The sequence below is a fragment of the Agelaius phoeniceus genome, chromosome Z (assembly GCF_051311805.1).
Source record: "Agelaius phoeniceus isolate bAgePho1 chromosome Z, bAgePho1.hap1, whole genome shotgun sequence".
Lineage (NCBI taxonomy): Eukaryota > Metazoa > Chordata > Aves > Passeriformes > Icteridae > Agelaius > Agelaius phoeniceus.
This window is the reverse complement of record NC_135303.1, coordinates 18,908,929-19,053,107: the sequence shown is the minus strand read 5'-3', so window position 1 is coordinate 19,053,107 and position 144,179 is coordinate 18,908,929. Positions and strand designations below refer to the sequence as shown.

The following is a 144,179-nucleotide window of genomic DNA, read 5'->3' as shown; positions in this document are numbered from 1 at the left end:
ATTTAATATCTTCATCAATGACACAGATTAAGAGATTGAGTGCACCCTCAGCATGTTTACAGATGACACCAAGCTGAGTGGTGCAGTTGAGATTCCTGAGGGATGAGATGTCATCCAGAGGGCCTGGACAAGCTTGAGCGGTGGCCCATGGGAATCTCATGAGGTTTAGCAAAGCCAAGCTCAGGTGCTGCACCTGGGTCAGGGCAATCCCTGGTGCCAGCCCAGGCTGGGCATGAACAGATCGAGAGCAGCCCTGCCCAGAAGGACTTGGGGGTGCTGTGGCTGAGAGCTGGACATGAGCCAGCCATGGGCACTCCCAGCCCAGAGAGCCAAGTGTGCCCTGGGCTGCACCCAGAGCCCCTGGGCAGCAGGGCAGGGAGGGGATTCTGCCCCTCTGCCCCGCTCTGCTGAGACCCCACCTGCAGAGCTGCCTCCAGCCCTGGGGTCCCAGCACAGGAAGGACATGGAGCTGCTGGAGAGAGCCCAGAGGAGGCACCAAGGTGATCAGAGGGACGGAGCACCTCTGCTATGAGGAAAGGCTGAGAGAATTGGGATTGTTCAGCCTGAAGAAGAGAAGGATTAGGTGTCATGACCTGTAGAAGAATTATAAAAGAAAGGCCTCAAAAAACCAGGCCTGCTCTGTTAAATCAGTGGCTGGCCAGTCATTTCTTCTAACTGCAGCTAGTACTTTGCAAGTTTCCATCCGAAAATAATCCTGGTATGAAAGATTTTTTTACACAATAATCTATTCCTGGGTGGAAAACAACTAGCACCTGCATAAATATTAAATCTATCCCATGAGAATTAGTGAAGAAATATGTAAACAATTTAAGAATAGAGAGATTTGATGGACAAGTAAAAAACCTTTTGCTAACTAATAGAGTAATTGGCAAGAAAGCTATTAACCAATTAAAGTTGAACATGAAGTCTGTAAAAACTGTATAAAATGAGTTGTGTGAATAAAGAATAGGCTTTTCCTGCATGAAGAAAATGGAGTCTTGCATGTTTTATTCTGAAAATTAGGGGCAACCTAATTGTGAGCTTCTAGTACCTGAAGGAGCTCACATTAAACATGAGAGGGACTATTTGCAAGGGCATGGAGTGACATGACAGGGATGAATGGCTTCAAACTGAAATGGGGTAGGTTTAGATTAGATATTAGGAAGAAATTCCTTACCATGAGTGTGGTGAGACATTGGAATAGATTGTACAGAGAAGTTGTGGAAATCCCATCTCTGGAAGTTTTCAAAGCCAAGTTGGATGGAACCCTGAGGATCCTGATCTAGTGGAAGATGTCCCTGCCCATGGCAATGGGGTTGGAACTAGATGATCTTTAAGGACCCTTGCAATCCAAATCATTCTATGATTCTAATTGGATAAAATCAGAAAAGGATAATTTGGCTATTCTCTAGCATTACGGATTTTTTTCTAAATCCAGCGAAAGTAGGAAACTAATCTTTATATGTTTTTTCTAAGAATTATAAACTTTAATTCCATATTATAATTTTTAATCCCAATGGTAAGTAATACACAAACCACTTCCTGTGTACAGCAGATATATGGTGCAATATCACTGAAACCCTCTTGAACCGTTTGGGGATAAATGCTGATGCACACCACTGTTCACAAGTTTGGGACAGAGTCTCTTGTTTTGTTTCCTTTGTTGTACTCAGGGCATGCAGATAATGTTCTGGATTGTGTTCATCTTAACCTGTGGGAAAAAAAATTAGAATCCATTCAGAAAGCAGTAAAAGGATTCTGTTTTCATTTTAGATTTTTTTTTTCATTGTCAGTAATAGGAATGATTGCATGATAAGTAAGTAACTTAGATTTGGAGCATTTTTTGCCAGGAGTACAAACCTCAATTAACTAGAAAACAAAGCAATACAATAAATCTAAAAATTCTACTTATACTGTACTTGAAAATCTCTAGAGGATAAACACCTCCTCAGTCTTGACTGAATGAATTTTTAGCTCATCTAGCATGTTCACTCCTGAAATAAATATATATATGCATTTTATTATGTTTTTCTGCAGCATATGAAGCAATACAAAATATGGTCACTAGAGGCTAGGCTAAGTAATATTTACTACAATTTTTTATTTAACTACTAACTAACAATTTATTAGTTGTTGTTATTATAACTAACTTTTTACTTTTGGAATACAGAGGTAATCAAAGAAAACCAGAAACTAGTTTCTAGAAACTAGAAATCAAAGAAAACTAGACCAGGTTTTCAGATTATTTCCTTGATATGAATATTTGTTCTGTGTTATTCTGGTTTGCTTAAATGACATTAATTTTTCTCTGTTGTTATGTTTTGGGATTTTTTTTTTATTTTATAAGTGTTCAAGCAGCTAAATTTGAAAGAATTTAATTATATTCCATTTCTTGGTTTAGATTTATTCAGATATTCAATTATGTGGTGTTATTCTTTCCTACATTTCTTATCTGAATGCTGCAGCCTTTTTTTTTTGTCCGTCTCATTCCTCCATATTTTTTAATTCATCTTATTCTTTAACTAAGAAACATGCAAGATGAAAAACAATTTGCAGTAATACACAGTAAAAACATGACTTTGTTTTTCAGCACCTTCCTGCTTTATTAGATTAATAAATTCTCAATTTTTAACCCACACTCTGATTTTTAAACTTAATCATAAGACACCACACAGGTACTTAGCATATTTACTTGAAATAGCAAGTTATATGTGATTATATCAGTGTCAGTCCTCAATAGCATTAATTTACTACTGTGACACTAAGAATCTCTGGAGCTTCACATCCTAAGAATTTCCCCTTTTCTCTGATAGTTAACACATTCCATAAGGAACTGTGCTTAAAATTTATGAAATCAAGCTGTTATCAACAAATAAATCTTTCTGAATTTTTCATTTTACAGGAATTAAAGAGATATCTTTTATGCTGTCTCCAATAGTAACTAGGATTTCTTTGGTCTTAAGGCAGATATTTTTAGCCAAATGACTTCAGTGGTGATAAAGAGTTACCTGCCTTTCTCATACAACCAATGGAAATTTTCTTTATACTGGACTAGGAGAAGTCCATTCTCTTTAAGGGCTTATGGTGTGACGCAGGAAAAACATACAAAGAGAGCAAAATACTTGTGATTTTTTTTTTCTTTAGCGAACCTCAAATATGTTAAGCATTTTTCTAGTACTGAAGCAAACACAAAGTGCAGTATAGAATATTAATCCCAATGTTTCCAGGTGTGTCGTGCCTGGCTTCATCTAGCCCTCACTGCTGGACCAAAGGCGGCAGCTGTGGCGTTTTACCCCAGAGATACCTTTGGCCAGCTGGATGCTGCAGCTGGGCACTCGGAACAAATCCAGGCAAAGTAGGAACTCAGTTTACCTCTGGTGGAAAAGGTTCAGGCGATGGTGAAGAGAAAGGAGCAGGTTCTATTGTAGAGTCTTAATCCAGAGTTTTATTTCAGCATGGTAGACCTCTGAATGTGGTAACAACTCACAGTAGAACTCCCGGCTGCATGGTCTCGTGTCCTTTTAAGCCCCGGGGACAGGGGGAGGGGAAGGGACAGGTGAGGGCCAACCAGGTGTGAGGAGGGGAAGGCTCAAGGGATAAAGATGCTTGGACAGGCCAATGAACCCGGACCTGAGGGGCATCTTTTGAACTTCTGCCAGTCACACAATGCCTTGCTGGAATGTTAAGATTGATGGACAGCTCTTAGCAGGAGGGCAAAGGGGGAGGGGGAAGGTTGGCATACCTGAGGGGGTTGGGATAGGTGAAACAGGAAATCACACTGCAACAGTCCAGCAAATTTTCTGAAGGAGAATTGCTTTCAAACACTGAAAAAACTATACTCTAAAATATCTACAGATGTTGCAGCACTGTGAGATATGTTATCTTAATACAACAGAATAGCTATATTGTATAGATTATCTTAATATAATAGAATTGGTATTGTCTGAGCACCGGTCCATCCTTCAGTGCCTTTTTAGAAAGGGACTGCATGAATCAGGCAATAAAACAGGAATACAATGAATAATGACACACTACAGAACAGACAATATTTAGAGAGTAATCACTAATTTTTTTTCCCCTAATTTTTCTATTCCTCCTGAAGTCCTCAATGTATTCTCCATTACTGTTTACCTTACAAGGCTTGTTGATTTGTTATTAATTTATTAATGGATGCTAATTGATATTGATCTCAATGCCTTGTTTATTATCAACTCCTGAGGAACATATTATTATAAGCTGATATAACTGAAGTGAATTGTGGTCCCAAAGGCAGAATTCATATAAATAGCAAAGTCTGAAGAAACATTTCTGCTTTGAAGTACATTGAAGTTAAGAAAGATTTGTTTAGAAGGCACAGATAAAGAAGAGGAATGGGACACCTACAAAGAGATGGTCAGAATAGGAGCTATGACAGATAAATAAATAACAAGAGGAGACATCACAGACAGATTTAATTGGAAATCAACTCCTATCCTTCCCTGTCTACAGTGCTGGATCTGTCTAGGATCAAAGAGTCATATAGAAGGAAGATGAGATACTTCCTTGCTCTTTTTGTAGCTTTGCAATTTCTTAGCAAAACCAACAGAGTTAGAAATAAAACCTGCAAAGCTGCACTTTACATTGAAGTAGAAAGCCCCCTCGTATATATGTCCTGGTTTCAGCTGTGATGGAGTGTCGCAGACAACTTTTATAAAAAATCCTCTCCTTAGGATTTTTCCTCCTGAGAAGCTGAGCAGCCTCAGGAACAAAATGTAAACAATGATTATGTGCTGCTGTGGAATGCAACAGGTGGATCTGTGATTGGCCCATGTTGGATGTTTGTAATTAATGGCCAATCACAGTCAGCTGGCTCGGACAGAGAGCCAAGCCACAAACCTTTGTTATCATTCTTTTCTTTTCTATTCTTAGCTAGCCTTCTGATGAAATCCTTTCTTCTAATCTTTTAGTATAGTTTTAATGTAATAAATATCATAAATAATAAATCAAGTCTTCTGGAACATGGAGTCAGATCCTCATCTCTTCTCTCATCCAAGAACCCCTGTGAACACTGTCTCAATGGAATTTATTCTTTTCCCAGTAGCTTGTCCAGTGCTGTGCTGTGTACTCAGCATAGAAACATGTTGAGAACACACTGATGTTTTGGCTTTTCCTAAGCAGTGTTTTCTCTGAGTCAGGGACTTGTCAGTATCTCATGCTCTGCTGGCAAGGGCCTGCACAAGAACCTGGGAGGAATCACAGCTGGGACAGGTGACCTGAGTGAGCCAAAGGGATATTTCAACACCATAAAATGTCATGACCAGCATATAAACTGGTTTATATGGTAAACCATGGCAGCTAGTAGGAAGAGGATGAGTCCTGCTCGGACACTTGCTGGGCAATGGTCCAATGGTGGTGAGTAACTACATTGTGCATTTCTCTGGGTTTTATTCATCTGTCTTTCTCCTTTTCATTACAGTTGCTATTTTTATTATTATTTTTCTATGACTATTATCAAAATTTTCTTTTATTTATTGTGCCTAGTTTCAATTATCAAACTATTCTTATCTCAACCCATGAGTTTTATTTATGCTTCTCAATCTCCTTCCCACCTCACCAAGGGAACCCTTGAAGGGGAGTCACTGAGTAACTGCCTGGTACTTAAGTTGCTGGCTGGGACTAAAGCATGACAATATGAAAAAGTGTGTAAAGATTATTTATTAAATGATATCCAGTAGAAATGCATGAGCTCCTCTGTCATTCTGATTTGCTGCATCATTGTTGGTATCTGTCTCCTGCAGGTCCTTGTAATTGCAAGTTCCATTCCTCTGCATTGTCTGTCCTCCTTTCCATGTATGTTCTATTCCTCCCCCTCTCTCTGTGCTATTGAAGGACTCTTGCTGTTTTGTGCAGACTGGGTTCCCTACAGACTGCACTTGAAACCATAAACTCTAACTCCTTCTCAGCTATGCAGTTTATATTATAAGGAAAATCTTTGAAAACTGAATACTGAATAAATTGTCTGGAGGCTTTGTTGTCTAGTCACAACTGAGAAGAGACTACAGTCAGACAACATGGCATATTCATTTGTACTATGTAAATTAGGGTCATTTTACAATTATAGCAACTTGATTGATATCATACTAGAAATACAGTTATGTATCTGTGCTACTTTGACCATATTGAGAAGTTCTAGGACTGAATGGTGAAAACAATTCTGGTCCTGTGCCAGAGAAGACCAGGGTAATAAAAGAAAGTCCTTCTCTGGAGATTTGTAACTAAAATGGAAAAGAAAATAATATATTTACTGAGCAGTAATGGAATGCTTTCTAATAACACTCAGATTGAAATATTGCAAAGGCTTAAGGAGTAAGGGAAATGATACATCTGTATGAATAGGAAAATATTTTCTCCAGCAATAAAAGGAATGATAGAATGGTTTTTTGCTATTGCCAGAAAATTTATACTGACAAGTATACCCACATAACTCATTGCATGACAAAGACCATTGCATTGTCTTGTCAAAGAAAATCATCATTTTAATTTAGGATGAATTGTACTTTAGTAGCTGGTACAGACTTCACAGATCACAGATCTGAGTAATGAAACTGATTTAAAAAAAACAGCTGAGATGTTACTTTAACAATTACCTGATTAGAACAACTTAGCCCTTTATCAGGGTTGCTGGCATCTTGAGGAAGTCATTCTTCATGAACTGACTAATTTTATGAAAATAACATACCTACCATAATAACAAGATTTAAAGTTTAAATATACTTCAAGGTATCCACATTGTTTCAACATACTAAGGGGAAAAAATTAATTCTGTCATCCTGTGCTCTCATAGAATTATTCTAGAAAGATATGGTCCTTCTGGAGATATTTTAATCTCTCATTTTATTTGAATCATACAAAGCATGTCATTATTAAAAAAAAATCCTCAAGGAGTCTTACTTTATTAAATAGAAAAGGGCTGAGCCCTAACATGTTATGACATGATATGTAAAAAAGGAACTTTCTTAATCTTTTTCACCTAGGTGAAAGTGTGGTGTGAAATTTTTTCCACAGTTACTAAGAAGATTTTTCAAATACATTAATGTCAAAAGGCAGTGTAGGAATAACATAGATGTGTTACATGATGAGGGTCGTCACCTCCCAAAAATGGGACATGGACAAGGCAGAGATATTTAAGTATTTTTGGACCAAGGGGGTCTTAGTGCCCTGAACTGGAGGACCATTACTGTGAGAATGATCAGCTCCCAGTGGATCTTGAACTTGTGCAGGATCTGCTGTTGCAGCCTGATCGCTACAGATCCATGGGGTCTGATGGGATTCATCCAAACATCCTCAACTAGCTGGCTGTTGTTATTACATATCTTGATAATTTTTGAGCAGAATCTGGAGAGGTCCCAGGTAGCTGGAACCTGGTGAGCATTATCCTGGTTTTCAAGAAGGGCAAGAAGGAGGGCCCTGAAAACTACAGACCTATTAGTCTGTTACTGTTTAGGAATGGTACTCCCCAATTCAGTGGCCCCATTGAGACTCCTTAACCACACATTGCTCTCCCACTCCCACTTCTCCTTCCCATTGCCCTTCCCCTTCTTCTTCCTGCTCTGGCAGGATAGAGTTGAGAACCTGCAGCACAAAAGGTGAAGATTATGGGTTAAGATAATAACAGATTACTAGAAAGAGCAATGAGATAAGAAAACAAACAGTAACAGCAACCATACCAAAAGTATACAAAGGAGAGAGTGATTCACATGCATAAATGCTCACTGCAGGCTGTGACACAATGAACAATGACAGATAGCTTTCTCTCTCCACTACATTTTGGTTTTTTAACAACTGGAAGTCACACCCTTCTTCTCCAAAGCCAAAAAGTTCCTCCACTTCAACCTCCCCACAATGACATTATGTGGTATAGAATAACATACCGTCCTGGCCACAGTCTCAGACCCCCTCACAGCTACTGCAAGAAATTAACTGTGTCCTGGCCAAAACCAGGACACAATCTCACTTCTGTTCCCAGTAAAATAATTGAAAAGATTATTCTGGGATGTATTGAAAAACACTTGGAGGACAACATAGTCATCAGTCACAGCCAGCACAGCTTAATGAGGGGAAAAGTCCTGCTTATCAAATCTGATTTCCTCCTACAGCAGGGTAAAAGTTGATCAAGGGAAGCCAGCTGATATAATCTTTCTGGATCTTGCCAAAGCCTTCTAGACTGTCTCTCCCAGGGTCCTTCTGGACAAAATGTCCAGCTGTCTAACAATCTTACATGATGGCTGAGCAACTGACTCAAGGGTTGACTGACAGATTGGGCACAAAGGGTTACAGTGAATGGGGTGACATCTGACTGGTGACCTGTCACTAGTGGGGTTCCACAGGGCTTCATCCTCAGACCTGTGCTCTTCAGCATCCTTGTTAATGACTTGGAGAGAGGACTTGAAGGAACACTAAGTGTGACAAGAAGATTAAATTGGAAGGAGCTCTCAACTTGCTGGAGGACAGGGAGGCCCCTGCAGGGAGACCTTGGCAAATTAGAGAGATGGGCAATCAGCAACTGTATGGATATTAAAATGGGCAAGTGACAGTTTCTGTGCCTTGGATGGGGCAACCCTCAATGTACAAGCTGAGGAATGAGATACTGGAGAGCAGCACCACAGAAAGAGACCAGGGAGTCCTGGTCCCTGGCAAGTTGAACTTGAGTCAGCAGTGCCCTGGCAGCCAGGAGGGTCAGCCTGTCCTGGGGGCATCAGGCACAGCATTGGCAGCCAGGCAAGGGAGGGGATTGAGCCAGAGCCAGGCAAGGGATTCTGTTCTGCACTGGGGCGTCCTCACCTTGAGTGCTGGAGGCAGTTTTGGGCACCACAACATAAAAGAGATCTAAAGCTTTTAGAGATCATCCAAAGGATGGCCATGAGGATGGTGAAGGTTCTAGAGGGGAAGCCAAAGAAGGAAAGGCTGAGGTCACATGCTCTGTTCTGCCTGAAGAAGAGGAGACAGAGGACAGAACTCATTGGACTGTACAGCTTTCTCATGATTGAAAGAGGATGAGCAGGAACTGATGTCTTCTCTGTGGTGGCTACTGACAGGATCTGAGAGAATGGCCTGAAGTAGTGTGAGGAGAGATTGAGGCTGAATATCAGGGAAAGTTTCTTCACCCAGTGGGTGTTTGGGCCCTGGAACAGGCTCCTCAGGGCAGTGGTCACAGCACAAAGTCAGTCTGAGTTCAAGAAGTGTTTGGACAATGCTCTCTGGCATATTGTGTGATTCTTGGGGCTGCACTGTTCCAGGCCAGAAGATGACTCATTGATCTGACAGATCCTTTCCAAATCAATATATTCTATGATTTTATGATTCTATGATTCTGTTATCTAGTCCAACCTTTCTTCACAAAAGAAGAAAACAACTAAATATATTTCTAGTGTAATAGCAGTCTTTTTCTTTTGCTTATGTTGATTGTTAAAAACTAATGAGAAACCAAGTATAACCATAATTCATAATTCTGAATTGCATAAAGCTGGATGCAAGATAGATTAGTATAGAATTGGATATTCAATTGCATCCATTATAATAATGAGAAAAGACATGAAACAAGGTGAAATCAAGCAGTTACTCTGTGACATTTAACAAGGACATACAAAATACTAAATTAATGCAAGCTCACTTAAGTTGTTGAGTAAAGGGACTAATTATTAAAACCATTTTAGGCTTATTTTAAATATAAATTAGGGATTTTTTTTTGGTTTATGTTGTTTTGTTTATTTCTCTTTTATTCCTGAAAAAGATTCATAATTTTTCCAATTTAAAACATTAAAACCAAAGAATAGCCTCATTTTAACTTTTTTTTTACAGGAGTGTTTCCTCTAAGGAAAGACAGGCTGCTCAGTTTAGCTGATCTCTTATCAGAATATATCCCTGGATTAAGATAGAAGAAACTTGTTGATTCTAATACTCTCATCCATTGATATCCTTTTATGGAGCAGTCTGGAGTCATTACTGACACAACAGTGTATTCTATATCATAGGAAGGGACTGCAGAACCCAAAGTATGGTTCCATTATTTCAAGACCAATAAAAATAAAAGTAGAGGATGGGAATAAAATATAAAGTTTCTCCTAAAATTTTTAGTGATGATTAAATTCTCTAGTGCACTGTGTGTGTATCATTTAAAGCAAGAGTTTATTTTAGTTTTACTATATTTCTTCACTCCTCTAGCAGGCTGTTTCCTTTTGTCTGGAAAAAGGCCAAGATGGAATTTCTGTGGGAGGCTGAAGAGCTGTAACTTAGTTTCATGACATAGGGGAAAGACAATATCGGAGCTGCAAAATCACAGTGGCATAGATCATATTATCTGTTGCCTGATTAAAGACTACTGGACATATATTAGATTTTATGACTAGATTATAGCTCTTGAGAAGAAAATAAAGAATCAAAGAACAACAGAAAGCTGATGCAGTGTTCTGCCACTTAAAGTCCATTGTTGCTTTCAGGCATTTTTAATCTGTCTAGGCCAAGTTACACTTAATTTTCTTGAACAGTCACATCAATTAATTCTAAATTCAGAATAAAGTTTTGGGTAGTTAGAGATTTTCTTCTTCACATGAGAATGAAAATTGAAATGAACTAGTGAGTTACACAAAAAACCCTCCCTGTTGTGACAAAATGAATTCAAAGAGACAGTACTTTGGTTTTGAGCTCTGCCCAGCAGTGAAGGAGAGTGTAAGAGGCCAAGTATTAAAAGCTGTATTTCTGCTAGCTATAGGTTTTTAGGGAGAGCAGTTTCAGGCCAAAAATAGAGTTATGTTTATGCAAACAGATGAGCTTCTCAGATGTATAAACAGAATAACAGCAAAAGCATTAACATTAGAACTTTTATTGTCACTGTATCCAGACAAGGTTATCCTTAGAGTTATCCTAAGGCAATCTTCCATAAAAACACAGAACAGAAAAAGAAAACGAAAGAACTGGCCATTATGCAAACTGTTCCTACTTGGAAGAGCCTACAATACAAGCACAAAGAAGCATCCTTAGATGAAGACAATGCATGGAGGAATCTGAGGAAACAATTAGCCTGTACTGATCATTGTGATAAGCAACAGAGACAACATATGCCTGCGTTAGCCATGTCATGTTGTTGTAGGCACAAAATCTGTTGCAAAAAAAGATTTTAAGGAAGGGTTTTAAAGCAAGTAACACAGACATTACAAAGATATCCAGTCTCCTGCTGTTCTTGGGACTGCTGGAGTGGAGCCTTACAGATGTATTAATTTGAATATCCTGATATTTATTCATATCAGTGCAGTCTCAGACTTTAAAGTCTGAATGAAGACAAAACTGCTTACAAAATCAGTATGTACCTCAAAAATCCAGAAAATTCTCTCCTACCATAGAACTGTGAGTTACCAATAGACACATACATAAAAAAAAAAAACAAACTGGTATTTACATGGCTATGTCAGAAAATCTGAAATGCTGTAATAATGTACATTATAGGTAAACAGATTTCTGAAGAGTTCAAAGTCTGCTCTCCTTAAATCCAGTGCTGTGGTCCTGCTTTTTGCCCTTCACTCTTTTTGTAGGATCATGAACCCACAACTTTATGGTCACTGTGGCCAAAGCTGCCCCCGACTTTCACATCTATGACCGGTTCTTCCTTGCTCATAAGTAGCAGGACCAGCAGAGCATCCTGCCTTCTTGGCTCCACAGTCACCCATCATCCAAATGCTCTAGAAGATCTCCAAGACTCCTTGAACCCTTTTGTTTTGTCCCTCCAAAAGATATCAGGGCAGGTGGAGTATTCCATAATGACCAGGGCCTGCTTCTTCCAGTCATCTGAAAGCCTCAGCTACTACTTCCTGCTCAGGCAATCTGTAGCAGACACCCACAGCAACAACAACCAGGCTGGTTCACTTGCTGACCTTCATCCACAAGCTCCCATCTGGCTCCTTATCTATTCCGGGGCAGAGCTCTGTTCCTGCTGCTCCCTCACATAAAGGGAAGACCACTCTTTTCACCTTCCCATTCTGTTCTTTCTAAGAGCCTGTAACCACCATTACAGCACTCCTTTCTTGGGAGCTCTCCTACCACACTTCCCTGATCCACTGATGAAGCATTATGACAGCACAGAGACTTCTAACTCTTTCTGGTTTGTTTGTTTGTTTGGTTGGTTGGTTGGTTTTCTTTTATTTTTTATACAGCATGCACTAAAGGCAGTTTACAGATTGCATTAGGGGCGTGTGGCAAGGTTTTTGTAGCAGGGCGGTTACAGGGGTGACTTCTATGAGAAGGTGCTAAAAACTTATGTCCAAAAAAACTGGCTCTGAGATAGATTCACTGTTGTTGGCCAAGGCTGAACCTCCTAGCAATGATGGTAGTGGTCTGGGATAACAGCACTAAGTAGGGGAAAAATTACTGTTCAACAGCAGCTGGGAGAGAACAGTGAAAATGTGAGAGAGGAACAATTCTGCAGACAACCAGGTCAGTGCAAAAGGAGGGCAGGAGGTGCTCCAGGCACTGGAGATTAGATTCTCCTTCAGCCTGTGGTGCACCCAATGGTGAGGCAGCTGTGCTCCTGCAGCCCATGGGGTCCACAGGGATGCAGAGATCCGTGTGCCAGCTGCAGAGAACCCCGTGACAGAGCAGGTGAATACTCAAAAGATTCTGAGACCTTGTGGAAAGCCCATGTTGGAGCAGGCTTCTGTCAGGACCTCTGACTCTGTGGAGAGAGGAGCTCTCATTAGAGGAGGTTTGCTGTCAGGACTTGTGATCCATAGCATGCAGTCTCATGTTGGAGTAGTCTGTTCATAAAGGATAGCATTCTGTGGAATGGACCCATGCTGGAGCAGTTAATGAAGAACTGCAGCCCACAGGAAGGATTAATTCTGTGAAAGGTTGTGGAAGACTGTTTCCTGTGGCCCATGGGAAGGATTAACATTGGAGCAGTTGCAAAAGACTGTCTTCTGTACAAAGAACTCCAGGCTGAAGCAGAAGATTGCAAGGTTCTTTCTTTATAGCTGTCAGAGACAACATGTGCTAAACTGGTCATCCATTCATGTTCTCCTGCACTGCTTAGGGGAAGGAGGTAGACAATTTGGAAATAACATCTAGGAAGAAGGGAGGGATGAGGAGAAGGTGTTTTAAGATTTTTTGTGCTGCTTTAGTGGCCACTTGACATCTAACCAGGGTCAAACCACCACGGAGAGGCACTCAATTGTGCTGACTACTGAATACAGGCTTGAGAGCTCTCCCAACAAGGCTATTTTTCAGACACCTCCTTCTTTTCATGTCTGTTCTCAAACAGATTGCTTTTCACTCCTGTTTTGTTAATTGCTATGTCCAGTTCTACTCCGTCACCCCAGGCCTTTGGCTTGCCTACTCCACACACACAGCTTCTTTACTTACTGAGAAATCTCTCCCTCGCCAGTTATTCCTAATCTAAATCTCTCCCTACCAGGTGTCTTACAAAGCATATCAGGCTGTTGACAAAGATAGATTTGTCCTACATAATCAGGTGGATCTCTTGTCTTCCAAGCTATTGACCCCTGAAGAGGGTTCAAAAAATGCTATTGTTCTCTTTATTTTCAGCTTGGACTACTATACTCCAGCTTCACTTGGTCAAAGACTCTTTTAAATTCTTCATGTCATTTTCAGACAATACAAGGTGTTTTGTTTGATTCATTAAATTTACAAGAGGTATGTCCTTGTCAGGCTTCTTATGCAGCATAACTATTTCTCTTTTTAAATATTAAGCAACAGAACTGTTAGTTTTAAAGGATATATTGATTCTACAATTACTTCTATTCTTCCAGTAAACATTCTGGAGATCTCAAGTATTCATTCTCAAACACACTGTTTCTACTGTGAAATGATGGTGTTCAATTACCACATGCAAAGACCCTCTGGGCAGCTCATTACAAGTGCAAACTGGATGAGACATATCTCATCCTTGGTATGATGTGATCAAGATTACAGAATTTCTATAGCCAAACTTAAATAAGACTTAAAACTCCACATGCAGTTTTATTCACACATCCAGATTATTCCAGCAGACCTAGATGCAAATAAAACTAAGCTTATATTTTTGGTCAGTGTAGCACCCATGCTTTTCCCATTTGAAATAATTCTATATAAGATGGTGAAAGGAGTAGGTTCCCTAACGTGCCACTTTTTCTCTCATCTATTGTTATTACAACTGTTACTGTACTTCCAATAAAATTAGTTGGATTTTCACTGGTATTGTAACAAGCTTCTGTAAGAAGCAGAATTAGATCAATTATTTCAGCAGCCCTCCTAATATTTGTCAACTGTAGCTAAGTATACAGTGGGGAGGGGAGGTGTGGGGAACTGTGCCTTTACAAAGCTCTGAGGTGACTTGGAGCAGAGTGATGCTGTTGAGAGCACACAGCATAAGTGCAGCGAGAGCCCTGAGGGAGCTTTACCTCTCCTACATCTCTGAGCCTGCCAAGCCTGCAGTCAAAGAAAACTTTAGATAGCTTTTATAAATATGGGAGACCCAACGGCAAAATAGTTAGCTCAAGGGGCAGTGTTGCTCTAGCAAAAAGCCCTGTGCCTCATCTACCATTACCACTTGCAGCTGGAGAGCTTCTGTTTAACCTTCACACTGAGGTTTACCACTGTCTTTGAAAAGGGTGTCAGAATGCAAGCACTGCATAATGGAAAGAGGAAAGGTTCCATCCAACTGACATGTGGCATGAAGTAGACATTTTTGAAATTTATGCTACTTCTGCTAAGACTACAGCAGGTTTCAAGTCTCTCAATACTTTGAGGAAAATAAACTGTATTTTCTTCAAAACCAAAGGGATTATGAGTGCTTTAATAAAATATTAATTTATAGTTTCTGTTCAATTTGAACCAGATGCCTTTCATCAGAGGGCTGGTTTCCGGACTGAATTTAAATTGCTTTTAAAGAGGTTGATGCTTAAATGCACTATAGGTTTTGCTGCAGGTGTTTGTTTTCCTTCTTTTTTCCCTCCTGGTTCCTTTATCATTCCTTTCTATCAGTGGCTGGTCACTCCAAATTTAGCTACCAGCATTCAAAGGCAGTGGTCGAAAACTGGTTCACACCTGCAAATCAGGTAGTCATCCTTCCTTTCATGGATTATTTTCCTCTTCACCTCCACCTTCTTTTTAGCCATACTAAGCATGCCTGTTTAAAAAAGAGTATTGAGTATTGAATTTCAAGGTAAGCTCTTTACAGAGTGAAAAAAAAGATTAAATCAAAAGTGTAATTTTTTTTAACATGTCTTTTTAACATGTCTTTTTTAATGTGCTAATGGCATCTGAGTAGAAGTCATGTCCATGTAAGCATTTAGATTTGCTGAAATTTTTATGACATTTGCTATCAGATGCAAGAGCTAGCTGAACTTTGAATAGAAGAAACATTCTACTTTTAAGCAAACCAGCTTATTTAAAGGTAAAGAGGTCAGCCTACCAAGAGATGCCTAGAAGCTAAACACAGCTAAGGGCTGCTTAGTGTGCTTAAGAAAATTAAGGTAGAGTGACTGTACATATAATACTGCAGAAGTTTCTATTGCTGTGACCATTTCCCATTCTAGCTAGACATCATTGATATGCTAAATTGGCAGGAAATTGCATAGCAACCATGACATGTAAACCATTACATGGTGTAAGCTGCTCTCTTGTGTATGATCTCAGTTTCAATCTGCATGAGTTGTTACGGAAGGATTTGTCCAACAGTTGGAAGTTTGAAACAACCAAAGGTTTAGATTATGTATGGCACAACTGTATTCCCAGTGGTTTGCAAAGTTATTTCATCTGACCTCCAGAAAAGTGCCTCTAGCACTTGTCAGATAGTCAGATTTGGTTTTTCTTACACTCATTGGGGATTAGACTTCTATTCAAGTTCTCTGTCAAGAAGAGCTTTTTGCTATCTTTCAGATCAGCTTAAATACTAATTATTTCCCTTTATTTACTCATTTAAATGTAATTTTCTTTGTATGGATGCACTGTATGCAAACTTACTCAACTGCTAAGTTTCAATCTTCAACAAAGACTTAAAAGGCCCACTTTCTTAGTAACTCAAGTTTCTTATTTTTAGTCTGAGAACTTTGTTTACAAACTTTGCTCCTGCATTTAGGAACTTTAAATTCTGATATCTGCTTGCAGATCTGTGACTTTGCATAAGCCAGGGTTTTTTCCCCTCCTGTTCCTAGGCAATTGCTGTAGCTGTCAGCACATTCCTGGGTACCTAAGGCAGTAGCTAGCATCTCAGACAGCTTCTTAATGAAAGACCCATGCTGATCCTTCCATTTATGCATTAGGTCATTGACTGATCTAGCACCTACCCTAATCCTGCAAGGTACACCAATCTTGTTTTAATCAGCTGGAATTTGCAGAAATGAGCGTTTATAGTGCAAGAGCTCTCTAACATGATACATGCTGCACCACTTTCTCCAAACATACAGCATCATGTCCTAAATTATTAAATTTATAAATGTACATTTGTGAGGAAAGGTATTACAATAAATATAACTGTCGTATTGGACTACATAGTTTATTTAGTTGTTTTTTGCACTGGGTGTTGGGTACATGGTCTGCCCCATTTCCCCTTTCCCCCCAAAAGCCCTGGTGGTAATGGTTTGTCCCAGGTTTACTCCTCCCCTTGCCCCTTCCTCAGTTGTATCCCATTGATTGTGGCTTCCTTCCTCTGCCCCCCTTCCCCGCAGCTTAAAACACCCCCAAGAGGAGATCCCCACTCTCTTCATCTGGGAAGTCACTGGGACCACCTGGTGTCTCCTATCTAGGAAATAAAATAGGATTTTGTTGCCAAGAGGAAAAGAGTGCCTCTGTCTTTTGCCTTTGTCCTATGTAAGATTGTTAGGGCTAAGGTCCATAGCTAGCCAGATTGGACCCGAACATCCCTGCAGGCACGATTTTACATATAACCTTTTAGCAGAACCATGCTATCCACTTACAATCAATCAGGGAGCATACAGGAAGATGTGCATGTAAAAGATAATTTCAGTTTTTCACTGAACAGTGGATACAGCCCAGAACTGTCTCCTAAGACATGGCAAAATTCAGCTTTAAAGGCATAACCTTACCCCAGCATCACTCTATCAGAAAAACCACTTATATTTTCACGATAAAGTTAAAAGTTATTTGATTGATGCATAATTACAATGTCTGTGGTATAAGAAAGGACACTGCTACTGTGCATTTATTTTCATCTGGATGAGCACCAGGGGAGGACTGTTCCAGAGTGCTGAATGTGTGTCAGAGACAGGATAAATTTGGTGTCTCAAGCCAATGCCTGTGTGTGTGGCTGGGGGCTGGTCAGACCTTGCTTCTGGTGAGACAGAGCCCTGCCCCCAGACTCGTAGACCTATCAATCAATCAATCAATCAGTCAATCAGTCAATCAATCAATCAATCAATTAACCAACCACACAGCAGGGGCAGTGCTGACCCAGCTCCTGACTGACTGAGTGACCAGAAGTCCCACCTGAAAGAAAGGCCCTCGAAAGATCAAGGGTTTAAAAAAGGGATTGACTATGAAGTGGCCATTCATCTAGACCCTGGCTTCTCCTGGAGTTTCTAACTCATGCTGTAACTCTAGGAGCTGGTAGCTGTATGTATGTTTTTCTCTACCCTTTCTGTCTTTTTCTGTACCTTTTCTGTCTTTCTCTCTCTTCTGCTAATTCTCTTTTTCATAAATATTTTTTGGTAACTAAGTATCTTACAGGTTTAAGAATTTCTAGGTTGAATGGGCTGAGTGCTAAATGCTAAATAAATGCTAAGTAGTATTATAATAAGTGTTTTATATTGCATTTGGTATTGTGTTTACTCCTTTGCCAAAAATTCCTTAATTCTCTGTATTTTTGCCAGCAAACCTTTGTGTGATGTTTATTTCTTGAGAAAATCTGGTCAGTTTCTCCTTTGTGTCTACCCAATGAAAAAGAACTTTGGTTTAACCCATACATTAAGTATGTTAAGTGTCCCAGGTGCAACAATGCACAATATATTTACAGGGCTTTTTCAAATCAAAAATGTCTCTCTTTTTAATTTGTTTTGTTTTTGTTTTCTTTTTAATTTGTTTTGTTGTTGTTTGTTTGTTTGTGCTTTTTGTTTTGTTGTTTTGTTTGGTTTGGTTGGGGTTTTTTACTACTAATATAAAAGAGAAAGATTTCTCTAAAACATAAGCCAATAACTAGGCCTTCCAAGAAATTTTTATTAGGTATTTACTACATTTTTATGTTTCACTTGTGTGCATGTATATGTGCATAAAATTCACCTGTGTATTTTTGTCCCTTCATTTCTTTATATATGATTTTGAAGAAACATTTTTTTACTTATTTCTTTGGAACTATGTTTATCTTCCATCTTAACAACTGATTGTCCCAAGCCATGTGATAGTTTCTGTGTATGTTTCCTATGCATCAATTATGTAAGGAGATGCTCTAGTTTGTTTAATGTTTTTGTGCATTTCTCAGTGCTTTCACTTGTATATGGTGAAAGCTTTTCCCCACTGGTATTAGCAGTATTAGCACAGGTTCTTAAATTAACCTGTAACTGACTGAACCCGTGACTTATCTTCTTTGGACACTTTGCAATGTTTTTGTCATTCTTTTATATTAAGTAGATAGCAAATCTCTGTAAATGTTCAGAAATGAAAAATCTGCTTTTGTGGAGGCAGCTGATCACTGATTTCTGTTACCTCAAGATTTCACACAGTATTTTTAATGCTAGGGCTTGAAATCACACCTCAGTTGTAAACATTCATATTTCCTCAATGAGTTGAAAATGAAGGGCTCATATAACAACATTTTATAGCTTCGGAAATGCTCTCAGTGTATCTCACAATTTGCCATTTGGCTGGGGAAATATAAAAACTACATCAAATTCAAAAGAGGAGCCTAAACTTCTTTGGACCAGAACTTTCCTTTGACAAAAATAACATGCACACCAGGACTCATAACAGACATTAAGAGTGAGGTTTACACTGCTTGCTAAGATTTTACAGAAATATTCAGATTTTTAGGTATACATGTGTATTTTTTCTAGTCAAGCAAAACCCCAACCAAACCAAACAAAACAGTATACCTATCTGACTGTAGGCATGGTGGTCTGACCTCAGCTGGTGGCCAAGCACCCAAACAACTCCTTCTTACAGCTGCTTTGCAAGACAGGGATGGGGAGAGAGTATACAGAGAATAAGACAGACAAGACAAACAGGTCAAAATAAAATATGACATATTAAAAAAACCAAATAAACTCCTCTTAGACAGGAACACCCCCCCCCCCAAAAAAAAAAAAAAAAAAAACAAACCAAAAACCCTAAACAAAAACCCTAAACAAAAACAAGAGAATAAAACTAACCCAGAAAAAAAAACCAACACCTCCATAGAAACAGAGGGCAACCTGCCAGCAATGGCATTGTCAGGGCTAAAATTCACTTGCCAGCTCTTCTCAAAGCACGGCTCTGCTTAACATGATTCCCAGGGAAGTAAATTCAGAAACATGTATGTGAAAATGTATAAGATGTGGTACATAATAAATGAAGTTACATTATCTAATAGGTATTGAGATTCAAGCAGTTTTGCAGAAAAATGTCCCCAATATCTGTTCTCCTTTAATTGGTATCCCCTACCCAGAAATCATGGGCTAACCACCTGTGCAGACATATTCTGTAGGAGTATTGTTGGAGTCACTTTCAAATTGTTCCAAACTTTTGCACTGATTTATTTTCTTTCCCTTTTGGAACACAAAAGAAATGACCAATTAATTTTCTATTCCAGAGGAAAAAAATAAAACCTGAGAACCTCCGTGCCACCTGCCTGAAGCAAATTTTCATTGTTGAGTTATATCAGAGGATTTTAAACTTGAAGTAATGGCATATCCTTGGCCCCAGCAGCATGCCCAGCTCAGCTAGAATTGCAAATGATTTTATGTATGTTGCCAGTAAGACAATTTATATCACACTGTAAAAAATGAACATGAAGTAGTGACAAACTTGCTGCTGCTGTCAATCAAGGATGGTTTTGTTTTTCAATGAGGGCACAATTTGGATGTTTAATAGTGCTCTGAAAATGCAAGGTGGATTATAAAATACTAGACAGAAATGGAATACGATTGATTAAAAACTTGCTTGAAACCCTTACATAGACATCAGCAAATTGAGGAAATATGTAAGGATGTTTTCATCAGAGTTTATAGTTAGCATTTATGAATTCAGATACAATGATAGTTAATGTATTAGGTTTATTTAATACCATTTATTAAGGTCCTCATTTTCATTTTTCCTGAAGAACATTACTGCACCGTAAGTCTCTATAGTTATTTTTACACTCCCAGATTTTTATTTAAAACAAAAATGCAAGTTTTAATTATCCATCCATGCATCAAGGCATGCATCACTTCTGAAGGATTCCTTTAATACACAAGGACCACTACAGAATCTACAGATCATCTGTAGACAGTTTGTAGACTGTCACTGCTGTGATATTAAAGGGAACAGGTCATGCCTGAACTACTGTTGATACAGACATAGACTAGCAAAAAAATCTTTTAGTATCTCATAACATTCCATCATTCAAGAATAGCTGAGGACAGATGTTTTCCATCCAACTGCAGTATTTTCACACTGCTTTCATTAAGCTGTCATTTTAAAAATTGCTTCAATTTGAGTTCCTTTTCTGCTTTGTTAGTTTTAATGTATTCCACTGCACCTGGTGTGACAGGAAAAGTTGCCTTTGTTCTTATGTATAAATTTACTAGAAATTAGAGCAGACTCACACACACAATTGCCTACAAGTCTGAATGTAATCATGCAGTACCAACAGATTTGAACAGTTTTACATCTATTTATGGTCTAATTTTAAAAGCTTTATAATGTATTAAGGAATTGTGAATTCAGACATGTATGCAACTTTGATTTGAAGGAGTTGGTAACTTGGATTTACTAATGCTGTAAAACATGTTGTTCGCTGCGCACAGAAAAGGAATGCTTCAGCTTATCGTGAACAGACCTAAAATAAAATTCAAAAGCAGCAGTGATTTGGAAAGTACAGCAAATAAATGTGTATAACTGAACCAAATAACCTTCAGAAAGTTTAGAAAGGTGCAGACACTTGGGTCTCAAAGTTTGCAAAAGCTGTGGATATATTTTTTCTTTCAGAAATTCCATTTTTGTTTTTCTTGGTCTCAGACATTTTCTGTTCTTGTAAAATGTTGCACTGAGGAGCTATAAACTTAGAAGGACAATAAAATATGTGTTCCATAGGAAAAAAATGTTTTCAGAACTTGTGCTGCAAAACACGAAATGGGAAATTGCATCATATACATTCAGAACAACAACAACAAAAGGAATATCTTGCTTCTTTTCCATGAAAATGTAGAATAACTTGAGGTAAATCCTGGTGTTTCAAAAGGTTTAGAAGTGACACTTACTTCCCTGAGATCAGGAGAAGATAGCTTAAAGTTTAATTCCTTGTTGGAAACCAGAGAGCTGCCCATTCATGCATATGTACATGTGAACAAGGATGAGAATTGGATGGCATTACTCTCCTTCTTACAGTCACACTGAAGCAGGGCTGATCAAGAAACTGGGCATCTAGCCTCTCTCCAGATATGCTTCCAGCAGAAAGCCACATGCTGTACTGTGGTCCTGACACCACCAGGTCACACCCTGCAGCATGATCCGATCTGCTGAAACACAGGAACCCTTAGTCCAGCAGCAGAAAAATGCCAAGGACTGTGCAGTTCCTTATTATACATCAATATATTTATATGCATACAGCTGTTTTTAAAGCTATCTATGGAAAACTGTCGAGGGACTGGATGGTGTGAGATGGGGGTAGGGGAGAAAGGAGGGAGGGGGGAAAAAAAGCAAAAAAAGGAAAGAAAAAGCTTTAAGAGGAAATATTTCCTTTTATACCTGACTTCTATTGTTATAAAAAAGATGAATCAAGATCAAGAATCCAAACCTAGTCCCAACTGACTTGATAAGTGATGGCAACAGAATCCTGTCTTATATGAGTATTCTGAAGAGGTATGGATTTTAATAAGTGCCCAGACGCTTGGATAATGAGGAATCAAAATTAAGAAAATATAATGAGATTCAGGCTTCTGATGAGAAAAGGACTTACTGAAAATGAATCTCATCGTTTTCACGGGTATAAGAAATGTACATATTTGTACATTTGCTTATTTGTTTGAAGAAACTGTAAGCCTATCATATAGCAGAAACACAAACTGAGGGTTTTGATTTGTTGGATGCCAGGGTTCTTTTTGTTAATATTTTTGTCTAAAGCACTTGATACTTTACACAATTTAACTGTAATAGGCCTTAATGTAACTGTTGTTACATGTAAGAGAGCTTATTAAAAGATGATAGCTCACTTTTTCTGCCAGTTGTACACTGTTCCACTAAGTCATTTTCCCACGCTGTTTGCCACAGGTTGAAAAAAAAGACTTGAGAACAGACTTATGAGATGAAAATCAAATCTGAATGTTTCATCTATTACATTAATTTGCTTAAGGCCAGCATCTGCTTCACTCTTGAGAAGTATGATTTGCTGGCACCCTTCCCCCATGTGTAGCCTGAACAAATTAATGTTCTTGGGTTCAAAAATTTGGACAGTCTTGCAAAGATTTCATAAATACTTTCCATGTCTATGCATTCATAGTAACTGTAATATCGCACTGCACATTATTCCAGCAAAAAGTCATAGATTAAAAAAATGTTTCTGCAGTATCTTAGAAATGAGTAAAATATTCTAATATCCATGCAGAGAGTATTTATCAAATTTTCTCCTGTAGAATTACATGAAAACTCTTTAATACAAAAGGAAATAAAACCTGGTTTTAAAACTTCTTAATAAGACTAAATGTTAATTGAATTTCTCCAATTGTTGAGAGAATAAAATGTGTAATTATTGATTGTCATGTATTCAGGAGTGCTTTAGTTTAATTTTTAATCTATTTTGCAATTCATTTTTTCTCATTTTTCTTCTATTTTAAATTTAAAATTCTTTCATACAAATCAATTTTACATCAAATTTTTACATTCTATCTTTATTCCCACTGCAGTCTTTTTATCAATATTTTTACCTTTCCTTTGAACACATTCAATTACACTGTATGGAGCTTGCTTAATATCATATATTTTATGTTGCAGCAGAGAGACTTTAATATATGAGTTTCTAAATCTTAATAATTTCCTTCTTAGAGCATTTCTTTCATTCCACGTAACATAAATTTCACTGATGGCCATAATTTGAAAACCAAGTTATTGTCATTGTTCTTCACATCCACAATCATTTCAGAGTTCTACAGTATAATATTTCATTATTTGGATTAAATGAATTTACCTTAATTTCTCTCCTCACAGTTCATCTACATATGATGATGCACACTAATAGTTATAGTAGGCACAAGCATCTGAAATAATAAAAAACTGCTTTTCAATTTATAATTTTTGCTTTTCTCTAGAAGTTTAAAAACTTTCAACCAGATTAATTTATTCTATGTGTGCTATGTTTATGTCCCTTAGTCACTGGCACTCGGCTGACTTGCAGCTTCCATGTTGCAGAACATATTGGTCAAGTAATTTTTACAAATGTGTTCAATTGTGAGTGTTTACCCTCATATTTGACATGTGATGATTGAAAAATACTTTACTGTCCTTTATGTAGATGTGCAAATAAAAACAGCTTGAATGATCCAGTTTCCAGTAGAAGTAAAACAAAGGTCTAAATATTATGAGATGGGTTTTAAAGAAGGAGTGGCTGAAAAAAATAGTAATTTTCTGAGTATGAGAATGGCTGAGATGTATATTCTTTTCACTGCATTAATTGTTGTGAATCTGCTTTGCTGAGAGTAAAGCTCTGTGTAGGCCTCTGTCAGCATTTTAGGACACCGCACTTTTTAGTGACCTGCTGGTGCCTCATCATAATGTCATACTGCTACTGTCATTCAAGACTTGAATGTCATGTTGACACCTCAGCTACACCTTTTAAACTATTTCAGAAGGAAATGGGCCTTCATATACCTTTGAGATGCTTATGTCCCCCACTCAGTGTGCTACAGAAAAGTCAGCCTAAGTGGGAAGTCAAAAAGCAAAGTGCAGCTGACTGAAGAGTTGTGGCACTGGGAGAGGATCCTTACAAAGGTATAGAGTTTGGACCTTATATTCTGTGAAAAGTATATAGAGATATAAGTTCCATTTGAAACACTGAAACAGCTTCTTTCAGTCTTGTCCATTTATTACTTGAAAGAAAACCACATAACATACTTTGAATTAAAGTAGAAATGGTTTTAATACAATAAAATATGCAACTCTAGGAACTGCAAGCACTTTGGTGTTTTACAGCAAAATTTAAGGTGGGACAAACTTAGACCTGTTTTTCAGGATCTGGCTAAGGCTAAAATGATTAATGAGTTCCAGTATTTTGTATAGTTATTCACTTTAGTTTCCAGCAGACTTAACTTTGAATAACTGGCAAACTTCACTTCTTATTTATATGCCTCTCCTAATAGGATTCAGCAAACAATCAATCAGGATAACAAAATCAAAGCTGATTCAAGGCAGGTACAAATTCCCATTTAATGTTTACTTAACCATAGTTGATTTTGTATTGTTTACATATTAATTGCTGCATCAGTCATCCCTCTGAGGCCCAAATAACTTGCCAGGTGGCCTATGTCGAACTGGGTGATTCTTTTTTAAAGCTTTAAATTATTTGAAGGAAATGGGGTTTTTTGTACATTAGACAGAAAAATAATTTCCTTATTCACCAGATCCTGGTAGCTGAAATGGATTTAAGTGTCCCTTCTATATATTTGAGAATATAATAATTCATTCAGGGAAAGGCTGATAGGTGCTTCTTGAGCTAATATCTGCATAAACATTTATCTTCATTTAAGTGTACCCTATCAGTTTTCTCTTTACATCATGATTGTGCTGGCTTCTCTGCAACAGCCTGCTGTGGTTTAGGAATTGTATTCCCCAATTTATTGCTTCCACCAAAACCCTCCAAACCAAGCACCACTCACTCATGCACTCACTCATTCTTCCTTTCTTGACATGATGCAAAGGGAAGGGAGAGGAGAACTGGATGCCCAAAAAGTGAAGATCATGGGTAGACATAAGAACAATTTACTGGAAACAGCAATGAGGTAAGAAAATTAACAGTAAGAGCAGCAATATTAATTACAAAAGTGTACTAGAGAGAGGCAAATTATTCCCATGAAAACACCCATCACAGAACACAACCTGACCACCACGACCCTGCCTGACCCCTAAGAGAGCCCATACTGCAGTGGCTCTAAGTTTTGGAGTAGTGTTGTCTGCTGTTGTAACAGAGACAAAAAAAAAATATCTTCAGTCTTGCCATCCAGAAAACAGGGTTACTATGACCTTCAGATTAATAATCCTTATGGCAGTGCTATTTTTATCTTAATTTGTAAGTGTTTTGCAGAGAATATAATTAAATGCGTAGCCATTAAAAATCAAATCTAACAGCAGTTACCTCAGACTGTCACATGAAATGCAGGAATCTTAGCTGAAGGTTACCTATAGGAGCCAGATGATTTCTGGATAGGTGGACACTTCAGATAGCATTTTGTTAAAAGCTGGTACTAAAGGTTGAGTCCAACCACTAATCCCAGTGCCAATACTGTAACTGGTTGGCAGAATTTAGTGATAGAAGGCTGATTTCCTTAATTTAATCTAACCAAAACTAGAGACTATGTCATCAATTACTTAAGACTAAGTCTGAGACTCCAGGAAATCCTTAACTATTTACTGATTTTCAGTTTACTGACAATTTATTTCCTCTTTGTCCAGCTAAAAATGCTTAAGTAAAACAGAATGTAAATGCTTCAGATCAGGGTAAAGATACTAATAAAAAATATTTAATGAAACATTACTATAATCTGCAAATACATTTACAAAGATCTGAGGATTCAATTTTTACTTAGTTTGCTCTCAGATAAACTGAGCCAAAGGCAAAACATTCCTAAGTGTCCAATTTGCATCCAGAACAAGACGAATTGACAGACAGATGCTCAGACATGCTTGAACTACATCCAAATTAAACTCATCAGATCAAAGGAAGAGAAAGTGTCATAAATGTTTCCTAAAAAAATGCATCTTTAGAAAGGAGATGCATTACCTTTTCAAATGATTCTTCAACTTCCTAAATACTCTGGGAAAAGAGAAGAAATGTACCTACAAGGTTAAAGAATTTTAACCTTTTAACAGTGTTTTAAAATCCTTTGAAAAGAGGAAAAATACAGTTCTCCAGCTTTTCATAAAGAGGATACAACAATGTTTTGGTGCTTATGGGTGTGTGTTTCCCTCCCATTCTAAACAGTCAGTTAGAAACTTGTGTCAGTCAGTTTGCATACCTTTTGAGAGATAACTCTGCCTTGCCTTTTCCATAAGAGTAACCCTGTTAAGTGGCTGATTTCACACTCCTGAAACCACCAGAAAACAGTAGCCTACAAGAAAACACTGCCTGAAACCGTCCAACAGCTTGTCTCAGAAGCTAGCAGCACATGATTAATGGGACACCTTTCCACCAATGGTATAAACCCTATAGCCAGGAGAAATAATGTGAAAGAAAGATTACCATTTTCTTCCTTTCTGTTTGAGGTAACTCTTAACCCTGTTTAAATAATTGGAAACTGGGAGATTTACAGGGAGCTGAGAATCTGGTGGTCAAAGTCACTGTCAGATATCTTGCTATCAGGATGACAGTGTTAAACTGCACTAAGAATAAATGGGTATTCCTGTTAGCTTTTAATTTAAATGGTGTATTCAGTTTCATTAAAAAATAAATAAAAGTGGGAAAAAGAAACAGTTTTGACGCACAACATCTGGGATTTGTAGTAGTCTAAGTTATACAAGAAATGGATTAAAGGTTGCCCTGGTTTCAACTGGGATAATTTCTTCTCAGTACCTGCTCCAATGCTGGTTTTTCATGCAGTATGAGTATAGAGTTGGTAACACACTGATGTTTCAGTTGTTCCTATGTGGTGTTTATTCTAAGTCAAGGACTTTTTCAGTCTCTCCTGCTTTGCCAGTGAAAAGGTACACAAAAAATGCTGAAAAGGGGCAAGGCTGGGAAATGTGACCTGATATTCCATACTAGAGAATTTCATGCCTAGACTTGTTAACCAGATTATTATTTATTTATTAAATAATGCTTATAATAATACTTACTTGTGGCAGTGGAGGTTTGAAGATATTTGGTCTCTCCCTGCCTATAGCAGTGGGGGTTTGAAGAATACGTTTAGTCTCTGTCAAAAGTTGTTTTCCCCCTGTCTCACCGTGGCAGTTATGATAATTCCAGATTTTTCCCTATCCTCAGAAATAATCCTGCCCCAGTAGATTGTCTGTCATGGGTTGTCACACCCCTTTGTCCAGAGGGCTCACTGTCAGTTATGATTTTTCCCTTCTGCCATTGGTCTGTGACTTTCCGCTCCATGTTATGTTTACATTTGTAACTCCAGACCCCTCCCAGCTAGCCAGATGGTCTCCTTATGGCATTCTGCCCCCTGCCCCCCTCCACCCCACCCCCCCCCCCCCCCCCCGCATCCCCCCCAAATAAAAGCTGCTGTTTTTCTCTGTTTGGTGCTCTTTTGCCGCGGTACCCCTTTGAGCTGTGCCACTCCCGCATCTCGCCCACTCCTGCAAGGCGCTTCATCACCTGCACCGCTCCTGCGCAGCACGGTAGCCCCGGCTCTGCTCCTGTCATGGGAAAGAATAAAGGCAGCGCAGAGAAACAAGCAAAGCGCCTTTCCTTCTTCCTTGGATTTGATCCTTAGATAGGGGTCCACATTTATCAGTGGCTCCTGGCGATCCAGATGCCAGCCAGTGGCTGAACCGCGATGCTGCCTGCTGGCTAAGTCGGGACGCGGTCCCTCCTGGCGTGCTTGCCAAAAGCGAAAGGGGATTGGAGAGCGCAGGCGACCGGCACCACCGCTCCTTCCGCAACCAGGATGCAGCCTCACTTACTTATACACGGAATGGGGAGGGCGTTGATCAGGGTTCAAAGATGGGAATTGGCCTTGGTCAGCAGATGGTGAGCAATTGTATATATATATATTATATATATATACAATATATATTGTATTATATATACAATATATATAATACAATATATATTGTATATATATATTGTATTATATATATTGTATATATAATAAAATATATATATACAATATATATTGTATTATATATGTTTTGTCTTTGCGTTATATAAACGACAATAATTTCACTTCATGTCAATTTTAATTTACAAACTTCTTTTATTCTCCTCACCATTTCCTTGGGAAAGGAGAAGGGAAATGAGCTAGTGATTTAGTTGCCAGCTGGCCTTCAATCACAACAAAGGTAAAATACATACTTTTCTGATACAACTGCATTTAAAAATTTTATCAATTTTTGTTATTTTATATTAACATGTAATAGCTGTAGAACTTGAGAAACTCTAATTTATATGGGGGGGGTTGTCTCTCATTTACTGCCTTTTTTCCTTTATTCTACAGGGTTTTATTTAACAACTTTGAATAGATTTTATATTTTCTATATTAAAAAATTCCTTTCACAACATCTCTTTTACCACAAAGATTGATATGAAATTACTGAATAAAGATATAGTTGGGGATGTAATTTTTTTATTGTCTTTTAGTTTAATAAAAAGAAGAGTGACATGTAAATAGAACAGTCTTCTGACACTATTATGTTGGAGAAAAATGAAAAATTACTTCTGAAATATTCTGTTAGGCTTGAATAGTGTAGCGTAATGATAACCACTAAGCACATATCTTTAAAAGATTAGTTAGAGACTGTGGTTCAGAGTAATGTAAATTTTGATCTGAGACTGAAACATTAGATTTTTGTTTGACATGCAGTATGTACATTATTTCATAATAGAAATATTTTTCCCCCAGGATTGGTATAATACACTGCTATTTAGAATAAATAAAAGTCACTGGACAGAAGCATGTGTTTATGAATATGTTTAATGATTCTTTTTCTATGGAAGGAGAAAAGAGACCTACACTTTCTCTTTCAAAATACCTATAAAAGTAAAAGAAGAAAAAGATGTTGTATGTTTCTTATTTGATTTATGATTAACTGAGTTTTACAAGAGAAGAATTTGTAATTCCACATATGAAGGCATTGTGTAAAAGGGGTTCTTAAAGAAACAAATCCAAAGAATAAATTGTACGTTGCAGACAGCTCATTCAGGTAGCATTTGCATAATTGGGTTTTACACACTTGAGTTAGCGCTAACTGAATTCAGTGAACACGGACTCCCAGCAACTGTGATATAAGTCCAAAGTGTTGCAGATTTTCAGTTCGTGTGACTATAGTTCCATTGTTTTCAATTGGAGGTTTATTGGAATAAGAACTAGAGAAGTAATTTAGGAATTTATGTTTTAGACAGAACATTAAACTGAGATGTGTTAAATACTGTAGTTGCATAAATGTTTAAAATATTATGCTTGTAATAAATCAAGTTTTAAGATTAAATCAATATTTAGTCATTTGATTAGAGCAAATGATGCCAGTATCTTTTTATGCAGGTTTTGCTGGTTAACTGAGAGTTCAATAAATTAGCCTTTCATTTTTTTTATATTTCTCTTTTCTCTATACATTTGTAGTTATGTAGACAATGCTGTTTGAAATGCATGGTGAGGTACCCCAGTTGCTCTATTTTCATATATCCCCTACTCTTCAGAACCATTTCTCAAATAGGGATATATACAGGAAAAAGGAACAATGAGCCAGATCAAGATCAAATCCACTTAAGGCAATATTTTGGGTTGTGTATGATGTAACCAAAAGTGTGTTTTCTATCACCATCTCCATAAGTGTTAAAACCAGGTGAGGCAATGTTCTTTATCTTGTCCACGACACATCCCTGATAACTCCCTCCCTCTGAGGGAGTATCTTCTGTTAATGGTCCATCATGCCTCACTGCATGACTCATAAAATTCCATCATCCTGTTGTGAACTGCTCCACCCAGAGGGAGCAACCAGTTATTCCTACCTGGATATAATCTGAGGATTGGAACACCATGAGCAGCCTCACCTACTGGATTCCCAGAAGACAAGAGCTACATAACCCCCATGGGACCTTTAGGGAAAGACCAGACCCTTCTACATGATCACCACATTGACAGAACCACATCTATCACTCCAGTAGGACTGCAGCCACCATCTAATACCACCCTGACCAACAGGGTGTCAACATGTATCCTGACTCTGTCAGGTTAATATAGGAAAGACATTCTGTGCTGTTCTTGTGAGCCAGCAAAGGCCTCCTGAAGATAAAAGAAAGCCCCATATCTCTCCTGAGGAAGACACCAAGGTTGTCACTGACACTGGCAGTTTATATACAGACACAAACAGGACAGGGCCACCGGGATCGGCTTCATGAGCTATTTATTTTCAGCATCAGTCTCATTACATGATTATGACAATGGAGAGGAGAGATGCTAACAGCTCACTGGTCTGGCAGGAAGCCAAAGAAACTTAATGTTACAACATACCATAAATGCGTCTCAGCCAATTACATAGAGCAAAAGCATACTGACAGTAGTTCTATCCAATCACCTTAAGCACACGGAGCTTTGGTTTAAAACAATAGTGGCCTATTCTCAAGCAAAATGGCACATTTATAAGAGACAACAAATAAAGCTCTATTCATAAGCATAACCTTCTAGATATATACTAAATAAACTTTTTGCAACTTAGAAAGCCAAACTACACAGCTCTATTGTTCTATTTCTCACGTCTTCTCTACCACTTAATTATCTTTTTCTGCTGTGTTAGCACTTACAATTCCTTCTGCATCTGAGGCCTGTCTTTTTTACCACCTTCCCAAAACTCTCTGATTTTTATGGATTCCCACAGTCACCATGAAGACGTGATGAAGGAGAGAAAGTTAAGAGATAGAGACTCTAGCTGGCTCACAGAATGACGTGGCTCCCTGGTCACCCACTGAGAACTTTGTTTCTTTCCTATAACCTATGGGCAGTGAATGTGTATGTTGAGTGAATGTAAATATCTTGAAAAAGTATAAAAGCAACATGTTGCTATAATAACTCTCTCTCTCTTGCACCCTTCTGATGGAGTCGTGGTACTTTGTGCTGTGTCGTGCTCTATAACGACAGGTTAAGCCAGTGGTTTTTGCATTTATTTCAATTTTCCTATTAAATTGTAGTTCTGACATGGAGTCTCTCACTAGCTTGCTTTCAAACTAGTACAGGCAAGAATAAACCTGTTATAGAAATGTCAAGATTAAGGACAATAAAAATACATTATTTTCTTTACTCATTGCCCTTTCATTTGAGCTACTAGTACATCAAAAATAATGTAGGCTACAACAGAAGTGAAAGTATGAGACAAACAACACTAATGCCCAAGATTCAGCCCAGACTTAATAGTATTTAGTGTATTGAAAATTATTCTATGCATTTTCTAAAAATGAATACAGGAAAATGTAGAGTTTTTTATGAAGTCAGCTCCATAGAACTGAGCTGAAGATGAATTACAGGTTAGTAACTATATTCTGGTTTCAGAATATTGCACTATTTGAGGCTTTTTTTATTTAAGACCTGTGAAAAGGCTTACTTGAATTACCAAACAAATGCATGTGAGAGAGAAAAAGTTTATAAGTTACAATAAATATAGTAAAATCATCTCTACAAGCAACAGTAAGACTTATCTGGTTGGTTACCAGATGCTTGAACTGCAGGAAACTTTATTTCCATGAAAACTTATGATTTACTCCAGACCTTGAAGTATTGTAATCCCTAAAAGTGGGATTCATCATCTGATGTGGAGACAATCAGTCTTACACATAGAACTGAGGGGGGTTTTTATTTCATATTGGTACAAAGATGGGTTTTATATGGTAAATCTACAAAGCTAGTGCACTGATTCTTAAAACTTTACACTATTTCTCATTTTAGCAAACAAAAGAAACATGGTTATTGGCTGCATGTTACCACTCTCTGAACACATTGTTAACAGTCCTTGCTGATATATAAGTATGAACAATAGAGTGTAGCTGCTTTTGAAAGTGATAATAGTTTTTCCCCTTGCTGAAGCCAATCTGCACCTGCAGATTGGGTGCACAAAAAGCCCTGCTTTGTAAAACTGCTGGGAAAAAGGAAAGTATCATTCACATGTTGAGGGAAGCAGAAATGGGAGATCAATGGATAAGAGGACTGATAGGAATAATTAAAGTGATGTCTTAAAATGGTCCTGAGAATGAGAATTTATTGTCTATGTTTACTTCCACATACATCAATTTTATTTGGAAAATGTAAATATGGGAGCAGACTTTTTAAAACCTGTGCTGTGCTTTCAGTCTAATCCACTCCATCTTCCCCCACATAATTTTTTTTTGGTAATCTCTATCAATGTCCTCCCCTTACAAATATGAATTTACTGGGGAGATAGCAAGGTCTGTGTACAAGTTTTCCTCTGCTTATCCAGACACCAGTGAGGCTCTCTGCTGGATGCCAAGGCTGGGAAACATATTTCACCATATATAACCCTATTTGCTCATAAGGTCTTTGATCATTTTGTTTGAAGTTGCGGTCTTCCTTTCAGGACTTTCATTACACTTCACCTCCCATATAAAGACCTATTTTAAATATTAGATGTCTGAAATCCTTGGCTAAGATTTCCTGGAAACTATTCTAATTAATTCAGGGAACTAGAATGTCACAAGTAGTCCTAGGTGTTAGGATTGTTAATTTCCTAACAATCATCACCTTGTAAGCTCAATTTCAGCTTTTTACTTTCAGTTATAATAAACAGACATTGCATTCTGATTTGTGGATTGTGTCTTGAGCAACAGAAAAAAATATGGTTTGTGCTTAGAATGAATCTTTCCCTAGATTTTTACAAAAAGTAAAATTTATTCTTTCAGTTTTTCTTCAGAGAGGTTCTGTGCTTCTGGTCTGAAGCCATCCTAGTGACCAGAAGCAAGTAGTTCATGTTTTGTGATTCATAATATGCAATGCTTACTTCAACTCTGCAGGGCTTTCTGCCTTAAGTCAGGTCATACAAAGAGGAAGGACCTTTACTGCACAGAGCCAAAAATTGTTCAGAGCAGTGCTGAACAGTTTCCCATATAAGAGCTGTAATAGAAAAATTGTCAGGTTTGGTTTTGCTACATAGCATTCTGATAAAGGGTGTGGAATGAGAAAGAGAGAGAGAGAGGGAGAGAGAGAGAGAGAGAGAGAGGCAGCGGAGGGGGAGGGGAGAGGGGAGAGTCAGTTGTGGTTTGATTTGGTTTCTTTTGTCCTAGGGATTGAACACTAAATTGCTGGACTAAGAGCTGGAAGACAGGAACGGTTAATGCTTTAGTCCTGAGTCCAAGACAGGTCATTTAATGCAAGGTGAAAGCATGTCACCAAACTTGGGAATGTTGTGTTTTTACATTAGATGGTGTGTGAAGATTCAGTTAAGGGTGATATACACAGAAGACCTTAATGAAATCTGGGGTGAGGTCTGAGGATTCCTTCTTTATGAATGGGGGTGACTATTCAGATAAGTGTTCTCATTGAGTGTTATAAGATTTCTTATTCATATGTGAAGGATCAATCTCTTGACTTTTGAGGTTTATAACTGTTATTGCTTCTTTATGAATTGGGAAAATATTTGGCACAGCTGATTTGTAATTTATTGGTGTATTTTAAGAATACAGTCAAAACTCATTTTGATTTCGATTGCAGAATTAAATTTTTATTAAATTATATGTTTAATTCAGAAATAAATCAGCAGACAAGTTTGAAATGTTAGAAAAAAAATGAACACTCTAGTCAATTTTTTGCCTTTGATGTGGAATACAAAGAGGTGATCTAATAATTTTTCTGAAATGTCCTTCATTCAGTCATTCCTCTGAAAGCCACATAAAGCTGGTAGCTAATGTAAAATAAATGACCTGAAATTTTAATGCATATAGGAATTGACATCACCAATATTTTGTGTTATATCTGTATGTTGGTATCATAAATATTTAACAACCTCTTCTCTTAAAAGGTTTGTGCAAACTTCATTTCATGCTTACTTGTAGACCTGTGGTTCATAGCCATTATCTGCTCTTTGGGAAAAAAAAAAGAAACAGTCAAATAAATTTCTATCATCATCATCATTGTAACACAGCTTTGTATGGATTTTTCATCTCTCCGTACATCTGGCTTTGTAAGAAATTTAGAATAGAATAGACTGTTTCAAGGGGAAGGCACTTTAGCTGGATGCTGTGCCTGGAGCGGGCATAAAACAACATGAACAATGACCTATTTGCAAAGCTACCAGTGGGGAATGGAGGTGGTGTTGAATAATGTTGAAACCAGCCAGACTCTATTATCTCAGAGTTAAACATGCTTATAGTGAGGTGAAGATGTGCCAGACCTAGTAAAGTTCCTGATAAATGAACCAACAAGTGATGGTGCTGATAACTTATCTAAAGCTGTTGAACTGACACAGCTGGCCTGGGGACATATGACTGACAGTCAGTTATAGTATCCAATTAAAGCTCAGTCCCTCTTCTTAACTATAAGGAATTCTAACACATCCTTTCTTGGACTGTGCACAGAGATTCCTCCTTTAAATGGGGTTACTCAAGGATGAGTGAATGAGACTTGCCCATTGTTACTGGTATGACTGAGTAACATCAATCTCTACTTAAAATACCACATGAGTTCTTCTAAGAATAAAAAAGATTCATAGTTGGGGAGAGGGATTTTGGTTACAAATTTTATTGGACATTGATGGATCTAGGTTTTTTAAATTAAAAAAATACCTTTATTTATACTTCAAGACAGCTTTAAGTTACTGCTTATAACCCCCTAAAACAAATAATATTATAGCCATTCATTACTTCTGTTATTAATTTTTGGAGTAAAATGCCTTGTTAAAGCTGAGGACTGTTGTGAGTTTCTATTTGTCTCAGTAGAAAATGTGAGATTTGGATACAGTAGCTGATAAAAATTTCCTTCATGTTGATTTTTAAGTAAAGTGGTAGGAGGCATGTCATGGAGCAGGAAGATGACATCTTGCAAAGGCTTACTTTTACACTGAAGAATTAATAGTAACTGTCCTGTATTCTAGGACAATGGACTATGGACATTTCACTCATGCCTTCTATGTAAATGAACTATGTCCTGTCAATATCTAGCTTCCCTACACAGCTCAGATATTTGAACCAGGACCAGGAAAGAGCAACACAAACCCCCCTAGTAGCCTTCCCCACCCAATCTTTGCATTTTCCCTTTCAATTACCTCTCCAACCCCACAAAAAAAACCCAAACCCTATAGCTGTCTATCACTAAGAGATGATTCACTACCTAACTGTTCTCAGACAGACATGATCATGATAATGTTAACATGTTTTGGATAGTTTAAGGCTGTAAATAGCTACAAGATGGAAAAGCAGTGATCTCTTGGTCAGTGTTCAAACCTTGCTTCTTTCGCTGTATTTGCAATAAATGTGGATGGCATTACATGTGGGACAATGCTGACCATTTCAAAGGTTTAGCAGACTTGTTTCTGTATTTTCATGCAACTGTAAAGAATAGGGATTGAGAGTACTGTCATTGATCAGTCAAAGTCAGTGATCAACTTTCCCTTAGATTCAGTATTGGGTAAACATGTCCAAACCAACCCCTACAGTGACTGAACAATAACCTAAATAAGTCCATGCACCTTTTCCATTCAAACAATTCTATATAGTGTGTCTAACGGTATTTTCAAAGTGGAGCTAACAATTCCTATTAATCACTGGAAGTGATACTTTAAAAAGAATGCATTGTGTTCTTAATGGAATATATGTATATATGTTTATATTTCAAGGCTAATGTATCAGAAAAAACAAAAGTCATCCCAATGCCCTTTGTGTTATTAATTTACTGGTCATTGCCATGGGAAGAGAGTTAGGAATTTTTAAAATGACACTTAAAATCTAATGGCGTAAATAAAGAACATCTGTAATTGTATGTAGCTGCCAATCTTTGAGTGCTCTGTTTGAACAGCTCTTTTCTAACATTAAAAACTTTTCTAGGTTGCTCATCTAAACCACTTGTAACCTGTCCTTCCATGAATGATTGTTACAGAGTAGATGCAGCCAGAAGGGAAAGCTAACTGAGCTCTGCCATACAGATGTGAGGGAAAACCCTAGATGTATCTTCCATCAGCCTCATGAGGTATAATGCCTGAACTGCAGCTTTGAAACAAAACAGTTTGGAATGCAATTCACTGGACCTATCTAGCAGCTTGGAAAGGTATTATTAGGTTGGAGGCATAGTTTTTAGAAGTTGAAAGTGTAGGAGCCCTTTGAATGGTTAGCTCAAGATAATATTTGTGATCAAACTAAGCTCAAATTTTTGGCATGGTATTTCTCAGAAAACTTTGGATATTAGGGGGCTAGGCGTTTTCTGATGGATTCTTTATACATTCTAAATGTATAAAGTATCACATTAAATATCAAATTTATTAGACCTTCTACCTTAAAATCCAAATTAAAACTTAACATAATGGCACCTTCTGTGTGGTCTGAAGGGAGAAAGACCAGAAATGACAATGCAGTTTTTATGTGAATTACTAACTATATTCTAAATACAGATGGGAGATAAATGTTAACTGGAAAGGGATCTGTCAGCCTACAGTGGTGGCTTTCACAATTAAACATACACACACTCTTGTATATGTGATATATATATATATCATACATACAAGAGTGTGTGTATGTTTAATTGTGAGGAAGAAACCATATATACAAGAGTGTGTTAAAATCTTAGGGATTTTCTTCCTCCAGTTTAACTGAATAATCTATTTTACAAATCAAAGCTGAAACCTAGCTTAACTGTACAGATGCAAATTCAGAAATGCAGACAACTAACTGAGTTATTTGCTTTTTAAAACTCAGTTATACTACTTGATTCCTTAAAGTTCCACTTGATACATATTAACCAATATATATCTATTTAAACTACCTCAAAATGTTTTATACCGCTCATTTCTTTTTAAGGTGGAAAAGTTCTTTTAAATATTTTATTTGGTATCGTATTTTCCCCCTGCAATTGTGCCTTTTGCTCTTTTTTGGGAAGGGACATGATTTTGTGGGGTGTTGATTTTGCTTGTTTGTTTTTGTTTTGGGAGGATTGTTTGTTTGCTTTTTTGCTTTTGGTTTGGTGGATTCTGGGATTTTTGTTTGTTCCTTTCCTGAAGTTTGGCTGGTTTTTGTTTTCATTTTTTGGGGGTTTTAAAATATTTTTTATTTCCCCAAGTGTTAAGTCATGCTTAGCTATTGTTTGTAGGGTGATCCTGACTGTCATATGTGAACTATGTCTTTCTGTATGATCATTGAGTATACCACACCAGTTAATTCAGTAATTTGGTATACTCTTACATAATTGTTATTTCAAGTCCCTGCAGACTGACTGTCTTCAAGGCAGAAAAAAGTAATGTTTTAAGTTGATCATTAAAAGAAGTATTTAAACCATTGGCACTTGTGCTTCATTACAAGGGAACATGGATGAACACTGTTTAAAATGCTTCTCAGCTCTGTTTGTAGGTGACTTTGCTATCTTCATTCATTGTGCTTCATTAATACACTAATTAAACTACTAGTACATACAAGATAATCCTGGGGAATCAAGAATGTTCAAAGCTAAACCTCACTGTTCATGGTTGCCAAAGTCTAGAGAAAGATATTGGTGGAAGAAAATCCTTAATTGTGTCAATTCTGAATCTAAAGACTCAGTTTATTTTCATCAGCCAAAGCAACCTTAACAGAGTACTGCTACTTGGCTTGTTCTCTTGAAATCCAGTCACGTGCCTCTGCTGCTTCTGTGCTGGCTCTGGATTTTTTGGTGTACCTACTCAAACCTACTCAAATCAAATAACTTTTCAATAAATGATTGATTAATTAAAAAAAAAAAAAAAAGCATCTTTCAGCCAGATCAGCAAGGTATATTAAACAAAAAGGGAAAATAACAAGTCCTCATTTTAACAATAGCAAGATCAGTAGGCTTGACTGCAGAACCACATCATCATTGTATAAATAGCCAGAATAACCAATTTTTCTGTGTCTTTTTCCAGAATAGTAATTGGTAACTGTGTCCAAACCCCACAGCCTAGTTATTTTTCTTTCTATTGACATTTGAAATGGAGAATGTAATGTCTCTGCTAAACGGCTTAGTGAAATCAAACCCTTTGTTTTTATTTCATTTTTCTATTGCTGCTGTAGTTCTATATCAGTTTATTATATGAAGGTCTTTTGCTACTATAAAATATCAGCAAGTGTGGATTATCTTCATTCTTCATGAGCCCTATAATCTTTGCCTGAGTTCTTTTAACAGGTAATGCAGTAATTTTATAAGAATTACATATTGTTATTGTCCTTAGATAAACTTCTTCAAAAAAATTGCATGCTAGATGCATGTGGAAAACTGCCTAAATGTGAACATAATTTGAAGATTCCTCTCACTGTAAATATATGGATTGGCTTACAAGATTTCTACTACTTCAAATATTTTCTTGACTAATCAGTAAATGGTGGTAACACATCAAAACATTCTGTAGCTTCAGATGTAAAGTCACAAATTTCCTGCAGGTAAGATCCTCAGTTGATATGAATGGGTAAAGATCTGGGCTGCAATTCACAGCAGCAGGCCCTAACGAAAGTTTTTTGTGGTCTTAATTGAACACAAGTTCAGATTAAACTTGAAACATATGCTTTAATAAAAGATATTTCTGAACATATAGTACTGTTGTTACATCAAGTCCTAGATTTTACTTAGAAGAATAGTCTTATTTCAATAGAATTACTAATGTAAGACAAGGAATAAAAGACTGTTTATGGGCATGACCTGAAAAGTAAAACTTTAAGGTTTATACAGTTAATTTTGAATCCTAAAGTTTGACAATGTGACTAACAGATTTAATTTTCTCCCTAGTCTGTTACACAGCCAAAGGGGCAAATAGTTTTGCTCAAGTTTAAGCAAACCCTCTTCATTTTAACTGCTCAGAAATAGAAGAGGAGAAACACACCACCTTGTTCTACAGTGTTGTCACTGAACGTATACAACATTCTCAGCAATCTTACTAACAAGAAGCAGACTATGTTTTTACCTACATTCTTTGAAATACCAGTATTTCCTTAAAAAAAACCAGACAAGCTCAAACACTGGCCATGAAGAAAGATGAAAACATTTAGCATTATTTAGCATTAATTTGCTGATCTCAAGCAAGATGGGAAAAAATTAGTATGGAGAAAGAATTGTATCTTACCCTGCTAGAGGGAGTAACAATGAAATTAACCCTGAGAACTGTTTCAAGAGTATTCTAATGAAAACAGTACAGTATAATGGCAAAGTTTTGTATTTGATGATATCAACAGTCCTTACTGATTATGGACATTTACATTTCATTTACTGTGTTTTTAAAGTAAAATACTACAGACCTATCTGTGCTAAAATTTCTTAGTGCAGTTGCCATTTACTTTTATTTTCTGTACTCTAATTGAAGGACTTGTTCAATTATTATATTGCTCACATCTGTTCTTATAGGCAAAGTTAATTCTGTTTGAACATGTCAAAAATACACCACCCAAATTTTAAAACTCTTGCTTCATGCTCAATTTTGATACTCATCAACATTAAATAATTAAGTGCAGGAAAAATAAAATTGAGGTTTGTTTCATAAATTTGAGGATTAATATACAATCATAAATTGTAACAATTTACTGGGAAACTACCAACCGCTCTTTCCATATGTGATGATTAGGATTTGCATTTCAGGACATGAGATTTGTTAATATAATTTTATGTTGGTAGGGCATACTAATGGAAACATATTTGCTGTACACTGCTTGCTAGTATTTTGTGGTTGTGATAAACAGCCTAAATTTGAGATATACAGATTTGATAGAGTAGACTGTTAGACAGATAAGAAAGGGGCTGGATGGTCACATCCAGAGGGTAGTCAAAGGCTCAGAGTCCTGATGAATGTCAGTGATGAGTGGTGGCCCTCAGGGGTCTGTACTGGGCCCAGTGTTATTTATTATTTTCATCAACAACACAGATGAAGGGATTGAGTGCACCCTCAAGCGAGCTTGCAGATCACACCAAGCTGAGTGGTGCAGTTGACACTCCTGATGGACGCGATGCCATCCAGATGAACATGGACAAGCTCAAGAAGCTGCCCATGGAAATCTCATGAGATTGAACAAGGCCAAGTCCTGGTGCTGCACCCGAGTTGAGGCTACCTCCAGTGTAAACCCATGCTAGGAAAGACCAGATTAGGCAGCAGCCCTGTCCAGAATGACTGGTGGTGGTGGGTGAGAGGCTGAACTTCATTAGATTTCTCTCTATGCAGTTCTCCGGCTGGTCAAGGTCCCTCTTAAGGGCAGCACAACATCTGGGTTTATCAGCCAGTCCACTCAGTTTTGTACCATCATAAATCTTGCCGAGGGAACATTTATATCCCTTTGTACAGGTCATTGATATACACGTTGAATAAGACTGTACCATGACTGGTTTCTTGCCACGGATGACATGGAGAAAGCTAACTTGCACTGGACAGTGAAATACTGCAAGGTGGTCCTTGTAAAACAAAGAAGTTTGGAAGCCTATTTCTTGTTTTATTCCCCCTCACAGACCAGATGTTAACAGGTCAAGATGTTACTCATTCCACAGTCCAGGAAGCTTTTTAGTAAGACAACACAACTTATATCTTCAAAGGAGGACTTCTGTACTTCCCTCATGCCTAGCATGACTTCATACTATTGCAAAGCTGGACAAAAATCCTGTATCATCAGTCCATTTAAATAAATATATAGAACTGGACAAAAATTTTCATATCCTTGAAAAGATTTACAAACACCCAAATCAGAAGCGCATGTAACAGTGCATGAAAACAGCCAAACTGAACTATCCTCTGAATCTTTTCACAATTTGTGCTGTCCCCTGCCTTTTTTTATAATGCAGATATAGCTTTGACTGAAAACTATCACTTTTAAGGGACTTAGTAATTCGCAGTAATGTTTCTTAGATTTCATGCCATTTTTAAGCAGGTCAGTTGAAGTGTTCAGTGATCACTGACTTTCTAGACATTGTCCTGACATTCTAGACATTCTTCATGAAGACAGGCTGAGAAAGTGCTGATTTTCTCAGATGACAGGAAAGGCTCATGGGCATCTTCCTGGCACATGTAAATGGCTAACAAGAAGGAAGGAGATGAAGCCAGAACACTTTCAGTGCACCAAGTGTCAGTACAAGAGGCAGGGGATACACAGTTCCCTCTGAACATCAGGAATTGTTTTTTTCACTATGAAATTGGTCAAACACAGGCCTGGATTGCTCAGAGATGCTGTGGATCTTCTACAGAGAAATGCAAAATGCAACTGAACCTGGGCAACCTGGTCTTGCTGACTGTTCTTGAGTAAGACAGTGGGGCCCACTGACTGTAAAAATCTCAGCCAATATCAAAAATTCTGGGGACATACCAACTTCAAGGCTGAGAGTCAGTGCAGCACAAATCCAGAAAAAATACTGGACTTCTGTGTAAGTATCTGTGTGTGTAAATTCTGCCTACCACAAATTTACTCCATGTCCATATATTGATATGCATTTTGAATAAGCTGCATTATGTGCATATGTTCTTGGATAATACAGAACTGCAATATAAATCTAGGGCACTCAGAGTTGATCTGAACTCCTAGGACTTCATTTTCTTTGCTAGCTGGCTGGTGCTAAAACACTGAGTTTGTCTTCTTTAGGAAAAAAATTGCGTATTTTTTGAAAACTTTGAAAGAAATTGAGTCAATGCTATTTTACTGACAGAAAGTTCTACAGTTTTTCAAAATTCAAAAATGGCATTTTCCTTGCTTGTAAGAATACATTTAAGCCAACTGTTTATAAAGAAATTATTGTAAAACATGAGAATAAATCCAGGAGTGGTACTTTGAATTATCAGTTCCTGTGCTAAGTTTTGCAAGCATGTAAAGCAAAATTACAAACTACATACCAAAATATTGTTTAAGAAATACATATTTACATATAACATATCAATGTACTTTGGTTAGCAACAGAACACCGAATTCATAACTAGATGAAACATCTAATTCCATATGCATAATTATTTTGATGCTGTATTTATAAGCAAGGGAAAGGAAGGAATTGCTAAGATCCATGTCAGATTTAGGCCATTACACCTTGTTAATTAATTATTTGTGAATAAAATATTTAACAGTTGTCATCAGATGATTTAGAGGATTTTTTTCAGCAGAAAAACACCCACAGCAGAAATTTGCTTTGACAGTGGAGAACACTAACTGAATCTGAGATATAATAACCCTGGTCACTTTTAGATAACAACATTTTTTACTCTTATACCAACATATTTCTGAGCTGAATTTCAGCCATTTTATTTTTGTTCACCTTCTTGATCAGAAGTTAGGAATGCAGCATCATTGCAGAATGATGGTCCATCAGAAAATGGAAGTTTTGAGGGACTTACATGTCTTAGAACTTGTAGGTGAGAGAGTGGCTAACAAATACTACTGTTTGAGACTGGCTAAAAATCAAGAGCTTCTGAAAAAATAAACCCATGGCTTTACACATATAACTGGTACTTTAAGAGACAAAGCAAGCAGCGTCCAACTCTCTAAGCTTACACTTAAGATAAGGAAAGGCCAGACAAATGAAGGATTTTCACTGGTGTTGTTGGACAATGGCTTTTAACCTAAGTGGACAAGAAAGAGTAAGAAAGGCAGAGTCATTCATTGAGATAATTCAATAAAACTACCAAACAACTTAGAAAAGTGATACTGTCTAAACTCTACCCATTTGTCCAGGTTTTGGCAAGGAATCGCTGAGATGTTTGTGGGTCAGAAATTTTGACCGACAAGATTAATATGAGGATGTTGTGTTGTGTTATTATGCTCCCCCGGTTTAAGCTGGAATGTTCTGTTACCCCCGTTTTCTGTATAACGGTTCTGTCTGGAATTCCCCTTCTTTCCCAGTTACCTGTCCATCACCAGTTACCCTCGAAACTCACGCCCTTTCCGTCACCCCCAAATACCCCCCTTTTATCCAGAATCTTCGGTGCTATACATGGAATTGTTGGGCCGGGGACCGGGGTCCCACCTTTGAGCTCTCTCGGTTGGCTACCCGTCCTGTCACTCTGATAAAGCCCGCGCTCACCGTGGGCCCCCATTCGCTGCCTGTCTGAGCTCTCCCCCTCCCGTTTCTCCTATATAACACGTGTATTCCCTCCCCCCCCAGGGCCCTTCGGGCCGGCGGCTTTCCCTGGGTGTTACTCCGCGTTTTGGAATAAAACCTGGACTTGCTCCGGTCGGGGGACGCTCTCCCATCCCTGTCTGTGGTCCCGTGCCTTTCTGTCCGCCTCTGGCAGAGCTGACCGCCGATCCGGCGCGCCTCTGTCAGCGGAGCGGCTCCCGCGCGCCGAACCGAGAAACCGCGCACTCCTACCGCTCCTTCTGCTGGCAGGCGGGGACGGCGGCGCAGGCGGGACTTTGAAAGTCACGGCTACCACATGAGGGTTAAGGAAGAGTTTACTACCTGAAACCTTTAGTGAATGAAGTCCAGGACAAGTGAGGAATGAGATGTGTTAAGGTTTTTACATTATCTGAAGGAAAAGTCACAAAGCCAAAAGTTCTTTCTTAAATATTTGATTAAATTTGCACAATACAAATAGTAAGTTTTCTTTTAGGCACTCAGAATTAAATATTAGTTGTGGGATTTTGTGATTCGTTTCCAACCGTGAGGTGAAGTTTTGACTTTGCGTTCTGAATGTCACGATCTGTATGTACTTGTTCAGTTCTCTGGTGACACAGATGTAAAACGCAAGGTATTCTGGGGAGCCTTAAAATGATAGGTGATTTACATATGGTATCTACACACAAACATAGGATCACACTTTAGGGTGATTTATTAATAGCAACAGTAGCTTACTTTGGTAAGCTACGGTTCAGTTCTAGTTAGAGCCTTTGTCTTCAGGGCCTGTTAATCTTGTATGCTTTTCTGCCCTGGTACAAGTTTAAGATTGTCACAAGGAGAATAAATTTTATGTCATTTCTGTTCTTATTATAGTCTTCACATTGTAATGAGAATGGAATAATTTTGTTCAATTTTCTGTCCTCGTTACAGTTATGAGAATGGATTAATTTTATGACATTTTCTTCTCTCATTATAATCTTTGTTATGGGAATGAGAATATGTAATGAGAATGAGAACACTTCAAGCATTAAAGGTCTGTGAGAACTCCTGACTAAGACTGTAACAAGAAGAGAAAGTGACACCCGATCAATTCTTGTGACAATCTTAAAGAGAAACTCTAGGTAAAATTGTATTCATCCATTCATAAGACAAAGATGGTTGAAAAAGTGAAAGATGGAAAAAAAATTAATCAATTTTTGTCACAATTTGGACATGAAATCAAACTTCATTATGTGCTTTTAGAAAGTATAGTAAGTTAATAGAAAAAGTCACAGTAGGGCCTACACAGAACATACAGCTTTCAAGTATACAGTCTTGCTGGGGTAAATATAGTCAGTGCACTCTGAGTGAGATTTGCACAATACATGATCCAGGTATCATAAATGGAAAACGGGATCCACAGAGAGCTTCAGTGGAAGTCTTCCCAAAGACTTCAATGCAACTAGGAATTAATCCCAAATCCCTTTTCTCATAACAATCCGGAAAATAAGATACTTTCTTGTATGAGCATTGCAGCATTTTTTACCCAGGATCTAAAATATTAAAATAAATATTTCAAAAATCCATGTTTAAAAAAACCAAAACATTCCAAGATCCAAAACTAGGCCTGTTTACATCTAAATACTTATTTATATGTAAGTATTTAAGTACTTACCCAGAAATGAAAACAGAATTTTATATCAAGATTTGGATGGGGCTTTTTATCCTGATAATTGAAACTATATAATACCATCACCTTCTCTATTTTGGAATAGACATACTAGCACAGCTGAAAGAGATGAGCTGCATAAATCAAGGTGAAAATTTGAAATCACTAGAGATTTTCAAATTGAAAAACTAAATTTTATTGTAATGACAGTTTACATAGCTTGTAACAAATGGAAAGAAAGAAATGGATATGAAATTTCGCAGTTTTCTAAAAGTTGCTAAAAGCCTGCTCTAGTCACATGTCTGATGTCAGACTCAGAATAGGTAGAGGGTTTTGAAGTCAGATAGAAGAGAAAGAGCAACAAAAATAACGAGGAAAAGAGCAAAAAGTTTGCTCTATTTTAGTTAAAAATGTTGGTACTACACCCAAACACAGACATGACTACAAAAGAATGGTTAATTGGAAAATGCATGTAGTATACCTGTAGTAGCACTGCAATATCACTGTCAGCTTGGATTTTTCTTGGATCTGTAAGAACAATCAGTGATGTTATATCTAATTCAACATGTTTATCGATATCTCAGATCTGATAACAGCTTCTCTCCTGGAATGTCCTGTGGAAATTTCATTCCTGCATCCCCCACATCTTCTGTTAAAGATTAGCCACCTTGTGCAAAAGAAAACCTACTGGAACAGTTGTCAGCCAGGCTGTGTAAATTTTAAGACCAACACACTAGACAGTTGCCTCAAATAAAGCTAGCATCAACAGAAAAAGAAGAAAATCAGCTTACAATAAAAATGATTTTGAGTACACCAGCAGACAAACAGGAAAAAATCACTAGGAGGAAGAAATTATGTAAGGAAGAATAATTATCTTACTAAAAAACAGATACTGCAAGTGCAAAACCCACGCAGATAAAACCATCATTCCCTCAGCTAAATAGCAATGAAGGGTCACGTGCTTGTGGCAAACTTGTAAAAGTTTAAACTACTTCAATTTTTACAATTTAAAAATATTTAATTATTTTTACACAATTTTTGGAAAGCTGTTCACCTCCATCTTACAGGATTTGTTACAAACTCACCACAGCATTTAGGGATCAGCTTGAACCTTTCAGTATCTTTGCTATGCCTCATTTAAAGTCTGAATTCTACTTCTTCAGTATTAAAAGAACTGTAGTACCCACTTACAGATATTCTTGTAGTCTTAGTTTTCTGCCTCAAAGGAAATAATAGTAATTTCTAACTAAAGGTACCCAAGTACAGAATTCTAAAAGATTTCCAGAAGTTAAACTCTGTACCTTGCAATTTTCATAGCATATGATCATCACTTTGAGAGACAGGTGCCATCTCAGTCGTCTTGGTGAGACATCTTTGGGCACACAGTGTTCTCCTGTCCTTCTTTTTCTTTATGTAAATCCTTGCCATGAACTGTGCTGTCATCAGTGAGGTTACTTGAGAGAAGTGAGAGCCTTACTTACATAGCTTACATAGTAGTCATTTTTTTCCAAAAAACTTTGAAGAGACCTTGTACCTTGGTATCAAAGATCACTAACCCTTAGTATGTAATGTGCATGTATGTCATAGTTGCATATTATGATAGATTACCATAATTTTTTAAACTTTTATCCTGACAAGGACCCTTCATGTCTGCATTTTTTCAATGAGGCAAACTTGATGAGATCAGCTGTATTTAATCCTAAAGGATAAATTATCTTATAAATATTAGAGATACATATTCTCTTTATTATGTAGAATACATAATAAAATCGCTTGTGTAGCTTTAGTGCAGGAGTGGTATCTCCAAGCTTCTCTGAATTTCACCTGAATTCATATTACACACAAAATCCTTCATTTTGTAGACAATTAAAAATACGTTCTTGTTTTCTTCTGATGAAACAACTCAATAGCTTAGAACAAAACAGACACATAAATGAAACCTGTCAATGAGATAAGGAACGTATACACTGTTTTGTAATGACACTATCCAGGACCCTAGTAATAGACAATCGAGCAAAGAGAAATAGCTGACAACTGCCTTTGCACCAATAATTTCTCTGCTACAGTTAGTAGTCAATGTTTCAACTTTATACATTTATGTAGATACATGATGTTTACAGTTAAATAATTTTTTCATACATTTTCTTCAACAACAAAACATCCTGTCTTCTCTTGATACCTAGAAGTTTTTAGCTTTTTATCTATTTTTCATATGTTTGTGATTTTTAATATATAGTTGTATAGCTTCTAGTACTTTTCCTGCCCTCCCTCAAAGTTTAGCTAAACCTTATTAACATATTCTTGAAATTCTGTTTAGCCTTATTTTTTAGAAGAGAACATCTGGTAAGGGCCTTTTGTTTTCCACTGGAAGTTAAGAAACATAACAACAAAATAGGGCAAAGAAACCCCTGCACCAACTCCAAGGGGCTGACCTTAGGGTGGATTACTGGCTCAACTGATCTCCTATTGGATGTGCCTGCTAGATATAATGATTAATTATATAAATAATAATTATTCTAAATATACATATGCATGTACATATCTTATATATATACACACACATATATATATATACACACACACATACAAAAATTGCAGAAATTCTTTATCAGGTGTGCAGTTAGCCATATTTGTGCACCTAAAAGCTTTCATTAAAGATCTGCTTTTTTTTCTTACCATTTTCACACTTGCAAGTTTTGTCTTTTGAATCCAGGCAACATGTTTATTAACTAACTTCTGGAAGGACTTGGAATTCTAGACGAATGCTCAAAAAACGTATGTGCAAATATATTTCTATTCAACTTAAAGCTTCCTGAATTTTCTCAGGCTTTTCTCCATCTTTTCAATGAGTATATCAAATCAAAGTTTTGATGCATTCAACACAGTATTTTTTTTCTCTATAAGACCATAAAAATATAATTTGAGTATATAGTTTTCCACTTTTGGTATTCATGGTGCTTTACATGCTATGAGTTCAACACTGTCAGACTAAATACTGCTTAGTTTTCATTCTACTTCATTTGAGTAGAGGGGAGATCATCTATTTGCAACATTAGTTATTCTAACATAACATTTTTTCATGCACAAGTATTAGATTTAGTTTTTAAAAATTCTCCATCTTTCTTGTGATTTCTGAGATGGATTCATCTTCTGACTGTATCAGCCTGAATTGCTGCAAGTAAAGTCCAAGGTAAAGAAGCAAAAAGGGCCTTTGCATAATACCCACAGGTGTTTAATTCATCTGGGCAGTGAGATGTTCAGGCTCCAACATGGACAGGGCAGCTTTTTCTCCGCAGGAGCCCCAGGGCTGACCTTGGTCCTGGGGCAGTAGAAAGATAAAGACCAATCAGGGAATAGGTGTAGGAGACAGCATTGGGAGAGTCAGGGCTGGGATGCCTTGAGAGAACTCCCCAGTTTAGGTTAGAGTGAGAAGTTGAAGCATTCTCCCAGCATTCCCCCAGCATTCCCTGCTCCTCAATGTAAATGAAGGTCTGTCTGTCATTTAAAGTTCACTCCCCTATTCCAGAATGTTCTGTATTCCCGGATTTCCCATTGGCCTTCCCCAGAACACTACACCCTCCCTGCTCTCTCATTGGCAAAAGCTGTATCGCCCCACTTTGACTCCTTCCATCCCTATCCCCGTTGCTGTATTTGTATCCTGACCACTCCTACCCTCCCCCAGTTATATACCCTAGACCCTCCCTTGTTCTTGGCTCATTGTCCCTGGATCCCTTCAACTCTGTTTGTCTTCTTGCCTTACCCTGCACACCTGGACTTTCCCTGGAACCTCATTTCTTTCCTAAATAAACCCTGTTGGAGTCTCCATATGAAGAGTCCTCTTGGTTCACTGGTGAGGCATTGAATATAGCATACAGGCTCGGGTGTCGGTGGGTTGAGGAACTGTTTGTCTGGACCGTACTGGAGATGCTCTCGGGAAGGTGGGCACACCAACAGCACCTGCCCAGAGAGACCGCCCACAAATAGGGAAGGAGTGGCTCAGGAACGTAGGAACATACATAGGAATCGGGGAAGGAGCCAGTGGGGTGTAACTTAGGGTATGCCCCCCAGGGCCTCCACAACATCTGACCCCTGTGGAAAGTCAGTCACTGTTTAATGTGACATGGAAGCTCATGAAAAGTGATACCAACTGCTGATACTTCCACCCACCCTTCAAGAAAAAAAAAATCAAATGTTGTAATGTTCACAAGGGCATCAGCATTTTGATGCACTGTTTTTCATTGACGCTGGTTTTGATTTGCCAATCTTTCTGTCCCAAATCTCTTTTCCACTGTTTTTATCCTCTCTCTAATGTCAGGTGCTTATTGATATCCAATAAGCTTCCACTAGGGGTATGAATCTCTTTGCTTGGCAAATTGCTATTATGTTGGTAAGGCTTTTTTTTTTTCTACATCTCCTTTACTCTAAATCTTTTGCTCTAGATTTCTTACCAAGGATTGAAAACTTTAATTTTTTTTGGGGGGGGTTCAGATAATTAAAAACACTTGTACTTTCCCTCTCTTTCTCCTCCTCATAAATATATTTTTGTCATATTTTTTCTTCTTTGATGTAAAAAAGTATTGTTCACAGAAATGTTACATGAATTCAGTTATCTTCCTCTGCACAAATTTACTTTAAATTATTAAAAACATTGGTGGGTTTGGCACAAGTAGTGTAATGCATGTCTACTGATATGATTTTTTTATTCCTGTCATTCTTTTCAGAAGCAGAATAAAGTATCATTTTCACGATTATTATTTGTCTACCACATTTTTAGGGCTATTCAGTTTTGGAGGGCTTTAATTAATCTATTATTTCATCCAAGGTATTCTCTGAACAGTGCTCCCAGAGCTTACAGTTCAGAAGGTGGTCAAAGCAGAAAAGACAGTACAGTAAGTTCCTGCTGATTGGAATTTTATAAACTCTCTCTAATGTCACAGCCTGTTTCAGGTAGTTCCTGCTATTTTAGGGTTAATAATACAGGGCCCCTTTTATTATTGAGATTACTGGCTTTTGTTCCTACAGAACCAATAACCCTCCCTGTTGCTGGATCCTTTCCCTCTAGTCAGGCAGCCAGCAGTCATTCTTCTGTCCCAACCAGTGGTGTGGCTGTCCCTTCCTTTCAGTACGAGGGCCCATGTGTTTTCTGCATGTGTGCTTTACAAGCCAAACTAGCACTCTTTATATTTGCAGCCACATGTATGATTTTAAGAATTGTGCTGGCATTGCTTCTGCATGTTTTCTAGATCTTGTTAGATGGCCTGTGTGAGGCGGTTCACCACTTTAAATGAAACAAACCTTTTCTCTCCCAAACTTTTTTTCTGTAGAGCAGACAAAAGTAGAAACTAATTTCACAGGACTTGTAGCCATAGACATACACATGTTATTTGTTATCTTTAAAGTTTATAAGTCATGGATACATATATATGTGTGCAATATTGGGAAAACGTCACTATTAATAGTGCACACACTTAATGAGGAATACATGGGTTATTTTCAGAGCATCAAATACCTTTTGCTCCGGTTGGTACTCCAGAGAAGTCTGATCAGGCCTATCCCACACTCAACTCAGACACATAAGAATTTTCTTAATCTCTAAATTACACAATCCCATATACAAATATCAAAAGTACAGTATTCCTGCTATTTTTATATGCCCTTTTACTATAGGAAAATCTAATTAATAAAACTAGTTGAGCTTACATTTTTATTATTGATACTTGTACTATGAACAGAAGAATAAATATTGAGTGAATCTTATGTTGTCCTTTAGTGTTGTAGTTCGTGTTTGGTTTCACCCGTTCTCCCCTCCTCAGTTGTATAAGTTGGTCTGGCTCGACCACCAGTTTATGTCAATTACTGTTTTCCCCTCCTTGTTATCCCATATTTGTCTCTGTATCCCCTCCCCAAGTCTTGTGCCAGTCACCGGCACCCCGCCTCCAGTTCTAGAACTTTCCAGGCTGGGTGTCGAGTGATTGGCTATAAGGCTTGAGCCCCTCCCTCAGCCTGCCCCTATTGGTCCGCACCACCCATCAGTTTTTACTGTATCAATTTCTTCGTGTTATGATTGGTTGTTTCTTGTACCCACCCCTTCCCTTTAAAACCCGATCCCCAAAGGGGTTCGGGGCTCTCCTCCTGCTCTCTCCTCCTGCTCTCCTCTTTCCTAGCAGAGCTGCGGCTCCGCTCTCCTCATTCCCCGTCACCCACCCTTCTTCTCCGACCCTGGAATAAACCAAGTTCACCCCACCTAAGCAGAGTGGAGAGTCGTCTCTTCCTTCAACCCTGCGGTGCGGCTGCTTTTATATCTTGGCTTCTCTACCCGACCCACGGTAGGCACCGGCCTCCGGCTTAGTGCTGGGGGAGTGCCTGGACGACTGAGGCTGTGGCTGGACTTGCTTATCCTCAGCCGGGCTCCTCTCAAGGACAGCCACAGCGGCACTTTAGGGTGAATGTATGTGGGGGTTTTGGAAGGTTGTTATAAACACTTCATCCTGGTAACACAACTTCGGCTGAAATTTTATTTTCAGTATGAAAAAAATAAAGGGAACTTTTAAAATAAGAATTCCATTAAAATACCACCGACAATAAATTTCATTTAAATATGTGCATTTTTGAAATTTGTAATTTTCTGCTGTGCCTTATTTATCCATAGTCTACCTATCAATTTTCTTTCAAACCAAGCTGAAAAGCAAATTGTCATTTCAAATTTATTTTACAGTCAGTTTCTGGTTTCTCACTTCTGTTTGACAGAAGTTCCTCTAAATATTTGTAAAAATGCTACATCTTTTTTTGTTATCTCTTTTAAGCAAAACTAGTTAACCTGAAACTTATAATTAACCAAGTAGTGGCATTTTTTAAATTAATTGCCTAGGAAAAATGTAAGTCTGAATGTTGACCCAGGCACCCAAAGAATATGAAAAACTGTTTTGTGTCAGTGTTGCTACACTACGTTTAGAACATGATCCTCCTTACTGCTTGTTATGAGCTAAGATGTTCAGTTATCTGTTTCTGAGTCTACAATGTCTCAGCCAGTGTAGTCACTCTTCCCAATACTCTGGGAGCAGTTTTGTCTGAAACCTTTCTTTCAGTGAAATATTTTTATTCTTAGCACCCTGGAAGAATTGCAGATCAACTTCCTTTAGAGCCTCCCTATGCTTTAACTGCTTACAAACATGCTTCAGACTTCTGTTGATCCTTAGCACCTTGTTATATGTCTGAAATATGATTTGTCTCCCTAAATGGCTTGAAGTCCTGTTGCAATTTCATGCTGACAGATTTCTTCTTAGACAACATGTTTCTGTTTAATGCTTGACAGCATGAATCCAGCTGATTTGGTAAAATAGATGGCTACCTATTTGAGGAGAGTGCATGCGTATGTTTCTTCCCCTGCCAAGACATACCTGTAAATTTTGCTGTGTTTATGTTGTCATATTAATTGCCCACCTTATTTATAAGGCCTCCTAAAAGGCTTTTCACTAATCATCATGTGAGAATATGAAAGCTTTCACTTCCTCTGTCTCCATTCCAGTTTCCTTGCATGTGAGAGAGCTGGTTGTCAGAGGAAAAAACAAACCTTCCTAAAACAAGCATGTATCACTTTCCCTATGTCCCTCATTGTGTACTCAGAGATAAGCTCTTCCTCTAGGAAGAGATTACTGATCTGTGAAAACAAGCTAGCTGCTGAGATACAATCTCACAATTTTCCTGCTGGCTCGTCCAAGGTTATACATCAAATACTTGTACAAGCAGGATTTCCCAGCCCAGAGCTGACCAGGGAAATAGGAGGAAGGCTGTCTTCTTGAGCCCTACTGAGCACAAGTATTATCTGGCCAGGCCAGCAGTAAGCAATTGACCTTGTTTTAAGGAATAGTACAAGAATAACCTGATTAAGTAGCTGGAATCTACAACGCCAAGCTGAACTTGTGATATGGAATCACTAATATGTTTTACTCCAGCAAGGTTTCCTATATGATCCAGGGCACACAGCAAAAAATTGAACTTCTAACTCATGACGGAAGTGACAGTACAAAGTCAAAGTTACAGTGAGATACTTGGGTTTTCCAGTATGTGAAAAAATCAGAACACTATGTGTCTACTTTTCTCCATGTCAAAAAATGTCCCACATTTTATGAAGTACTACAGAAAAAGCAAAGACAAAGAGAAAAAAAAATCAGAAAACAAACGAAAAGCCCCCCATATTTATACAGCCTTTATTACATTTTCAAAATACTACTTTAGTTTTCTTACTGGTGTGCTCAGTTTTCAGCTTCACACTTAGTAATACATGATGCAACCTAAAATATATTTCACAAAAGTAATGATGTAATTTGTGTTAAGGAGGCAGACTTTCCATAAATCCTATCTTAATTCCCTCATTATTTTTTGATGTGTTTATTCAAAGGTCTACAGCAATTTAAAGTGCTGCTTTTCTAAAAGGGTTTATCTAAACAAGGGAAAACATTCTTTTAAAATGGTAAAAACATAAATATATGGATTTACTTGTAATTAAGTTACAATAATTTTTAATAAAATTTTATTCCAACTTTTTCTTCAGTTAAAAAGACAAAGTCAAAAAACTGAGAACATTAAATCACATACAGCAGATCTAAAGGTGAAAATTCCATTTCAGAGAGGAATGATTTGAGACTACAAAACTCAGTTGTGTAAAGGTTTAACATAGGTGAGAAGCCAAGAGCAATATCTATCAATTTATCTGGCTCTTTACAATCTGTGACACTGTTGGATCACTGGAAAGCCACAGAAATTAGTGTTCATCCTTTACAGAGCAGAATTCCTAAGATCACATTTACTATAGGAATTGATGTTGGTTTGTGGGGTTTTTTGATGCTTGGGGTTTTTTGGTTTTTTTTGCTTGTTTGTTTTGATTTGGTTTGGTTTGACTTTTTTATTTTTGTTGCTTTGGTTTTGGTGGGGGGGGTAAGGCTTATTTGTCGTGTGTTTGTTGGAGGAACAAAACACACACATTCTGGCTTGAGTGGGTAGGAAGTGATGAGAAAAAGTATCACTCTCCAATTGTATTCCCCACAGACAATGACAAAAAAAACCCCAACCAAGACAAACCAAAACAAACAAAAAAACCCCCAAACAACAAAAAAATCCCAACAAAACAAACAAAAAACTCCCCACCAAACCACAAACATACCCAACCCCCCCCAAACAAACAAAAACCCCATAAAATCTAAATTTTCCCACCAAGTCTTGTCATTAGTACATAGAAGAATTTTTCTCAATGCTGAGCAGAAGTCCGTTGTTTCAAAATCAGCATTCTTAGAACTACACGTGTCTCAGAGTAAATTCCTTAATTTAAATAGTTTATTATCTTGCTTACAGAAGACATAATCAAATGCATGTATTTCCACTACTTTCTTTTAAAGGAGATTAAGAAAACTTCCATATGATATTCTTACTGCCTATAGCATTTTAAAAGATTTAGCATGAGGTTTGGGTTTTTTCTTGAATTTTTATTTGCTTGTTTTTATTTTCCCTGTCTTTCTGAAGGGGATAGCAATCATTTTTATCAGCGAGACATTTTTCTTGAAGAACAGTAAGCAGACAGAGATGATGCCAGTGGTCATTTAAACTAATCCAACCTATTTGTCAATAGTTAGACAGGGTAGGCGGTGATCCACAATCCACTTAATTTTACTACAACCCAACCCAGGAATTTTTACCCTCTTAATATATCAGTGGTAATTTTCTATATCTATATCAAAAAATACCTTGTCAATTGACTTTGCCTGGGACAGATCATACTGTTTTTTCTACAACCAAAGATAGGGACAAATCAGTGTAGAGGTGTAGGTGACAAGCAAGGGAAGTCTGAACTATTATTTACACACCACTTCACAAAGACAGAAACTGGAACATACTTTAACTTTTCTTCTAATCACACATGTTCAATCACATTAAGCAGACTTACTTATAGAAAAGCTCTTTAGATCTCAGAGCTCAACTCAAAGAGATTCTTCAGGATCTCCAAAGCACAGATATCTATTATTTCTATGTGAGAAATGACCTCTCACTTTAAATTTTTCAAAGCTTTATTAAAACTTTAACAAATAAAACAAATTACAGTACTGGGAATTTGTGGCCATCAGCCATGTACTAATTTACAAAATGGCTGCTCTGCCTTTTATATCCTGGGGGGGGGGGGGGAGGCTTGTGTTAGGCAACCCTGGCCCCTCCCTAAGTCTATCAGTCAACTCTTCTTCACTGCCTATTGGTGGAGACTGCTTTCCTGCAACTTGAGTGGTGTCAGATGTTATCATGCCGTGCCTCTGTAGTGACAATATTAATTTTCCATTCCCAACTGTCCCGTGCAAGGGAAACAGGTACATGCCCTGCCTCCCCACATGTCCCAGGCAACCCTGGCTGTTTGGTGGCAACAATACAGGGTGGATGGGGGGAGGGAAGAAGGGGAATATATGGAAAGCAGAGGACATCTAAACAACAAATCAAAATAACATAACTATACATCAATACAGCTTGTCTTAACATGCACAGAATATTCATCCCTTAACTGCGAGAGCCAATCATCCCATTACCCATCTGTAACATCTATTACATCAAACTCTCTGTTAGAAAGCAATGTGCTCACTTCTTTCCAATCTATATTAACATTCTTAGTGGTAGTACTACCTCGGTGATAGATAATAATTTTGCATCTTTGTTATCCTATTGTGGCAAGATTTTCGGTGGATCGTGGATCTTCAAAGAGACAGGAGTAGTTGTTGGTGTTTAAAAAGTTGTTTATTGCAGGAATACATCAATCTTGAAGGCAGAGAGTTCAAAGTATTAAAGTCCATGCTAAAAGCTTTCTGGCAAAGAGTTCTGATATTACGAACAGAAGCAGAAACAGCAGAAGCAGCAGCCACTATCCCTTTTGTTTCTTCTTTTTCTTCTTCTCCTTCTCCTTCTCCTTCTTCTTCTCATCCACACTCCATTACAGAGCATTTTATTCATAAATCATCCAATCAGCTAAAAACAGAATTCTAAAACATTCTTTCTACACCAATGTAAGCTTAATTTCTAATGTACAAAAGTCTGTCAGTTCTTACACAAAACCTACACACATAATGTTACCTATTTTCAAGAATAGTTCTATCTATTCTATCTAGGAACATAAGCAATAGCTAATAACATGTAATTCAGTTAACTCAACTTAAAACTAGGCTTTAGGGCCTCTTACTAGCTATGCAGTTTCTTAAGGCACTTAACTGAACTTACACTTCTATTTCATGTCTGTGTGGCTTAATATATTTCAGCTTCTCTCGAGGTTCTAATTAAAACTCTGCATTTCTTTCTCTCTCTCTGAAGGACTCAGAGAGGCTTCTGTTCCATGCATCCCAACACTATGGTGCCTGGATCTGTATCAGGCAAGGGGTTTTCTGTCAGCTGCAGCTGAAATTGGTGTTCAGTGCAGGTACTCTGTGCTGTTCTCTTAGAATACAAAGGCAGTTCCAAAGGTTAGCAGACAGTAGAGTTGAAATAAAGCCTCTGCCCTTGTTGTCTGAAACGACATTTGTTGGTGAAAGTAATTGCAACACCTGTTGAAGACACAGATATCCAGGTACCTCAAGGAGAAAACTATCGCATGAATACATGGTCTGTGACTATTGAAATACTGTCAAAAGAGGAAAGAAATAAAGTTTCCAAAGAGACCTAGTAAAGAAATGTGATCTATACACAAGTCATAAAAGCAGACCACTTCACAAAAGTAGACCCCATACCACTTTAATTTTACTCAAGTGTAAAGGAGTAAAAGCTGTTATGAATTTGATGTGTGTTCTTATAGACCTTTACAAATTGAGACTAACTCATGTTCACTGCCTTTTAGCTCTTTTAATCCAAATATCCTCTGCTACACCATACTTGTACCCTTCCAATGAAAGCTTCTGGCAGAAGCTCTGGCACTGATGTAATGAAATCCTCCTCTTTTGTTGATCACAGAGAAGACACAGTAGTAGCTTCAGAACACACTTGCACCCCACTCATCGTGGAAGTGTCCTCAAGGCTAAGTGACATCCAGCTGCCCTAAAAAAGTCATACTGGCTTTGAACACACTGTTTGTCTTTTGTCTTGCTCTGAATCACAATTTCTCCAGGAATTACTAGTGAAATCTGATTTTCAGCTGGTTGGAGTTTCCAGCTCATCCCAAGCAGAACATCTTATCTCATTCCCTAAGAAGACACATCAGTGCTCTCTCTTTAGGCCAGCATCTGCAAATCAGTGGTGAGAGTCCTGTGTCTTGCACCATGACTGAAATAGAAACCCATTACTCTACATAACTGTATTTAGTTGTAATACAATGCACTGGATTTGGCTTTCGAGGGAAGGGAAGGGAAGCATTAACTAAGTAGCAAAGTACCGATTAACCATCTTTCCCCATATGAACATTCTTCCCCTCATATTTATGCCTTCCATATAATTATTTTTACTCTGAACAAAAAAAAATGCTTTTTAATTGAAAACAAATTACATTATATGATGTAAATGCTATCTCTGTAGACATAGCATTTGCATCATATAATGAAAAAAATGGGGCAACAATTACTTCGCCTTACTGAATAGGTATGTAAATTGAGCTTGAAAATCCCAATAAATAGTAACTGTGAATGTTAGGCTTTCCCATGGGAGGCTTAATCAAAATATTGGTTCTTTGAAAAAAACCCTTTTTTTTTTCAGTAGTTATGGATTGTGCATTTTAGATAGAACTAAGATACTTTCTCCCTGTAGAATACCAGCTTTCTTTGAGTTACTGGCCTCAGAAATACATTTTGAAATTAAGAAGCCTCCACTTATGTGGATGATCAATGAAAGCTGAAGAGTAAAGGCAAGAGTTTAAAATATTTTCTCTAGTTTTGACCTATTCTGGAAAGCGAAATCAGTACAAATTGGACAAAAATAGTGACTAAATTCAAATACTCCATTTCTTCGAAAAATCCAATGGAAAACATTTTTAAGATACTGATATGAACTAATGTTCTAACTGATTTCCAAGGTATTAAGAACTACCCTGAATAATCTCTTTTTGAAGAGAATTTACAGAGTTAGATTATATATTACAATAAGTTTACAAATTTTAGTAGTTGTCATACCTTAAAAATAGAGAAAATATTTTTTGGCTCTCTTTTCACACAACTTAGCTAAATTGCTCTTCCCTTTTTTAAGTTTTCTGCTTCTGATTAAAATAAAGGTGTCAGTCAAAATACACTTTAAAAACACATCCTCAATCTCAAAATTATTTGAAAACCCATTTCATAGATATTCCAGTTCTTGAACAATGTATCTCATTTATCTAAGTCATGTTAATTTAGTTTTGGTCTACTTTTGTGAAGTGGTCTGCTAAAATTCCCAGAAAGTGAGTTTTTGCCTAAGATACCAGGCTCAGGAGCATCTATTGTTTTACTCTGTTTTAGACTGAAGGTAAAAGGTGGATGAGGTTTAAGACACGCTATATTGATTCACAGAGAAACTAATGGGATTGGAAGGCAAAGTTACGAGAAAGTTCTGTGTCAGATGCACAGAAGGGGAACTAAAGGAAACCAGTCACTAATACTTGTTAATTCTGCATTTCATGTTTTAATAATATTTATAGTTATAGTTTCTGGTTTTCTGTATTTTATAGGCATGTTTGCACTATGTGCAATTCTGGGGAAGTTACTGGTGCTATAAATGTGCCTGGGATGAGTAAATTTCCAATATGACCACTTAAAGATGTAGCATGGAAAAGTTTCCACATAACAGAAGATGCGTCTACAAGCTGCGGCATTCTTTCTGAAGAGTAAAAGCTCTTGACAAAGACCAAGCCCAGTAGAAAAAAAGAGTTGATACAGGAAATTAGTAATATGTGAAGCCTTGCTGGGTAGACAACACACTTACAGGGTTTTACCATAAAGGAAAATCTACAAGTGGTACAAGGCAGATGTGTCAGTTGTCTCTCAAAGATGAAAACTGAGTACTTGAAAACATCACTGTTTTTCTTTAGGAAAAGGGTTGTTACTTGTCTCCTACTTTGCTTTCTTGCCCTCATTTTCATTGCTCTCTCTCTTAACACATTGGTATGTTAAGGAGGTTTCATTCATCACCTGTCAGCAGAGATGAAGAGCTCATTGAACACTCATGCTCACACATAATTCCTTCAATTCTCCCAGTGACTTTTTAATTTATTTAGTATATTTACTAAATTATTTCATATATTTGTGGTATTCACATGCCCTCTGAACAGAGAGAAGCTGGGAGAGAAGTAGAGAAAAGAATGATCAAAACAATTATTATCTCATTTGCTGCTCCTGTGTTTGTGAACATATAGAATGTGTTGGAAGATTATTTACCTGAAGGGATTGCTTGATTGGATTCTGGCGATGGTGTTTTGATTCATTGACCAACTGGGTCCACATATGTGTGTTGAGACTGTCGGCAGACAGTCATGAGTTTTCAGTAGTAAGTTAGAAGTAAGTATGATGTAGGATAGGTGTAGTATAATATAGTATGTATCACTTTAATATAGTATAGTATGCTGTAATATAATATAGTTTTAATAAAGTGAGCATTCAGCATTTCAAAGCCTTGGAGTCAGATGTCGATAATTTCTTGCCTCAGGGGTCACCTGATTTTACAATATGTATTTACTAATTTAATTTATTTAGTATATTTATCTAGTATATATATTACAGTATTTAATAATGACAAGTAAAAATCCAGTGCAGTTCTTGTTGTTGCCAATTCAAAGTTACTAACTTTTCTAACAGCATAGTGCAGAATTAGACAAATAATTCTTTTGGATGCATGTAGCTGGCATTTGTCAAGAAAAGACCTAGCAGGACATCCAAGGAGCTAGTTACAGTAGTCTGAATGCATAATACAAAGTAAATTGCAATGAAGTTTCCAGTATGTTTTCCTTCCTTTTTCTGGGTTCCATAATGGAAGGAATGTGATAAATGAGCTTCTTTATTCAGTTTTCACAGGCCTGGGACAAAAATATATTTGTCAGTTGGAGAAAATGTAAGCTTCAGTTAAAATGATATGGAAGGAAAAACACAAAGATAAATGTTTCATCTGCCTTTTTACATTGTTTCTTATATTTGTATATTACTCACTGAAGTACACTAGATGATGGTAATAAAAGCGAATTTACAGAAGTCAACATTCCATTGAAGTGGAAATAATAATAAAAAGCACTGTAGAACAGTGTGGTCATATGCAAAATCACTTCCTCGTAAGCATTTCTCCAAGGAAAATAGTTTGCCAATTAGGTTGTAAAATAAAGCCTCCGGTGACAGAAGGATGTTGTTTATCACAGAGTCACCTGTAAATGAAAATCTGAGGAACGGAAATAGTAATTGTAAAACTTGATTGAAACTGATTGGTTTGGAAAGCTTAAACTTAAAGATACCAACCTTTTAACTAAATACACTTGTAAAAGAATTTCCAAGCTTTTAATTCCACAACACACAGGAGATGTCTTGTTATTTCCCTGAGTAGAGGAATTTAGACCCTGTCAGCCTTATTAAGAAATCACAATATGTGAGACTGCTATTGGATAAACTATCATATTGTTACATTAAATTCTGCATTCAGTCTTGTACTCTTCATATCAGAAAGGGCAGGCGTTATGTAGATGTGGTTCATGGTTCTATTTTATAGCACATAGCATTTTTATCATTTTTATCTGACAACTTTTTTTTTAAAGATATGGCTTCAAAATAATAACAGGATTGAAATTTTCACTTCCTAGCCTGTTTGTGCTTTGCTTCCATTTGTTGATTAGGAGGTCATCTTTACATGATCATATAGTGTTTTTTGATGCACTTTAAAGAAGAAAAAGAAACAGGGTATTCAATTCACAGAAACAAAAAAAATAAATTAGGAAGCAAGACAATTAATTAAGAGTAGTGAAAATAAGGGTAATGATATGAATTTATTTACTGAGAAATGAATAAACAAAGTAAACCCAAAATAGGACTGTGTATACTTAAGTGTGACTACAAAAGCAAGAAGAAATTTATTTCAATGTGGAGTAAAAAGTGGTTTGCCCACAAAATTGGCATTGAAGAAGAAAAACAGAATAAGTAGGACTACATATGTCTTAAGTCTTGAGAAGTATACACACTTTTACTTTCCTGATTCAATATTGATGAAAATGTCAGAGGGAGTAAAACAAAATCAGGGATCCAGATGAAATTCTGGATCAAAGAACATGATTCATAGAAATCTGAGATGCAAAGAAAGCAAAGTATCTGTGTCTCAATTATATATCCTCTACTAATAAACTTACTGCAGGCAAAAGGATTATTCATCTGAGTGGGCAAGAACTCAAGAAAGTACTTATATATGCTTACACATAGTTGGCCTATTACAACAGTCCAAGAACATGGCACATAATCCACATTATTTAAACTATTTAAAGCATCTTTAATGCATTTTTTCCATCTTTGGATGCTTTTTGGCCTGGTTTTATAAGTGAAGAGCTAGGTTGAAATCACAGAACAGAGTGTTAGAGGACACCTTCTGAAAGCAGCCCTACATTTTACAGTTATGCAAAGCAAAATCAGATCTCATAATGAACACCTCACTTCCACAGCTGCATGTTTTCAGTGTGCCATAAAAACTATCTTCCTGAGCACAAGTGAAAAAATTAGTAGAAATCACATTCATTTGCCACAAAATTTTGACTACAACCTCCAGTAGTCACATCTCCACAGATAATTTTGAGACTGTGCCAACAGCTGAACTGCCACACGAAACAGAATATTGGTGTTTATTTAGGATATTTAGATTACCAGGAGATAGTTTCAGGTTGGTTCATGTGATTGCTATGGGTTTTTTCACATTAGTCCATATGGAATTGCATCCAGCTGGGACTTTTGCCTCAGTAGCATTTACAGAAGGCATCAACCTCAGGCCATGGGAAACAGGACACTGAGGGGGAGGCACCTAGCCAGGTCATGGTGGGAAGAATGGGGTCATGGGAGTCAGTAGGCTAATAGAACCATCCTATATTTGGTCAAGTTTCTGGTTCTTGTTCTCATTTGGTTCAGCACCTTGGTACATATAAGGTCACGTTCCAAGTTCATGTTCATGATTGGACCTTGCCCTAAAAGACCCCTACACCTGTCTGCATTTGCCACACCCCCAGGCCTTTTGATCTTGCCCACCATATTCTGTGGTTTCCACATTTATTATTTTGTTATTAAAGTTTTTATTTTTGGGGCAAAACCATTGTTCCCGTCCCTTATTTTGCCAGCTTCCACTGGCTAAGCTGAAAAAAGGGGTCACAGAGAGCTCCAGACTGTGATAAGTCTGGGTGGGGATATACCTCTGATCCTCAAGGAAAATACCTGATGAATATGCCCAACCTTCAACAGTGCATTTTTAAAAATCAAGCTTGTTAAAGAATAACAATATGTAGAAGGGAAAAAAATATGTGAAAAAGTTTGTTTACAACCCTAGATGAGATTTTCCTAGGTAGAATTAGTCTGAATATTTTCAGATTAGATTACAAAGATGGAATGAAGCTTCTGTATCCCCATCTCTCTGTCTCTCTCTCCCTACCCCCTGCACAGATCTTCTACATCACGGGAAAGGAAGAAAACTTGAATACAAATATTCATGTATATATAGGGGATTTTTATATTGATTTTTTTGTACATATATGGCAGAAAGTTTCAGTCATATCTCTTGTTTTCTCTCAGCTCTGAGATATATTTCAAGTATTTTCATTTTGTGATGTTTTATTTAGATAACCCTGTTTTCCAAAGACAGGCTTTCTAGATACCTTCACCCATAGTGTGAAGGTGATTTGATGTCTGTATTTTTGGAAACTTGATTTACTGATTTACATTCTTTGGAAGGTACAAAGATTTAATAACTATAAGAGGAGTTCTATTCTAAAGAACCTTCTAATCAATTATATAATTCATTATAAGCCCTATGTTGTTTACTGAGGAAACTATTGTTGGAAGCATGAAGCAGTGAATAAAATGCCAAGTCATGATGCAGACATGGAAACGGGGTGGAGTTCTGGTGGCTCGTGTTACCATGGCAATGGAGAGGCACATGGAGCAAAGTGGAAGACACACAGTCTTATTAGCTCATTTAAAAATATATAGTACCTGTATTTTCTAGCTGTTGCTAGGTCAGCAAATTTTATGATGGAATTTCTGAAAAAATTTCTTTGCTATTCCATTAGCCTTTTAAGGGTCGTGCTTTCTCAATTCTAATCTAAATTTAGACCGGTAACCATTTTAACACAGGGTTTTAAAAACGGAAAGCATTAGGGTTTAACATGTTATACACAAGAAGCATTTTCAAAGTCTCCGTTCATGGATGAGATTCAAAATTTTCATGCATCTCCATCACTGGCTGTAAAATGGACCTCTTTTACACCACTCTGTATTGATATTATCAAGTCCTAGATAGAGACGAAGAAGATTCCACAGGGCCAAGAGTGGATTTTTCAGAGAAAAAGGCAGTTGCTACTATAACAAGAAATATATGCTTTTATTAATATTTTTTAAAGTTGATATAAAATGGATTTCTTTTTCCAGATTTCATACACCCAAATAAATTCTAATTTCAGATACCTAAAAGTTTTGGGGAGTTTTGCATTGGTTGGTTGCTTTGCTTAATTTGTTTGTTGGGGAATGGGTGGGGGAGGGAATTGGTGTTTTCTTCCCACTCTACTTCTCTTTAAGTTCCACAGCACATTGTCATTGGCTACGTGGTAAACCCTGGAAAAGTTTTCTATAAAATTTGTGACACATTGAGTGTTTCATTATGACCTCTCTTAATTATGATTTAAATTGTGTTGTCTTAGAAATTCGCATCTTATAGTCTGGTTTCTGTCACACACTGCCAGGCTCTTCTTGTATGATGCCAAATAAATTTTTAATTTCTATCATCATAGGTTTAATTTTCGTTGATGAGACACCTCCCAGGCCCATTCAGCCAGATGTGGATGAAAAGGAGTAACATTTTACCTTAGGAATTTAGGTGTTTCTCAGAGACTTGGAAAGTATTCTCTTTCTTATAAAAGAAATGTTGTGATATATACTGTTAATCTCTGCTGTGTGAAAGAAAAGGGATTAATTAAATTTGTTTTAGAGCAGATGTGGAGAAGGGCCACTAGGATTTTTGAGAGAGAAAAATCCCTTTTATAAGAAGTAACAAGAAAAAATTGATTTTTGCAGTCTAACCATATAAAGGCATTATCTGGGTTCTGCCTAAAAATGAATCTCAATTGTATAAATATTCTGAAAAATGAATGTGTGAGCTAGTGTAAGAATGGATGCATGGAATGAGTATTAAGAAAAAAATCTTACTACCAGAGGATTTAAATTTCAAAAAAACGTGCCTCCATAAGTAATTGAGGTAGTATCTAACAGAAATCCAGCTAATCTTAAGATGGAGCTTAAGAAGACTGTAAAAGGTATTTCTATTTCCTTGATTAATGGCAAGGAATTGAACATACTGAACATTAAGGTCTCATCTCCTTGTGACATCTACCTCTCTTGCTCTCCTAAACCAGGAATTTTGCTTTGTTGATCATGCTTTTCAGGACATTTTAAAGGCATCTTCAAGTCCTAATTTGGAAAAGACCAGTATAGTGTTAACATATCACAATTCTGTTTGTATATATATTAAGGGGAAGTTTTTAAAACTCACTTTTTAGCCACAATTATTCCTTGAATTTTTTCAAGGAATTTTTTCAAGGGTGATCAGTTAATAGTTTTGTTTCTTTTTTCTTTTAAAACCAAAGTATAGAATATGTAGAAAATGCAAGGAAAAGCAAAATCTGATTATATGTGACCATAGCAACAGCATAAAACAGCTAATATAATCAGCACCCAAGATCGACAATGGACTGGTCACCGTAGAGAGACACAATGAAAATTGGAGCTTAAATTCAAGATGGAGACTATAAACATAGACTAAATAATTTAAAGGAAATTTAAAAGATATGGAAATTGTAAGGAGGAGTAAAATTAAATGCAGCCCTGGATTTCACAAAGTGTTGAGTGTTGTCACTATGAGGTCAGTGGAAACTATGAATTTGAAATATACATAAAACAGCTTTTACTTTACTTGCAATTATTTGCAAGGCTCTGTGCATCATATTGCTATGCTGTTAAATAGCAGAATTACAACAGGATCACTGTGAGAATGTGTTGTCTTCAAGTGTGTGTGTGTATATGGATGGAGGAGGGAGGAATCAAATATTTCACTGTCTGTGGCCATGTAACTTCACTTTTCTATGTAGCTGTATTCATTTCAGTGCTTCATTATGACATATAAATCAACATTACAAGCTGGCAAGCAGAGATAAATAGTTGCAAAGCTCTTTTTATGCTATTTTGTGCTGATGAATACTTTGGAATCTCATTTTTGACAGCTTAAGGCTGAAGTGCCATATATTCCCAACAACTTTTTTTAAATACACAGATGAATGGTACACAGCACACTGTTAAAAATTAAAGTGCCTCATCATCAACAGCCACACATATCCACAGCCACAAACTCATACAGTGTGTATCAAAATGAATTAAACTTGCCAGCACTCCCTTCAGTTCTGTCTCTGTTGAAAAGGATAATGGCTGTTTCTCTTCACATTAAACAGGAGCAGGAATAAGCTAGAGCAAAAACCAAAGCTATGGCCTAATTTAATGGCTAATATTGTCTAGAAAATATTTGTTTCTGAGGGATTTGTTCACTTTGCATGTTTCTAAGCTTCAACATATTTTTATCTTTTTTTCTTTTTGTATTTAAATACAACAAACCAAACAAGTAGAGTTATTACATTTCTTTTGCTTGGAGACTATAATATTCTAATAGTGGAAAGAGTAATAATAATAGAAATAATGATGATAATAATTGCAGTGCAGGCAGCCTGTGTCAACCTCAGGCTAGTTGTAAATGCCTTGAAGTATAGGAAAAATAGATGCAGCAATTTAGAATAGAGCAAGAGAGAAAAATACAGAATACAGCCTGAATGCCTGGATTTACCTCAGAAGGGTGTCCTGGTTTGAGAGGAAGTGAATTTTTTGGGATGCTGTGGTCAAACCAATAGGTGCTCAGATTTGAATATTGGCACCTGATGTGGCCACTGAGGACATGGCTATGCCTCTGAGAACACAGGGGGTTAAAAGCAGAGAACTCCCAGAAGCTCTCTTGGTTCCAGTCAGTGAAAGGTTCAGACCTCCCGTGCCTGGCTGTGGGCTGGGCGGGGGAGGGGAAGCCATGCAGCCGGGTGAGGTAGGCCGGGGTCTTGGACAGAGAGGGGAGGTGAAGGCCCCTGCAGGATGGAAGGGTGGAGGAACATTGGAGAGTCATCGGGCAGGCCCCCCCCCCCCCCCCCCCCCCCAACCCAGAGAGAGAGAGAGAGCGAGAGAGAGCGAGCCTGTGCCGGTGCTTGGCCACCTTGAAATTCCATATTGTGTGCGGGCAGCACGGCTGGCTGGGAAGGAGAAGGGGGGCCGGGGGTGGTGAGAAGGTGCCCGGCAGGGCAGCGTGGGAGTTCTGGACCGGCAGAACCTGATATTTTAACCCTTTTCTTGGATGATGGAGACCTTACAAATGCTGATCCTCCTGGAGCTGAATGAGAAGAGAGATAGGGATGAATAGCAGGAAATGGGCAAGTGTGATGCAAGTTTGTGCAAGTGAAAGATGTCCGAGAGAAGTTGAGAAGAATTCTAGGTGGCAGGAGATGATGGAGTGGCCTTTGCCTGGACTTTTCTTGTATAGCTGTGGACAGAACCATTTTTCCTGTGGCACAGAAACTGCACTAGGGGGAGGCAATAGCTTGGAGACAAAAGAATTCAGTGTTGTTATGTGAAGGAGTGAACAGACACAACAGGTGAGGAGGGTGGTGGTGGTGCCCTTGATCTTCAGGGAAGGAGATCTCTGTTCTTGAGACCCCTCGGCCCCAGGGGGTGAAATCTGGGGGGGACTGGTATCCTGAAAGTGAGAGACTGTGCTCTTTTTTGAACTGGGCAAAGCACCCTTAAAAGGAAAACCCTAGAAGCAGCTCTGGTCCATGTGCAGGGGTGAGAGCACTGGATATGGAAGGAAGATGTCAGGATGGCAGATGATCTCCGGGCGGTGCCACATGTGACATGGAAACACAAGAGGTTTCAACTGTGTTTCCAGGAAAAGCCTATGGCACAAGAGGGACTCCTTGATGAACTGGGAATTGATTATCTAAAGGGTGGTGATGGACTGAGAGTTGGTGATCTGAGGGATGATAACTGGATTGAGAATCCAAGGTTTTGTCTTACTGTGATGTATTGGGAATTTGGTGGGGGGAGGAGGAGGAATGTTTGGAAGGTTCTCATCCCGAGTTCTGTGTGTTTCTTTTATATATTTTAAGTTAATGAAGTTTGTTTTTTTCCCTTTTTTCCGAAGCTGGAGTCTGCTTTGCTCTATTCCTGGTCACATCTCACATCAGACACCAGGGAGAATGTATTTTCGTGGGGGCACTGGCATTGCTCCAGTGTCAAACCATGACAAGGGATGTAAAAGTGAATTCTGTGTACAAAGACTGAGTTCAGAGCATACAATTATTTACCCTTGAGAAAAGGGAGCTTTTATGCCCCCCTACAGTCTCCTGCCTTTGGCACTACAAAACACAGTTTTGCAATCTGATAAAATCACCACATGTGTGATGTTTTCTCAGCCTAGACAGAGAAAAACTGCTCCAGTAAAGGAAAGACTCTATCATAAGTCCATGTTCCTATAAAATTGGTGGTCTAATCTCCCATTAAGAATCACAGTTTTTTAAAGTAGAGAATGTGACATTTTCTGTGTAATTAAGTCTTTCTCTAGTCTAAGACTATAGACTCTAAGTCTTATAAGTCCCTGCCTGTGTGTGCTCCTACATGAATGCCATCTGCTAATCACAACTGTGACAGCAATACTTCTCTCTTACCAGAAGTGAGCCTCTAAAACCAGAAAAATTGAGAGTCTGCAAAATGAGTTTAGGACTGCAGACATTTCCCACAAAACCACTGAGTAGTGTGGTTATACATGTCATACTGAAGATTTGTCACATACACCTCCAGTCTATGACATCCCTCAGAAGGTCTAATGACATTCAGTAACGTTTAGGGAGGCCTTGGGGTAGGAGGATGCTCTGCCCTGGTATGCAGTGAAGCAACTCAGACAATGCCATTTGCAAGTCTCTTCATAATGGACGACTGAGAGGGATGTCATGTGTGTTTTGGTGTTAAACTATGTTAAAACCAATATGCTTACCAACCTCAAATTAACGTCCTAATAGTGAGGCGACCAGAGACAATGACTGGCAGTCAATCACTTTACACTACAAAAGCCCAGTCCAGTCTCATACAGTTAGGTTGTTCTACCATTCTAACAATTCCTCCTTGGCATGTGTAGAGATTCCTCCTTTGGATTTGAGGATGCCCCCTGAGGCAAGGCTCAGTGAAAAGACTTGCCCATATTTGCATGGATGTTTGCATGGTGAGTTATATCAATCTCTACTTAATAATTGTTTCTTTTAGCTAGCTTTAATGCAATGGTTTTAACAGAATTGCTTTAATATAGTGCACTATATTATACTATATTAGTAATTTTGGCTTTTATACTATGTAGTAAATAATTCTGATTAAGATCTTTTGTCGAATCATTTGTCAATAGCTCATTTTATAGAAATAGATCAGATTTGCAATCTTTAATCTTGAGGGATTCCTTTAACAAAGCCTGGGGCTAAGACTGGATCTAACCATGCCTCAATTCCTCTCTAAGGAGTTTAGAACACAAGGGAGTCTTTTCTGCACCTCAAAATTGCAGGGCTTCTCTGATAATCTTTATTGAAAGCTCCAACTCCATCTCCAACTCTTGGTTAACTTTCCAGAAAATACACATAAAGTCAAATTATGGAGAATTCAGTTGGTTTTGTGTAAAGGTTAAATCTTAATAATTTATTTAAAAGGAAAAAATTGCAAATAAATATTTACATTGAAAATTTATTGCCTTGATTATACCAAAATTTTCCAAGTTTTCAATTAATTCCAATTAAATTGTAAAATCTAAACAAATTTTACAAATAAAGAAAATATAGATTTAAATGCAAATGTGCAAATTTTACATAGCAGACTCCATACATTGGGAGGGAATGTTGTCATAGTCCTTTGACTAACAAGACAAAGGACTCCCTTCTTTCCCATTAAAACTATTACTGGACATAAAAAATTATGGTTAAATGCATAATGGTTAAATGCATAGGTTAAATGCACTAATGGAACAAAGAAGTTGATTTCTGCCCTCCCTCCCCCAGTTCTCTTTCCTAGATGTCTGAGGCTGTAGCCAGGAGAGGTCAATCAGAAAAACAAAATGTCTGTAGCACCTTTCAAGACTCTGGATGTCACTTTTGCAGCTTCTTCATTGAACTCATCATGGTAGGAAGTTTCTCCCAAAATATTAACTTCCAAATACATAAGGCTGGTTGAAACCTGTCCAACTAATAACATTTCATTTGAACAACAATGGGAAGGAACATAAAAAGATGACTGATGGTTGAATAATTTTAAAGTAACTTTACTTTACATGTTAACATGTGTACAACATGTTAGAAAATTATTTCTTCGAAGAAATTAGATTAAGAATAACAAAGAATCAGATTCTTGCTAAGAGTTGATAATCAAGAAGTCCTTGCTTAATAATCAAGGGCAATGGAATCACTTTTATTTCTACTGACTCGTTATGCACTTCTATTTTCAGTCTTTGGGATTACTTTGTGATTGCCCCTGTGCTAAATTATTTGCATAAAATCTGATAATAATGGCAGGGAGATTATATGAAAGAGTCTTCTAGTTCCATGCTAATGAATAACTGTTTCATGGAGGAAAGTCTGTGAGATTTCACACCACTGATTCTCTCTAAATATAAAATAACTTAGTACAAAGATACTGCATATAAAAGAGTCAATTAGTTTTATGCTAATGAATAACTATGTTTCACTGAGGAAAACCTGTAAGATTTCAAAATCATTCATTCTCTTAAATGCAAAATAACTTAGTACAAGATACTGCCATGTTTTACAGGATTTGTATCTATGTGGCATTCTGAAATAAAGTGCTTAATAACTAGACTCATTAATACTAATGGTAAATCAGTGAGATTAAATATTTCTATAAATCATTTTATGAATAAAACAGAGGACTCATTAAAGAACTATTGAACTGTTAAGCCTCAATACTTCAGTATCAGCATTTTATAAACATTTCAATTAGCACAGGTTGACAACATAGAAGGGGAGGCATAAAATAGTTTAGCTACATTATAGGAAAAAGACTGTCAAACTGTTGAGAAATAAGAAGTAATGTTTCAGTGGGATTGTAACTGCATGGCAAATCGAACATTTAAAAAGATAAATATATAAAGCATCTCTAATCTGAGCCTTTCAAGGACTTTCTGAAGTACTGTCTGCTGCTATTGTTCACTATATCATTTTACTATTATCCTCCAAAAGAAAACTGCCAACCTAAAAGGAATTTGAACTGAGGACAAAGAAATGTGTACTTAAACACCATAAGAATAATGATAGCTTAAGAGAACAAAGTGAAGAATAAAGTGCCTTCAATAAGAATGTTTAACATATGTAAGTGGTGAAAAATGATAGCTAGAAGTCTGCATTTGAAATGTGCTACAATAGATCTGGAAGCATAGAATGACCACAAAGCACATGTTAGGATAATGTCAAAAATTATAATGTCCTGATTCTTTCAAGTTCTTAATGTCCAACATTTACTTAGCACTTATCCTGATAATTGTCACGTATATGCTGTGGGGGAAAAAAGCCTGCATGAAGTACTAAATCAAGGGGGAGAATCAGTTTGGTAATTCAATTTTGCCCTCAAGCTGTTCTATATTTTCCACTTCTGAATTACACTAATGTGAAAAGGACCTGTTGTTGGCTTAAGTAGGGAGAGAGAGAATCTAATGGTAGAAGGGATAAGATAAAGAGTACTTTCAGAGTCTGGGATTTCTTCATCAGAGGAAGAAGATTATTCAGTTCTAGTCTTCACTTTCTTGAATTACAATTGCTGAAGGGAAAACCAGCTTTTTGTTTTGAGCTTAGTAAAACAAGAAAATGATGCAAGATATTGTCTTACTCTCTTCAGTCTGTAAATATACAGTAAATGTATATTATGTAGTAAGGGCAGGATCTTATTTTTCATCCCATTTTGATGATGTTGACTTTGCTGACTGTAAAGTTTCAGCCCATGATACCAAATTCATCTTTCATGTAAGTGATGAAATTCTCTGAAGTTAAATGGACAGAAGAAAGTTACTCAAAATAAAAATAAATCTGGTATAAACGTGTCATCAGCATAACTATTTTTCCAAACCTTTTTTTCCATCAGCTGAGGTACTCAATAGAAGGGCAGGTTGTTCCCTGGTATGGCAATCTGTCGCTGTCAGCTCTCATTCTGTCAGCATGGATGGAACATGATCTCTCTTTTAACAAGAAAGATATTATTAATACTTGAGTAGCACAAGGGTTACTTGATTATTTCTTCTATTTTTATTTTTTGTTTTATTTGGGGTTTTGGAGGTGTGGTTTTTTGCTTTTTATTCAGCTCAAAAATAAATTTTATTTACATTAAAAAAAGCCTTAAATTCTGTTAACTGTAAAATCTCATATACTTGTATGAGTAGAAAATGTTATGCCCACCTTCAGAATAAAACAGTCAGGAAGAATATTTTATTTGGAAACTTTATATACAGATTTTAAAAGAATCTTTGAAAACCTTAAGCATAATGTGAATAAACAATCTTTGATACCTTGATGTATACTTTTGGTTTCTATGTGACTTCATGTAAAAGACAAAATAAGGTTTAGGCATGCATCCTATGACAAGATGTCAGTATCATAAAAAATTTTGGCTTATTTTACATCAAAACCAGGAACAAGTAATTTTCCACTTAAACATCTACCTGCAAAAATAATCCAAAATATTTGGCTGATCTGTTGGAAACTCTCCCAGTCATTTTAAAACCGGTTTAAGTTTGCTGTGATTTATCTTCCTTACCTGGATTTAGAAGCCTAGAAGAGTATCTGGTATGTCTAAATTATTTTCATTTACATGTACATATGATATACACAAGGAAATTTTGAATAATGTTTACATTATGTATCTTAAAGAGTACTTAAATCTAATGAACACTTACTCTAATGATTTCTGCATCAGGTATAAGGGAATAATTTAAAAAGACTGCATAACAACAAGACAAGGATAAAGAAGTTAATAAGGTCAAAAAATATTCACTAAAAAGTAGAATAGGTCCCTAGTGATACAGATAGAGATGAGTGGAAAATCTGGGTTAACAAAAGTAGTGTTTAATAGCTAAACTACTTCATGCTTATCAGAAAATCAGAGAACTAAGGAATTAGAGAATGTTTACATTTTGGTTTGTGAGGGACATTCAAAGATCATCTGGTCCAAGTCTCCTGTCTTGGGCAAGGACATATTTCACTGGATCAGGTCACTCAAAGTCCTGTCTAATTTGACTTTGACCACTGCTAGCAATTGCACAACTATTTTGGGCAATCTCTTTGAGTGTTTTGCCATCTTTAATGTAAAAAAAATTTCTTCATGACATACAGTACAAACTGATATGGGTTTAGCTTAAAATCAATAATCCTTGTCCTTTTACTATAGGCTTTGGTAGAAAGCCTTGTCCACCTTTCTTAGAAACCTGTTTTACATATATTGTCTCTAAAAAGTTGTCCTCAGAGCCTTCTCCTCTCCTGGCTGAGCAACCCCAAGTCTCTCAGCCTGTCTTCATAGGAGAGGTAATCATTTTTGTGGCCTTCTCTGGATTGCTCGAACAGATCCAAATCTTTGTGCTGGGATCACAGAGCTAGACTCAGTACTTCAGGTGAGGTCCTACGAGAGTGGAGTAGAGGGGGACAGTCACCTCCATGAACACAGCATTGGAGGCACCATTATGTGATTGACTTTTTGGCCTGCAAGTACACTTTGCCAGATAGAGTGCAATTTTACATCCATTATTATAGCATTTTTCCCAATTTCTTCTCTTCAAAGCTACTCTCAATCAAGTAATCATCCAGTCTGCATGGATACTGGGAATCCAGTAATTCAGATGCAGTACCTTTGTCCTAGGACTTGGTTTTGTTAAAGTTAATGAAGTTTTTGTGGGCCACTCCTTAAGCCTGCCAAGGACCCTCTGGATGGCATCTCTTCGTTCTACAGATAAACCATACTGGTCAGCTTGGCATCATCTGCAAAAATGCTGAGGGTAAATTAACTGTCACTATGTCATTAAGGAAGATAGTAAATAGTATTGGTGCATTAAAGGACATGATTAGATACAAGTTTCCACTAGGTCATTAAGCCATTGACATAACTGAATGCAGCCATCCAGACAATTCTTTCTCTGTTTAACAGTGCCTGAGAAATGGATTGAGATAAATACAGTTCAATAAATAAAGCAAATAAACACAGTTCAATAAATAAAGCAAAAGCCACACAGGCAAGCAAACCAAACCAAAGAATTCATTGATTGCTAGCTATGGACAGAGAGGTGTTCCAGGAGAGCAGAGCTCCATCATGTGTAACTGTGACCTGAGAATATAAACATCACTTCAAATGTCACTCCCCTTCCTCCTTCCTGCCACAATATGGATATGCTGATATGATTCCCCTACTCCTCAGACCATCCCTATAAAATGCCCACAATTGTCCACTGTGTTAATTCAGTCCATGACTTCAGGCTCCACCTATCTTAGTAGCCACTCAGGACAAGAAAGGTGTGTGTTTTGTGGAGTTACTAGGCACCAAAGCCAGCTCAGATCGGGTTGTAGCTGCACTTGCACTACCACGAGTGAGGCTCATTCACCACTGGTCTAGGTAGTTCTTCTTGCAGGAATTCCTATAATGTAGAACCCAAATCATGGGTTACAATAAGTGAAAGGTGTTTTCATTAACAGTCTCCAACCCTTGTGCCTTTGGGCCAGGCCAGGGGCTTAACATGGCAAATGAACTCCTTCCTGAGCTTGACTAGCAACAAGAAAAAAAAGAAACACAAAACCAACAAACAAAACAACAAACATTACATAGCCAAAATAAAAAAAATCACTATGTCTTCAAAAAGGCACTCTTCTAAATATTCCAGGAAGAATGCTTATATATAGCATAATGTAACTATTATGAATGACCTGATCTTTAAAGATGAATGAATGCTGGTGCTGCAATCACTCAGTTCAAAATTATGCTTCTGCCCTTTGGATAGAGAAGATAGAGCACTGGGAAGATTTGAACTCAGCATTTTGAAGGGAACAAGCAAAAATAATGTCTGGCCTATAGCACCCAATGTCAACCCATAGGGGCTACTTCCTTATCCCAGAAACCTTCAGAAAGGTCTAAGAGACCACAGCAGTGAAGCCATAAATTAATTTCCACAGAGAATAAAGAACCTTAAGATTGCAGTATTATAAACTCAGGGGTTTAGATATTTCCGAGTGGAGTTAGTGGGAAGTTCTCCAGACCTTATTCATAATATACTATGAAAATGCTATCCATTTCTTAAAATGAGAGGAGGAGACACATACCAGTGCCTAAAGGAAAAGCAAAACATATAAAACTATTAGGAAGATAATTTCAATCCTACAATTTTTTTTAACCTCTTTAGAATATAAAACCAATCTGAGTTACTGTGACTGTTATCAGAAAAGTTATTGTGAGAAACAAACGAGAAAAAAAAAAGGTAACTTGTGGTCATTTTCATGTCAACTGTGTAGCAGTAAGAAACAGACTATTATTAGCCACAAGACCTCTCATGAAGGGCACTACTATGAACAACTCAATCAATTTTTTATGCATCTGAATGTCTTTTTCACTAGTCAGCAGGTGGCTACAGGATCTGCCAATACAGCAGACAGAAACAAACCCTCAAACATCACAATAAAAGTTTTTTGCTATCTATATAGCATACATGCATCTTGTGAAAACTTGTTTTAACTTGCTTCTCATGGAAATAAATTATTCAAAATAATAATAATAAATTATTCAAGATAAAGATCTATAAATGTTGAATTATCTTTATATCTAAACAAAATACTGCTAGTATATCTGAGGAACACAAGTGTTCATCTGAATTGAGAGATCAGTTTTTGGTGTGACCTACAAGCACTGTTTACTAAACAAGGATTTCAGTGACTGGTATTCAAAGGCCACATATTTTTTTTCCTACTTTGTTGTTATGATTTTTCTCCTCACAGCTATACTTTTAAAAGGCTAGAAACTGTTGTAAAATAGTTGATAGGTCATTAAGCATGTACTGTTAGTTTGGTTATTATATTGTAAAAGGGGTTAAAAGGGTAGTTATAAGAAATACGGTACTCAACATACCATATTACTCCTAAGTAAAGTGCATCACCCGCAGGCAAAACGAGCCAGCTGGGACAGACCTGTAATGGGCCAATCAAGTGCCTTAAACCTTCATGCAAATGAAGGATCCAAAAAGAAACCAATCCAAAGGGACAAAAAAACAGGATAAAAAGGGGCTTCTGACCCACTGAATCTGTGCTGCTCCACCTGGAACACTGGGGAGATCTCTGCCCAAGAAGACCCAGCACCAGCGCTGCAGCATCCTCAATTGGAATGCTCCTGCTTGGCCCATGGACCCCCATGCTTTAGGCCTTTCTTTTTATTATACTAAAGGCTGAAATCACTTTAGTATTTTTAATATATACAATCACTGTATTTTCTCACAGTAATCTTAATGCAGAGAAAATCATGTATAGCAGTGTCTTCTGCATCCTTGACTTTTTGTGCTAAGAGCAGATCAATGCAAAAATACAGAGGCTGGTTTGTGGAAGAGAGTCAAAACAAAATGTTTTGTAAAAATACATTAAATAATTCTGTGTTTTGAACATCTCTACTTCAAGTCACATAGACACATGACACATGATAAAAGTAAAATCCCTAATTTTGCAAAGACGGTCTCAACAGACTTGGTATGGAAGTGTGCCATCTACTAATCTGGGAAATTATCCAAGAGGAAGCGAGCAAATCTATTAAGTATCTGTGTGGATAGCTGGCATACAGGACCACTCATCAGACAGAAATCTCATTCACAACCAGGAAACTACTTTGAAAATGTTTTAAAGATCAGTGTTAAAATATTATAAATAAATATTCTGAATCAAAATCCTTAACAGCAATTAAAAATTAACAAGAAAGAAATCTTCATTAACTTCTAATTGACAAATTTATACTTACATGTAAAATAAAGAGTGAGAATTTCATTCCATGCTTTTTAACTCTACACGGGCTAAATTCAGTCCTTGGTAAAGACAGGATGACAATAATGGGATTGCAAGACATAACTCAGGCTAGATTTTTGTTAAAATATTGTTCCCTTTCCCAAAAATGTCAATACAGATTGTATATACTGCATTGTTGGTAAGGTTGAAAAATTATAAAAGAAAGGCCTCATAAAATCAGGCCTGCTCTGTTATGTCAGTGGCTAGTCTTGTCAGGCCAGCACTTTGCAAATTCCCACATGAAAGCAATCCTGCTGTGAATAGTTTGTTAACATAACAATCTATTCCTGGTCAAAAAGAACTAGCACCTGCATAAACATTAAATCTATCCCATAAGAACCAGTGAAGAAAATGTGTAAACAATTTAAGAGTAGAGAGATTTGATGGACAAGTAAAATACCTTTTACTAATCAATAAAGTAATTGACAAGAAAGCTACTAACCAATTGGAGTCACACACGAGGTCTGTAAAACTGTATAAAACAAGTTATGTGAATAAAGAAGGAGCTTTTTCCACCATGAAGAAAATGGAGTCTTGTGTGATTTATTCCAATACTCCAAATCTCTTTGAGCTAAGATATATATAATAGATGTGATTTGTAGCCATCAGTCTCCTGCTTCTGGAAGCCATCAGTACTTGATATGCAGAGAAAGGCTAAAGGCTTTAACAATTCACCTGAACATTGGAGGAATGCAGGAGGCATTAATGAAGAGAAGTCCCCACTTTGTTTTTCTGAAGATCTTAAGTATAAAAACCAGAAAATCCATACTAAATCAATTTCATTATTTCATTGTGTTATCATAATGTAGGCCTATGCCATTTATTTCAGTATATTGTTGCTTATTAATATTTTACCTGATATTATCATTCTTACATTTTACTTATTATCAAACCATATACTCAGCATTAAAAAAAGAGGAGGGCCCCAGAAGGATAAATAGCATGTATAGATGTACCCATGCTTACAGAGAGATGTAAGGGTAAGCGAAGATGTGGCTGAGCTAATAATGGACCATTATTAATGGACCATGCACCATTTGGTATGTGCAATGAGCAGATATTTCCAGCAGGTTGAATAGGTTATGCTGAGCAGCTGCCTGATTGAATGTATTTAAAAACATTGAGGGCATGGAGCTAAAACTTATCCTGTTAATAGATGTACTGCTCCTTTTCATCCAGCAGTTTATCTCCTGAGTGACTAAAGGGACCTCAGGCCAGGTTACAAAGGAGTCTAATGGCCTTGCGGACAAAGTAAATGCTGAGATCTTCTTATCCACAAGAATTCAGTAACTTCTAGAATGTTTGAATACTACTCCTCAGATATAAAAGCCATGCATGACAGATACTCAAAAGACTACTAGAGCTCAAAAGCCATGAGATATCTCAAAGAAACCTTGCTTTACATTTAATAGATTTCTAAAGATTTGTGGAATCAACATTGGGAATTTGTGCAATCAAATTTGTGAATCAACAGTGAATATTTTTTTTTTTTACAACACCCAGTACCTTCACTTATTGCTACTTTGTATAATTGCAAAATGAAGATTTTTCTAATGCTTGCCACCAGCAATCAGATTTCTAAAGAAACTCAGAAAATCACACTGACCTAGAACCAGATTGATTTATGCAAGTATTATTTCGGCTAAAAATACTCTGTATTGCTTTGACAAACTGGGATTAATGCAATTTGCAGAATTAAAATCCTCAAAATAAATAGTTACTTAAAATGTGAGTAGGGAAGAGGACCAAAATCACTGCAATAAATTTTTAATCCCTTTTTCATACCAAGAACAAATGACCCTTTTACTAAAAATGAAGTGATGGAAGCTGTGAGAAACAACTGCTCAGTTTGGAAATTTAAAAAGGTTGATTAAACTTTGACAAAAATACAACAAAAGGACTACATAAGGAAAAAGTTGCAGCATTGAGAAGGGCCTGCATGCATACCATGTGACTGGTTCATCTTCAAGATGGATGTTCTGTCTTTTATACCCCTGGGGGTTGCATCAGCCAGTCCTGGCTCCTCCCAGAGTCTGCCAGTCAGCTCTTTGCCTTTTATCACTAGAGACTGCATTCTTGTAACTGGAGTGGAGATTAGGTTGCCATGCTGCACCCCCTAAGCAACCCCCTGAGCTTTTCCATTCCCAACTTCCCCGGGTAAGGGACACATGTGCACGCCTTCTTTTTTACCTGTCCTAGACCACCCTGGCTGTCTGATGGCAACAATACAGAGGGGTAAAAGGGAACTATGGGGAGAACAGAGGACATCTAAATGATAATAACACAACTATACATCACTAAAACTTTTCTTAATATTCACACAATAGTCATCCCTTAATTGCGAGAGCCAATCATCTCATTATCCATCTATAACAGAAGCTACCGTCCAGATCCAGTTTCCAGCTGGACTCACTTTGATATCACCATTTACATCTGAACTAACACTGGGAATCACAAGTGGATTAAATAGTGCTAACTAGTACGATAAAATTTCTTACATGTATTTTACTAAAAATAATGAAAAGCGACATCATTCTAACAGTTGCAGTTTTATATTAAGCTAACGAATGTAATCGCATTTCATACTTCAGAGTTTCCTTTAATAATCTGTAGGGATCAGGAAAGAATTGTCTTTGATGGACAGTTTGATCTCTGCAAGTGAATTTTTTTCCTTGTTTTCCTCTGAGTCACATATCAGCCCTGACCACGTCTGTGCTCTGAGATGACAGATAGACTCTACCAACTACAGGTACATGCCAAACATACCTTTATTCCCTGCTTGAGTAAGAAATTCCATTAATTTAGATTAGCAGGACCTTTAAAGGGCTTATACCTACTGAGGTACTAGGCCTGATAGACTTGCTGAGGTAACTATTGCTTCCTTGCCAAACACTGAATGCTGCCTTCATCTCTCTTAAATTACTTCTCCAGAAATACTTTACCTGACTAACATCTGGCTTTCTTATGATGTATATGGCTAATATCTTGAGATCATATTAACTTCCCTTCCAGAAAAAAATGTTTTAACAGGCATACAGCCCTATGGAGTCTCACTTGGAATTTAAGATACCCTATCATCAGTGAAATATAGGGTTAGAAATGACTTTGAGAGGTCATTGAGTCCTATCCATGACATAATCCCTTAATTTATTCAGTAATTGGTCATAATGTCTTGGAGTTTTATAGTGCTAAAGATGAAAGCTTATAATGGAAGCAAATGATGGTGAGTCTTTTGTGTTTGTGATATACACTAACAATCTCCTAATTGATTTCAATAACTGCTTGACTGCAGTAAGGAGAACGTTGGAGGTTAGGGTTTTTCCTTTTCATTTCCTTAGGGAATATTCTCCCATTTTGTTGCTAAAAGATAATAATGACAGGGTACTTAAGAGAGACAAAAGAAGTTGCCCCAGGAAGGGAGCAGCTGAGGGGCAGAGATACCATGAGAATTGGGGTAGCTGCTTGCTCTCTTGGCTTCAGAAGAGGACCATGGACCTACTGATTAGAGGAGGGGGAATTCGCTGCTGCTGAAGCCCAAGCCTGGCCTGGTCCTGCTTCTTCTGCTGTGGATGGGCTTTGCTCTGCTTGTGAGAGCAGCCACTGAACTGGGACCTTATTAACAGCCTACCTCACTAAATAGAGCCTTTCACCATATTCTCCAGTGCCTCAGGGGAAAAGCCTGGGAGCCCTTTTCCCCCTCACAGGGAGCCTCTCCCTGTCCTCTTCCTGTTTGGGAACAGGGCTGCTGCTGGTCCGGGATTTTTTGCTACACTGTAGTCCCTGCACACCCTGCCTGCCCAGACATCCCATGGTTCCAGCTTCCAGCCGCAGCTGAAGAGTTTCGTGTGTAGTACTTTCAGATTATGTTTGTTCCTGCTATTCCAGTTTGCTGCTTCTGAGGCTCTTGTTACAGCTCCTTTTGCTATCCAGAGGGGCACCGAGAGCTACCGGCCCAGGGGGTTTGTGAAGCAAAGCTTTTCTTCCATCTCTTCCCATCTGGGTCAAGCCGCCATTACAGCGTGCTCCCTGGGCTCGCACCACAGCGCCTCCTGCAGCCATGAGGGAATCACTGCACCTGCGCTGCCCACCGGGAGCCACCAGCGCCCCTGCCGGCTGTGACCGGAACTGCACCAAGGGGAAAGTGCTTAAACAGCAAGAAGAGACTTTACTGGGTTTTCTGGTTTATTCTTTTTTTTTGTTGTTGTTGCTGTCATTGCTGTTGTTTGATTGCCTTGTTATATACATACATACTAGTAAAGAATTATTCCTTTTCCCATATCTTTGCCTGACAGTCCCTGAATTTCAAAGTTATGATAATTTGGAGGAAAGGGCATCATATTCTCCATCCCAAAGGAGGTTCTCACATTCCTTGGCAAACCCCTGTCTTTCAAGCCAAGACAGAGAACTAGATTGAAGACAAGTAATTTTTTTGAATACTCTGCACAGAATACCTCTGTTAGGATCAGCTAAGGGATGATTGGTCCACAAAATTATCTTTTTGTGACTCATACATAGAGTAAAAACCACAGAATATTTCCTTATAGATAAGTGAATACATAGATCTTCTTTGTTTTCTTTAATTGTTTTTGTTTGTTTGCTTGTTTGTTTGTTTTCAGGTATTGTACCCTTATCTATGTTAAATTTTAAACTAATAACTTGAGACCTATTTTTCATGACCAGTTTGATTTCTGAACGTATCTGCCAGGATAATATGTGGTGTTGAACTGAACTCATGAAGCCTTAATGGGTTCTTAATGTAAACAAAAGGCATTTTCTGAGAAATTATGATTTGTTAAAATACTTGGAAATTATGGTTACCAGACAATGAATAAAACAGACCTACTTGTATCTTAAAAACCAGCAGATAGATGAAAACAGAAGAAGATAGACTGGGACAAAATTCAGAAGTACAAAGTTATATTGATTCTATTTATACGTCATCATCATCTGAGTATGACATAGCTATCTACATAGCTCTACACCTCTTATTTCTAAAATACAGGATACAGAAACTTTAATGCCTCATTACTATGTACCTACTCCTAGATAAGAACATCCATTTTTTTGGAAGGGAGGGGTGGAGGGGGGGACATTGCTACAGTCCAAACACTTAAAAATATCCATACACTTAGCAAATTGCATCCTCGATTATTAAAACCCATAAGCCCTTTCTTCTTCAATTCCAGCTCTGCTCAACTAGGGCATTTGAATATCTCTGTTTCTCCCTACGTTTACTCATCATGAACAATGCAAAGTAACTAAAATACAGGCCGCAAAGAATATGTGAGATTTGTGGAACACAAGTGTTTAAACCCATGCAAGCTGCAGAGTAAATAAGGGCCTCTGATTTCATATACAAACACTGAAGAAAAAGGAAATCTAAACTTCCCTTCTTTTTGTGGGTATGTTTCCAAAAAAGGGTAGCCAAAAATCCATTTTGTACAGTGCTCTGTCCTTTGCACTATTTGTACAGTACTATTCCTTTCCACTAGCTTTCAGTAGATTGCTTAAGAGAATCTACCAGGGGGGATATTCAGTTTTAGGATCCATGACACCTCGTAGGTGTCAACTTACCCTGCACTGAACTGCCCTCGTACAAGACTTAAAAACTCAAGTCTGGTTAGCTGTGACATTTAAGTACAAGTATTCTCAAGGTAAAATGACAGCTGACAGAGAGGCATCAGCACCAGAAAACCCACTTTAGATGTCTAAGTTCTCCAAAGTTTAAGTACATTTTAAACCTCCCCAACCCTATGTAATAAGATACAAGAAAATTAGGGACTTATACAGTCTGCTGCTGGTGTTATTAGCTTTGTAACTAAAGGCTATTCCCTGAATCCTGCTCCACTCAGGTACTCTACAAAGACAAAATAAACTAATATATTGGTGCTGTACTTGCAGCCCCTGCTGTATGAGGAGACCATCACTACTGTAGACATTCACCTTCCTCCACTTCTAATTTCAGTCATATTGGAAGAAACATTCTATCTCTCTCCTTCCAAATTTAGGGATATGTGTGAAAAGATTCAAAATACTCACTATCATTTTACAAATTTGCTGTAGAATAAGGCTGCTGGCTTTTTTTCCAGAAACCAAAATGTGTGAAATTTCTCTTGCAATTAAATCTATTGGAAGCTTTTGTGAAAACGCTTTTCTGCCACCATTGACTGTGTTTATTTGTACTAAGATGTGTCATCACCTTCCCTTCTCCTTCCAGAGGGAAGTAGTATGAGAAAGTTGTGTGATCTACAGTGTTTTTTTTCTATTATTTGCATAAATTCTTAAAAACAATAGTATCTAGAAGCAATTCACCCAAAGATATCTTGAACCAACCTTTTACTGTTCAAATAACAGGAAGTCAGTATAAAACCTAATTAAACTATGTGGCACAACCCTAAAATTATAGGGTTTAGCCAGTGGTGAAGTAATTTATTTTCTGATAATGAATTATTTGGCACAAAGCATGCAAAAATATTTCCATTTCCAAAACAAGCTAGGGAAAATAAGAACTCAGAACACTGAGAATATCAGTGTAACTTGGTATCTCCCATATTGAGAGCTGCTCAAAAAGTTACTGGTAACAAGTCTGTTAAATTCTGGGTTGCTTTCTCTTGTTACATCTCAAAGCTATCAGAGCGGGAAAAATAATAACATAGAACACTTCTCATTAGCTAAATAGCAATGTCTCATATGACAGGAAAAGAAAAATTACCAGGCCATCATGCCGATAAAGGATTTATACTTTAAAATACTGTCTTGGTTTGAAAAACAGGTGCCTGCTAGGGAAGACAGGAGCCTCCCATGGAATGGAGAATGTATACACCTTCCCTCCTAATTATTATAATTTTGAAATTAAGGGGCTCTCAGGCAGAGATATGAAGATAGGAGCAACAGTTCTTTACTAATATGTATAACTAGGCAAACAAAACATCAATAACTATGGCATTAACAACAAACAGAACCAGGGAGCCGGTAATAGCCTTCTTGGCTGCTGGCACTTTCCCCTAGCAGTCACAGCCGGCAGGAATGAGCAGAAACCCCGGGCTGGTGGAGGAGAGTTATCAGAAGTTCCGCAGCGGCAGCCAGAGCTGCGGGGCCTCCCGGCAGGGCAGGGGGTGCGGGTTACGGTGTGGGGAACCCAGAGCAGTGCTAAAGAAACAGTGGGGACGGGACAGCCACAGCCCGGCTCTGAGCAGGGCAGGGAGGGGCCAAGTTCAGGATTCCCGGGGCACCCGAGCAGATGGTGATCGGTGCCTCAGGGCTGAGCTCAGCAGTGCCGGTGAATTCTCCCCGCAGTAAGCGAGAGCCTGGCTGTCCTCCTCTGATGCCAAAGAGCGAGAGCTGCCCCCAGCCCGGTCTTTTACCTGTCCCCCATTCTTGCGGTATCTCTGTCCCTACAAGAGAAACTCCCCGAGACAAAAAATGTAGCCAGATGCTTCATTCCTCGCTGGACTTCAGCCACTGTGTTCTGTCATTCTTAAGTACCCATTAGTATCCCTAAGTACCCAGTAGTTAGTTTCCTAGCAACTTATGGGAAAAAAATTCTATAAAAGAAAAAAGAGAGAAGCCCAACCCCCAACAGCTACATTGTTTGAGGAGGCAAAACTGATTATATTTAATGTTGTAAGTTATAGTCGTTACTTATCAGGCCGAGGCATTGACACTCGCCAGTTAATAAATTTACATAAAAGAGAAACAGGAACATCAGGATCTGAATTTTTTTTAAAGGAGGAATTCCTGTTTCTGTATTGTGTCATTCAGTAAGAGATTCATAATTCATAATTAATAAAAGATGGAGATCCTTATTATTTTCTGCTCATGAACTCTCTTTATAATCAAGTTATTACTAATATATGAAAAGACTGCACTATTGTATACATTAATTTTTTAGTCTTCCATCAGATCTTGCATCATAGCCCCCAGATGTGTTACTATAGAATCTTACAGAATGTCACATCATCAGTGTAGTATATGGTAGAGATAATTCATGCTATTAATGTATAAAATATTGTAAGATCCAAACGATGTCTTTTGACCACCCTGGCCGGGAGCAGTGTCTTATTCATATACATCTAGTTCCCGGACTTCGGACTTGCTGAGAAGACATCGGGGGTTTTTAATGTAAGAATAGAACCTTCCAGGGTGATAATCACCGGCTTCCCCGGGTCGCTGGGACCATCCAAGAGTGATTATCACCTCATAGATTGCATCTACCATGATGATGGATGGCAACACCCTGTGGCATGTGAATGCCGACTTCCCTAAGTTCTCTGACATCATCTAGACACATGGACTGGATCTTTGTCTGCCTCTGCACATGTAAAGCCACGGTTCTGCATGAGAAGGGACACAAAGAACATTCGGTCATCTCTGCCTCGGGCAGAATAAACTGTATAAGAACTCACTGTGCGAAGCAGCATTTGTGAACAGGGGGAGACTCTGACATTCGGAGGTCAGATCCGTGTGTTCACCCAGCACCGAACCCAGGCTCAATGCTGACCCTTGGCTGTGGTGGTATTTGACGACCGAAATTCGGTCTCGCAGACAAATTAATAAATCTTTGCTAAATTTTCTTATAAGTCTGGCTCTCGATTTGATAATTTATAACAATCAGTTTGAATGTAATAATGCCATTGAAATCTGTAACTTTGAAGCTTTGAAGGTCATTTTCAAAGCTAACAGCCTAAAGTGGAGCTACAAACTGTTAATGCTGTCCAATAAGTTGTTAATTGTTCAGAAATCTAAGCATTTTGATCCCATTACCTATAAAGATGCAGCCTTCTGCCTGGGTCTGATTCATGTAATTGAAAATACTGCTAAAACAGCTGTATGTATTTTTTGGGCCTGAAGTTTTACAGCTGGTTTCGCCTAGATCATGTGCAACTCTTGTTTTAGGGTCAAGATCATCTCCTGCCATTTTCCAAAGAGAAATTGAAATGTGACTTTTTGTCATGATAAAGGGAATATTAAAGGATCTGAGCAGATGCAGGCTTAGATTCTTTTGGCGCACAAAATTATTTAAAAAAAAATCTTTATGGTCAAAAATCTAAAATGTTTTAGACTATTCTCTGCCACATCTCAACTCTTTTATCTACTCTAGAGGCAATCTGACTTTTTTTAGTTTGGGTTTTGTTTTTTATATTATAATGGTGACTCTTGTGTCTGCAGATTTCTACCAGTGCAAGCAGCACTTTTGGACTAAAAAGTCATAAAAGGAGGTATATATAGGCTTCAAGAGTTACTTTCTTCTGAAAGAAAATTGTTGATAACAGTGAAAGTTTCAGTATTCAAGAGACTCTCTTCTCTCTTCTAAATTCACACTCCCTCACCACATGAAACCCCGGACAGAGTCATCATAACTGATTACTGGTACCAAATGAGGCAAATCCTGGCAAAGCTCATATGGCTAAGGACATCATCTGGACCTCTAACAGCTGGTGAATCAAGCAACTGTGTCAGGGATAACCCACTCTGGCAAAGGCTGCTTGCATGTCGGCAAGCTGGCCTTCTGCAGCCAGGAGCTCTTGCACCAGCTCCCAAGGTCAGCAGTGAGCTTGCATGAATGAGCTTTCCCTTGCCCCCTGAATTTTATTTTGCCACTCCATCTAAATTATGTTTTTGGAGTTATTCAAGAGCACAAAGGAATCAGTTTGAAAATGGATGACAAGTACTTTATGAAAAACCAAATTCCACATGCCTTTAAAGTTCTGCAAGTACTCTTATTTCACTATTTCAAACAGTGAAAAAGCCATCCTTTTCCCCCTTTGTGTTTTGTGAATCAGACTACACGTTCCTGGTCCTATGATTCTCTTTTAAATCGCTTCCTATTATTTTCTGCCATAATTTTTCTGGAAGGTAGAAATAGAAGACAGGGTTTTTTCAGTGCGACATAAATAAGTTTGATGGTCATTTTGTGTCTTGAGTTAAAAAAGGATTGGTATTTGTTTTTTCCTTAACAATTTGTCAATGTCCATGAATTACAGTATGGAAAGAAAAAGGCTAAAACACTGGCTGTTTCATACATAAGAGATTTTCAAATTACTGCAGTCATTTGGTTTGGGTAGAACATACAAAGTAAAGCAGCATGCTAATTCCAGTTCACCTGTAGAATATACAGTACAGATTTCTTTTTCTTAGCACCTTCTAAACAGTTAGGTCTTCTCAATAAAGGATTCAGTCTCCACTAGGCCGTGCACCATGTGTATTTTTCTGAGAAGCATAACATATGACCCGTAAATTAGTACAATTTCATTGTACTTACATTGAGAAAGATATTTGATAAAGTGAATAAACAGCAAACTACTCCAGGCTCTTCCAAATTTTAGATGATAAATTTCACATTATCCTCAATATCCTAATGCTATGTAACAGGTAGAGAAGTGGTTTTTGGTTTTGTACATATGACACAGGTTTGTTTTATATCCAATAAAATCCGGGAAAATGGGATTGTGAGATAAACTGTAAGAATGGTTGGAAGAAAATCACACATAGCTAATAATATTTGCTCGTTTGATGTGGCAGTTTATCAAACTTCATACAATAGAATTGTTAGAACAAGTGTGGGGTGGAAAGAGCACCCGAGATTTTGCTATTTCTGTGATAGTTTGCCTTTAACATTTTTAAATAACACTGTTTGAATTTCTGATTTATAAACTCTTTTCAACAAGAAATTTTCCTCCATTTTACATTCCAGAATTCTTTCCCATTTCTCCACTTAAGAGTGACCAAAATCTATGAAGCCTTTCAGTCCCTGTGAGCTGGTGTTCAGCAGTAGCTGTGTTGATGCCCCTAGTTTCCCTCACACAGTGGACAAAAGTAAGTAATATCAGCTGCAAAAAACCTAACCAAGCCAATACTGTGGTTTAAATTATAAGCACAACTCTAAAGGCAGTTTCAACTCTGTGGTCTATTTACACCAATGACACTGTTGTAATGCACTTGTTCCTTTCTAGATCTTAGAGAAACATATGAAAGATGGGAATTGTAATAGGATACAATGTAGTGACAGGATAACTTTATTTATTGTCATTTGGATCTACCTCTTGGAAAAAGAAAGTTTTAAATAAAGGAATGTGTTTCCCCTTGTCATGGTGGAATTAATCCCAAACATCTACTGTTAAGAGAGTGACCCCAGCTGGAGTACTTCAGCGTGTTTGCTGATGCTTTGATAAGACTAATATTCACTTTTTAAATATAGCTGCAGAAAAATCTTTCTCCTTACCTATTTCCTTCAGTGTTTCCATGACTGTTTTTATTTTTGTAAAGCATTTACTCAAAACATGAAGTGAAAGCAGCTGTGGTTAGTGGACGAAATAAAATCACAAATTACTTATTTGAGGCCAAACCCAAGAAACCTGGCAATCAATCCTTTTATTTACGCATCAACACCACAAATATATGCTTAGTGAAAGAACCACTGTGTTGTTTTTGTTCATTGGAAATGAAAGCTTCCACAGAATTATTGCTAATTTAACCTTTCAAAATGTAATAGGACCTGAACCTGGTTTCCTTCCCTTCTCCTTCGTGTAACTGATCTAGACATTATTTTATTAAATGTCTCAGATTAAACATTCTCTCTCAATTACAGATTACAGGAATCTGCTAAGATAATGAGTCCTACTACAATACCTGCTTTAATTGCTATATTATGAACTCCAGAACTGAAAAAATCCAGAGACTTCTAATAATAAAGTCTGTGGAATTCATTACAAGTTGTTCCCCTCTCTTGCACACTTTCTTTCCTTTCTCTTTTTAAAGAGGGAGAAGTCCTAAATGCCTTGGAAATATGCCCATGCATTGGGGTTTTGCAGTAAGCTAAATACCATTTAAAGTATAATGCTGCTTTGAAGGCTCTGCAGAACAGAGCAGAAAGCAGGAAAGTGTGACCAGAAGGTCTGTTCAAAGAGTAACAACAAAATGGTGACATTTCTGTAAATATGCTACTGCCATATTTTCCTTTAGGGGGAAAAAATAGCATCAGAGTGATTTTTGGCATCTCTCTGTAAGGACTACTGTCCAAAGGATGGCAGCAGTTGTGTTCTGGGGTGTTTTGTTATGGTTTGATTTGGGCTTTTTATTTTTTTTTTTCCTTAGCAAACCAGAATCATGCTGGACCAGAAAACATTCATTTCAATACACTTTTTTTCCCTGAAAGACACTTTGTAGCAGTTTAGACTTGGTGACTGAGTCCATGATTCCAGTAATTAACTCTTCTTTTCATTCCTGATTCAAAGAGTTTACTGCTATAAGATTTTCAGAGAAAACCTGAAATAATATAGAGTTATCACATGCAAAGTCTCCCTCTCTCTCTCAAAGTCTCATCTCTGCTGAGATCATGTTTATAAATTCATAGTGTCATTGTTTGGAAAAGACCTCTGAGGTCATCAAACCCAACTCTTAAGCCAGTATCACCATGTTCTCCATTAAACCATATCATCAGGTGTGAGGGTGTTCACAGGGGTTCTTGAATGAGGGAAGAGACGAAGATCTGACTCCATGTTTCAGAAGGCTTGATTTATTATTTTATGATATATTACATTAAAACTGTACTGAAAGAATATAAGAAAAGGTTTTATCAGAAGGCTAGCTAAGAATAGCATAGCAAAGAATGATAACAAAGGTTTGTGGCTCCAGCTCTGTGTCTGAGCCAGATGACTGTGATTGGCCATTAATTACAAACATCCAACATAGACCAATCACAGATCCATCTGTTGCATTCCACAGCAGTAGATAATCAATATTTACATTTTGTTCCTGTGTTGCTGCCGCTTGGGGCGTGGCGTCCCGGCTCGAGGACGGTTCAGTGGCGGCGCCTCTGCCACATGGGCCAAGCACACGCATACACCAATGTGGTGGACAGTAACTGGCATTTATTAACGGTTAGGCAGGGTCTTTTCTAACAGGGGGTAACGGTCAGTTAACGGTAAAAGGGGAGGGGTTCTGCATGACCTTGCGATATTTCCCCACATTTCCCCCCCCTTTTATGACTTGTTAAAAACATAAAGCAAAACTGACAAGTAGGAAATGTTTAACTGGCAATATGCAATTAACTTGAACACCGTAACACAACTGCAATAAATGTGTAACTGCAAATGTTTAACAAACGAAAAGCTAACTATCTCTAACTGTTTTTTTCTAAAAAAAACAACACAAACTTGTTTAAAATGTAAGGCGATCATTCATGGGGCTGACTGAACCCTGTCTTTGAATATCTTTGTAGGACCTCCTTCCTCAGTTTTTGTTTTTTTTTTTAGTTGACCTCCTAGTACCGAATTATTTTCCCAGAGTCTGCGACCTGTTTGATCTTAAACTAGAGAGGATTTGGAGAGTCCATGTCCAGACTTATGTTCCCTCCAAATCACCCTTTGATCCTTTGACACAGGGAAGAACTCTGGGTTACTTGGCATTCCATCCAAGTAGAGCCAGAACCTGGCGAGAGCTTGAACTCTACTTAATGGATAGGATATCTCTTAACATTTTTGCTGACATGTTTCCCCCCCGCACCCCCCCCCCCCCCCACCCCCCGTCCTTCTCTGTGCCAGCCACTCCTTTAGTTTGGTCACTAAGTTCTTTCATGACCCCGGGATGGTCTGCCATCGGGCTGCTTGATGATTCATCGCAGCCTTTAGGAAGCCGGGTATACAGGCCATGGGGGTGTCTGAGGATTCAGTCCTGCAAAACAAACTTTACAAATTTCATTAGTTTTTGCCCTGAAGGTACAGTTTTATTGACTTAAGTGGGCACCATTTGATTTTACTGTTTTTCTTGATGGCTGCGTACCCTTGCCCTGTGAGTACCAGTCTCCAACCCTGTTCCCATTCCCCTAGCTCATTTTTAATTATGACCTGTGGGCCTTCCTCAAGTGCTTGGGTGGCCCAGTGTCACGATGTTAAGGTGTTCTTCTGGCCAGAAAGATCTGTTCACTGTATAGTTTGCCAAACAGTAGGCTGCTGCAGCAATTTGTGAAGGAAGGTACTCCAGAAGAGGATCAACTTGAAGGAGACTCAGCTCTCCAAGATACCTTGCAAAGTTCTCTGTCCTCATACAGATTCCACATCTCTGAATATACTGAAGGAGGAACTGGTTGATGGTTGGGGCTGTTAGGTCAAAACCCAGCACTCTGAGAAGCAAGTGTTCCATTCTTAGCAGCTGCTTCTTTGTGTAGGTATCATCTGTTATATAGACAAATTCATCCACATCTGGTGGGTAGATCTCTTCATACTTCGCAGCCAGAAGAATTGCTGCTGTTGCCACAAGCTGTAACTTCCCTCTGGGAGCAGACATGCAGGAAAGAAACCTCTCCAGGAAGTTCACTGCCAAGTACAAAGTCTCTGTCTGAAGTTATACTCTTCCCCTACTTCCCCCAACCAGTCTACCAGGATAGCACACATCCCTGTTGTGGTATCTGGCTGCTTCTTCATGTAGTAGGGCTTGGGCCTAAATCTTACTTCTGCCTCTCGGAGGTATTGATGAATGTCTTCTGCATACTCTCCAGCCAGAGTTACAACATCTTCCACTACCATAGGAGAGCCTGAACTCAGATCCAGCCGCCGATGAATACTGGATATCATTGCACTGGTATCCAGTTCACGGTGGCTTAATTCCAGCTCTTCAGACACTTGGCAGCTGTAGTTTTCTTGATCTTCTGAATCATCTATGTAGATAGCAAAACCTTGCTTTGATGCAGCACTGATGATGCAGTTGGGCACTTCATTTTTTCTACATGAAGTGATGGTGTTTTCAAAGCCAGAAAAGTGCTTGATAACAGCAGCACCCTGACCGCCGGGCCGCTGCTGCTGCTGCCCGTCTTCTGTCAGCACCCCCAGCACGGCCCAGCCGCTGCTGCTGCAGAGGGCGGCAGGGAGGACTCCCGCCGCCCCGCACTGCCCTTCTCTCCGGTGCGATGCATCGCCCCGACGTCGGTACCGTGCTGCCCGGCTCCGCTCGCCACCAGCCCACAGAAGGGTCCGGCCGCCCCGTGCCGCCCAGGGTGCCCGCCGGCCCTGCGTAGGCGCGGCTGCTGGAGGCGGCGGCTGTTGGCCGTGGCCAGTTGGGAGCCCAGCAGCTCAACCCCCGGCGCGCCGCCTTGACAGCCCCGCCGGCCGCGGGTCGCCATGGTGACCCTCTCCCTCTGGGGCTTGTCACCCTGTGGCGCATGAGGCGAAGGCCCCGCCCAGGCTCCCTCGGAGTCCGAATCAATGGCGGCACCCCCCGCCTCCCAGCTAACGGTGGGGCCCTGCGGCCCTGAGATAACGGCGGGGCTCCACACCTCTGAACTAACGGCCATGCTCTGTGCCTCCAAACTAACGGCCGCACCCCTCTGAACCAACGGCCGCGTTCTGTGCTTCCTTTAGCAGCCCGTCCCAAAATGACAGCTTTTTCCCCGTAGATGGGGTGCCTGGGCTCGGGAGCTGCGAAGAGTGCTCCCACGGCTGTGAATCCCCACACTCAGCAGACCCAGGATTGTCTGCACCCTGCCGGGGTCCCTCCCACAAGCAGTCCTGGGTGGCCTTCCACTTTCCCTGCTCCCGCTGGACTGGACGAGCTTTTTTCAGTGCCCACATGACCTTGCCCCATGATTTTAGACTCTGCCCTGAGCCTGAGGACATAGCCTCCTCCACTAGGGCCCCAGTACAATTATCCCATACTTCCAGGCGGAAGATATCCTCCGGATGCCTGATTACCCCAGCGCACAAGAGCCTCGACACTGCGAGGAAAAAATCTCCTGGCTCACAATCTATGCCCCAGTCTCTGTGAATTTTAAAAATGACCTTAGCAAGGGGCTCCATCCTCTCCACCGCTAGCTATCGACGCGAGACTTCCTCCTTCACCAGGTCCTGGCACGAGACTTCCTCCTTCGCCGAATCGCGATGTGAGACCTCCTCTTCCGCCAGCTGCAACGTGAGCCCTCCTCCTTTGTCAGTCCTAGGCGCGAGCCTTCCTCCTTCACCACTCCTGGTGCGAGCCCTCCTCCTTCGCCGAATGCCAGCAGGAGACCCTTCCCTCTTGCTGGTCCTCTTGGAGCATCCTCCCCACCGGAGACAGTCCTGCTGCTCTGGTCACCGTCCACTCGCCCAGGCGATTCCCGCTTCCCGGATTGTTCCTGGGTTTCGGCACCACTTGTTGCCGCTGCTTGGGGCGTGGCGTCCCGGGTCGAGGACGGTTCAGTGGCGGCACCTCTGCCACATGGGCCAAGCACATGCATACACCAATGTGGCGGACAGTAACTGGCATTTATTAATGGTTAGGCAGGGTCTTTTCTAACAGGGGGTAACGGCCAGTTAACGGTAAAAGGGGAGGGGTTCTGCATGACCTCGTGGTATCTCGAGACCTTGCGATATTTCCCCACAGTTCCTGAGGCCTCTCAGCTTCTTAGAAGGAAAAATCCTAAGAAAAGGATTTTTCATAAAAGATGTCTGCGACAATCAGGTGCATTTTAGATACTTCCCAGAATGGTGATTAGTGCAGATGTGAAAGGGACCATGACAAGGAAGGGATTCAAAGTTATCTTTTTCAGTTTTAGCTGCAAAGGCAAGTGTCCTGGTTTAGAGCAAATTTGGGAGTGAATCCCCAAAGGGGCTCTGGTAGGAAAGCAGATTCAATCAGCCCCTCCCCCCAGCCGGTCTGGGAGAAAATACCTCCTTGGAGAAAAGTGGAACAAAACTGTTTATTAAACAATAAAGCCTAAACAATATTAAACAATAAAATCCCTTGCCACTCCAAAAGAGATGACAAAGTGAGAAAACCCCCTCCCCGGGTTGCAGCTCAGCTCACTCAGTCTCTGGTCAGTCCCTCCAGCACTGGAAATGTCGTGGGCTAGGCCAGGCCCAGCCCGGTGGGCCACAGGTGCAGCTGCCAATGCTCCTCTGGGTGTTCAGTCCAGAGCAGGTTTCAAGAAGTCCAAAGAAAAGGGAAAAAAACACAGTCCAGGGAACTTCTTTGCCTCAGGTAGCTAAACTAACTAAAGACAAAAAAGAGCTCTGTCCCGCTGTCTGTCCATCTGCAGACAACACAGTCCAGGAGCAGGAATGTGGAGGAGTGAGAGCAGTATCTGGAAAAAAAACTGTGCACTTCTTCTCTCCCTCCTTCATTTGCTGCAACAAGTCTTAAAGGTGCAAAACTTATTATTCAGAGTAACAGAACGAGATAATTGGGGATAAAAGCATCATATAGTCAACCCAGGACATATAGCTGATCTAAATGTCACCGAGTGCAGCAATCAGATAATACATCTCAAATCTACCCTTAACTGACCTTTTCCCTGCATGCCTCCCTGCTCTTTGCCACCTTGGGAAATAACTTAGAGTTGGACACTCTTCAGTCATCCTCTAGAGATAACTTTCTGCCTATTTTCTGGCTATTTATATAGGGAAACGCATAGGCCAAGAACAGAAGCTTAGGTTTTACTTAGAATCAGCATTGTAGTAGTTATTTCATGGAATTATGCTGGAGAATAAGAGGAGAATGGAAGATGTCAGCTAAAGAAGACACATTACATAACCCTGATGATGGAGGTGATCCTCTATGCAACACTTACACATGACATCAGACATAGGCCTAACTTTCATCTGCTTCTATATCCTCTACTAAAAACTAGTCCTGCATTGCAGAGGGCCACATCTGTACAATGACTGGGAACTTGGGTTATGGTACCCTTGGGAAGTAGTTGAGCTTCAGCCTTTGCTTTGTGTTTGTTGGTTGTTTTTTCAACTGGTTGTTAATTAAAAGTAATTTTTTTGAGATGTCCTGGGTTGTAAGATATGGTTTGTGGGTGTGTATTCTGTTTTTCATCTGTTAGATGTAGGGCAGTTATCTTCTGTTAATTGGGCAGTTTACTTTATCTCTTCCAGAACCAATCCTCCCTCTGAGGAGATACTTTCTGTTAATGGTCCATTGAGTCTCACTGCATGACTGATAAAATTACATCATCCCCTTGGGAGATGCTCCACCCAGGAGGAGGAGCCAAGCATTCCTACCTGGATATGATCTGAGATTTGGAACAGAGAAGCAGCATTTTCCCACTGGATTCCAGAGGAAGATCAGGCCCATCTATACCACCACTGGATCTCCAGAGGAAAACTGCACCCTTCTACAGAATCACTGCTTCAACAGAACCACATCTGTCACTCCAGGAGGACTGCAGCCATCATTTAATCAGACTGCTGCCAACACCCTGACCAACAGGGTGTCAGGTTTGCATTTTGACTCTGTCAGTGTTGTTTTGTGTTACTGCATTTTCTATTTTATTTTATTTTTTTATTTTCTTCCCTAATAAAGAACTAGTATTATTCCTACTCCCGTATCTTTGCCTGAAGGCCCCTCAATTTCAAAATTATAGTAATTCATAGGGAGGGGGTTTACATTTTCCACTTTGAGGAAGGCTCCTACCTTCCCTTAGCCGACACCTGTTTTTTCAAACCAAGACAGAGAAAAACCTCTTGAGGTTGCATATAGAATTTACATGAAAACTTTGTGAAACAGTTCAGAGAATCAGGTGAAGTCATATTAAATTTTAGGTAACCCAATAACCTTTGTAATTTGGCTTAATAATGCAAACAGGAAAAATAATATCAAGTACGAAGACACTCATCACTCATGCTCTAGTGAGAGGAAACATTGCTGAACAGCCTATTAAAATCAGGTTTCTGCTTCTTTTAAGACAAGATGTTACAAGGTAGGGCTTCACTATTGAAGACTTCTCAAAGTTTCCAATATTTGGCATGTAACCAGTGCTAACTCATTAATCTCTTCCCAGGTAAAACAGTGAATGGGTATGTTCTTAGAGACTTCAGGTTTTGGCCAGACCTCAAAGCTGAATCTGACAGAATAATTCAGTCAACCTATCTGTTGAAATTGAAACAAGTTCATTTTTGAAAAGCTGGCTCTGGCACTTTGAAAACCATAAAAATTACACTTCAAATGGTCCACAATAGAAGACAAAAACCAATTTGTCCAAATTGAAAGAACTAAGTCAGTGCCAATGAAAGATGTGTCGATTTTATAACTAAGAAAGTCCTCATTTATCAGATCTCGATCCAATACCTACATGTATCATTGAGTTCAAGACATGCATTTTATCTTCCAATTCTTCGATTATGCCAGATGTTACCTAACTTTTCAGCAACAAACTTTTCAATTATTTGCCAAAGATATGACAACTAGAAGTCTGTGAGAAAGAGCATTTGACAGGGTCCTTCATATAGCTATTTAAAACTTTTCTGGATTGCTAAGAACTGAGCACAGCAGTGATCCAAAGTCAGCATCTGGCTGGTAACCATAAGACAGAGCAGTGGTCGAGTTTATTACACGTTATATTCAGATGACCTACAGATGCCAACTGACCCAAAAGAGATAACTTTCTCAATCTTATATCCATATCTGTAAGCTGGACAACTGTAGAGTATTTGCAGATATCTGGAAATACTGAGAAGTTTAGAGGAACTGATGAAAGTTTTGTAAAGAAAAATGTAAGCAACCTAGAGATTTTAACATGACTGAGTATTGAATTTAGATTCTCAAGTGCAAATTTGGATTAAAATACTCCTGTTGACTCAGTCACAGAGCAAGGCAGCTGAACCAGGCTTTACTTCAGACATAGTTTTTGTCTGTGTTGTGATCTCTGCAATACCATTTGATAGACATTCCAAGGAGCCCATACTCAAGGCAGGAAAAGTCATTGAATACAACTATTTAGAAACATACTGGTATGGTTCAGTTTCAAACAACTTCAGTAAAGCCTCTGTCACTTTCTCCCATAGCACTCTACTGGAAAAACTGGCAGCCCACAGTTTGGACAGGTGCTCTCTTGACTGGGTTAAAAACCCTCTGGATGGCTGGGCACAGAGAGTGGTGATGAATGGTTGTAAGATTGACCTAGCAGGCTGTTTGGCTCCAATCCGGCTAGCTATGGACCTTAGCCCTTGCAATCTTACAAGGACAAAAGCAAAAGGTGAAAGGCACTCTTTTCCTCTTGGGAACAAAGTCCTATTTCATTTCCAAGATAGGAGTCACCAGGTGGTCCAGGTGAAAAAGAGAGAAAGGCCTCTCTGCAGGAGACTGTTAAACCCCGGGGGGATGGGGGCTGGGGGAAGAGCACCTCAGCCAATGGGATACATGTGAGGAAGGGGGGAGGGAGGAGTAAATCTGGGACAAACCATTACCACCAGTGCTTTTGGGGGAGGGAAAGACCATGTGATATGAGAGGGAAACCCATGAGGATACAAACATACTTATCAGTGCAATAATACTAGTGCAAAACAACTAAATAAACTATTTAGTGCAATACAACAAATGGTCCCACATTCAGCAGTCAGCTGGTCACCAGTCGGGTTCACCACAACTCAGTATGGAGGTTAGTCTTGTTTTATACCTTTTCATGTTTGGGACAAGGGGATCAAGTGGGTCTTCAGTCAGTTTGCAGATAACACTACATTGGGTGGGACTGTTGAGCTGCTGGAGGACAGGAAGGCCCTGCAGAGGGATCTGGACAGTCTGGATAAACGGCTAAGGCCAGTGGCCTGAGGTTCAACAAGGCCAAGTGCTGGGTCCTGCCCTTGGGCCACTACAACCCTCTGCAGTCCTGCAGGCTGGGTCAGAGTGGCTTCCTGGTAGAAAAGAACTTGGGAGTGCTGACCAACAACACCAGCTGAACATGAGCCAGCTCTGCGCAAGTAGGCAAGAAAGCCAAGGGCATCCTTGCCTGTATGAGCAATAGTGTGGCCTGCAGGACCTGGACAGTTAATGCTCCTCTGTACTCAGCACTGGTGAGACCACACCTCAAATCCTGTGTCCAGTTCTGGGCCCCTCACTACAACAAAGACATTGGGATGCTGGAGCACGTCCAGAGAAGGACAACAAAGCTGGTGAAGGATCTGGAGCATAAGTCTGATGAGGAGAGGTTGAGGGAGCTGGGGTGTTTATCCTGGAGTAAAGGAGGCTCAGGGGGAACCTCATTGCTCTTTAATTTCTGAAAGTCAGTTGTAGCCAGGGGTGGGTCAGGATCTTCTTCTAGATGATGAGTGACAGAGTGAAAAGATACAGTTTTAATCTCTGCCAGGGGAGATTCAAGTTAAACATTAGGATCAATTTCTTCACTAAAAGCGTTGCTAAGCAAGCATTGTAATGGACTGCTTATGGAGGTTGTGTAATCACCATCCACAGAGGTGTTCAAGAAACAACTGGATGTGACACTTAGTGCCATGACCTGTTGCAGCCTGAATAGCTGCTAGTAAAGTCCAAGGTAAAGAAGCAAAAAGGGCCTTTGCATAGTATCCACAGATGTTTAATTCAGCCGTGCAGTGAGATGTTCAGGTCCCAGGCACACACATGCAGGGTCCAGCTCTCTCTCTGAGGGGCCGAGGGGCTGACCCTGGTCTCGGGGCAGTACAAAGATAAGGGCCAATCGGGGAATAGGGAAGGAGTGGCTCAGGGACACAGGAGCAGACATAGGAACCGGGGAAGGAGCCAATGGGGTGTAACTCAGGGGATGCCTCCCAAGGCCTCCACAATGACCTAGTTGACAAGCTGGTCATCAGTCAAAGGCTGGACTCAATGATCTTGGAGGTGTTTATCAACCTAAATGGTTCTGTGATACTGTGATTCTTATGCAGAATATTGAAGGGTGTGGTTAAGGTGCCTCCATTATGGTCAAGATTTCCTGTGTCCTTCAAAAGCCAGCACTTTTTTAAAATAGGAAAAACATTAAAAAAACCCAAAACATTTTCTCTCATTTTAATTACTTGGTGAATGTATTATCAAAGTCCAAAGTCTAGGTGACTTTCTGTGTTTTGTAAGTTTTAAGTTTTCAGAGTAATATACTAGCAATTTTAGAAGACAGAGCTTATTAAAATTAAAAAGGATACATGAAAGGTGAAAAACAAGAACACTGCCAAACAAGTGGCTAATATTAATTTCATTCTCTGCCTTATGTTTGTTTCTTTTGTATTTTTAGTGTACGCCTAAAGGATGTATTTAGATGATGAGCAGGATTTGAAAGAGGGTCCTTTTTCAGACTAAGAAAGCTTCTTTTCAAGAAAACAAGCAAAGTAGGTCACTGATCTAATGCAAGTACTGATATTAATAATAAGTGGATAGGTTGAGGATATTTGCTTCATTCAAAGGACAAAGACATGTCTACTTTACAAATTTATCAGTACAGTTAGCACTGTTACAGTCTCACTGTTAGAGAAAAGGCATGTAATTAGATGAACAGGTCAACTGATCTCCTTTTTCCAGAGGGCATTTCCTCGGGGAATTGTAACGTATTTGTAAAGGAAAAAACTCCCTCTCCACCTCTATGTTTTATAGATATATAAGTGATTTTGATTTACAAAAAAATCATCAGTCTACCAAGAGCAGTAACAACAAGCTAGAATCCAGTGCTAGAGACTTTAGGTGGTAGAGTCCATTGACAAGCTCATGCATTTCTCAGTTTTTGAATAGAGTCTTGGCAACAGTTGTTGCAACACATTGCTTTTCCATAAAGTTGTTAAATTAACAGCCTTGAAGACTTACTCCTGTTTTCTTCAAAAACATGCACCATTCAGTTGTTTATTACCTGTAAAAAAATTTACTTTAGTATAGTATTTGCTCACCATCACACACCATGTAGCTCAAAGTCAGGTCTCAGTGAAAAGGAAAGAAGGGAGCCTAAAAAAGTGAATTATGTGTGACTTATTATTGTTCCTCCGAGTCTTTCCAGAAAGGGGACAGGTAAATACAGGAGGAGGGGAGAAGAGGGAGAGATGGGGACTAAAGCATAGACCTATGTATAGAGACCTCAAGCAACATGGTAAAAAATGTGAGATCTTCCCTTGATCAAAACATACAGAGCTAATTTACTTTACAGTGATTTGTAACTATCAGTTCAGAAAAACAGCTGTGGTTTCAACAGTGCTTCCTCCAAATGAGCTGAGGTACACATATATAGTACCAGCGGAAGGAAAGAAAGCCTAGGAGTCCTTTAGGCTTTCTGGGCCCATTCTCATTTAGGCTTTCTGTGCCCATCCTTGCCCCTTCATCTTTTGCTTCTCATAAATTCATACAAAGTTGTGGACATGTATTATAATTAATAGTGGAAAAATATGAAGTAACTTGTGGGTTTTGAATGTCCAGACTTCAGATGCAAGCAGATGACACCATTTCTTGTTCAGTTCAAACTCTGTAGCAAGTGTGTGAGTAGAAGTGAATGAACAGAGGATCTGATTTTTGATTGTGGATGCTTGTTTGGAGAACCAGTAAATATGGTTATAACCAAGCCTACTGAGCTAAAGGAGTGACAGACATTTTCAACTCTTGCTTTTATTTATTAAGTAGCAGTAAACAAATCAATCTGTGATGCCTTGTCCTGCGAGACATCTTTCTTTCTGCAATAGCATCTTTGTCTCTGGGAATAGGACCATTAGTTAACTGAGATAATTAAACTGGCAGAAAGAGAAATAAAATTATATGGTATGTCTTTGAACAATGTTATTCATTTCTCTTAAAGGAGGAATAGTTATAAAAGCAGATGATGCTTGTATTTAATAGTATAATTTTTAACAAAAGGCTGAAATGCACAGAATGATAACATTGTAGTGCACAGGATATGAGGCATTAAAATCTGTTAAAAAACTAGAATTCTCCAGATATTTTTTCTGTAATTTAGTGGCATAGATGATGCACATCATCCTGTCACTTGAATACAACATTCTAAGCACTGCTTAGCTGCACATTTTCTTTAAGAATATGCTGTAGACTTACTCTGGTTCCTGATATGTGCTCAGAGAATTCTTTGGAGAAAGGACTGAACCAGTCATATTTAAACACAGTACCACTTTGTATTGCCAAGCCAGTTACCTTATCTGTGGCTGAAAGAGAACTTTACACCCTTCCACACTTCATTACTGACCTGTGCTCTGTGCATCTGTGCATCTGATTTCACGGTAAAACACTATTTTAAACAGCAAAAAAACTTTGCCCCCAACTCAATTCTTATATTATCCATTAGCATTTATGCACAATCTATTACAATTTATGCACATCACATTAACATTTATGCAAGTTCACCACCTAAGTCTACTGACTACTCAGAATTCCCAGGAAGATTTACATTTCCACTAGTTTTTAAATACAAAGCTACAGTCACATTTATCATTCCAAAACTACTGGGTGTCAAATGACCAGGCAACATTTCTAAAAATTCTGCCAAGATTGGCTGCTCAGACATTCTTTTGCCAAAGAGTAGACCTCTCCAGGCAGACAATCCATTTAGGCATGATCACCTAAGAAGCCTAAAGGAAATACAAACTACAGCAAAAAACCCAAAACAGCTGTGTGCATATCAATAGAATGCTGGTCTCAGACAAATGTGAACAACAGGCCAGGTGTTTAACTCTCCTATTGGAGGACTTCCATTTTACACAAATATTTATTGGGGCAACTAAGAGCAACTGAAAATTCCCATCTGTCAGCTGAACTCACTAATAACAAAAGTATGGATTCAATCCTTCTCCCTTCCACCATCTCTCCTTACCTTAATGGATATTTAGTTAAGCAATCACAAACAACTATGATGGAATCAAGAAAATGGATTGCTGATGTAGGGGGGGATCAATGCGGTGTCCAATGGAATGACTCCCATGTCCTTTTCTGCCAAGCTGCTTTGCAGTTGGGTGTCTCCCAGCTGGTGCTGGTCCCTGGAGTTGTTCTTTGCCAGGTGCAGAACTTTGCACTTCCCATTGTTTCATGACATTCATCTCAGTTCATTTCTTCAGTCTCTTAAAGTCCTACTGGATGGCAGCAGTACTCTCTGGTGTATCAGCCCCTCCTCTCAATTATCTGTTATGAGAATAAGCATACACTCTGCTCCATCATCAGCCTCCTCTTTTGAAAATATAACAGAGGTTGTCAAGGCTTATTTTTTTTAATCAGGTGTCTCACTGCAGTGGAAGTCCCCTGGCCCTTCCCTGGCTAGAGTTGTTAAATATCAGATCCAAGGCTGAAACAACATGCTTTTGTCTCGCTTCTTTGCTTCCTATTGTCAAAATACATCTTCTGAGGAAATTTTACTGAACTCTAAACATTAATATTTCATCCTGGATCCATATATGGTCTCTTAGCTATGACATGTCTCCATTACTATCCAGGCAATTGAAACAACAACTACAGGGTCTGTTCCTTTTTTCCTTCTTATTTCCACTTTTTTGTTTCTCATTAAAAATTACAAGTAGTTCTTTCAAGTTAAACTCTGCATTGTTTGATGCTTCCTAGTTAGGTACTATGGGTAAAAAATATTTCATAGATTCCTGGGGAACATTAGATATGTTCCCCAGGACATGGAGAAGTTTGGGACGTGGAGAAGTTTGAGTTCTAAATTTAGAGCACGCACTGGACAGAAATATACTCACAGTGATAAAGAGGCTTTTAAAAAGCATCCTTGTTCAGTAGAGTAAGACCCAGTAGAGACGAGCTGAAGGATATAATCCCTTTCAGTCTTGTTTATGATCTTGAAAACAAGCTTAAGTAGTCTGTTACAGGCTTGGGATGGGGCAAATATATGGTAGTACAGCAGAGGATGATGTAAAGAAGACCAAATACATCATCATATATCATATTGGGTTTTAACTTTATGCCTTCAAACAAAAGTCTAAACTGTCCAAATGAGTTGGAGATAAGTCTTGGTTTCTAATATGAAAAAAAGTACATTTTGGGCATATGACTACAGAAAAGGACAAGGGAACTCTTATTCTCAATTAAATGTGGGTTTAGCTAATTGTTTCATTTATAAAACTAGTCTGTTTCACACTTCATCCTCCCAAATTATACAGTTCATGCCTTGTGGCAAAAATGGTACCAATGGGAAGCAGTTTATGTTCTGTGTTTATATGGGAATAGCAAAAGTTGAAAAAGAAGATAACTGACAAAAATAATAAAATTAAATCTGTATGTGTCTGAGTAATGTAATAAAAAGATGTATTAGGATTTTCTTCTCCTTTCTTTATTCTCTTAAAATTTGCATGTATTTTTTTGTTTTATTTTAACAGAGCTAGTGAAAGCTGTGTGTGGAATGTAGATGTATGTAGATCCAAAGAACTGACAAACTCAACATAAAATCTGAAAGTGAAATTCAAAGCTTTTGTTAGAGGAACATTTAAGATTTTGTATGTTTAATACTTTAAAATAAAATATTTACAATAATGTTCCTTCATTGCTTACCAAATGTAGGATACACTTTGCCAAGCTCAAGTTTTCACAGTGCCTGAAGCTGAAGCTAAATGTACCAACTCTCAAAATGGAACCTCTCTCAATTAAAATAAGAAAAGAACAAAAGCTAAAATCTGGTGCAGGAATGGATATAGGGATGTTGCAGAGAGAAATTAATCGGAACAGCAAGGACAGAAAGGGTCTAGAAAGTAACATCTCTCCCAGAAGTAAATATGAAATCAAGAAAATTAAATATCACATAACTAAATCTGTCACAAGTGCCCATGAAACTTTCATATAGAAAGCATTAATTGGATCAATACAGTATATAAATTAGAATTTATGACTCTTCTCATTTATGAAAATCTACCCCCAGAACCATTAATGCTGGAAAATTAATTCCTGAAGCTCAGGAAATGTCTGTATTAATTATACCCAGAAACTCTCAAATCTTTCCTCAGCTAACATAGGACAATTTTTTCTAGTTTTCAGGCTTTTATTCTGCATCCATTTTTTTTCAACAGCAGTCTTTTCTATTTTTGTTCTCTTTCCAATAATCATACATTTGCTATTTCATGGCAATATTGCACAGCATTGCCCCTGTAAAGATCAGTAAAGGCAACTTTTTTTTTTTATTTCACCCTTCTGGACTGATAGAAGAGTCCAGACCTGTGGGGAGACAAGCTTCATGGTAAGGAGAGAGAAAAATCACATTTTCAGAGACAGAATGACACCATTTTGAAGACAGGCACACAAAAAGACAATGTGATGGGGCAGTTTGTCCATCAACACAACAGGACTCCAAATTACCCACATCTCTAAAGGTGCAGGAGGCAACCTACTCCCTGCCTGTCTTCACAGAGTCAGATCAGAGACTGCTACTCAGCTGACAGAAACATCTGGGATACACCTACATAGTACAATGCAGCCCTTCTGCAGAGAGACACAGATAAACTCTGAATTCAGTAGTGGAAGAAGGACATCCACAATTTTGGGCTCAACCTGACTTTTGGAAGAAGGGCTCTCCAGCCTGGATGGAGCAGTGAGCTGATGCAGCTATACACCTTCTTCCACATGAAGTGGGCAGTAGTTATTTTTCATTGGCTTTTAAACTCATTTCCCCAGGTAAATGTACTGAATGTTAGCAGAGGTTTCACTGGGTCTTAAATTATTTGTAACAAGCCTGACATGAGATTTCACTGCAGAAAGTGGTTCAGAGTCATTTAAACACAAGGTCAGAGATCAGAGAGCTACTTACATGGATGAGCGCAGTGAACATACCTCACAGTTAATATCTGGTGGTAAGTGCTACACCCTTCTGCTATAACAACATATCTGGCTGGCAAGGAAGAATGGAAATATTATTTTCTCATTCATATTAATTCAGCCTGTCTTTACACCTCTTTTTATTGTGACTATTCAGTACCACACTAATGAAACATATTATGTTGCTTGTTTTGAGCCAGAAATTATCTCTGGCTTTATTTAAATATGAACACACTTATTGTATTAAGTGAGGCTTGTTTTATTTAATGAGCCTGAACCCTAGTCCTCTGCAGAGAGGCAGTTACTTTTACAATACTTTGGCCATGAAGTTTTAGTCATGGAAACAAAGGTGAAAGATGAGGAGTGAAATGCATGCAATAATTTAATGCAAGGAAAAAGTGCCACAATCAGGTTTTTTCCCTTTTTTTTCCCCTAATGTGGACTGTTTCCTGATGTCATGCCAGCTACATAGCTTGCTCTCATATTGTTGAATTTTTAAATCTAATTTAGAGATTGATCCTGTTGTTTTCCATTTGCTGTGTTTTCATAATGCTGTCATGTATCTGACTCTTGGTGGCATTTATATTCCTATAAAGTAGGGATTAGAAAAGTCCATTCTTTAAATTAGTTTTGTCATCCAAACTCATAATACTGACTTGAGCAACTCAGCTAAAGTTGTCTAATTTTATCAATTACATTCAGTGCTCACATTATAGTTTTACACAGACCAGGCAATTTGGCAGAGATTAGCCCAACTGTAATTGAAATATATTGCATTTCCTTCATTCAATGGGATTCAAAATGAGAAACATATGGTTGTATCAAAGAAGTCAGTGAAAAAATAAAAACTTGAAAGACTGTTTTTAAATTTTTACACAGGAGACATAAAGAAGATAATAGTATGTGAAAAGTTTGGGAAGAATTAGGTTTAATCCTGCACATGACAGGTTCATTTGCTTTATTTTTAGCACAGAAGAATAAATTTGTTAAATCTTCAGACTATTTTGCAAGAAAAACCAAAACAAAACAAAAATCCCACCATCTGATAATATTTCTTCTCTAAATGTGAGATTAATGTGTAATACTTTTAGAAAAAACTTAATGGGGGAAAAAAAGGAGTATTTCAACACATCTACTAATTTTTCTGTTCTTTCAAATTTTGTTTCTGCAACCAAGTCATATAATTACAGCCATGTTGTTTAATTAGCAGATTGGTTCTCTATCACAGCATTTGGTTCTCTATCACATGGAGACTGAGATATTTTATTGAGCTATGATTATTTGGCTGGTTATTTTGGCATGATGCTGTCAGATATGATTATCACTCTTGTTGGTTTTGTTTTGCAGAGCCATCTCAGAGCCATCTCCATTGTCTATCTGGCAATTCACATTTGGTGAGGTCAGACCTCAAGGGATAAATTACTTCATCAAATAATATCCTTCATCAAAAGGATATTAGTATATCCAAAGGATATTTTTCATAATTGATGTAAATTGTGTTGATTGGTAAAAATTAATTGCCTCAGGCTGGATATGAAACCAAAGAAAGAAAGGAACAAACAAACAAATAAAAAATTTAAGCATTGTGTAAATGCCCTGAGATTAACACATGGCTTTATTGTTAATATCTATGATAAAACTGACACAACTTTGGGAATTTAAACAAAAATAGGGTGTTTCTTAAAGGGGAAAAACAACAAGGGGAGGAAGGGATAAAAAGAAGGGATTAAAAAAAAAGAGGAAGAAAAATTAAAAATCCCGTGTCTGAGGATTAAGGAATCCCTGGCCAAACCAATGTTGGCCCCAAGGCAAGAACTCGATGGCACTGATGTGAATGCAGCTAATCTGTCTTCAAATCTGCAAAAAAGGTCTCTAAAAGAGAAGTTGACCAAAGTCTGCAGCGTTGGGTCCTTTGCTGTAGTTAGTTCACAGTTTAAAAGCCACTGACACAAGATAGCAAAAGAACAGTACTTAGCCAGCCCACAGTCAAAAGACAGTTCTTCCTATCAGGTTGCTCCTTTTTATACTCTAGGTCGCCTCAGCCCATGCCTGCGGTTCCATCTCCACAGTCTTTGGTGATTGGTGTTTATAGATGGTGAGGTAAGGTCTTCTTTCCAATGGTGTGCTGTCACTGGCGTGTGATGATAACTCCGAGGTTTTTGGCGGGAAAGTGTCTCATTAGTATGTATGGTTGCCATGGAGTTAAGTTACAATTCCCCTGGAGTAGGTTAGAAATCGTAGAAATCGGCTGTAAAGTGCTGCATGCTGCTGGTGAGGGGAAACTGCCCTGGGAGCTTTGAAAATGAGATACTCAAAAGAGATCATTAAACTTACAAATAATGAATTAACAGTAATTTGCTTAAGGATAATGATTATAAAAATAGTGTTAATGGTTATTAAAATTGTTAACTACTTTAACAGGATCATTAAACATTTAATTGAACATACAGGTTCATAAACCTGAACACTTTTAATTAATTAAATTAGTAACTATAAACAATCACAAATGCAAAAGCCAAACAAGGAGGTTTTATAAATTACATGTCTGACCTTGCTAGGAAAGAATAGTTGAGCTGTGTAACATTGGCTATAATTTTGTTTCAACTTTCCTTAAAGCTGAATTTATGAGGTCATGATTTTCCTTAAAGCTGGATTTATGAAGTGTGGATTTCTTAAAAATCAATAATCATTGTTAATTAATAAATAAATAAGCCATCTAAGTTTCTTTGAAGATGCCCAAGACTAAACAGCAGATGTTCCACACAACATTTTGCTTAGAATCTCCTAGGATGTAGACAAGTGCTGGAATTCAAGAGTGTGAATATTCTTTGAATTCTGCGTTACCATCACTACCTCTCATAATCACACACACATGCTCCAAAGATGAGATATCTGAAAGTAATATAGGGATCTGAAAGTAATATAGGGATGCTAGCCATGAGATTTACTATAACGTAATTCCATCCCAGCTTGACCCAATATAACTTCCCTAGTTAGCCTCAGAGACAGCAGAACTGTGATTAGAGCTAAGCAGTAGCCATGAGATAGGTTAGCAGAAAAATTATGTAAAATTTAGAAAAGTAAGGACAAATAGAACAATGGTGCCTTTTGCAACTTTCCCAAAACTTTCTGATTCATGTATTCCCACAGACAGCTGCTCTGTCCCTTCCAAAATTTTATGTCATCAAATTGGCTATTACCACTCCTCTAAATGTGACTACTTAGAGAAATTCTTCCAAAATAGTTGCAATGAAAAATGAAAATTATAACCACAGAAAGCCACAGAGACTCTGAGTTAAATTTACTCTTGGTGTATCCCCAGTGGAGTCAGTGGAATTAATCCCATATTTGATCTGTGCTTCCCATCTTTAATGCAAAAGTCCAGTCCACACAAAAAATTTAGTCCTTAAACTCTTACTTGGTAACAGGAAATACTTTTCCAACCACCACAAAGGCTTAATGAGATTAAAGAGGTTATGCAGAATCTGTATAAAACTATGGGATCTTGCACACCTTTGAATGGTAGTTATTAGAAAACTTGATTTTTTGTTTTGTTTTGTTTGGGTTTTTTGTTCTGTTTTGTTTTGTCTGCTGAAGAGAATTTAATGTGGACAAAGTATTTTTAGGTTTACTGAAAGACAGGTGTGTAAAAAAGTCAGATATGTGACTGGGATCACAGTGATGAATCCATCATAGACATGTACCCATATGCAGAACTGGAGTGCAAGGAAAGAGATTTACACGACAGCTACAGTTTCTTACCTGCAAATCCAGAATTTGAAAAATCTCTAAACTCATTTAAATCTTGACTCTGCCCATGCTTCCCAGATATATATTTCTACTTATACTTATCTTGGAGAGGTGCCTGTACTTTTCATGTGATTTTCAATTTAAATGCTAAAGGGGAATTAATAGGAGAGTTCAAAATGGGGCAATTTTGCATGTAGTCTTGTGAATAATTTTAGGCATAGCCAGTATAGAAAATCATGTCCCATTAATGAGTTACACACCACCTTCTGAAGAAAGCAAATTGTCTGAAGAGGAAAATTGACTGCAATATAAGCAAATAAGATAAGATATGGAAGATAGAACCTTTCAGAATAATGATCCCTACAGTTTTCCTTTTTTAATTATATGTATTTAAGAAAAGCCAGAAGCTCAGATGGATGGGAAATTACCATTAACAGGACTTGTCCACTCAGGTATAAATCAAATTTTATTTAATCTAAGATTTATGCCAGGCACCTTGCTGGTGATATGACCCCTGGAAATATCTACAGCTGTTGCTGCAATCAAGACCATATTCTGCATTGGCTAAGTCTCCAAAGCTAAAAAAAAAAAAAAAAAAAAGAAGGAGGTAAATCCTTGTTATGGCTACAATGAGGGTGTCTTAGAGCTATGACCTGAGTACCTGGGAACCACATGTACACACATATACATTTCCACTGAATTGAAATAAATATTAAGAAGTACATTATTTGGGTAGCCATAATTTCCAGATTATTAAACTAAACTTTTAAAAAGAATTTTTCACAGTATTAATCCCATTTAAATTTAAGATGGGAAGAGAAGCTCTATTAGCTGCACAATGTGAGGCAAGTAGGAACACAGAATGCAGCTGAATTAAATTCAGCAACAGTGAAACAGTCTTTAGATGTTAGTTAGTCTGTAATTATCAAGCAAAAAAGCAATTTACTTTGTCATCTTCCTTCAACAACATACCCAGATTGATCTGAGACTGAAGTCAATATCTGTATTTAATAAAGTGCCACAGAAACCAGCTGAAGGTGTACAGTGTGGAGAAAATTCTGAGACAGGAAGTATAGTAAGATATGTCATTACATAAATAGGGTCAGATTCTCATGTCCTATCAATCTTAGAGATTTAATTGTCCTTAAGTAACAGGATTCCCATGAAGCACAAGAATTAATGACTGCATCTATATTATCCATATGTATAATAATAAACACAATAGTTGATATACCACAAGGTCACAGAATAAGATAGATTGGAAATGGCCTCTGAGATCATCAAGTTCAACCTTTTACCAAACATCACTATGCCATCCAGATCATGGCACTAAATGCCACATTTCTTTCTTTAGACACCTCCAACACCTCTCTGGTCAGCCCCTTCCAATGCCTAATCACATTTTCTATGAAGAAATTCTTGCTAATGTCCAAATGAAACTTCCCCTGTTGCAGTTTAAGATTATGTCTTGTCCTGTCTTTTGTTGCCTGGGAGAGGAGATTGACCCTCACCTGGCTACACCTTCCTGTCAGCCAGTTGTAGAGAATGATAAGGCCTCCTCTGAGCTTCCTTTTCCCCAAGCTGAACACTGCCAGCCCCCACAGCTGCTCTGCATCAGACTTTTGCCCAGCCCCTAATGAACTGCATTTCTCTGGACACACTCCAGCCCCTCAATGTCCTTCTTGTAGTTAGGGGCCCAGAACTGAACACAGGACATGAGGTGTGATGTCGCCAGTGCCCAGCACAGGGCAAGAACCACTACCCTGATCCTGCTGGTAACTCTATTTCTGATGAAGGCCAGGTGCTATCAACCTTCTTGGATGCCTTTTGGACACTTTCTTGGTCACCTCTGGGCACATTGCTAGCTCATTTTCAGCCTCTGTTGGCCATTTATATCTTGTATTATCAGTATAAATGTGAGAGGAAGCATTAAGGATTTGTAATAGCCTTGAATTTGATGTTTACTAGTCTTTGAAACACTGATTTTGATTTTTTTATATTTTATGTAACTGTACTCAGTCTTCCTGGGATGGAGCTACTTTTTCTTCATGGCAGCTCAGATGATAGATACAGTGATTTAGACTGGAGACCAGAGTAGTGCTGGTAAAAAGCCATTGCTCTAGCTGATGTTGAGTAGTGCTTGCACAGCATCAATACCTTTTCTGTTTCTTCAGCTGACCCTCCAATGAGCTGGGAGGGGCCACAGCATGGACAGTTGACTGAAAGTGCCTGAGAGGAAATACTATTACCATATAGCATCATACTCAGTTATAAAAGCTCAAGATAAGGAGAAAAAAGATGGGACATTAAGAAAGGTGGTTTGTGACCGTGTTCACAGGGGTCTTAGGATGAGGGAAGAGACGAAGATCTGACTCCATGTTTCAGAAGGCTTGATTTATTATTTTGTGGTATATATTATATTAAAACTATACTATAAGAATAGAAGAAAGGATTTCATCAGAAGGCTAGCTAAGAATAGAAAAAGAAGTAATGATAACAAAGGCTTGTGTCTCAGACAGAAAGTCCGAGCCAGCTGACTGTGATTGGCCATTAATTAGAAATGACCAACGTGGGCCAATCAAAGATCCACCTGTTGCATTCCACAGCAGCAGATAATCATTGTTTACATTTTGTTCCTGAGGCCTCTCAGCTTCTCAGGAAGAAAAATCCTAAGGAAAGGATTTTTCATAAAAGATGTCTGTGACATATCACCCTTTTAATTTTAATTAAATTAAAAAGAAAAATGTTTGTAATTTTGTCTGCTGTGCCCATGCAGAGGAAAGAACAAACACTTGACAGGTTATCTGTTGCCAATCAAAACCTCCATCAAGTGCTGATGTGGAATGATCAGGGAAATTCTTCACCTGTAGAACATAAAATTCTATCATATTATTAAAACAATCTTACAATATAAGAAAATGCAAAAAACAATGCAAAGAAAGTTCATTGCTTCAAGTCCAAACAGCTGAGTTTCAGGAAAAGTCCACAGACTGAAGATGTTCCTCTTTGATGTCTCTGAAAGTCCCTTTTGGTCCTGAAACAGGCTTGCAGAATCCTGAAACAAAGAACTGCTAAAGAAAATCATCAATAGTTATCAAAAACCCATTGACAGTCATCAAATAATTTTGAGACAATTTCTGGACTGTCTTGGCCACGGCCCTTTATTGAACCACTTGGGCTGAGGCTAGTTTTTGGCTCTTCAATACTTTTGAGATGCTACTAGGCCTTTCAACTCTCTTTTTTAAAAAATTTTGTTTTCCAAAAAGAGCAGCAGCAGAGAGGAGCCTCTGAGGCCCTGAGGGGGCCTTGGCCCTCTTGGAAGGATCAGAACCCCAGACTTGGCCCACAGAACAGTGGTCGAGGTCCTGACAGGGGAAGCAAAGCCCCCAAACCCAACAGCTGGCCGGGTGGTGGCCCTGGCCCAGGGAACTGAGGCAAATGGCCCAGATCCAGCCCGCGAGGCAGGCTCTGTGTTCTCACAACCCGGCACCCTGCTGCCAATGCCTGGGCAGCACGCATGACCAAACGCTTCCTCCTCCCTGAACTACCAGTACAGACTACCACCTGGGGAAGAGAAGCTTTCCCAGGGACTACCACCCTGGTTTGGGTGGTGTTTCGTCTCCACAGCAAGTGAGCAATGGTCGCCTTCCACTGTTTCTCTTGTCTCTGCAATGCAAATGAAAATGTGTTCTCGCTTCCTGCCCCTCGGTACCACCCCAACCCTCTCTGGGCTAGGGACCAGAGGCAAAACTTTCGTGAGCCACCTCCCCCTCGCTGCTGGGGCGCGTGGGGGGAGTCAGCCATTCCAACCCCCAACGGGAACCTCCTGACCAACTGCGAACCAGCTTGCCAAAAATGCTGAGTTTAAGAGCAGGCAGCTGGGCTGCGCCCACACTCAGTTGTCGGGCCATGCCTCCTCCACGGAAGGAGAGGCTGACGCCCCCTTTCCCTGTCCCAGCTCCCCCAACAGGGGCAGCCCCGGGACAGCCCGAAAAACTCAGGAGGGAAGTCAGGCTGGTCACAGGTGCTGCGGCATCCGCCGCTAGGAGCGGCCGGACTGTGGGCAGCTCCAAAGACGGTTCCGTGGGCTCGACGCCATCCTCAGCTTCATCTTGAACTGGGACCAGGCCAGCGGAAGGCGGCAGAACTGCCGGGGGGGGGGCCGGTGGGGGCAGTGCCGCTTGCTGATCACTGTTCTCAGCTGCAACCTCCTCCACTGGCGCGGTGGGCAAAGGCAGGGCTGCCGCAGCTGAAGCCCTAACGGGCTCTGCTGGAGGGGCGACCGTGGGAGGGGCCACGGCGACTGGCAGTGTTCATGGCGCTTCCTGGGGCGGAACCTGCAGGGCTGACCGAGGCAGTACCCGCGGGGCTGGCCGGGGCAGGACACACGGAGCCAGGTGGGGCGGGGTCTGCGGCTCTGGCCGGGGTGGCGCAGCCAACTCAGATCCCCCCTGAGGGCAACGAGGGGGGGCGAAAAAGCGGCTCCGTTTGACCATGCTACAAAGGCGCAGAAAAAAACTTTTCCTTGGCTGCGGGCAAAGATTCGACCCCCTGCTGCCATTCAGGGCGGGGGCTGAGAAGCAGCAGTTCATGTTCCTGGACAGGGTCCTCTCCTGCTGGGTCTGGCGGGAAGGGAGCTTGACCTCTGCAGTCGGCAATCCACTGAAATGAAGCTGCTTTCCATTTCAAAAAAGTTTCTTCGTTTCTTCTCTGGGAAGAGAGTTCTGAATGACGGATAAATCTAAGGGCATCCAAAATCTCGATAACGAGCGTCTTCAAATATCGATTCCATATGTGTGCCGGCAGTTTATATACAGACACAAACGGGATGGGGCTGCTAAGACAAGCATCTTGAGCTATTTATTTTCAGCATCAGTCTTATTAGAGGGTTATGGCAATGAAGAGATGCTAACAGCTCGCTGGTCAGGCAGCAGGCCAAAGAAACTTAATGTTACAAAATACTATAAAGCCTCTTAGCCAATTACATGGAGCAAAAGCATACTGACAGTAGTTCTATCCAATCACCTTAAGCACACGTAGCTTTGATTAAAACAATGGTGACCTATTCTCGCATACAATGGGCCGTTTATAAGAGACAAAGCACAGAGCACTGTTCACATTTAACCTTCTAAATATCTACTAAATAAACTTGTTGCAACTTAGAAAGCCAAACTACATAGCTCTATTTTTCTATTTCCCATGTCTTCGCTACAGCTTAGATATATTTTCTGCTGCTTTAGCACTGTTCAGTATTCCACTGTAACTGAGGCCTGTCTTCTTCAGTTTTCCCAAAACCTTCTGATTTTATGGATTCCCACACCATACATTCCCACATATATATATATCTCAAAGGCAAACAGAGTATCAACAAAAAATCCAAGGTGTTTTGTCCACCTGAAAAACTCATAGAAATGTCTCTTCACCATAGGAACTCTGTCGTCATGACCCCATTTTGCCAGAGGCCAATAAGTTTCTCCTCTGAGGGGGAGAATGGAACCTCTGCCTCTATAGGCACCCTCACCCACATGTGCAGCCACATTCTGTGAAAGACAGCCTCATCAGGAAGGGAAGAGTTAACAGTACCTTGTGACAGTGTCCTCAGGGCTCCAGCAGGCTGCTCTGTGGGGCAAAGGTCTCCGGACATCTTGTCTGGGAGACTCTTCAAAAGGTTCTCTTTGTGGTTGTTAGTGTTCAAAAACACATAATCACATAAGCGATTATATGCGGTGCTTTTTATTCAAGAGCTCTGGGAATCGGGGTAATTTCCACCCAAATCTGATTCCGACCATACATTCGAGGTACACGTGTTTTATACTCTATCATTACATAACTTTCATGTTAATTATAAACTTATATTGTTCTATTGTATACACAGATTTCAGCTAAACATAGCCCCCTTTAAATTTCCAACATAGTTTCTCACGATTCTTCTTATGGTTATATAATAATTATATTTAATTACTAAACAATCATCGCATCTAACAATTATATCTTTTATACTGCTTACGCAGGTGCAGTGATCTGAGAAAACACAAAGCCTAATATTTTCAAAGACTATTTTTAGCATTTTCCAGGGCTCCACTATCATCCTCCCCCCTTTGAAAGCATTTTCACTTTACTATAGGTGTAAATGTTTTCACTTGATACAGTCCTTTATTCCTCAATTTATACTTGGGGTTCTTCAAATCCAGGGTTGATGTGGATGCTATCACAAACTGGAGAACCAGTAGATGGTGGGCGTGGATCTCATGTCAGTGCCTTTATTATTTTCTGGTTCCAGGACATTTTCTTCTGTATCTCTCCCTTTAAGATGCTGTAAACTAACCAAATTGCTAAGAATACAATTAGTAAGATTATCACACTCTCAATGATAGATTTAATCCATGAACTCACATTCCACCCTAACCCTTTAAAGATTTTTTCCTAACCTGCTTGTGGTCAAGTCCTTTTGCTCTTCTTGTGCTGATTGATGTCATATTCTACATCTGCAGTTACATTTGGGATATGAACGCAGCAATGATCAACGTGTCCCTTTAAAAATCCACATGCTCTTTAGGAGTAACAAATCTAAGGCTAATCAATTTTGTAAAGTCTTTTTTTTTGGTGGCTTGTAATTGTTTAATTCTTTAAATTGTTTAATTCTTTAAATCCTTCCCGGGTGACGCTTGCCAATCTATCTACCTGACCTGTAAGTTTGTACAGCATCTCCCTACTCTGATATTTTGCTATAGGACCGAGTAATGACTCTAGAGCCCACCCAAATTTCACTCCACCAGAGGGTTCTTGCAAGTGTCATCTGGATTTTCATTGTCTAGAACTTCTCATCTTGCTCTTATCTGCAGAAGTTCATGTTTTCTGTTAAATGGGGACTTATTCCAAATTGGACATAAGGTTGGAAGGCCTAAAGTAATTTCCTTTACATTCCCGTCTACAGGCAGATGTGTTGTCCAGGTGCCATTGCTTCTTGCCCATACAAATTGTCCTGGACCTCAGACTGTACTTCTGGTACATCCTATGACTGCTTTATAATTCACTCTGCCTTGTTTATGTTTGATCCCTCTGCAAGCACAACCAATTTGTGGGGCTATTGCCAGGGGTGACATCTGTTTTATCTCTGCATCATCAGAAGTGCAGTCATAAGTTTTATTACACGCCCACCAACTTACTTTGCCTGCCCTCGTTCTGCTACTAGTGGCAGTGTTTGTTACTGTTAGATCTTTTCATTCTTGGAGCCTTCCCACTTAATACACCAAGGGGAGTTTGCCACATATTGGAATCTTTGAAGAATACTCACAGACCACGCACTGTCCCAAGGCTCTATCTGATCTTTCTGATCCTTGGCCTCACACTTCCATACCAGAGTGGTTTCTGTAACATTTTCTATAATCTTTTTATAGTGCGGCAAATAGCATTGCCATTGTGTGATGCCTCCTGATTCTCCCATAGGGGTTCCTAGTATGCCATCACTTAGAATACAGTCTTTCTGGCCCATGGGTCTCACCCATGTTCCTATTTTCTCCCAAATTTTCTTGATTACTTGCCTCAATTGCATGTAATTGTTTTGTTCTTTTGTATTTCAGGTAGTTTTGATGTTATGATTCCCCAATTTACTGGGTCTCCTGCTGCCTTTGGTATTGGCAGACAGGCAGTTATTATACTGGTGTTTTGCATTTTGGCAAAGTCTTTGGCTAATCCAATCATTACATTCTCAGCCTGAACAGCATTAGAAACCTTTATCACCTGTGTTTCTGTTTGTACCTCTCTCTTCATTCTAGAATTAGTTATTATTAGTTAGTTGATCATTTTGCATTCCACATCCCAAAGACATTAATGACCATAACGTTAGCACAATTACTGATAGCATTCTCAAAGTGATTAAACACATCTTATCTGCAGCCTTGTTGGTTCCACAGTTTACACAGTCCGTGATCCAGGATGGATTTTCTTCACTCAGGTGTAATGAATCCAGGGGTCCACGCCGGCTACTTTGACTGTTGTAAAGGTGGTCAGCAGTACCTGGTGGGGTCCACTCCACTTTTCTTTCAGCGGTTCTTCGTTCCAGTTTTGATGTACACCTCGTCTCCTGGATGTATGTTATGAACTGGGTTCTCGAGAGTCAGCGATCTATTCCACACGAGGATGCTCCAGAGCCAAGCTGAAGTTTTCCCAAGAGACAGAACATAATTATACACTTCCTGCTTTCCTGTGACATGTAGATTAGGGTTAGGCTCAGGAGATTCATATCGTTTCCCATACAATGTCTCATAAGGTCTGACTGACATCCCACTCCTAGGCTTTATCTGAATCCTCAACAGTGCTATTGGCAAAGCCTGGGGCCACTGCGATTTGGCTTCTTGGCATATTTTACTGATTTGCCTTTTTAGTGTCTGACTCATCCTCTCTACCTGTCCACTCGACTGGGGTCTCCATGGTGTGTGGAGGTCCCAGGTTGTCCCCAGCAATCTACTTACCTCTCTTACTACTGTGGCTATGAAATGGGGCCCCCTATCTGATGATACCCCTAGGGGTACCCCAAACCTGGGAATAATCTCCTGTAGTAACCACTTAACTGTTTCCTTTGCTTGGTTCGTGCAGCAGGGAAGGGCTTCTGGCCACCCAGAGAATGTGTCAACCCCCACCAACAGGTATTTGTATCCTCAAGTTCTTGGCAGTTCTACAAAATCTACCTGCCAATAGTCTCCTGGCTCTATTCCTATCTGAGTTCTTCCTAGCTGTGCTTGTCGTCTAGCCACTGGGTTGTTTTTCAAGCAGATACCACATTTTGACAATACTGATTTTGCCATTGTTAACATCCGTACTGAAATTAAACTCTGCTTTAGCAATTTTACCAATGCCTCTGCTCCCCAGTGACATTCGTTATGTTTAATTTGTAGAACTTCTCTCATTATCAAGGGGGGTACCACTATTTGTCCTTGTGCAGTCACATACCATCCCTCTGAATTCTTTTGTGCATTTAGCAAATGTGCCAGTCTCTCATCTTCTACTGAATATTTTGGTTCTGGAGGCAAATTGAATTGGGATACATTAAGCTTTAAAGGTATCAATGCCATTGTTGTTTGCACCCTTCGAGCAATCTGTCAGACTGCCCAGTCTGCCTTTCAATTTCCCTCACAGATTTTGGAGTTTCCTGATTGGTGTGCTTTACAGTGTATAATTGCCACTTGTTCAGGTTTTTGTACTGCTTTTATCAATTGCAGGACTGCATCTTGATCTTTAATGTGCGTACCTCGAGAAGATAGTAATCCTCTTTCTTTCCACATTGCTCCGTGTACATGCGCCACTCCAAAAGCATATTTTGAGTCAGTCCAGATATTTACCTTTGTCTCTTCACTTAATTCTAGTGCTCTGGTTAAAGCAACCAGTTCTGCCTTCTGGGCAGATGTATTTGGTGGTAATGCCTTTGCTTCCACTACTGTACTGACTGTTGTTACCGCATATCCGGCGTATCTGGTTCCGTTTTCCACGAAGCTGCTCCCATCTGTAAATAGCTCCCACTCTGGCTGTTCTAGCGGGACATCTTTCAGGTCTTCTCTTGCTGAATAGGTGTACTCTATTACCTCTACACAGTCATGCTGCAATGGGCCTTCTTCAATTGTGGTACCTAGGAACAAAGCTGGATTCAAAAGGTTAGTTGTTTTTAGTGTGACATCATCCTGCTCAGTCAGGACTACCTGGAATTTCATCATCCTGCTTGGGGATAGCCAATGGCCCCCCTTCTGCTCTAAGACAGTGGTTACCATGTGTGGTACATAGACATCTATGTGCCTTCCCATAGTAAGCTTCCTGGCTTCTTGTATCAGCATCACAGTGGCTGCAACTGCCCACAGACATGAAGGCCATCTGACACTTATGTTGTCAAGTTGTTTGCAAAAGTAGCCCACCGACCTTTTCCAGCTTCCCAGATGTTGGGTCAGGACTCCGAGTGCTAGGCGCAGCCTTTCATGTATAAACAGCTGAAAATCTTTAGACAGATCAGGTAACCCTAATGCTGGAGCAGTTGTCAGTGCTTCCTTTAATTTTAGGAAGGCTTCTTTCTGTGGTTTGCCCCAGGTGAATGGCTGCGTCTTCTGAGCTTCATACAGGGGCTTTGCAATCAGTCCATAGTCCATGATCCACAGGCGACACCATCCTGCCACCCTGAGGAAGACTTGCAGCTCATGTAAATTCTGGGGCTCCGGAATAGCACAAATAGCTTGGATACGGTTAGTACCTAGTTTTACATTGCCCTTGTGAAATTTCACATCCCAGGTAGATGACAGTCTGTTGGGCAATTTGTGCCTTTCCTCTGGATACTTTATAACCTCCCATTTCCAGTGAATTTAAAATATCAATGGTTACCTTTATACAGGTTGCTTTTCTTCTGTAGCTACTAGTATATCATCAACATACTGCAACAACAGGTGTTGGACTCTTGGTACTTGCCCATTCTCAGTCCAAATCTCCAGCTCCTTTGCCAGTTGGTTTCTGAATAGGGTCGGCGAGTTCTTATATCGTGTCTCGGTGAGCTGGGTCTTTCTCCCATTCCCTGGGTTTTCCCACTCACAGGCAAACAGTTTCCTACTTTCTTTGTGAAGGGGGATGCAGAAAAAGGCATCTTTTAAATCAATTACAGTAAACCACTCATATATCTCCTTTACGGATGTTATAAGGATTTGTTACCACTGGATAAATGTCCTTTGTTATTTTATTTATTGCTCTCAAATCCTGCACTAATCTATATTCACCATTTGGCTTCTTTACTGGAAATATTGGTGTATTAAATTCTGATTCACATTCTTCTAAAATTTGGTATTTCAAGAATTTCTCAATAATCTTTACTATTCCTTGCCATGCTTCTGGTTTTATGGGATACTGCTTGACTTGTAACGCACTCGCCCCTTCTTTTAACTCTACATGCACTGGTTGTGCCAATTTAGATTTCCCTGGTATATCTGTCTCCCATACAGAGGGAATCACTGCATCTTCTACCTCCCTAGGGATAGAGGGAACAGGTTTTTCTTTGATCATTAATATCTGTTCCGTCTTTGATTCAGATATTTTCATTATAAGCTCCCCATTTTTAAAGGTTATTACTGCATCAAGTTTCGCTAGCAAATCTCTCCCTAAAAGCGGAATTGGACACTCAGGTACATATAGGAATTCATGTGTTACAACTTTGTTCCCAAAACACAAATGGCTATTTTTCCTCTTTCCCTGTAGTGTTGACTATTGTTGTTTCCTTGTCCCCAATTTGTCCTTGCAAATCATTCAATACCGAGTAAGTAGCTCCTGTATCTATTAGAAATTTGACCTCTTTATGTCCTAATTGTACATTTATAACAGGTTCCTTAACTTGTTCTACCGGTTCTATGTCTAGTCAGCTGGTATACTCCCCCAAAACCATCCCCTTGGTAACCTGCTGGAACTGATTGCCCTGGTGAAACTGGTTGTTCAAGCTTGGACATTGTCTCTTCCAATGGCCCTCCCGCTTGCAATAAGCACATTGGTTTAGGTTTAACCCCTGCATAACTGGTCTCCTACCTTGACCATTCCTGTTACGTCCCCTGAAATTTGGGTTCTCTTTTCCTTGTATTACTGCCAAAAGATTTTGCTGCTGCCTTTTACTAGCTTCTCTTTCACAATTGTTATATACCTTCCAGGCTACCTCAAGTAGCTTTTCCAAATTCCTTAGTTCTTCCCCTTCTAATTCTTGCAATTTTCTATGAATATTGTCCTGTGACAGGCCCAAGAATATGAGAGCGAGCTGAACCTTTGCTTGTTCTGTGTCCATTTGGAGATCTGTATATTTTCTTGCTACCTCCTTAAGCCTCTCCAAAAACACAGTGGGAGATTCCTTCTTTTCCTGCTGAACTTCATATAGTTTAGACCAATTTATAGTTTTGGGCACAGCATTCTGAACTCCTATTTGGATCCACTCTTGATATTTCCATAGTCTCCCCATATTGCAAAATAAATTAGGGTCCCAATTTGGATCCTCAATTGGGAAATTTCTCATCTAAATTCCCTGTTACGAGTCCGTTTCTGATGTCCTCTCTTACCCTTTTTCTTTGGCTGCCTTAAGTACCATCTCTTTCTCAGTAGAATCCATCAAAGTATCTAATATTACTTGTATGTCATCCCAGTCAGGATTTTTAGGTTTTATAACCATTTTTACTACTCATGCCATTTTATCAGGATTTTCTCTATAAGTTCCGGCTGATTGTTTCCAAATAACTAAAAATCTGCAGGAGAGAAAGGCACTTTTATAAATACTGGCTCTTCCACTCCTACACCTTGTTGCAAGGGGGCAATTACAGTCCATTTTTGTCTGCCTATGTCTTTTCTATCCATAACTGGGGCAAAGTTAGACCGACTCCTTGTTCTGTGGGCTACCAGGGTCGTTGATTCTCTCTCTCTCCTTTCTACTACAGTTAGGTTTTGCTCATCTTCCGAGGAAGAGGGATGAGGTGATGATGGGAGAGGAGGATAAAGAGGGAAAGGTGTACTAGATGAGACAGGTTCAGGACTAGGTAGGGTAGGAGCAGGCAGTGGGATAGGGACAGATGGAACAGGTGGGATAGGGTTAGGTTCTCTTGTTCCTAGTGGAGCTACCTGTAAATCAATATCTGTATAATTTTCCCTGCTCAGGCTTTCTTTCAACACCAACAACGTTCCTCACAAACCCCACACTTATTGCTTGCAGATGTTTTAACCATCATTAATCCACATTCATCCTGCCATTCTGGCTTTCCCTGTAAATAGAAAATCAAATCAACATACAGAACCTCATCCCATCTTCCTTCTTGTTTACAAAAGAAGTGAAATGACGTGAAGTAGTGTTATATTGCAGAGTACTGTATTTTGGCCATTTTTCACCATTCTCCAAGGCATATTCTGGCCACCATGTATTACGATAATTAATCAACTTAGCTTTACGTAATTCTTCCCCAAAATTACCCTGTTTCCAATGTGCTAATAAGCACCCCAAAGGAGAACTTTGCGGGATAGGGGTGTTGCCGCCCAAAATCCCTTTCAGTTTCTCCATTCCAAATATACCACAAATTGCTGAACCCGCAACGCTTTCGCGATTGTCTTATGGAACGGCGCCTAGGCTTGTATCAGCAGGAATTCCTTTAGCCCAAGCAAGCGTAGCTTTCACTGCACCTTATTGGCAGGCACCCAAACCAAAGTAAAAAGCACCTTACCTTTCTCCCAGGGACGTTGCAAGCGGCAGAGGCGGTCGCGGCCGATCGAGCTCCTGAGAATCCCTTGGTGCCGGCTGGAGCGTGGTCGAGTCGCGAAACTCGCTTCAGCAGCACCCGCAGGGTCCCATCTGGGTTGCCAAAATGTTAGCGTTCAAAACCCCATAATCACATAAGCGATTATATGCGGTGCTTTTTATTCAAGAGCTCTGGGAATCGGGGTAGTTTCCACCCAAATCTGATTCTGACTGTACATTCGAGGTGAACATGTTTTATACTCTATCATTACATAACTTTCATGTTAATTATAAACTTATATTGTTCTATTGTATACACAGATTTCAGCTAAACATAGCCCCCTTTAAATTTCCAACATAGTTTCTCATGATTCTTCTTATGGTTATATAATAATTATATTTAATTACTGAACAATCATCGCATCTAACAATTATATCTTTTATCATACTGCTTACGCAGGTGCAGTGATCTGAGAAAACACAAAGCCTAATATTTTCAAAGACTATTTTTAACATTTTCCAGGGCTCCACTATCATGGTCAGCCTTGGCTATGAACTCTGTCCAAATTCAGGATCTTCAGTTCTTCAGCTCCTGGCTAGAATCGACTTCTGTGGTCACTTGCGTGATGACCATCAAAGCCACACACTCGGGGTTTACCCAGTGTAGCAATGCTCCTCTGGGTCTCACCAAGTGATGAATTCTTCTTCAGTGACTTGGGGTCACCATCTGTGACCGTGTTCACAGGAGTCTTAGGATGAGGGAAGAGACGAAGATCTGACTCCATGTTTCAGAAGGCTTGATTTATTATTTTATGATATATATTATATTAAAATTATACTATAAGAATAGAAGAAAGGATTTCATCAGAAGGCTAGCTAAGAATAGAAAAAGAAGTAATGATAACAAAGGCTTGTGTCTCAGACAGAAAGTCCAAGCCAGCTGACTGTGATTGGCCATTAATTAGAAATGACCAACGTGGGCCAATCAAAGATCCACCTGTTGCATTCCACAGCAGCAGATAATCATTGTTTACATTTTGTTCCTGGGGCCTCTCAGTTTCATAGGAGGAAAAATCCTAAGGAAAGGATTTTTCATAAAAGATGTCTGTGACAGTGGTTATCACATTTGTCTTCCCATGAAATTGATACACATGCTGAGGAATTGTTTTCATTGAAATGGCTGAACACTTGCCCAAGGGGAATAGCGAAGGAATTCCTTATTTGCTTTTGCTTGCATTAACAGTTTTCCTTATCTCAATCCATGTGTTTCTTTCACATTTGTCCTGATTCTCTCCCCAGTCCCTATGGGAGAGTGGGCAAGTAACTTGATGGAGACTTAGGTGTTGTTCAACCTGCTGCTTTGAAGTGTTGTCCAGGGTCAGCCTTGCCTGTTGAAGTGTGAATGTAGGGGCTCCCAAAAATAAATTCCTTTGCCCTAACTCCACTAGTTAGTGTGAGCTGGATGGGAAAAGCCATATTACGTCACCATAAATTAGATCAGTTATGTACAAACACTATAAACTAAGGTGGGTTTTTTTAAGGTCTAAGTGCCTCTGAAATAGGAATCCATTCCAGTTTCCTTGTACATACATCAGGATACATAAAAATGGTTTGTTAACATGTTTCGAAATGACATGGAAAACAATCTTTCTTTTCAGCTTTGTATTTTGTGCTATGCCAATGGTTTCCTATATTTCAAGTTAGTGAAAAAATTTTAACACATTATCAGCCCATCTCATTCCTACTGAGCTGATTTACTTAGGTTTAGCTCTGTTGAGTACATGTTAATCTCTCCACACAGGGCAATTGAAATATGTGGAAAAATAATGCTTTCTTTGAGTACAAATAGAGAGATGCCAAGTGTCATTTTCTGTTCTAAATGTTTCAGCAAAATCCTGAGACATGGATGCAAAACTTAGGATCTATAATGCTTACAAGTTAGCTAGTTATGAAAATAAGGGATCACATTTTTAAAAATTTTTTGATTCACATTTACTTCCATGTATCCACAGAATGAATAGAAGCATACAGTTCAGACATTCAGGCAGTTTTGTATTATATAAAAGAACATATTTATAATTGTAATTACATATTTTCATCACTGTAATTGTTTACATCTTATTAATTATATTTTAATTACTATAATTTAAACACTATATTTTCATCACTAAAGTAAATGTTTTAACCAATAATAGACCTACTAAGAACCCCCATCCTGTAATGAGTAACTTCCGGCGAGGCAGCCATCAGTGGAGGTAGAGAGAGGAGAGCAAGAGCCCACACCGGGATAAACACATGCAATGGGTGAGCCAGTGGCTCATGGGTTGGGCAGAAAGGGTTACAGTGAATGGGGTTACATCAGACTGGTGACTTGTCAGTAGTGAGGTTCCTCAGGGCTCCATCCTCAGACCTCCACTCTTACACATCTTCATAAACTGCTTGGATGCAGAACTAGAAGGGATACTAAGATCACAGCTGATATGAAACTGGGAGGAGCTGTTGACTCCCTTGAAGGGAGGAAGGCCCTGCACAGAGATAGCACAAAATCAGAGGGATGGGCAGTCACCAACCATATGAAGTTCAACAAGTGACAGTGCCAGATTCTGCACCTGGGATGGGGGAACTCTGGACATATGGACAGGCTGGGGAATGAGAGTCTGGAGAGCAGTGCCATGGGAAGGGACCTGGGGGTCCTGGTTGATGGCAAGTTGAACATGAGTCAGCAGTGCTCTGGCAGCCAGGAGGGCCAAGTGTGTCCTGGGGGACATCAGGCACAGCATTGCCAGCTGGGCAATTGACAGTATTGTCCCACTCTGCTCTGCAATGGGGTGGCCTTGCTTTGAGTGCTGGGGACAGTTTTGGGCACATGGTGTGCCTCTTGGGTATGGTACTGCCCTGGGACAGGACTTGATGATCTTGGGGGATGCCATCCTACTCAGCATATTCTATGATTCTGTGTTTTTTGCTCATTGTAGAAGTGATGCTGCGTTGCCATCTTCCAGTTCCCTGTTTCTTTTTTTATCCTAGGATTTTATATTATCTGACAGGAGTGTTTTTTCTCTTAAATTCTTGGGCTTCGAACTAGCATTATCTGAAGAATCTTAACTCTGCCTGCAATGTCACCTGTCTTACTATACGTCTCTACTCTATGAACTTCCTCACAGCCTAGCAATTTCCTCAGCAGCCTAAGCCAAGGTTACACAGCTGAACCAGGCCGAAATTCACCTTCAATGACAGATTGTTGAAGTTCTAGCAGGAAGGTTTATGTACCCTGTTGCTTCTATAGAATTTGGCTTAGCCTTCAGCATATACAACTTAGAGAAAGACTCTCATTTTATTAATCCTCTCACAGACTAATTTTGGACTGATCTTAAATGTGTTCCTAAAGGTTACTGCTATTTTGTCAAGTTACCCCACTGTCTAAATATGGTGTTTTTAATACAATCAGTGATAATATTTTGGGGTTTTGTAATGGAGTAGCTGACTTGTTTCAGCCTGTCTTCTTTTGTCTCCTGTTCAACCAAATTGTTGATGTGAGGCTGTGTGTTTGAATGAGACTTAGTAATTGTTTCTTCAACTCATTTGAATCCTGGAAATATTTCTGTCTTACAAGACCAGACACACACATGCAAAAGATATACAGCAAACAGATACAAAACTAACAATACAAAAAATGTGTTGGCAATGACTGATTGCTTTTCCCATTCTATCTCATCAAGTTACTTGAAATATGACCCTTTACACAATGGAACTCATTAGAAACAGCAATTTTTGAGTATGTAAAAGGCCTGTGCAAGATGAAAACATCTGCCAGTGTCCCATAGGGAATGTCAACCCTAGGAAACGGAAAAATTCTGAGGTCACATGGCATACACATCCTTTAGACCTGGAGTATAAAAGTGATTGATTTATTTTCTGTGTATTATAGTGATTATTGATCTTCAGTTTATCCTTCTTTTGCCATTCCATCTGCCAATATGTAGTGCTGAAGGAAACTTTCCTTTTTAGTTGTATGGTCTAACATAAGCATAAGAAAAAATCCAGGTTTAGAATCTTGTATTCAAACCAATGCACCAGTGAAACAAAAGGACATTATGAGCAGAATGAAGGTAATATTCATAGACTAATGAACTTTCCTACTGGTTCAAATTTTTTTTTCCCCACTGCTTCAACATTCTTGCCTGAATCTTCTTGATTCATATCTATGTCTAGAGTGTCTACTAGCCTAGACTTGAGACAAAAATTGGCATAAAATGCCACTGATGTCATTGAAGATGTCAGTCATACCTAAACATCTGATATACAAACAGTTCAGAAAGTAAGGGTTTGAGCTCCTGAATTAATTAATTGTCTTGAAGCAAGTTGTTATTGCTTCCAAAAAGTATCACAGTGTATTTCTATTTTTACTTACAATGGCAGTGTAAAATATCTATATAAGTAACCAAAATATTTTGTATTGAATTAAAAAATAATCCATTTCTATAAGACTGTCTTTTGCAGATGCTAGTTATGTACACAAACTTTGCAATACACTTATTTTGCTTTTAGTTAAATTAGTCTCCCTGCCAATGCCTGCAAACATAGGCAGCAATTCTCAATATTTAGGGTTAAAATTATTTTCATAGGTGTAATAAATAGATATCAGTCTTACAGTCAAAGCTTTTTTTATAATTTCCAACTGTAATTAAAAATATTACTCTTAGCTTCTTCACATATACTCTCAAAATTAAACAGACACCCCAGTGTCTGAAACCATAATTTTTATTAATACCATATCCACCCACATACCTCTTCACTTCTTTTTACTAGTCAGTAATCATACTATCACATACTATGTACGTTTTGTACATATTCATATAGCTTCTTTAGTTTGTTTCCTAATATTATTTTCAGACTTGATACAATTTTTTTGTGTCAGCCAGAAACAAGTAGTTAAACGCAGCACAAACCCAGGGGAAAGTCTCCTTGAGAATCACAGCTGCATGTTAGCCAATGTGTTTCCAGTATTCTACTTCTGAAAGAAAAAGCAGGCATTTGAGGTTCCATGTCCAGCCCATTGTATATTTGGAAACTGCAGGAGCAAAGATCAACCCACAGTGGAGCAAGTAAAAGTATTTATTTCTAGGGTCCTGTATAAACTGTGTCATAATTGGAGCTATGAACCTGCAGAGACCCTTGTTAGCAAGGCTGTTGGCAAGGTAAGCACTACTTTCATTGTGAAAATGAAAATGCTGTCTAGGAGCTTAATGAACACAATAACATTTCTGCATGCCCCCAAAAATTCCGAAGAGCATCTGTAGCTGGTTTGATCTTGTTGGAACATTGATTTTTCTTCTTCTTTCTCTCTCTCAAGTACTTTTCTTGCTAAAGGCAAGCTTGTTTGTCTGCATATAGAGAGAAAGGATACTTGTTCAGAGGGAAAAATTGGAGGCTTTTTCTTGAGAATTGGTTTTAAACCTAATTGCAGTATCCTCCTCAGGAGAAAAATCTAATTCCACTTTTCAGCTCTCTGTGTCCTCATGGGAAAGAGAAAGGCAGTAACCAACAAAATTATACAAGGTTTAGGGCAAATTTTGTCAGCACAATCTTACAAGGAGAATTAGGTTATTTCTAGAAATCTGGTTTGAACTAAAGAGGCTGTACATTCCTTAATCAAATGTTTGCAAATAATATCCAACATTTTCATCTCTATTAACAGAGCCTAAGATCACCAGCCATGTTATACATCGAGAAAAGAGGCACATTTATTTACAGAATAATTTGTAAAAAACAGGAAGAAGAAGGGAAAAAGGGTTCTTCTTGCTATCTATACCAACTTTGATTCCTTGTATTGGCTGCTATGTTCATATCTCATTCCCCAATTCACTCAGAATATTAGTGCTGGAGTGCTAATGAAGCCTTCTCTCAGTCTCACAATATATATTAACACTGTTAACAAGACTTTGATGTTGTGAACATACTATTGTTTTAAGGTCAGCTAACAGTGCAATCAGGAGTACAAGCACTACTTACAAACCCACAGAGAACAAGGTTTTAAGGTATTGATTCTCCAACCATTACTCTTTTTGGGTGAAATGAAAATAAAAAACTGTTATTCAGTGCCATATTAGAGAAATCATAGAATAAAAAGAATCATAGAATATTAAATACTGGGAGGACATCTCAAGGATTATCTAGTCCAACCTTTTTTGTCAAAAACACAGTCCAGACAAGCCCTAGCACCTTGTCCACCTGGGTCTTAAAAGTGCCTCACTTCAATCTCCCCAGGAATAACTCACCCATTAGCCCTTATCTTTTCCTTTTTACTTATTGTAAAAAGGTGTCTCTGTCTTCTCTGTAGTCACTGAAGCAAGGTGATAAATTCTCACTCAAATCTTCTCAAACCTGAACAAGTCCAGCAGTTTCATCCTTATTTCAGAGGGCAGGCTTCTCTTCTTTATCTCTCTGGCACTTCTCTGGACCCTCTCTAGCCTGGTCACATAGTTTTGTATAGTAGGGACCAAAACTAAGCGCAGTATTCCAGCTGTGGCCTGACCAGAGCTGAGTAAATCAAAATGATGACTTTATCTCTCCTGGTCATGCCCTTTATGAGGCAGCCCAGCAGCCCATTGGCATTCTTTGCCACAGCATCACAGAGGTCATTCATACTGAACTTGTCCACCAAGACCTTTCCACAGCCAGGTAGATCCCAGCCTGTTCTGCACTCCTGGGTTATATTTTTACAGGTGCAATATCTCACATTTGTCTGGTTACCCCACTCTTTCAGCCTATCCAGGTCTTCTTGTAGGGTGGCTCTCCCTGCCAAAGTTCCCACTTCACCACTAAGTTTGGTATCACTGGCAAACTTTATCAGGTTACATTTGATCTTATTTTCCAGGCACTTATGAAAACATTAAGACAGCATTGAGCCCAATAATTGTCCCTGGGGACACGACTTGTGCCAGGTTTGAAAAGGAACTATTTACCAGCACTCTTGGGTTGGTGGTAAATAGCCAGTTCCACCACACAGACCACTGGTCTAAACTATAACACAACACTTTTTCTAAGAAGAGGCTGTGGAAGACCCTGTGGAAAGCTTTGAAGAAATCTAGGTAGACAGTGTCCACTGCTTGCTTCATGTCAACAAAGTACATGACAACTTTGTTGTAGAAGGTGATACAACTTGCACTTGGTGAATCCATGCTGGCTTTTCCCAATTGTGTGCTTCATCTGACTAGTAATGGCCTCCAGGAAGATTTGTTCCGTGACTTTCTGAAATAAGACTTCTGGATTTAAAATTTCCTGAATCCTCCTTTAAGTCCTTCTTGTCAGATGGGGGTGACAGCCTTGTTCCAGGGTTCTGGGAAGATATCCATGACTTCTCAAAGACTATGGAGAGCGATCTCACAATGATGTCAACCTTAACAACTCTCTGGTGGATATTGTCTCAGGTGTGAACTGCGAAAGTTCACACACCAAATCTTCCCTCACTGACCCTTGGCCTGTGTTATCTTCTACCTGGATTGCTGTTCCAAAGGCCTGGGTCAAAAAGCATTGGTAAAGATGGAGCTGAAGGAAGCATAGAGAACCTCTATGCCTGCCTTTTCAGCATTACTGGTAATTAATTGACTTCTGTTTAACAGTGGACCAGTATTTTCCTCCTATTTATGCTTGGTCTTTACAAAGAAGACTTTCTTGTGGATTTTGACATATTTGGGCAATTTCAAATCACCCTGAGATTTTGCTTTTCTAACTGAATCTCAGCACTCCCTAGCAGTGAACTTGTAGTTCTCAACAGGTATTTGTCCACTTTGCCATCTCTGGTATGCTTCTATTCTGCTTCAAACAGACTCAGAATCTTGTAGACTGTAGTCATCCATTGTGACTCTCCAGTCATATGAATTGTCACACCATGTTTCAGATATTCCTACAATATCCCAACTTTCTGACCAGCTGTGAAGTTCCAGCTCCTCCTATTTTTTCACCAAGCTGCATGCATTGGTGCACATGCACTTGAGATGGTTGGCCTAGGAATATGTAGTAGATTAGAAGCAAAAATATATCAAGAAAATAAAAGATAGGAAGAATTCTCATGATCAGATAGTTGTGGCAGTTCACAAGGCATTCAAAAGCCTACAAACAGAATAGTAGTAGCTGCAAGAGACATTTTCCTCTTGTGAGATGCTGGTATCTATAAACATGGTTTTTGACACTCAGTCAGGAAATCCATTGCTTTATGCATTTGCAACAGTTTTAATCAGTATGAAATGGTATGTTTTTGTTTTCAGAATCCTTTCCATATACTTCAAGTTAAAACATTATCAAGAGATATTTGTGGTTTTAATAAGGGTTACCATCTGAGGCAAAGTCAAGTGGCACAGGCAGAATTTATTGGTGTAGTAGTACTCTAACTGCAATGGAGTCTTCCTTTGAAGCCCTATTTTAAGTGCTTTTTCCTTAACAGTAACTAAAGTAGTGCATAAAAATATAATAACCATGCAGTACTGGTGCAATTCAAGGAGTAAACTACAAAATATTCATTGCCTTTTAATGTATATACTTCTGATTACCTGGCAGCACTTAGTAATTCAAAGTGATTATATTAAATTGATTTTATATCTTGTGATAAAGACAGAGTATAGAACAGAACAGCCCTGTTCTCACAGTATAGGTAGGAATTTTATTACTTATCTTGATTCTTGCTTATAATTGGCCTTTATGGTTCTCAACGAGTTGTGAATAAAACCTGAGATGTTTCAGATTATGTTAAGGAGGATGCATTTAACAAGTGAAATACATTCAATTTTATGAGAAAATTATTAAGATTATGATTTCACTGTATTTGAAGTGCAAAATAAAAAGGCTTACATGGATAATTGGGATTCCTCTGTGTTCTATGTTAATGAGTATTGGCAGCTTCCAGCTTTACTATTACAACTCATCAGACTAATTTTTTTTTTAAGATAGAGCTCTGGAATATTAACTAAGCTCTCATGCAGATGGCTAGATCTAAAACATCTAGTTCAAGAGTAAAATGTGAGCTCATCATGTGGTCATGTAGGAATGGACAGGAAGAAGGAAGAGATAGAGGGACAAAAATTTTTTGTCTCCTATTCTTCACATACGCGGTAATGTCTGTCCACAGTAATTTTTAATATGCAAGTTAAAATACAGAAATTTGATATTTCTTATATATTTGCAATGCAAGTTTTACATTTTTTCTTCTAGATAGCTTAATAATAAAATAATGGTTTGTATTTTCAGCTGCTTTATGATATTCTCTTGTGCTGTACATTGCCTTTTCTAGCTGTGCATGGTGGCTTCATTAAGGCGGGTTCTGTAAAAATGGAATAAAGTTAAACCTCCAGCCAGAAGACACCATAGAATAAAAGGTAAGATGAAGAAACTGGCATTGAAGTTTCAGGCAACAATAGGATTTTTAACATAGTCTAGCTGATGTATAATTCATAACAGCGTTTACTTTCACAAGTAGGTTTTCCTCGGGCAATACCAACAGGATTATTTACATAAGCATGAGATGTTTATATAAATAAGGCTTATATGATTGGACTCACACTGAGTAATAATGCAAAAATATATTAAGTTATATTTCCATAAAATTCCTTTTCACCTCTGAGGACCAAGAACTGGATGATACCACTATACATAGCAATATTGCATGTTGCTCAGACTTCCTTTATCTGTATCTGAAAATCACCACATAACATATATATTGGCACAATTCTCTCTTTGCACGCATGGGGCACCTTAATAACAACTGGTGTTGCCTGGCAAACTTGTCTGGAAAAGCTTCTCTGAGCACTAAAGGTCATTGAGTTTGAAAAAATATATATTCATATCCCCCCCAACTACCTTTTAAGAAAGACTATTCAGTGCAAGTCAAATGTGGACTCATATAACACAGGTAATGAAGTGTACCCTTTTCTCTTTCACGAATGTAAATTGGAAAAGGCTTGGTTTAATATAGTTTCTTTCTCCCCTCCTGGAAATTTAACTCCAAAAAGAAGCAATCTAGGTCAGCCTCCTACTGGTGTACCAATTAACAGGACATGTCCATTATATTTATTATCCCTCTGCAAGGTGTCAAACTTCAACTTTAGAACTAGAAAAACCAGTATGACCTCAATTTACAGGAAATTGTGGAGCGTGAATGTTCTTTATTTATTCTAGTAACTTGCTCCTCACCTTCCTTTAAATCGTATTGAAGTATTGCTGAATTTAAAATGTCCAGATTTTGCCATGTACACTTTGATATATTTTTGCATTTTCAGTGACCTCAAAGCAGATTAGTGTTCTAATAAGTTTCAGAGGTCCTTTAATAAGTTTAAGAGGAAGCGTTCATATTGAGTACTACAACAAAAATCTGCTTTATTAGTATTTCCTTTTTTGCTTTTGCCCTTACTATCTCTAGTTGATAGGAATCACAGCACTGGATTAAGCTCTTCTTCTTCCCACCTGCTTTTATAGGAGATAACAACAGCTTGATCACTGTGGTACTCAAAGTAATAAATAGAAATGCCTTCACAAAGTACACTTCAAGGGTATGTTTTGAAAGAAGAAAAGATTCATTTCTGATCTTGGTTTTAATGGGGGTAATATGAATGTCTCTATTGAAAAATAATACATAGACCTCAAAACACAGTTGATGGGCTGAGTTTCCATAGTAGCCAGATAAAGTCCAGTGTTAGTTTTCCATAAAGCATACTGAGTAGGAGGGGGAACAATCTTAAACATGTATATTAATTGTGAGATCTCATGCAAGTTGGCATTCTTAATGCATACAATTCTACAGGGCCTTATACATGTGAAAGAAACTAGTGCCATAGATTAGGTCTTTAACCTATGTTCATTTCTGTTATAAGCAGACATTATCTTATTTGAAAGGGCTGATGGAATGGTAAATTCATAATCTCTAGGAATTGCCTGTATTTAATACTCAAGGGCCCCAAACAAATGGTTTATAAACATCAAAGAAAAATACTAGGTATTAAGAAAAATGGTTAAGAAATAATATCAAGAAAATTCTATAATGTACCTGCAGTAACTCTAAAGAGTTACTTAGCATTTCATAATTTTGTGAAGAAAAATCCCTCAGATTTTGCCAAAGAAAACAACAATATTTTTCTTTTAATTATCATTCTAGGAAAGGCTTGATTGTTCTGGGATGTACCAGAACTTTTTAAACAAAGTAGAAGAGTAGTTTTGACATACACAAAAAACCAACCAACCAAACAAAAAGTCTGTCACCTGCTTATCACAGACATAAAAGACCTGTGCACATGTCCTGGCCACAACTGAAAGTTGTCTCTATTCTGTAGGTTGTCTGTCCAAATGAGTTTTCTACATTCTGTTGATGTGTGGCTAAGAGTGCTACTGCTATGCAAAGGAGAACTTGCCTGTTCCATTCATTATAATTCTAAGGTGACAAAAAAGAGGGAGTTAGCAAAAACAGGGGGAAAAAGCATAAATACTAATACTGAAGCCAGGAAATAGATCAATACTCACACCAAACCACCACAAAGGCTGAGTCATTTGCACCGCAATGCAACTTTCACAAGGGAAAAATCACTCCAGTTTTACCACTTAGAATAACTCCATTGCTGCAATAGCCAGGAAAACATCAGCTAGTGTCAGGTACAGTGTCAGGTCTTCCATTTCTTCAGCTTTACTATCAGCAGGGGGTTCCTTTACCTTTACAATATGAACTTTGCATATGTTAAAGTTGTACTGGAAATACCAGCACACTCATTACCAGTGATTGCAGCTGTCAGCCACTGCTCTGCTTCTCTTACCTTCACACCATTACTAAGTGACATAGTTTACATACGCTTTAAGTAAAAAATCAATTCACTAGGTAAACTGCAGTGAAATATTTAGCTAAGTTGTCACTGGTGACACAGAAGAACCTGGGAGGAAATGTGAGAGGCGCAAACTGTATTTCTCCTGAGATCCCAAAAAGTGAAGGTAGTTTCTATATTTTACAAAGAGCTATGGAGTTTCCACCACTCTTCAATAAGCCAAATTGAAATAAAAATTCCTTTCTTTTTGCCTCCACAGAGCCCTTTTCAAGGTGTAACTAAAGTTTTTTAAATGGAAGATGTGTTTTTTGGTAGTACATATTGCAGAAGTGTAGGTACAAACACTGTGCAAATGCATACTCTGACCTCCACAGCTTATTATTGTTAAGGTTAGGAGTTGATCTCCAAATTGTTCCCATTTTCCCCATTCATTTGAAGATTTTTCCTCAGTTTGTTTGAAAAACATGTTAATTGTAAGTGTTTTTTGTTTTCATCAATAAATGTAATTAGGATTTTAATTTACAATTAATGTAATTTAGTTACTTCTGTCTGATAGTATCATGTGACATGGCTGATGACCTCATCAGACCCACAAAATTGAAAAAAAGAGTTACTAAGCACTGCAGTGAACAGTTTGGAACCAACAATTCTCTCTTCAACCTCTATCTGTTCAGAGGAATCTGAACACCAGCTGTGGTGTTTTAAGCATTGGGCAGGTTTGGTTTTTTTTTTCCTAGGAGCACTGAATAGCAGGAACTGTCATTTTTGAGAGGTTTAAATGAACTCTAGGCAAACAAGCTGAAAGGAGAATGTTTCCACAGTGGTCAAGTGTTGGAGGCAGACACACCTGACAACCCTCCATTGGGTCATCAGCAAAGAAACATGTTTTATTGTTCAGAGCTTACTTTTTTATAGGCAATTCAAAATTCCTGGGTCTAGACAGCTCATTGGTCTGATCTTTATGCCCCCCAGGCCCTGGACCAGTTATATGTTTGCACCTTGGGAAGGATGTTATTGGGTGAAGCCTCTGTAAGTCAGCCCAGGGGCCAGTTTATGAACCAGGCTGGGTTTCTTATTTATAACTCGATTAACTGTCTTGCTCAGAACAAGACCGCTTGTACTGTAAAACAGGAGAAAATTTATTCAGGCAAAGTAAAACTCAATGAAAATGTTGTTTGATTCCTAATAGTCATCTGTCACTTAGCAAGTTGTGAAATGTACCAATCTCTTGTTAAGGTTGTATTATTATGCTTCAGTGCTCCATACAGGGCTAGCCAAAAATTATATGTTGAAACTGCTTTTCAAAGGATTTTTGTTAAATTAAATTTTCATCCAAAAGTTTGTTTTTCTTCGAAGACAAAGGGAAAAAAATAATCAGTGAAAAGCTGACAACAGAAAAGATTTCAGTCAAGAGGTAAAAACATTTTGGAAAAAAATCTTCCCATGCCTACCCTACTGTACTCAGCCTTTGACCGCAGATCATTTTTTCCAGAAATTAATGACTACAATTTTTGGTTTTGTTTTAATTTTTTTTAATGCATGCCCCAGGGTGGAAAACTTTCAACAAGATGGAAAATACAAAATTCACCATTCAATAACCACTCGCTAAGTGTCACCTGTTGTCTGGAGAACATAACCAGAATCTAACAGCCATTACAGGCCAAGTCATATTCTCCATTCTCAGACTAGGCAGACAAATACACTGAGATATGCAAGTACTGAGGAACAGTTCCACAAGTGCTAGTGACCTGTGAGTGCTGATAATTTGGAGACAGCTGTTTTGCCATGTATGTTAAAGTCACTTCAGAGTGTCTACATAAGCTCATTAAAAAAAAGTTATAAATTTACTGAGAACTGTTGAGAAACCCTAAAGAAATAAATTAATTACTGTAAAAATCAGGGTGTAAAAAACAAAAGTTGACAAATATTACTTTTTGATAGACAAAAAGCAGTTAGACAAGTAAGAGTAACCAAGGGTCTTGTTTTTAATATCTAATACCTAATTTTCCACTGTTTATTTCCTCATATTGACAGAGAAAAAAATGTTAAAAGAAAAAAAATGAGAATGGTGACGTTAACCAGAGTGAAGTACTTTTTTTGTTCTTGTCATTTTCTATCTTTGATTGGAAATTAAGAACAGAAAATTCCATTACAAAAATTAAAAGTAAGTTATTTGGTACCTTTTCGACAACAAGATGAACACCACACTTAAAGTAATGTTATTTTTCCTAAATATACATACGTACCAAGTGGTATAACAGATGGGCTCAAAGAAGGTCATCATCAGTTATTGCACATCTTTCAGACCAATAGTGAGGAAGGATACTGAGGTCTATGCTAGCAATGGAATATGTGGAGTCATTGGTGTATCAACTATTCAGTAGTGTAAAAGTCTATGGCACTGTCTAATGCCATGCAATGCTGTCTTAGTGTGGTACCTGGAAAGTGGTACACTTCACATTACTGACAAAAATATCCCTTATGTGTTCACCTTCCATGTAGGTGTGATATGTGTCCTTGCTGCAGTGATGATGCAAAAGAGCTCTAAGAATTCAGATACAGTGTATCTCGTGCTCTCTAACAAGAGAAACAACAGCTTCAGAACCCAAACAGCACAGAGAAGTGTTGAATATTTTGTCTGGTCTTATTATAGAAGGTAAAAGCATAGCATATGCATTATAGTTTAATGTAGAAACTACCATTTGACACCTACTTTTTTATTTGGCAATGACATAATTCCAATGATTTATGATATTTTATCTGTTAATTATAGGTTACTAAACAGAATTTCACAGTTCAACTATGCCATGTGAAATAAGACCACTGCAATAACTCATAGTGGGAGGTGGTTTTTTTGATTTTGTTTTTTTATTGGTTGGTATGTTTGGTTTTGTTTGGATTTTTTTGTTTTGTTTGCTCATTTGTTTGTTTGGTTGGCTGGCTTTATGGTTGTCAGTGTCAAAGTTACTACTAGAAGAAGAATGTGGGTCATACAAGTGAATCTCAAAAGACCTAGGAAACAGATTACAGGACAGGTGTCCTGGTTCTGGCTCTTCTTGTGACCTGTTGATGAACCTTCTGTGTCTTTCAGTTTATATAGCTAGTAAATGAAACAGTGGTGCTGAACTTTTTGTAAAAGATGTAAACAGTTCTTGATGAAGGAAAGATACCTAAATGCTAGGTACTATCATTGTTATCTGAGTATGTAAATTTTACTTCATATCCTGTGCATCCACGTAATTGTAACTCTAGACCAAATACTATAATTTTAGTTATGGAAGATTTGTTATGAGCGTGTGTATTCTGAAGGTTTACACTCCTTCACAGCCCACTGTCCTTCACAGCCCACTCTCTTTCTTCTCTTGTCCTATACTGTACATAAGCACCAAAGAACCAGGTACCAGTTTGACCTTATGGCATAAGGCAGCACAGCCTTCACAAGTTTCATTGAACTTGTCTTATCTAAGAGCCAAAACTATGTTGCTCAAGATTACAAGAAGGCATTGCACTGCATACATCTAAGTAGGAAGACAGACCAGCTCTGTTCCCTGAAATGAAAGGGAAAAACACAGAACTGAGAATTCAATTTGCTTCCACTTGTTCAAGGTAAAAAGCAACAATAAATACAAAAGATAATACTTATACCAAGAAGCTGTACTTTCTGAAAAACTTCTACCATCCATCTACTCTCTCTCATGAGATGATGGACAAAATCTAGGCAATTCATAGTGGAATCAGTTACTTGAGAGCTTCCTTCCATCCTCTTTTTCACTCTTCACAAACCTTATTTGATGAGTATGTGCAGACTGTTTGTTATTCTAATTTATAGATTAATAAGAGCTGAATATAATGCATAATCCAATGTGATGAGGAAACTTCTCTTCCTCTTCATTAATCCCACAATTTTATTGCATCAGAAGTTAGACAGTGGAATCTTTCATACTTTTACTTCTAGGAAGCATTTACCATGCTTTTGGATACTGTTAAGCAAGGCAAACAAACTGAAACTGTCAAGGGACTTTTTCAGAGATGTGAACATAATCCTCAGAAATCTCATTCTGATGACCACTTTTGGAAAAAGGATCCAGCTCAAAGTTACTAAGAATGAATATTACATAGCAATGGTATCCTGTAACTTTGTGTTAAAATAAAACATAAGAAATTCACTACTACAGTTCACATTGAGATGAATTGTAGAAGCAATTTTCTTAGGGACCAAGGATCAGCATTTCCACTACTTCAAATACAGCAATTGACACTGATATGTGCGCTGTCTGCTGAAACTTTTCACTTGCATGAAGTAAATAAGTTGAAGGCAAAATAATTTTGTCCTGTTCAACCTTAATGTTTAAAGAACTGTAGAAGAAAGCACAAAGGTGTAGAAAGCAAGTTCAAGGTGTTGCCTATGAGAATATTTATCTAATCAGTTTAAATAACACCATATTCATCTTGTACAGCATCTCTGGCAATAGCAGATATTACTCTATGTTTTCCCTGTTCATCTTTACCACTATCTGGCATGTTTCAGTTTTATTAATTATGAAGTGAGGAGCAGTTTATTTTAACATTAGCAATCATTTCACTCTTGACTACCTCAGCTACTTTTTAACATTGATTTGATATATTTGTGGCAATCTGTGGTGCTCTAAATGCTGCATTCTGATGGGTCCTTTCAGATGTAATGCTTTAGCTAGGTTAGGGGACATATTGCACATCTTATTTTGATGACAGAGCACAATCAGCATCACAGCAATGTTATTTTAGTCTACAAATGCAATTTTCCAAGCTTCTTTTATGCACCACTTTAGAGTAGCTATATAATTAGCACTAATATTTATATAATAAAATTTACACTCAAGATCACCACTAGGTTTCAAGTCTGAGTAAAAACAATCAAAATTTAGGCCAGGAAGTTCAGATATGTATCAGGAAGTTCAGCTGCATCTAGGAGTTATTCCCCTCTATTTCACATACATGCAATAACCAAAGACATTACAGAGATTGTGCTTATGTTTCAGTTCCATTTGCCCATGCAACAAGTTTGCTGGAGAAAGGCTATGTAAGAAGAGAACAATCATTTATTTTATGTTAGTGATTTCACATATTTGCTAATGTAGCTGTCTAGCCAAATGCAAGGCAACAATGAATTCTGGTGGATCCCAGGAAGTTACTGGCTGGAAGACATTGTCTCAGGAGTCGTTGTAAACCATTAGAAGTAGAAGGTCAAAGGCAAAATAATATGGTGATATTGGTGTGACTGGGAAATAGATTCAAACAACGTAAAGAAATTAGCAGCTGAGCAAGACAAATGTCCCAGGATGACGTTAAGATGCTTGTATCCCCAGTCCTGTATTCTGTTTAATGCTGGATGTTACATTCTGTGCCTTCAAGACTTGGTCTGACAGTGAAGGCAGAGAGAAGAAGCACGAAGTTGGTTATCAGCTGCACTTTCCCCCACAGTCTGCTGCAACACAGAACTCCACTGTTGTCGTCTGGGCACGGAAGGAGCAGAACACAGCGCTCTTTTTGCTTTTTAGTTAGTTTAGCTAGCTGAGGCAGTCCGAGTTTTCCCTGGACTGTTTTTTCTTTCCCTTTTCTTGGAACCGTTCAAACCTGCTCTGGAGTGGGATCCAGGGAAACACCGAGAGCTTGCGGTTTGTAGCCTGCCGGGGCGTACTCTGGGCAGAGCCGGAGGGAATCGTTACCGCTCTGATAACGGAGCGCCGTCATTGCTCTGACAGCAGAGCGACCACTCCCAGGAGAGACTTTCTGAGTTTGTCAACTCTTCAGAGCGGTGAATGAGTTTTGTCATCATGCATTGTTCATTTCTTGTGCTGGGGAGTGCTTTGCCTGTTAAATAAACAGGTTTTCTTCCACTTCGCTCTGAGGAAATTTTTCCGAGTAGGTTGGGGGGGAGGGGCCGTGTGGACTGGCTTTTGGCGGGGGGGGGGGAGGTCGGCGAGGAGGGGCCCTTTTGGAGGTTTTCTCCCAAATTGAAATAAAGAGGAGGGGTTGGGCTTTTTTGATTATGATTTTTATGTTTATTTGGGTTTGTTGTTTGTTTGGGGCTGTTTGTGGTTGGTTTTCTGTTTGTTTGTTTTGGTTTCTTGGCATTTTTTGGTTTGGTTGGTTTTTGGTTGGTTTTTTTTGGTTTGGGTTTTTTTTTTTTTGTTTGTTTGTTTGGTTTTTTTGTTTTGTGTTTTTTATTTTGTTTGGTTTTTTGTTTGTTTTTTTGTTTGTTTTGTTTCTTTCTTTCTTTTTCTTGTTCCTTCCTTTCCCATTTAGTGCCCTGGTAATACATTGTTCACACAAATCATGATTACGAATGAGTTTGTCCATTGTCTTCAGCTGTTCAGTAAAGGGCACACAAGAACACACTTGAGTCTAAAGTACATTGATGTACTTTGGCTTCTACTACACTAAGTATTTGTTTTGATTCATTGACCTCACACAAGTTATACGCTGTCTCCACTCTCCTCTGAGAAATGGAATATATCAAGGATCTAGTTATAGCTTTCTGATTCTGGCTCAAATCATGCACATATACTAGCAACATTTAAAAGACCACAGGTGGTATTTCAAACTCTGCCAACTTGGAGCAGCTCCCTGAGAATACTTTCTCAGTCTGTAAAAGCCCAAGAGCAGCACATGCTGCCCAAGTTTTGCAGCTCTATCCAGAACTGAAAATGAGAATGGCACAGCATCCGACTACATCAATTCTGTAAATGTTGAGAATTTCTCTACTTTGGGAAAATACAGTAAGTAATTTTGCTTTTTTTTCCTCAGTTATGCAACACAGTAACAGGAGGACAAGGATCAGGGACAGTCCCATGTTTTTTTCTGTCTTCTAATGAGTTGTCCCACACCATACAAACAGAGTACTGCTTGCTTGTAAGACAAAAAGTAATGCCAAAAGTAATTTTGGACAGTTGAAAAATATTTTGAAAACGGTTGAATATTTTCACAGCAGATAGCCCTGAAGCTTTTAAGATATATGATTACATACACTTTTTTCTATACAATAATGGTTTTGTACTACAAGAAGAGTAACTGGTTGTTGTAACTGATTTAATTGGTAAGAATTCTTTGCTGTAAGATTTATTAAGTATATTAGGCTTTTAAAAAGTGTTTGCATAATTTTCTATCAAAGAAAGCATAACATATTTCTAACTTCAGTGTCCTAAAGCTATATCTTTATAAAAAATGTCTTTATTAAAAAAAATTAGAATGATGTTTCAGATCATCAAAGGTAGCATTAAAAGTATTAGAAATTTCAAGACAGTAGTGTGCAGTCTTCCCCTCACCTGATCTGCCAGGTGATTTTCCAAAGTATCACCGAAAAAAACCCATGCTTGCTCTTTTGAATCTTCCGGGCAGATTAAGTTTTTGGAAATTCTCCTTGGAGTGATCTCTTCCCCCCTCCTCCCATTTTATGAGGGAAATTTTTATCTGCTTTGTCTGTCTGTCTGTCTTTATTCATCTGTAGAATCTATGCACAGAAATAACTATTTATTCTCAAGTTTTAGCTGGGCCTGCGCAGGACAAGTGTGGAGTCTGGGTAAAAATGACCATCACCATATTATCACACTTGAACTTCACTCTGAAAAGATGGCAAAAGCCTTTAATTATTAGCTTCTTGCTGTTAAATCTGTTGCTAATATTTTGCTGGCATGAATTTAATTTTATACTGCATCTAAGAAATAGGTAAAATTCTGAAATACTTTTCTTTGTGCTCTGATACTATACCTCAACTGCGCAGAAAACAGATAAATCTACCTCAAAGAAAATTCAACAACCTCTGAAGTAATTTTATGTCCAAGCAACATAAATTTGTCCAAGCCAATGTCCAAGCCAACAAATTTGGCTCAGACTAATTGAAAATTTTCCCTCTTTCATGTTTTTTCAGTATGGTAAAAATGGGAGAGTGAAGTGAGCTGTTGGTCACAGTGGTCTTTTTCTAGTGGACAACTAGCCAGTGGCACTGAAGTGCTTTCCTCGCCTAGAAAGAAATCCTTTTAATTTGACGCATTGACCAGAGGAAAGGTATTTGGAAAAGTCAGTAACAGGCACATTATAAAGCAAAAAAATTCTAAGTCAGACTACCTATTTTATAGTTCTTTCATCTGTTTCTAATACACTGAAAAAGAGTACGTCTTTCTTCCAAAATTTTGCCTTTCACTATAAAATATGAACAGAAATTAGGGCTTATTTCTGTAACCATCCAGAATGAGTCACATTTTTATAATGGAATCAATATTTGCAAAAAAGTGCGTAAATACCTGAGCAGTAAAATTGGACACTTTTCCAGTGTCTTTTCCACCTTTTGTTGTCTTTCAGTCTGGGGAGTAGCCACATTTTTTGAAAAAAGTTTTTTCTGTATGTTCACTGTGATGACAGCTAGAGGCTTCAGCTCATGATTTGCATAAAATAATGGGATTTTATATCTTGTTTCCAAATATCAGAGGTAAAATTTGTATGATTGACTATATCTATTCACTTCCTGGTTGAGTCATGATAGAAATGCATATATGCAGAAAATCATCAGTACAGTTTTGTAGTCTTGAAAAGATATTCAATCATCCAAGATACTACCATAAAAAAAGAAAAAAAAAGCAAATGAAATCAGCCTTACATTGACAGCAACTTCAGTAGTTAAGTATACAGGGATATCACTGAAAATCAGTTCTTCCAGGACATGTGATCTACCTATTGCCTGGGTCAACCTTCCCAAGAAAAATGTAGAGCCTTACTCAAAGCAAATATTGCTCCATTCTAAAGTTAAAATAAGATGGCTTCAATTTATGATTACAAAAAAAGGGAATAGATACATGGAATTTTCTAGCTTAGTGATTTGGTTGCCTTAGACTGTCATGAAACCAAATTATAAGATTTGTGCTAAAATTATTTTTTTACGTAAAGAAAATAGTAGTTAATGGCAATGTATTATTTAGAGTTTTAGTAATCCTTTGCAAATGAACTGTTACTGATGGTAGGAGACATGAGGTGATGTATAAAGCACTGGTATATGGGTAAATTGCTAGCAACTCACAAACTAGCAATAACTGATTAGTTTTCACCCACAGAAAAAGTTAATTGCAGTCTGGTCCAGGGTACCTAAATAGGCATAATTATAAGGTTTATTAATGTTAAGCTAGTTCCCCAAAACAGAGATATCAACTGTGAAAATTTGTAGACGACTATGGTCAATACTCTTAAGCAAAACTCCTTCACAGACCAAAGATGTCTGAATCTCTTCTGGTTTCAAAGCTCAGGTATACAGTATTGAGAATATTATGCAAAGACTTTTTTAGGTCACAAGAGGCCATTGTGGCCCTAATGAAATCAGTGAGAGTTTTGGCACTGGAATTAAGAGGAACATGATTTTAACTTCTTTTTCTCCCTTCTGTTCTGAAGGTTGGTCACATTAGAGGCACATCCACTATGTAGATTTTGCTGACACAGTTCATACGTACAAAACACAGATCTCTCCTTTTTTATATAGTTTTGGAATTTGAGGAGTTTAGCCTAAGGAGTGAAAAGATTGAATTTCATTCATGAAGTTATGTTTGGCTGTCATCAAACAGATCCCTTCATTTCCTATTACTTCTTACATTTTATATGTACTAGATAGGTTTGTGTTGTGGTCTGAAAGCTGACTTAGTAAAACAGAAAGTAAGACTATTTGCTATAGAAAATATAGGAACAAGCATCCATGACAAGTTGCTGGTTTTTTTTTTTTTATGATTATATTGGATATGTATTCAGTCAAATGAGCTATACAAAAGCAAATCTGCATACCAGTTTCAGTCTCTACAAACTGTGAAATAGGCTTCTTTTTTCCACTACACAGTAGATAAGCAAAGAGCTCTACTGCAAGAGTGAACTAATATCTGTTGTATCACAACATTCTAGGACAGTGAAAAATTATGAACTGAGGAAATACAAAATAAGAACAGTACCAGAAAATAGAGTTGAATTTCTGAACTTGTAGCACAAAATAACATGCAACATCACAGATAGTTTGTCTTAAGGTCTTGCTGTGGGAGAGAAAGGGAGAAGAGTAAAAGTAAAGTAAAGAGTAAGCTTTTTTTTCATAGTGACAGTCTGTTTCTGATTAATAGACCTGCAATAACATACACTTTTCATTTGGCTGAATAAAATCCTTTAAGTGTTATTATTCCTGAAAATTTCTTCAATGCATAAAAGGAATTCAAATTCAAATAAGTACTAATTAGGGTTTCTCAGGTCCTGATTGTCCAGAGATAAATCAACAGAATTCAACTGTTTTTTTGAACAAGGAGCAGTTGAGTAGCAAAGGTGTAAGGCAGGGTCTCAGACTGGCAGGTATACTGAGACATTTATTCAGACAAATGAGCTTGTTTTATACACTTCTTCAAGACACAGTATTTCTTTATATGGTATCTTTCACTAAGTGACCAATCACACATTGCCATGTCAGCAACACACTTTCTTAATGTCCTTATATTCGGTGATCACGCACTGTTCAGGTGTCTGGCAGCTTCCACAGGCTCCTCTCTGTGCAGGGCATCTCCCACATCACATCTCCTCCCCAGAAGTTCAGGAGGAGAAAAGATTTTCTGTGCTGGCATGGCATTCTGCAGGTGCATCCCACTGCCTGTAAGGCAATTCTATCTTATCTCTCTCCACAGAGATGCTCACATTACATCACTGTATCAGTATTGTGCTGCAACAAGTACAAAAGTATTTTGTGGCCAAATACAAGGCTTATGAGTGACAAAGTGTTCACAGGCCACAAAAACTCTAGATCCTCAGAGCAGAAACTAATCCTGCCCAACTAATCCTGCCCCCTTACTTTTTGTGTGTGCGTTGAACCAGGTTGAATGCAAGGTGGTCAATCTGGTTGATAGCAAGTTGTGCTATCATCCTCAACTGGACCTATGATGAAAATATGATGATCTCATGGATAGAGATAAGGACGGGGAAAAGTCACTCAACAACCAACTACCACTGCAGACAAAACAGACTCAGTTCAGGGAAATGAATATCACTTATTGCCAATCAAATACCAGAGCAGGATAACAAATAAAAATACATCTTAGAACACCTTTTTCCCACCACTCCCTTCTTCCTATACTGAACTTTACATCCAGTTTTCTATATCCCCTCCCCACTAAGTGGTGCAGGCGGTACAGGAAATGGTGGCTGAGGTCAGTTCACCACATATTGTCTCTGCTGCTCCTTCCTTCTCATGTTCTCTGCCTGCTTGAGCACAGGGTCCCACCTAGATAGGACAGTCTCACATCTACTTTTTCAAAAATTGCTCCAGCTGCGGTTTCTTCCACAAGGTGCCAGGAAAGGATAGATCCTACATAAGACCCCCTGTGGGTCACAAGTCCTGCCAGAAAACCTCTTCCAGTGTGGGTTTCTCTCTCCACGAGGTTACAAGCCAGCAGCCTATGCCAGTGGGCTGGAGGATTATCCTTTGGTCATCCACTGTTTCCGGTGTGGGTATCTGCTTGTTATGAACCAGTTTAAACCCAAAAGAGCAAAGAAAACTAAGTCCATGTGTAGAAAATGGAAAGAACTTTGAAGGTTCAAGATATTCCCAAAAAATGAGGTTAAAAATTAAATGTTAATGCCACAAAATTCATCTTTTTTTCTTTAATAGTAAGAGAGGCAAAGAGAAAAGTAGAGAAAAGTTAGAAAAAGCTAAGGTTACTTTAAAAAGCATAGGATAGATCACCACACTGTGCTACCTTTGTTTCTG

At 38.5% G+C, this 144,179-nt stretch overlaps 1 long non-coding RNA gene and 1 pseudogene across 2 annotated transcripts; one reads left to right on the top strand and one right to left on the bottom strand.

Moving 5' to 3' along the window:
• Positions 1–27,605: 27,605 nt before the first annotated feature.
• Positions 27,606–94,517, top strand: LOC129133771 (uncharacterized). 2 transcript variants are annotated; one of them, XR_013179880.1, is made up of 4 exons: positions 27,606–28,054; positions 28,310–28,365; positions 86,910–87,031; positions 94,066–94,517. It is a non-coding gene; the product is annotated as an uncharacterized LOC129133771 (long non-coding RNA). The 2 variants fall into 2 exon arrangements; XR_008536048.2 differs by lacking the exons at positions 27,606–28,054; positions 28,310–28,365 and adding exons at positions 69,210–69,320; positions 85,385–85,757.
• On the bottom strand, positions 90,007–91,124 carry LOC129133014 (cyclin-A1 pseudogene; annotated as a pseudogene).
• Positions 94,518–144,179: the final 49,662 nt, after the last annotated feature.